The following is a 144,179-nucleotide window of genomic DNA, read 5'->3' on the forward strand; positions in this document are numbered from 1 at the left end:
CTTCTATTTTTCTCCTGTACCTACCTCCAACATAAAAAAAACTCTTAACTAAACTTAAGCCCACCAAATTAGCAGCAGACAACCTCCCAAGTGAATACCTACAAATCACAGCTGATACTCTGGCCTACCCAGTATCCATCTTGATTAACCAATCTCTGTCAGAAAGTTACGTTCCCACACTGTGGAAAGTATCACATATAATTCCCCTCCACAAAGGCGGACCCTCCACAGAACTAACCAATTACCGCCCCATAGCTATTCTCTCTCCACTGTCCAAAATACTAGAGAGATGCATACACTCTCAGGTCTCAGACTACCTCCTTACTAACAACCTCCTTTCCAATACTCAGCATGGTTTCCAACCAAGCTATAGCACCACCACTGCCTTGGTCTCCTTTACTAACACTATCCTTCAGCATAAAAACAATGGCTATCTCTCCTCTGCTACTTTCCTAGACCTACCTAAAGCATTTGACATGGTCCCACACAAACAACTTATCTCTGTCCTCAGTAACCTATCCTTCTCTCAGTCAGTCACCAACTGGTTTTAGAGTTACCTGTCTGACCGCCAACAATCCGTTGTATGGCAGAATGACATATCTCACCAACTACCTCTCTCCATAAGGGTTCCCCAAGGATCCATCCTTGGACCCCTACTCTTCTCTGTTTTCACCAATAATCTAGCCTCTGCCACTAAATATGGCACACTCATACAATATGCAGATGACTCAACCATCATCTGCTCAGCCCAGTCCCTACCCAAACTGCAAAAAGTCACACAGGAAGCCTTTTCCTCTGTTGAAACTTGGTTATCTGATGCCCAGTTAATACTCAACCCAAACAAAACTAAACTACTCATCTTCCAACCCACCAAACATACTCAAAACAACTCTCACTTTAACATCACAGCAAAAGACAACACCACTACATACCCAACTGAACACACCAAATTGCTAGGAGTGGAAATAGAAAATAAACTAAAATTTGACATTCACATATCCATGACCATAAAATAAATCCACAAAAAAATAGGAGTGTTATACAGAAATAAGCAACTTCTCACCAAAGCAGCAAAGATTTCAATAGCAAATTCCCACCTTATCTCCACCCTACTTTATGCCTCTCCAATATATACCAACCTAAGGCAATGCGATCTAAACAAGCTAGAGACCTGCTACAACAAAATCGCCAAATTCGCCACAGGAGCATCCTACCGTAGTCACCACTGTCTCTCACTTGCTGAACTGGGCTGGCTTGAACTCCCTCACCTCCTTCAATGGTATCAACTCTCACTCGCCCACAAACTAGTAAACCATCCACTAAATGTCCCATCCATCCAGAATCTACTCCAACCCTATCGCACCACCAGACCACTAAGATCCAGCAACAAAAATCACTTGCAGATCACTAAAGCCAATAACTCTGCTGGTGAAGCACTATTCTCTTGCACCTTAGCCAAATTATGGAACTCCCTCCCACCCACAATTACCTCCATACCATCATGCACCCACTTCAAAACTTTACTAAAAGCGCACCTAAAAACATGCTGGCTATGCCCTTGCAACTCCCACTCTAAAATCACCCACCCCATCCAACCACTACGTTTCTTTCCCCTCCACTAACTACCTTGATTATAGCAAGCTCAGATGCTCATAAGCCTAGTATTTATTATACAGCAGGAACTTATTGTAACATTTGTTAATGTCTGTTATGTACTTCACAGATAAAGATTCTACTTGTCTACTGATGTACTATGTTCTTCATCTGTAAATATGTTGTAAGTAATTGCTATGTTATATTGTTAATCGCTATGTAATCCAATGTAACTACTGTCTGTTTATTTTAACTGTGGAACTTTTCTCCCCAGGCCTCTGCTGAAAATGGACCTACGTCCAGTTGGACACTCCCGGTCAGCAAATGTAAATAAATAAATAAATAAATTTAATGAAATTCAGGATATCAAGGATCAAGCTTCACGTACGTGAGTTATTTAATGATTGTGGATTATGGGAAATAATAGATGCTAATAGGGTATTTCACTTAGAGAAAACAGTAGTTGCAAAGTACCAAGCTAAGTACCCAAATATGTGGTAGCATTGGAAGGTTAAATACTTAGGCATCAATGTGGCTGATATACTGAAGAAGAGGGTAGATATTATGTATAGAACTGTGGCTGAAGAAAATTAAGGCAATGTTGATCAGGTGAAAAAATGAGGTATTAGAATTTGATAAGATAAAACTAATTAAAGTGCTCCTATTTCCTTTATGTCTTTAATAATTTTTTTTTCAGGCATACTAGCAGCCCCCCAACACACACACACACACACACACACACACACACACACACACACACACACACACACACACACACACACACACACACACACACACACACACACACAGGTTCATTGGTAAGTTAAGGAATATAATTGCTTGGTTTGCATGGCAGAAAGGAAAACCCAAGCTGGTATATCACAAGTTGACTCTCCACTTGGACAGTGTGGGGCTTGGCCAGATCTTCAACTGTACAAACCATGAAACCATTTAAGTATTGGAGAATGATTTCAGTATCAGCAATAACAACTGTTAATTAATAGTCTAATTAATCAGGTCATTGTGTGTTTGAGACATGGATGCCAAGAAATTCATCTGGAAAGTGAAGCTCGAGAAGTGAAGCTATGCATCCATGCCACAAATGCATAATTCTTTGTAATGTATGCAGTTTTATCTGCTTCATGATGCCCACCATCTTGTTTAGCCGCCACACATCCAAAATTCTGTGCTGTCATAAACAGTCCTGCAATAGTTGGCTGAACCTCTTATGGTCCACGGATTGATTCAGTTCCCACTCCCTCTCTACCCACAGAGCTTAAAATCTTACAGTCTATACCTGCAAGAGTCAGATTGTCCATCACAGTAACGCTCTTCCTTCTGTACCATTCCTGTATTCTCTCCCCTGGTCCCACCTCGTCCTCCTGTGTGTTTGGGGCCCTATACGTTGTATCAGTTCAGCAACATGCTGCTCTTGCACTCTGATCCTCCCCTCTTCCTTGCTCCTAAAGTATTGCAGACACCAGGGCATACTCCATTCCATAACAGTATAAATTATGTCCCCTACATGCACACACATATGTAGTTGTAGCCATGAAAAAGTTATTATCTCACTGTTGCATTAATATCAAGTAAATAAAAGGAAGTTTATGACATATGCATTGACCGCTTATTCAGTTTAGAGGAGCTTATTATCACAGATTTTGAATGTGCCACCTTCAGCAGCATTAAAGCAGCATTCCCCAGTGGTAACCAAGAAATATATCATTTTCATTTAGCTCAGATTTTATTTCACCAGTTACATTACAACCTTGCCAGCAGCTATGCTACAGATCACATTTTTACATCTAAAATACAACTATTACTTGCCATCTGTTCCCACCCCTCAGATGACAGACCTATGTCATACCCTATCATCAGGATACTCACACAGGTTTTCCTGCTCCTTTAATCAGTTTCTTTGAGCAAAACTATATAATTGGCCATTAACTTTGGGAAGAGACCAACTGAAGCCACAAAGGAGTACCACCTGAAAGCTGCAGTGTATAGTTGTGTGCTGCATAGTCTGTGATCCAAAACTGCGATGCATAACCAAAGACTGAGTAAAATAGCAAGGAAAAATGGTGCCTACAACAATACTGCTGTGAACTCTGCAACATGAATGAAATAGAGTGAAAGACCTCCATTATGCTTAGTTGAGAGGTGATCTGAAATACTCATATAAATGAAATGGCATGTGTACAGAGGTGTCTACAATGCAATATTACAACAAATAAATCATGTTACACTTTCTGTTTTCAACATTTGTTGACTATTTCATTTTCAAGTGGTTGAAATGAAAATCTGTACCTCAGACTCAGAGGTCCTGGTTCTTTCTGTCTCTCTCTGAAAAGAAAATTGCCCTCTCTGGGTGACAGGGAGCAACTACTTCAGGTAGAAGAGCTTAAATATCTTGTTCATGAGTGACAGCAGATAGTAGAGGGGATCAGGAGACTGACCGGCAGCCACATTCACTGGTAGTAGTATGGCAGACATTCTGCTGAATAGTGGTAGGAAACCAAGGGCAGCTGGGTCACTGTGTGATGCTCCCACTTTAGTAATTAGTCCATACCCCTATGCCACAGTCATGAGCTTTGGATCGTAACCAAAAGGATGAGGTGACAGAGGCAGCAGAAATTAGGTTCCTTCACTGGGTAGCTGGATTCATTCCCTAAGATAGGGTACAGAGCTCAACAATCCAAGAGGACCTCAGGGACCAGTAACTGGTCTTCCATGTTGAGAACTGTCAATTAAGTTGGCATGGTTATTTTCACGGATGTCTCATAGTTGCCTACTACAAGAGAGAGGCAGCAAGCAAATATAGCCCACTGGAAGAAGACCCTGGGCAGACCCAAGGTGCATAGTATATATCTCTCAGCTTACTAGCTAGAACCTCTCACCCACTCTTACAGTACTAGGCCGGTTTACTAAGTATTTTACTATAGTTTTACAAGCACTCACACTAATACGTTACTGTAATAACACTATAATGCTTAGTAGATTAGCAGAGTGGTGTAGGAATACACACAGTCAGCAAATTATACCCACCTAGCTGGCCAGGTTTGACATGGGAGAAAAGGAAGGAGCAACTGAATTTTTTTTGTTACTTTTTTGGGAGGATGCAGTGGGACATACTGCTACTCCTGCTGCTACAGGTTACCCACCCAGGGTAGTATGCAGTCAAACTAAAACAGGGTGGAATACACAAAGCATCTTGCTCTGTAAAGAATGCATGCATTACAAGCATCAGGATACTGCATACTCACTATGCAGGAGGGGACATGTTTAATGTGTAAGGGTACATACAGAAGGCAACCCCCAGGTATGATAGGCTAGGGGAGTCACTGTCTGGCTCTTCCTCCTAAACAGGGAACACTAGCAAGTTACCAGATGCTTTAAGGTTAGCAGGGGAGGAACAGAACATAGATAATGAATAGCAAACACATTTTCTTTCTCTTGAGCATATCAAGCATGAAAACTATAGAAACTGTGGAAGCAGTAATTTAGTGGTGAAAGGGAAATGCCATTAACAGTTCATTTCCCTGCAATCAAGCATTAATATTTTGTACTTCAGAATGTGTTTAACAGGAAAACCCTGATTGCCTACAAAACTAGATGTTTTTCTTTTTATTTGTTTTGACAGAAGGAAAGAAAGGAAGGAATCAGACAGAATGCACGTATACATATCACAGAGGATTATAGTTAGACTGTTAGTCATAACAAGTTTGTTGTGTGTTCAGAAAACAGATTTCAAAAAAATTCAACTCAAGAACAAAGCTTGAGGGGTGATGATTTGCTCTTAGTTTTCTCCCTCACCAAAGATATTGGGCCACTCAGCATTCCTATTGGAGGCCTCCATCTTCCCTGGGATGGCAAGTTAGTGTCAGCTGTTTGCTCCTACCACAAGTTCTTCCAGTGGCACAAGCCACTGGTCAAAACCTGGTCTTTAAGGTCACAATCATAGCTTCCACCCTCTCCACTGTAGGGATGTGGCTGAAAGGTGAATTTCTTGAAATTCATTTGAAGAACACATTGCAAACTAACATTATAGTATGCAAATCATTTTTTTTTTGCAAAACATGGAACTTCCAATTAAGTTAGAAGTTCTCATTAGCTTATTTATACTTGTTTGGAGAAATGTGTGCTTCTGGATCTTGTTTAGTAACTGCCTGTGGGGCAGACCTACCCTTGATAGTAGAGTTATTTCTAGCTAGGCTTAGTCATACTTAATTCTTCTGCATTGCATCAGGAAATGGACTTGTGACCTGGGAATTTCTTTACTCAAGTCATTAGTGCCATAAAAGTTGTTTGGCATGTGACAGAACAGGAAAGTCAAATAATGTTTAGTTCTTTCACGTGAAACATTCTATTTATAAACAAGGATACCTCTCAACAGTTCCCAATTCTGCCACAAACTCTCTCACGTTTCTTGTAAAATTTGTGAATTTTGTACAAAACAGTGAATGTTTGATTTGTGTTCATTTCTGTAGGTGAACGACCTCTTCTGGACCTTATTTTTGTGTGGTTCTTATATATGAACATATCACGGTTATGTAGAGATTCCTGCATCAGAAACTCTCAGTGACAAGATTATTATTTTTGCATTTTTTAAGAGCAATAAAAGTAATTCGTACATATTTATAAATGCCCACTCTTTCAAAATTAAAATGTTACAGTGTTAAATATTCTTTTCTAGCTGAAGTTATAAATACTGTGTGTAACTTAATGGTGTAAAAGTTTAGTCAAACTATTCTAAATGTTGGCAGCCAGAGCACTTCTCTTGTCTCTTACCCATTTTGTTGCTCTGTCTAAAACTGCCTTCTTCAGTAGGAAGATGTTGTACATGAATATCAACACAAGAGGGAGCAATAATGAAATGTTTCCAGCTGCTTTACAAACACTGACTACAGAGCACAGTAGCAAATGGTCAGAACTAGTTTGGCTTTGTTGCAAAAAAAAAAAAAATTGCAAATGCATGCATTCTTTCTAATAGCACTAAAAAGTGCAAGAAAGGATCAGACAAGCTAGAGTATTCTTTAGTATGCTCTGGCACTTCACCTACAGAGTTGCAGATTCTATCCCAAAATACTTTTTTTTCTCAAATAGAATTTTATTGATTTTACGATACATGAATATCACACATAAATGCAGTTTAACAATGAGGAATGATACAGAAGAGCGCATACAACCACTAACTATATACAATATATACAACAGCGCTGCTTAAGACTAATACGACATCTCAGAGAAAACCTAGTGTAACATCTATATGCAAATGATGATTACAGTAACTTCACAGAATATATTGCCCTTGTTTATGATTTTTAAGGGGGGGGGGACATAAAGCCTATCTTGAGCCACCGTATTGTCAGAGTAGGGAGGAGTGGGGGAGGGAGTTTAGTACACCTATGGGACAGACTATATAGTAGCGATAGCTTACCTATGTTTATCGACACTCAACTGTCAGACAAGTGCTCAAACAAGGCATTCCAAAATGTTAGGTAGTAAACCCTCTTTCGAAAGTTTGTTATTAGAAGTTTTTGTAACATAATGTATTTAATAGCCAGATCTCTAAAACCTCTCCAGGACATCTTAGTGCAATCCAGCCAATGTTTGGTGATGTAGAATTTGACTAAAAGGCAAAGTGTAATTAGGGTATGCAATCGTAGTTTTGACATTTTAAGGTCAGTAACATGTAACAGTGCCATCTCCCATGAGAGGATTGATTTGTGGTATCCTATCTTATCAAGTCTCACTTTGAAGGAGCACCAGATACTGTGGGAGTATCTGCAAAACCATAATATATGTAGGATATCAGCCAGGGGGTAGGAGCAGCAGGGGCATGCAGTAGATACATTTGGGTTAAATTTATTTAGATGGACTGGAGTAAAGTATAAATTATTGGTAATCATAAATTGTGTATAGGTCTGCATGTATGATTTGGCAAAATGTTACGCCAGATGCCCTTCCTGACGCAACCCTCCCCATTTATCTGGGCTTGGGACTGGCACAAAGAAATGCACTGGCTTGTGCATCCCCAGTGGCTGGGTTTGTATTTTTGCACTACAGATGTGATGTTTGCTCTGAGAGTGTTGATGAAGAAGTACAGAGAAGGTCAGAAGGAGTTGCACTGTGTCTTTGTGGATTTAGAGAAAGCATATGAGAGGGTGCCTAGAGAGGAGTTGTGGTATTGTATGAGGAAGTCGGGAGTGTCAGAGAAGTATGTAAGAGTGGTACAGGATATGTATGAGGGTAGTGTGACAGTGGTGAGGTCTGCGGTGGGAGTGACGGATGCGTTTAAGGTGGAGGTGGGATTACATCAAGGATCAGCTCTGAGCCCTTTCTTATTTGCAATGGTGATGGACAGGTTGACAGACGAGATCAGACAGGAATCCCCGTGGACTATGATGTTTGCAGATGACATTGTGATCTGTAGTGAGAGTAGGGAACAGGTGGAGGAGACCCTGGAGAGGTGGAGATATGCTCTAGAGAGAAGAGGAATGAAGGTCAGCAGGACTAAGACAGAATATAAGTGTGTGAATGAGAGGGAGGATAAAGGAATGGTGAGGATGCAAGGAGTAGAGGTGGTGAAGTTGGATGAGTTTAAATACTTGGGATCAACAGTTCAGAGTAATGGTGAGTGTGGAAGAGAGGTGAAGAAGAGAGTACAGGCAGGATGGAGTGGGTGGAGAAGAGTGTCAGGAGTGATTTGTGACAGACGAGTACCAGTAAGAGTGAAAGGGAAGGTCTACAAGAGGGTAGTGAGACCAGCTAGGTTATATGGATTGGAGACAGTGGCACTGACTGCTTGACGTGGCAGAGTTGAAGATGTTAAGATTTGCACTGGGTGTGACGAGGATGGACAGGATTAGGAATAAGTATATTAGAGGGTCAGCCCAGGTTGGAAGGTTTGGAGACAAAGCTAGAGAGGCAAGATTACATTGGTTTGGACATGTGCTAAGGAGTGATGCAGAGTATATTGGGAAAAAAGATGCTAAGGATGAAATTGCCAGGTAACAGGAAAAGGGGAGGCCTAAGATTAGGTTTATGGATGTGGTGAGAGAGGACATGCAGGTGGTTGGTGTGACAGAGCAAGATGCAGAAGACAGGAAGAAATGGAAACAGTTGATCTGCTGTGGCGACCCCTAATGGGAGCAGCTGAAAGAAGAAGAAGAGGATTGGTTGTGAATATTGCTTATTGATATATAGGTGAGTATATCAGCTATTGTACAAGATTTTAATAATATTGATAAAGTCAGGGGGTATGTTGAAGTAGGAAAGCACTGTGAAAAGAAAGTTCCAGTTGACCGTGTCAAATTGCTCCCTCATCAAAATATGACATGCAGAAGATAGTTATTCAATGGAATAGCTTTACTGTAAGCAAGCTTTCTCAGGTCACACCAGAAAAAAAGAGGTGCTTTCATATATTTGATAGAGTTCTGTAAGGTGCTTAAATTAAAACATAAAACGCTGTATCTCACTTATATCAAGGTTCTTTAACCAACTGGTACCAAAACACTTTGGTGCCCAAGGAAGACAAGAAGGTTATGCAACAGTGGTCAAAGGAAAAAGGTGAAATGGTGAGAATGAAGTTGCAAAGAGCACCTAAAAGAAACATTGTCAGAGTCTACATAAAGAGCCCTACATATTAGGGTCTACATAAAGAGCCCTACATATCAGGGTCTACATAAAGAGCCCTACATATTAGGGTCTACATAAAGAGCCCTACATATTAGGGTCTACATAAAGAGCCCTACATATTAGGGTCTACATAAAGAGCCCTACATATTAGGGTCTACATAAAGAGCCCTACATATTAGGGTCTACATAAAGAGCCCTACATATTAGGGTCTACATAAAGAGCCCTACATATTAGGGTCTACATAAAGAGCCCTACATATTATTTCATAGGAGAATGACGGCAACAGAGAGGGCAGTGGCAGGAGAGAATCTGTTAATAATTCATTTCATAGAAGAATTTACAAGGCTCCAAGTTAATAATCCCTCAATGCAAGTAAGTAGCAAGTGCTTAGGGCTTTAAACAGTGCAGACTGGCATGTTGCATGGTTTGTGTAAGAGTGCTGACAAAAAAGAATAAAAGAAACTTAGTATCAGCCACTTGAAACTTTAGTCATATTGGATCTGTAATAGTTGATTGTGATTTGCTTAAGCATGGATAGGACTGGCTGAAAGTGATTTGGATCTGCTTTATGTAAGACCTTTTTTCAACTTATGCTACAGAAAGTCTGTGTTAATTACAACTGTGGGATGGCCTTTAGGTTTCAAAATGATTAGCCTGAATGGTTATAAAAGCTTTGTAACTTTCTATAGGCATGCAGAGGATATTATTAATGATACAGACATGTATAACAGGGCTGAAAAAAGGACTGAAAATGTGCTACCACCTGAGATCAGGGAAGTCTAGATGGTGAAGAACAAGTGGAGAAAGTATTATAGGAAACACATTTAAACTCCCACGGACACCAAAAACTTGTGCAATTTATGTGCAAATGGGGGGTGAGTACAGTTGTCTTAATAAGTAAAAATGCCCCAGTCAATTTTATTGAGCATAAATCTGATCCAGTGAGAAGATATGTAATAGCTGGACTAAAAGAATAAATTGCTGCCCAACACCAAAAAGGAGCAGGTGCCCAACTGGAAGCAATGTCTCCTTAGCCTGAACAAGCAAATAAGAGCACTACTAAAATCCTACAAAACAAACTTCGAGTCCACATTGGCCACATCTGCTAGTGACAATCATACAGGCTTCTTCGCATATGTCCGCAACCTCAAAGGAAGCACCCAGATCTGTTCAGAACTGGTGGTCAAGGACACCACATATACAAATGCCATAGTTATAGGGAAGTAAATAGTGTGGCAAGAAATAGCCAGGGAATTGTTATGGCTAGGCTTGTATAGGCCCTAGGGCTGATAGCCTAGTACCAACCTATGAACTCACTGGCTGATAGATTCAGTGAAAACTTTACCCCTCTGTCCCCTCTGTTCCCCCCATCAGTAAATCAGGACATCCCCAGTACCTGCTCCCTTCCCCTTATATCTAGGGAACAAGTCATCACTGCTCTCTCAAAGGCAAAAAATGCAGCCTCCATGGGACCCGATAACATCCCAGGCTGCATCCTACGTGAACTCAGGCAGGAACTTGCAGCACCATTAGGCACCCTATTCAACCAAAGCCTGAGTACTGGCTTCATCCCAGCTGAGTGGAGGATAGCTACTGTCCTCCCTTTACACAAACGTGGAGCATCCACCAATCCAGGAAATTACAGACCCATCAGCCTAATTAGCCTGATCTGCAAGGCCATGGAATGGATTATCATGGACCTCATTAACAAGGACATTGGCAACCTCCAAACACTTGATCCCACACAGTTTGGCTTCATCAAAGGGAGGTCATGTCTGCTAAATTTGGTTAACATCTAGGGACCTAAACCTTGTCACCACAATAAACAGAACATGCTGGAGGGATAGATTCCTGTCTCAGAGACTTCCCATACTCTGGAACAAACTACCTATCTATATCAAACAAAGCTCCTCATTAGCACTCTTCAAGAAAAATCTTGATGATTGGATGGGAGATAGGAAATTCACCCCGGGGATCACTTCTGTGGCTCTGCTTGACAGGGGCAAATTAAAATAATTTTCTTGGGTGACAAAAGCCAGGGTGCCGTTTGACTAGGCTTATATAGGCCCTAGGGCCAATAGCCTAGTACCTACCTATGAACCTATGAGACAGTCACCAAAACCATGGACAAGGGGACGATGGTGCACACCACCTACCTTGACCTGGTCAGTGCCTTTGACACTATTCCCCACTCAAGCATAATAGATAAACTCTCAACTATGCATCAATCCATATGTTACCAGATGGGTAGCAAACTGGCTCACTGATAGAATCCACATAGTCACAATAGGGGAAGCCACCTCAAGCAGTAGACCCATAACAAGTGGCATACCCCGGGGTTCAGTCATGAGGTCTCTGTTATTTGGGATATACTTTTCTGAGGTGCAGGCCAAAACTAGTGGGCTATGGCTGGACAAGTTTGCAGATGACCTCAAGCTGGGTGATGTCATCAGGTCCCAGAGTGATGTGGACATCCTCCAAGAGGGTCTCACTCAGACAAATGACTGGTGCCAGAAACATGGCCTCAAGCTGAATACCAAAAAATGCATCACCATCCCCTTTGGGGAGAGTGATGTCCACACAAATTATCACATTAATAATAATATCCTAAGCATGCAATCAGTCATGAGGGATTTGGGCACCCAAGTTGATAGTAACCTGACTTTTGACTACCATGTTGCTTCTATTGTATGGAAAGCCTTCTACATGTTCCACCTCATAAGTAAAAGAATCTCATCCAGGGAAAAGAAGGTCATAACATCCCTGTATTCTTCCCCTATAAGGCCCATTATTGAGTACAACATCCCTTTTGGCATGTACCTCGCAAAGCACATGCAGCAGCTGGAGAGACCACAGAGATTCTTCACCAGGAGAATCCAGGGCCTCAAACATCTACCATACACAGATAGGCTAAAAGCCCTATCCCTCTACTCAGTTTCATACAGACTTCTCAGAGGTGACCTCTGTCTGGCATACAAGGCGATCATGGACCCCACGTTGATGGGACTGCTGCATATCCACAAATCAAGCTCCACTCGAGTAACCCACACCCTTGGCCTCAACCTGGTCTGTGATATCAACAAGACTTGATGGCGGGACAGATTTGTGTACCAGAGACTCCCCCATCTATGGAATAGACTCCCTGTCCACATCAAGCAGAGTACCTCTTTACCCTTTTTTAAGTGCAACCTGGATTACTGGATGGGATACAGAAAATACACCCCTGGGATTCCACCCGGGTCCCTGCTGGACGGGCATCTGGTGCTGATTTGTCTAAATATGGGCTAAACTCTTGGCTAGGCATTTAAGGGCCTCAAGACCAATAGCCTAGTAACATCCTATGGTCCTATGATCCTATGTCTTGATAACACTGAGTCTTTGCATTAGATATCTGATAACTACAGGACAGCTAAGACAAAGGCCATAGGAAATGTACTAGCATTTCATGAAGTCTCACTTTTTAGGAAACGGGAACATGGTATGTAACCTTGTGGAGGTGCAGGGAGATATTAGAGAAAAAAAGATGTATGTGGATAGGGAGATTTATGATGTTGTTGGAAAATAATGGGAGTATTAGAGACTGTCACAGTTATGAGAGTAAGTGGCTATAAATGTACTTATGATTCCTTAGCCCATAGAAGATTTTCTAAAATTGATAGCCAGTAGGCTGAACAAACTAATGCCAGGAACAATACATCCAGATCAATATGGATTTATAGCAGGAAGGCAGACAGACAATAGAACATATAAGACACTATTGATATTCCACTATGCTGCACGTAATGGGAGCCCTCTAACTGCATTATGGTTGGATGCAGAAAAGGTTTATAATAGAGTAAATTGCCAATATGCCTTTGTGATGCTTGGAAGACTGGCTCTCCAGGCACTTATTGTTGCTTGTTGTGATTGAGAGGTCAGCAGCTTGGATAAAGATTAGTGGGCAGCTGACAGAAGTATTTTTTGCAGATGACATTTTTGTTTATTTAACTGACCCATAGGTAGAACTTTTCCAATTGCTGAGATTAGTGTTAGACTTTAGAAGGGTATCAGGGTATAAAATTAATGTAGGTAAAACAAGACAAGTATAATAAATGATAAACCATCCAGGAGATTACAGTCTAGGTGCCCAAATATGTGGAAGCATTGGAAGGATTAATACTTAGGTGTCAACTTGGCTGCAGCACTGAAGACGAGTTTAGATCTTTATTATGGAACCATGGTGGGGAAAATAAAGGCAATGGTGGTTGGGTGGAAAAATTGACTATTAAAATTTGACCGGACGAGCACACACACACACACACACACACACACACACACACACACACACACACACACACACACACACACACACACACACACACACACACACACACACACACACACACACACACACACACACACAGACACACACAGACACACACACATGCACACTGCACACACAGGAGTACACAGATAAGGGAAAAATATAATTACACAATTTGTTTGCCAAAAAGGAGATTAGGTTGGTGTATCAGAAGATGCCTGTTTCCATGGATAGAGAGGGAACAAGGGCTGACAGACCTAGAAATTTACTGGAGGGTAGTGCAAGTGGATGTGTTATAAAAGTGGCATCACCTGGAATATGCTATGATGTTGGAAAACCTTTTGACAGAGTCAATTAAATAAAACAGGGTATATATAGCATTACATTTTTTGAAGATGTAGACTGAGATACAAAGCAGGTAGATGGTGACATGTTAGGGTGATTTGCCAATAGGCTGCAGTAAACCTGTTGAATGAGCTGGAAGACCAATATTTGTGCCCCATTAGAATTAACTTGAAGGCTTGACCTAAAGAAACATCTTTGGATAGGGCACCAGAATTAAAATACTGGGATCAGCTTTAGAGTATAGCAAGCACTCCTCATAGCAAAGCTTCATAGATAAGTAAGGAATTGCCAAGGGTTACTTCTTCGTCTGTGGAAAAATAAGGATTAAGCATAGGAAATGGCCCAGCAGTATAATAGGCATGTGGGTACTGGTAAGCTTGAAAGATTCATATTCGGTATATGAAAAGGTAAGCAGTCATTGGAGGGGATATTAAGTGAATTATGTAAGATTACTATGAAACGCACACAGGAGTACACAGATAAGGGAAAAATATAATTACACAATTTGTTTGCCAAAAAGGAGATTAGGTTGGTGTATCAGAAGATGCCTGTTTCCATGGATAGAGAAGGAACAAGGGCTGACAGACCAAGAAATTTACTGGAGGGTAGTGCAAGTGGATGTGTTATAAAAGTGGCATCACCTGGAATATGCTATGATGTTGGAAAACCTTTTGACAGAGTCAATTAAATAAAACAGGGTATATATATAGCATTACATTTTTGAAGATGTAGACTGAGATACAGAGCAGGTAGACTTGGTGACATGTTAGGGTGATTTGCCAATAGGCTGCAGTAAACCTGTTGAATGAGCTGGAAGACCAGAATTTGTGCCCCATTAGAATTAACTTGAAGGCTTGAGCTAAAGAAACATCTTTGGATAGGGCACCAGAATTAAAATATTGGGATCAGCTTTAGAGTATAGCAAGCACTCTTCATAGCAAAACTTCATAGATAAGTAAGGAATTGCCAAGGGTTACTTCTTGGTCTGTGGAAAAATAAGGATTAAGCATAGGAAATGGCCCAGCAGTATAATAGGCATGTGGGTACTGGTAAGCTTGAAAGATTCATATTCGGTATATGAAAAGGTAAGCAGTCATTGGAGGGGATATTAAGTGAATTATGTAAGATTACTATGAAACGCACACAGGAGTACACAGATAAGGGAAAAATATAATTACACAATTTGTTTGCCAAAAAGGAGATTAGGTTGGTGTATCAGAAGATGCCTGTTTCCATGGATAGAGAGGGAACAAGGGCTGACAGACCAAGAAATTTACTGGAGGGTAGTGCAAGTGGATGTGTTATAAAAGTGGCATCACCTGGAATATGCTATGATGTTGGAAAACTTTTTGACAGAGTCAATTAAATAAAACAGGGTATATATAGTATTACATTTTTTGAAGATGTAGACTGAGATACAGAGCAGGTAGATGGTGACATGTTAGGGTGATTTGCCAATAGGCTGCAGTAAACCTGTTGAATGAGCTGGAAGACCAGTATTTGTGCCCCATTAGAATTAACTTGAAGGCTTGACCTAAAGAAACATCTTTGGATAGGGCACCAGAATTAAAATACTGGGATCAGCTTTAGAGTATAGCAAGCACTCCTCATAGCAAAGCTTCATAGATAAGTAAGGAATTGCCAAGGGTTACTTCTTCGTCTGTGGAAAAATAAGGATTAAGCATAGGAAATGGCCCAGCAGTATAATAGGCATGTGGGTACTGGTAAGCTTGAAAGATTCATATTCGGTATATGAAAAGGTAAGCAGTCATTGGAGGGGATATTAAGTGAATTATGTAAGATTACTATAATAACACTGGTGAAAAGGGAATGGGAGAATTATTTGAAAATACAGATTACTGAAAAAAAATGAAGGTACACATGTTTACCTCCCAAATATGCTACTAAGTAATGGAGGTTCAGAATATTTGCATGAGTGTGTCTCTACAAGTACCTCTATACACCTGAAAAAGTAGAAAGAATATTCCAGAGAACTCAGAGGTATTTGGAGAGATATGGCAATGCAGGGATGCAGATTACATGGGAAAATTTTTTGGGGCTTGTTCAAAGATGGAGCAGTTTAGAAACTACTTGGCTGATATTTAGAATAATTATGTGAAATTAAATGCTGGCATATCTCTCAGCTGTCCAGATTTTCACAAAATGTCCAGATTTTTGCTTCGTGTCTTTATATTTTCCTCATTTTTGTGCAAATTGTTAAGGACTGAATTCATTAAATAATGACATACATATAACTTTCAGACGTCAAGTACTTGACAAATTTCATTCTAATGCAAAACCTGTTATTCTAGCAACTTTCTAGGTATATTAAAAATCTATCCCTGATTTTGGCTCTTTGCCTATTCATTATTTTTGACTTTGCCCAGATTTCTTAAAGGTATGGATGCAGGCTTTTACTAACTTGGGATATATAGATTGAAGCAGCCAGTGAAATATAAAGCTGGACCCCTTGATCGCCTCCTGATGAGAGCAAGGTAAATAATTGTGGAAGCAACAAACCAAACAAAAATTCAGGTTATGGAGTTAATGAAGGATTTATATAATTTGGAAAAATAGGGATATAATGATAAGACTTAAAAAAAAAAAAAAAAAAAAAAAAAACAAGTGCTTGCCTTGGGTATAATTTTTAGGGAGATGGAAAAGGAAGCCAGATGCTGTGCACGGTCAGCAGGCTCAGGCAGTGGCTAGGAACTTAGCAAGGTGGTAACAGACAATACTTCAGAAGAATAACAATTCAGACACACTTTGCATGGGATATACCATTATATCATGTAAAGTTACTTTATAGAGAAGAGAGGTATTAACATTTATTGTTTAAATATGCCCTCTTGGTTGCAAGCATAATATTTTGAATGATGTATGATATTATAATATTTTATTGTATGTTTTTCCATTGTGTACAGACTCATTTTGTGTAATAAAATGTTTTGAAGCTATCATAAGGAAATGCCCTGATTGCCTTTTGAATACCATGGTCACGTACCATTACTTAGTACAGACGTGTGATGAGTGTGAAGAAATGACAAGTACGTGGTGTCAGTACTAAAGATGTTTCTAGGCTGTTTTTTTCTCTATCATCAGTTTAATTTATAACTAAATTAGTTATATCTCTGACACTGTGCTTAGCTGAACCTGGATTATTTTAGTCTGCAGATTTCACAAATTTTTCTGTCAGACTTGTTTAACATTCTACCATGAGGCCATCCTTTCCTTTATTGTTACACTTTCTCTACCTGTCCAGTGCCCTGCTGAATGCCTCAACTGATTCTCATCTCCACCACTCATTCCTGTAGTTCATTCCATGGAGCCGTAACCTGTTCATGAAGTGCATTTGCAGATCCAGGGACTAATTGATTCCTACAATTTGTTGCCTGTGTCCCCAGCCCACTCTTTCTTCAGAATTACCCCCTTCTCATATATGTGGAATTTTGTGCAGCTAAATAATGCCACCCCTAACTCTTCTGGTCTCTTCTGAGAAGAGGTCCCTCAAGATTCTCTCCATCACCTTTTCTGACCTTGTCATTGCGCTATCTGCTAACAGACCTGTAGTTCCCAGGCTATTTTTTGCTCTCTCCCCACCCTAATACAGGATTACCATACTTGTTGTCTTCTAATCTTCAGTCATTTCTACAATGGTCAAGTTATTTGCTGGACATCTATCAAGGGATTTGCCAGCACATTGGCAACATCAGGTTTCTGTGTCTTTTTCTGTCTTAGGGCAGACACTTTGCAACGCATAACCTCCTCTGGCCTGTTGTTTGTACACTGCTTTCCACAGTCTGCCCTAACTGCATTCCAGCATAATGCCTTCCCTTTGCTTTTCTTCACAAGGACTAAAATGAATATTCATTCAATACTTTTGCATGTTCTAAGTGTTCCACAATCTCCCTCCATTCTTTGCTCAGCTTGGCAAAGTCTGACCCTCCCTTCTTCCTTACTGCTATTTGCTTAAAGTGCTTTTCTTTCTAAAACCCATCTTACAAATTTCTTTCAGTGTTTGTTGCCCTTTTGCTACTCTTTCCTGCACTCACCTCCTTTGTTATGCTTCTTTTTGATTCCTTGTACCATTCCATATCCATCTCACTAACGCCTCCCTCTTACCTCTTATATGCTCCCTCTTTTGTCCTAATCTCATCTTCCATTGTAAATAGCTGCATTAACCTTATTTTTTCATCTGTCTCTTCTTAAAACTATGAGCAGTCAGTCACTGACCCATTCCCCCAGACTTTTACTCCCCCAATCAGGCCAGATCCCTAACGTATATGTGACTTTCTCCTGCTGTTCATCACAATCCATTCACTTAAAATCTCACCTCATTAGCTTTGCCTTTGTATTTATGCATTCTGCTTTTCTAAGTGAGACATACTGGCATGATGACTATTGGCTAACAGTGCCTTCACCTGGACATGTCTGACCTCTCTGCCTTAGTTCATACCACATCTCCCAGCACCATTTGACAGCACCCTCATGGACTAAGACCTTGATCATCTCCCTCTCCACTTGCACAACAAAGCTCAAACTCTCGCAGTCTCCCCCAGTAGCTTCAGCTTGCTCATAAGTATTGCTGTCTTTCTCCTCCCCCACTCCTTTATTCTTTCCTCCAGTCTTTCCTTTTCCTCCTGTGAAGTGTCTGAGTGCCAATGCACTCAATTGATACACCAGCACTCCTTTTTCTCCACCATAAGCTATTAGTGCCCTCAGCAAAAAAGAGGTGCTAGGCCACTGGCTTTTTAGATACCCTGAATATAATGTTCTTCTAGTCTTAGCTGTTCTTGACAAATTTGTAGGAGGGGCAGGGGGAAAGGGGCAACTGTCCTGGTCATGAGCTTTTAGGTGACACAGTTGGTGCTATATAAGAGGGGCCATTTTGGTCCCTGCATGTTGTACTGGTAATCATTTAAGCAGCTGATTACTTAACTTGGATATTTTTAAGTCTATGCTGCACTTTACCAAAGGTGTTTGATACAGCAAAGAGCTATTATGTGTCTTTGTTTAGCAAGAACATTTTTTCTCAACTCTGATAGCTTTTTGTTTGGTCCTCAAATATGAAAGCAATTTTTTTGGTCCTTAACTTCCACTGGGGATAGAGGGCCAAATAAAAGGATTGACCATAGTACCAATCAGCCTTGCTACAGCTCTGCTCTTGACTGGCAGACTTTGATCTGTATATTCAAACATAATCACACTGCAGAATGTGTCATAGTCAATAGTGAAATTAAACAGATGAAAAGTATTTAAAAATTTTCGTTAAAACAAATTGCAGCTTTTGCTTTCTCACTTAAATGTATTTAGTACATTCAGACGGCTTCTTATAAGCAGGTCTCAGAGCTGCTGAGTCAGCCAGCAGCAGTGAGGTATTTACATCACATTAGCTGCAGTACTGGTGGTGTGACTGGGTTTGCTGAAAGAGTGAAGATACTTGGTTCTGACCCTGATTGCTCTCTTACATCTTTCTTGCAGAGCTGTTCTTTCTTCTCTCTTACCTTGGATTTGATGTCTTCCTTTATGTTAATTGTTACTATATCTCTAGTCCTGCCTTCTCTGTCATCCCTGAATGGTCTACATCCTAACACCTCCATGTGCCACCCTGTCTTGTCACTGGCCCATGTCTCTGGGATGCCAGTGGTGTACATCACCCCCTCTGTCATGGTGTTTGCAGCTGTCTTATCCTGCTATGCACACTCCTTGCAGTACAAAGTAATGCTACCCAGTGATGCTGTGACTCACCCTTGACTGTCCCACTGCTATGTCCCATGTTTGTTTGATTTAACGGTTGTCTGCTAATTGACCACTTATCACCTCTTCCGCTTCTGTGACCCTCTCCTCCCACCTTCCTTTTCAATTTAAATGTGCAGTCATTGAAATGTACCTTTCTAAAGCAGCTCCGACCACCATTATCCCTCCTAGGCTAAGAAGAAGCTTCTCCTTGGCATAGAGCTGGTCTCCCTACTAAGTCTGCTTCCATCCTCCTGCTAATCCCAAGCAGAACTTAGCAAGGGAGTTGGTGCCGAAAGTAACATACCCCTTTGACTCACCTGGCCCAACCCTATGCCACCCCACAGCAAGCCCAATGCCAGCCCTCCCCACCACCACATAGCACATACAGTAAAATTTTCATACTAAGCCTCTTTAACTAGATAGTTAATATGACAAGCATATTTTACTCTGGACACATTTATTATCTTTAATCACTTTCTTGCACTATTTTATTTCAGGTATGTGCATGATGTCTGGCCACTTAATATCTTTGAGTTGATCACAATATTTCATCCACAAAAACTAATTTTTCAAAACCAGATGATTAGTGCAGGAGCAAGACATGAGCCTGCAACACTGCTATCCCTGGATCAACTAGTAACATAGCAAGCCAGAAGTATGGACAAAAGGGATAGGTAAAACCAACCATTGACTACTTTGGCTATCCTAGGGCAGGGCATATTTTATGACACCATAATGCTGTCTAGTGGAAAACATCATTAGAGTCCCACAAGTCTGTGTGCATATTGAGGGGGAGGGCTGACATTAAAATGTCATGGGGGGGAGAACTCCTATGCACACATGCTTACAGCATTCCATACTTGTTCCCCAGGAAAAGCTAACCCTGAGATTAGAAGCAGATGTCTCTTGGGCAAGATGCTACCATCCCCCTCTCCTCCCAAGATGGATAATTACTCTGCCAGCAGCAGTGCCCCAAGTTTGGCAACCCAGGTCTCAGGGGTTAAGTTGGCAAGCCATGAGGGGAGACCCAGCATCATTAGTTGGTAGTCATTATGGTCGAGAGGGGAAAGAATAAATTTTATACCATGGTCTGCATAAAGTTTGCCTCTTTACACCCCTCACACACATGTAACTGCCATATATATTACAAACAGGTCTTAGAGCTTCAAGGCTGTATCACAAAAAGCATTCCTGACATACTTACAGCTTTTGGATCATGTCTAAAGGGAAATACATTAAACCAGTATCTACTTCATCACAAACCCTCCTTTAAGCCATCCGTAACGGGTCTATATCATGTTGTTGAACTTTTAAAAGTTCAAACGTAATATGGTTAACACCATATGATCGAACTTTTTAAAAGTTTGAACGTTTCAATGGAGGTCTCTGTACAGTGTGGAATGGGAAGATTTCCCTTCTCTGCACTGTAGTGCGATGTCAGAGTTGGTATATTTAAAGAGTAGGGGGTGTGGGGGTGCAGGGGGGCTTGTCGCCTTGCTTAAACCATTCAGGTAGTTTTTTTCTTTGGTTTATTTTTTTTTATTATGTTTTCGAACTTTTAAAAGTTCGATCATATATTATCGACCATATGACGTTCAAACTTTTAAAAGTTTGATTATGTAATACAGACGCATACATAATGACTAACTGTGCTTGTGAGGGAGCATGCATATTCTGCATCTCAGGCACTCTGTCTCTCCACCAGCAGGCCAGCCAGGTCTTCAACCATGCCCTGCCGAAGAAAACTGATGAAAGGTAAGGGTAACAGTGAGTTGATAGAAATGGATGAATCCTGATAAATTAGGCAGAAAGGGAAAAGGTAAATGTCAATCTTCACTGCAAACACAAAGGGGAGTTCAGGGATTATCGTTAATAGGGAATACTTATTATTTAAAGCAACACTAAATAGAAATTATGAAGGCTAGCACTAGTAGTTTTAAAGAAATGTAAGTGACAGCTCTAGCACTTCTGGAAAGAAATGAACCTTGTGTTGAGCAGAAGCTAACTCAGAGCAGATCTGGCTTTAACAGCAAGACATCTGTCCTGATTTTCAACCACTGTGATAAACATTGTTCTACTTTTATACCACAATATGTCCCTTTACCACAATGTATACACACACTACATACACACACAAGCACATGCACACACACACACACACACACACACACACACATACACACGTGCACACACACACACACACACACGTGCGCGCACACACACACAAAAACATGGAAACCCATACAATTTATAAGCCACTGGCTGAGCTGCACAGAACAAATATGACTTTATTGTATCCATTTACTTTATTTAACATTTGTTAACCAGGTAATTGGACTGGTTTGAGGAACCTTTTTAGCCATGACCCAGACCAAGTAGGCAAATTCAAAGATGAAACATAAAACAGATACCTCATATGTACAGAGAAAAACATCAAGCAAGGATATAGAGCTGCAAAAAATGTTGAATATACACACAATACAAAGCAATTAAGGCAACAATTGCATATTACAAGAATACAGCACACATAGTAAATTAAGCACATGCTTTTGCAGTGACAATAAATAGACCAGGAAAGAAAAAAGTCATTGCATTTGTAATCTTATGTGAAGTGAAAGAGCAGATTACAACTCAGTGGGGAGTAAAGAAGTAATTGAACCTGGATTTAAGACTTAATCTGTGTCTCTGAAACAGTTACATTAGTTCTCCCTATGTAGATTGTAATGAAGAGATATCTTAAACAATGTAAGATTATCAATTTGTTTGATGGTTTCAGGTACAGAGTTCCAGACAGCAAGGATAAAGGTGACCTCGACAGTTGGAGAGTGCTAGAATTTTATAGGGACTATGATATTTTTTAGCCAATTTATTGAGAAGAGGAGGACACTACCTTTGATATAGGAGTTTAAAAGTGAGCGTGTTAAGCAGGAGATCAGCCCTTTATTTTTGTTAAGTGTAACAGAATGATGTTCATATTTGGAAAAGGGAGTGAATCTAATGGTTTGGTTTTCAACAGATTGTAGCTGTGTGGAATTATATGAGGAGTTGACGTCTACAATTGACAGACCATATTCTAGTCTGGGAAGTAGTACATTAATTGTTAAGAACTGTCTGCATTCAGCAATGAAAAGATGTGAGATTTTATAGGATAATCTTAGATAAACTAGTACATTATATATCTGAGCTTCCACATGTTTGTCTAGGGTGAGGTTATGGTCAAAAGAAGGCATAGATATCATTGTTCATTGATGCAAGGGAGAGGAGCCCCTTATAGGTTCATAGGTTCATAGGTTCATACTAGGCTATCTGCCCGAGGGCATTTACAAGCCTAGCCCATCGTTTTGTGGCTTACGCCACCCCTTTAGTATGGGGAACTATACCCATTATTTTGCTGTGCCTCTGTCGAGCAGTGACACTGAGGTAATCCCTGGGGTATATCTGCGATCTCCCATCCATTGGTCAAGATTTCTCTTGAACAAGGCCAGCGAGGTGCTCTGCCTCACATGTACCGGGATTTTGTTCCACAGCATAGGGAGTCTTTGGGTGATGAATCTATCCCTCCAGCACGTCCTATTAATAGCCGTGTCAAGGTTTAAGTCTCCGCCCTTGTGGCTCTGATGGATCTAGATTTTTGAGGTGAAGCATATTCATCAAATCTGGGTTTGACATGGCCTTGTATGTTAGGCAAAGGTCACCTCTGAGCAAGCGGTGGCGACTGAATAGAGCTGGAGTTCTTTCAGTCGGGCAGCATAGGACAGATTTTTGAGACCCTTTATCCTTTTGGTGAGGAACTTTGTGGCCTCTCCAGCTGCTGCAAGTGTCGGGTCAGATACATTCGAATGGGGCATTGTACTCAATCATTGGTCTGATGAGTGATGAGTAAAGGGAGACTATGACCTCCCTTGATCTAGATGAGAATCCCTTCATGATAAGGTGGGCAATGTAGAAGGTCTTCCTAACTACTTTAGCTACATGGGTGTCGAATGACAGACTACTATCAACCTGGGTCCCCAGGTCCCTGATAACTTCTTCTGTGCTCAGTGGATTGCCACCTATTTGGTAGCTAGGGGTAACCTTGTTTTTCCCGAAGGGTATGACTATGCATTTTTGGCATTTAACTTTAGGCCGTGGCTCTGGCACCAGTTATCCGTTTCTGTGAGACCCTTCTGAAGGATATCTGTGTCAGATGTGTTTTCTACTATGGTGCCCAGTTTGCAGTCATCTGCAAACTTTGTCAGCCATAACCCTCCTGTGTTTGCTTGTACTTGGAAAAGTAGATGCCAAACAAGAGTGGGCCCAGGACTGAGCCCTGTGGGACACCACTTGTGACAGGCTTTGAGTCTGACATGGCGCCAGCAACTCTGACCCTGTGGGTTCTGTCACTCAGCCAGTTTGCAACCCATCTTGTGATGTATGGGTTGACATTTAAGCTGATGAGTTTTTCAATGATACCCGAGTGGGGTATTGTATCGAAGGCCTTAGCCAGATCGAGGTAGGCTGTATGGACTGCCTTTCCCTCATCAATGGCTTTGGTGACTGTTTCGAAAAAGTCAACCAAGTTTAAAAGGCATGATATGCCTTTGACAAAGCCAAACTGGGTTGGATCCAAAGTCTGCAAATTCCCTATGTCTTTATTTATGAGGTCCATTATGATCCTCTCCATGGCTTTGCAGATAAGGCTTGTCAAGCTAATGAGCCGGTAATTTCCAGGGTCGGTGGAGGCACCGCCTTTGTGAAGTGGTACCACAGTTGCAGTGCGCCACTCCTGAGTGCGTAGCCAGAGGTAAGACTTTGATTAAACAGCTGTCCTAGCTGTGGGTTTAATTCCTCATTGAGTTCATGGATCACACAGCCGGGGACACCATCAGGTCCCATGGATGCTGTGTTTTTGCTTTGGAGAGAGCATTTCCCACTTGGGCGCTGGAGATGTTTGGGGGCTGCAATCGTTTGGTATAGATATCACTCCTTGTGGGGGCGGGGAGTTTGCACTGAACCTGTCAGCCAGTATGTTGGCAATGTCTGTAGGATCAGTAATCTTCACATCATTTTGAACTAGCTCTGAGCATATCTGGGAGTTTCCTCCCAGGTTTCTAACATAGCTAAAGAAGGCCTTATGATTGTCTTTTGAGTCTTTAGCTATTTTTCTCTCGAAATTTGCTTTGGATGATTTTATGAGAGCTCTTAGTTTTTACTTATAGTGATCAAGGGTGTCTTACCTTTTAAGGATTTTGCTCTATCTTGTAGTAGCTTCCTCCTTTTGTTGTAGAGTTTGTTTATGGCTGGGGTCCACCAGACTGGACGCTTGCCTTTGGTACAAAGAGTCTTTGTTTTGCTTGGGATTGCCTTATCCATGCAGTCCTGCAGGTGCTGGTAGAAGGCATTTGTAAGTGATTCAGCGGCTTGAGTACTGTTTTCCGCCGGCTCGGGGGCCTTAAAGGAGACCACACTAGTCTTTAGAAGTGTGAAGTCGGCTTTTGAGAAGTTCTTTACTGTGGTCTTTTTTATTTCAGGTAGGGGTGGGATGAGGACCTCCAGCGAGATTAGTTTGTGGTCTGATCTCACCAGTGAGGGGTACACCTCCGGTGTTGAACATTGTGCTCCCATGTTCGTGATGATGAGATCAAGTATGTTATCTCCTCTTGTGGGGATGGTGACTAGTTGTTCCATGGCATTTGAGTTTATGAATTCCAGGAACTTTTGGGCTAGGGTGTTTGGGCTTGAGTAGTGTTCCCAGTCTATATTAGGGTAATTGAAGTCACGTAGTATGATGGTGTTTGGTGATACATTTATCCCCTCTAGTGTTTTCAGGAAGGCCATGTGAGGTTCCTGAGTTTGTGAGGGTGGCCTGTAACATGCTACAATTTGCAGAGCAGTCTTGCCTATGGTTAATTGCACCTGGATGGTCTCCGATGCATCGTGCGTTGCCACCAGTCTTGAGGTGTAAAATGATAATACTTTGAGAGTGCTTCAGTTTTTGGTGAGTGCCAGATAGCACTACATAACATAAATGAGTCATAATTGTGAGTGTGTTATGCACCCAGTTCCAGATGACAATAAAGTCACTTTGAAGTTTTTTTTTTCAGACATGTGGGACAGCATTTCCTCTTTCTATTTGTTAAAATAGAAAAAGAAATTGAAGAAGAAAAAATATTTATTTTAGAAATCAAGAAAGGAAGCTTAACTTTGAGAGACCAGTTTCAACAAAATTGTAGTCCCCTAGCTGCTGAGGTAATTGCTTCCACTGTGTCCACTGAATCATAAAATGCAGACTTCAAGGAACATGTATCAGCTGACTTATGTATTGACAAAAAAGCAAAAACTACACTCCTTTTACATTAAAATTAAATTTAATATTCTGCAGCTTTACATATTATTTCACTTGACTTGCAGAATCTAACTATTTGTCTTCTGCAAAACTAAGCTAGCAATTTCAATTTTAACATTACAAAAACAAAACTACTGAGCGTTTAAAATACTTGGAGGTCAAGACTATCAAAGTGTCTGTCCATTACCATCCACAAACTACTACAAAATACAATTCCTACTGCACAGAAAAAAAGCCACTTATAATGATTGCTGCCATCTAAAACATAATGTCATAAAGCCAGAGCTCCAAACAACATCAATAAACATAACCCATGCAAGACAGCATTAGAGATTTAAGGGGAGGGATCATTTGATCACCAGGTGGTGGGCTTTCAGCTAATTCAAGGAGTCCCAGAACTTATATGAAATAAGGACAGGTATGTGATTCTGATTTTTAAGAACAGAAACAGTGTAGGGAGCATGTGAAATGCTAGTGACACAGGTAAGTACTAACCTAGCTTTATCTGTTTCTTTTGATAGAGTATATATATATATATATATATATATATATATATGAGTGTTGTACAAGTTATTGCTCCACATTCTTTATTGCAAGGTGAAACAGTGGTGGTTTCTGTCACTGGCATAGCTCTCAACTTTCCAGATTTTCACACAATGTCCAGGTTTTTGACTCATATTTTGGTCCATTTCTCATAAAATTATGTTTTTTCTAATGAATCACTGATGATCATTGAGGACTGAAGTAAAAAAAATAATGACAGACATTTGATTTTCAGACTTCATAGCCTTCAGAAAATCCATGCTAATGCAAAACCTGTTATTCTATCAACTGTTTCAGTTTCTAAGAGCAATATTTAAAAAGTGTCCCTATTTTTGGGCCTTTGTCCACCCCATTATTTGTGGCTTTGTCTACATTTCTTGCTCTAAGAGGTTGAAAGTTATGCCCTGCTGCATTGTATCAAATTTTATAGATATATATATATACACACACACATACATACATACATACATACATATGTGCATACAAATATTACAAGTATGTTTCTAGCCTGCCAATATACCAAAACAGTTGTCCCTATAATATGTGTCCAGGCTGTTCTTAAAAAATATCTAAATGACTGTTTGCTTTAATGCAATTTGGCAGTGTAGTCTATGCATCAGCTACTCTCTCACAGAACCAATTAGTACACTTCTCATTCCTATATAACCTTATACATAGGTTGTCTGATGATTCTCTATTGCTTTTTTGATACCCCAAACATTCCCAGAGGTAGTTGTCTGTAAATACGCTATACACCTGAATAAGGTCTCCTCTTGAATATCTATATGACACATTGCACAAGTTCAGATATTTTAGTCTTTCATAATAACTTACATTTTTACATCCACAAATGCCCTTGCTAGATTTCCGCTGTACTATTTCCAGTTTACTCATGCTTGTTTTCTTATCAGGTTTCCATATTGTTATTCCATACTCAGGTTTGGGTCTAATGTAACTAACAAACAATGGTATCATCATTTCTGATGTCCTAGACATTATACAATTTATAGTTCTGTAACTATCATTAACCAATGGTTGATATGGTTAGATAACTCAAAGCTGGATCTACCCATATACCCAGGTCCTTAAATAAATCTACAGTTTCAATCATGGTTTGCTGTATTAAATACTCACTTTTCTATCTATGTCTCCCAAATCTCATATGCTTAGTTTTTTGATGCATTTATCAGCATATTATTCTTCTCTGACAAAATCGACAATTTTTTTAGTCAAGTTCTTTTGCAGACATTTAATAGTAGAAGTTCATTATATCAAGCATTACATAATTCAAGAGCTTTTGCCCCCTTTTTCAAGTTTGTCAGACCCTGCAGTTAATATATTTAATTTCAGGGTGTGGGGGCACAGCTCCCCCCTTGTAAATGCTATTTTTTTCTTTTGTTTTACTTTTTGTAATCACAAATGTAACCTATTGGTTTACATTTGCATTTTTTGCAATGATTTTAGTAGCAATTAATGGTAATCACCAGTGAGTTTGTTTCTATCAAACTGACCAGCAATTATTCATTATAAACTTATATATATGTGCTCTTTTATCTTATGGAAGGCGTATAATGCTTGTATGCAAAGTAGGGGCATAGTGCGGTATATTCAAGGAATGCATCAGAAGTGTCAAGTTACTCTAAGCAGAACTCCATGGTTCAGCCCTGCGATTTATTGGGAGTAAGTGTGGTGTAAGGGTCTTCTATTTTCAACTTTTCTACAATTCTTCTACTTATTTTTTAATATTAGTTCTACACTAAGCATTAGGAATTGTAGACTCATAGCATCACAGATAATTACTGTATATGCAGACCTGGAATCACTCAGAAGCCTAAATTAATTTCCCAATTGGCCCACTGCTCATGAAATGGCCCTGGATATATTTAGATCCTAACTATCTTACTACCAATATCCTCTTTTATCTTTCATTGCACTGCCTGTTTTGTCCATCATTTCCTGCCTTTTGCCATTACCGCTTATCTATAATAGTTCTCCTCCAACTTCCACCAGCCTCAGCTCTCCCCACTCCCTGTCTGCTGAATGCCTGTTTCGCTGTGCTACACTTAATCCATTTGCCTTCCTTATTGTCCTCTTCTTACAAGTCCTCTCTATTGCTTTGTCCCTTTCATCCTTTGCCCCATCTAATTAGCTGAATGCCCCTCCTTGTATACTTTTCTCCTGTTCTCCTTGTGGTATCAGCTCCAACAGGGTCACCTCTAGCTCTATGCTCAATTCATCGGTTTCCACTGCTGTATGCACCTGTCCTTCCAGCTCAGCTTCTTTCTCCTTACCTTAACTTGTCATTCATGGTTGCATCTTCCACGTTCTCCCTTCACCTTCTGTTGACCCACTCCAATTGCCTGTACTTTCTGTCCACATTTTTCTGTTCTACCTTTCTCTTCTGCCTTTTCCCACCTCACCTTCTGTACTCTTCTCCTGTTTCTTCCTCCTCTGTAGCATCACTCTGCTTTTTCCTCATCTTATTTGCCTGAAGGTCTCTCATTGTCTTATACATATCCAGTCCCTCTGCTATTCCAAACTTCCCTAAGTGAAACAGCCACCCCACATCTTAAGCAATTTATATTTCACTCTCACTCTTCATCCTTCCTTCGTTGCTCAGCCTGAATTACTCTTTTATTTTGTCCCATTCTTGGATCCATCACCTTTTCCTTTAACTAGCTATCAGATATCCATTAGTACACTATGTTGGCACTTATTTAATCTTATTTCTTGTATGCATAAACCACAGATTGGTTCACCTATGGGATGGTTGAAGCAAGACTTCGTATAGAGGGAGGGTCCCACAACTGCTCAATTTACCCTATTCTAAACGATGGTTGCCATTTTCACATTTCTTTTCTGGATAAATGACAATTACCAAGTAGAGCTTATAGGTTTATTGGTGCTTACTAGTCTATCATTACAAAACTCACTTTAGGTCTAGACAAGCTTACCTCAAATTTACCAAAATATTGCTTAAGTGTCAATACCGAAAGGAATTTTACTAGTTATTATACAGACTTATACACATCAAGTGTTTACAGGCTGTCTCTATCCATTAGGGACATAAGTGTCAAATCAGGGGTAAATTTACAATTTCCCATCAAGTGGTCCAAGTTACATTTGAATATGGCTAGGGATAAGCTTTGCTTTACATGAATGGAAAGCCTGTTCCAAAGAATGTGTAATCTCTGAGACAAATACCTGTCCCTCCAACATGTCCATTTTATATAGCAGGCAATGTTTAGGTCATTAGAATGAGTATTCCTGATGCTATTTGTTTTATGGATGTGCAACAAATCCATAAGTATGGGATCAATGGATGCCTTATAGGCTAGGCATAGTTTGCTTCACAAGAGTCTGTAGAAGACCAAGTACAGGGATAGGGTTTTTTGACACATCCCTGTATTTTTTTGTGAGGAACCTCTCTGGTCTCTCAAGCTTTTTCATGTGCTTGGTTAGGTACATGTAGAAGGATGTGTTGTACTCAATAACTGGTCTGATGAGAGCTGAGTACAGTGGAACAATTAACTCCTTGGACCTTAATGATATGCCCTTGCTTATAAGTTGTGCTATATAGAATGATTTTCTCAATGTAGTGGACACATGGTGGTCAAAGGTCAGGTTACTGTCAACATGTCTCAGATCCTTAAGCACTAGGTCAACATTTAGAGGAGTATTATCAATGTGGTCATTTCCTGTGTTGGCTATGTTTACAAAGGGTATTATTATGCATTTTTCACATTGAATTTTAGTCCATGGCTCTGGCACCAATTGTTTGTCTGTGTCAGGCCCTCTTGAAGAGTATCTGTGTCTTTGGGGGATTCAGTGACCATGCTTGGTTTGCTGTCATCTGCACATTTAGTCAGCTAGAGGCACTTGATGTTTGCCTTGACTTTCAGAGAAATAGATGCCAAAAAGGAGATTCCCCAGCATTGATCCCTGTGAGACTCCACTAGTGACTGACCTGTTTGTCGAAGGTAGATTCCCCTATCCAAACTTCTTGTGTCCTATCAGTGAGCCAGCTAGCTATTCAGCGAGTACGTACGTCAAGCGTAATACACGCAATGCCTTCTCAGTGTGGAGCTGAGAAAGCTAATGAGAAAGAAGCAAGCCTACGACCAGTGGAAACCAACGTAGAAGTCCTTTTAACTTCAGCAACAGAAAATGTAACTTTGGATTTACCTAAGACACCATCACCACCAGAGCAATTGCGCGATGTCAAAGGAAAGAGGCAGACGGAAATTTCATCTTTTTTACCCTTTCGACTTCAACAACCAGAAAGGGTTTCTGTGAAAAAAATAAACACAGAAAACAGCTTGATATCTGCGACAGGGGAATCGCCTCAAACTCAAGGGGCAAAGAGGAAGTACAGCAGTCCAAAGAAAAGCAACAAAACGCCACGCAGATAAGAGAGACTGCAATAATAAAACAAGGTACTTTAAATTTAACGCAAAGGATTCTTTCACAAGAGCAGCTATTAGTACTAAGCAAAGGTTTGAAATTTATTCCCTTTGCTATGGATAATGTTGTAAGTGCCATTATAGACTTAAAACTGTTTGCTAGAAGCTTGATGTTAAAATTTATATTTAAAAATTCAGTTCAAAATAGTGCTGTGTGTAGAAAATCAAGTTTATTTATTCCTCAGTTGTCTCCGGTTATTCTGACATTTATAAATATTGTTGAACTTGAATTAAGAACTATGTTTTCTAAATGTGACACAACAAAAAGGAACTATAATCTTTCTTTTAAAGAATATCAAGCCCTTAAATATTTAAAGAATGAGAAAGATATAATTATAAAGCAAGCAGATAAGGGTGGGGCAATAGTCTTAATGGACAGAACTTATTATATGAATGAATTTACTGCATTCTTATCTGATACTGATACTTTTAAAAAGATTACTTTTCCTGATGTGAAAAACTGTATTACACAGGTGAACATGGCTATTTATGACATGCAGTTAAACAATGATATTTCAATAGATGTGTTTAATTATTTCTCCACCCCATGCCCTAAAATTCCACAAATATATGGAATTCCAAAGATACATAAATCTTTAGAGCAACCACCATTGAGACCCATAGTCTCAGGTAAGGGGTGGATAACTGAAACTATATCTAAATATTTACAGAATGTACTATCTGAGTTATTACCTAAATGTGGTAGCATAATAAAAGACAGCTCACACTTCTTGAAGAATCTTAGTATATGGTATAAAATGCCTTATGACTATATTTTTGTAACATTGGACGTGGAATCGTTATTTACGGTTATTCCCACAGATTATGGCATAGAGGCAATTAGAAGGTTCTTACTGTCTAACACGACTAAGCAATCTCGTGAAGTGGAAAATATATGCTTTCTTCTTCATTTGGTACTAACTAATAATATTTTTATTTTTGATGGTACTCCATATAAACAATTAACTGGAGTAGCCATGGGTACTTCCGTGGCAAATACTTTTGCGAACTTAGTACTTTTCCACTGGGAGAAGGAATTTATTTTAAGTAATAAAAATGCACTGAATGTACACGTAAAAAGTTATGCAAGATTCGTAGATGATTGTTTCTTCGTATGGGATGGCACGATAGAAGAACTTCATTCTTTCACGACATACATTAATAACACTACAAAAAAAAATTTTTTAAATTTAAAGTGTGCTTCTCACCAGATGAAATGATATTTTTGGACGTAAAGTTATATAAAAAGAACAACATGATACAAACTATGGTACATAAGAAAGACGTGCATACAATAAGATACTTGGATAGTACTAGTATGCATCCTTCACATGTATTTAAAAGTATAATGAAATCACAGTTTATAAGAATAAGTAGATTAACAACAGATGAACAAATATACATTAATGAAATAACAAATATGAAAACAGAGTTTTTGAGAAGTGGATATGCTGAAAATATTATTGATAAAACTATTAAAATAACAACAGAGGGCAGAAAAACTGATTATAAACCCATTTTCACAGATGATGAGATAGATGTTAGTTATAGTTTACCTATAGTTAATAAAAAGAAAGAAAATATTCTGAGATACATTACCACATATTCTGGTTACTCTAACCAAATATGTGAAATAATCAAGAAAAATTGGCCAATTTTAATGGCAATGCCTGAATTTAGCTCAATAGTGGGCTCCAAACCCAGCTTTTCCTATAGGAATAGTCAATGCTTAAAGAATATGTTGTGCTATAAAGATTTTGTGGAACAACATAATACCATACATAGTAAGATAGGGACATATAAATGTTACAATTGTAGCTGTTGCATTGACATTTTAGATACAGATAGTACCTTTAAACATCCTGTCACACATAAAAAAATTTCAATTTCACTGTAGTGCTAATTGTAATACTATGAAATTAGTCTACCTCGCCACCTGCATGCAATGCCAGGCTTTTTATGTAGGAAAGACTATACGTAGGCTCAAAGACCGTATAATCGAACATAGATCAGAGATAAATAGACAAATACAGACAAATGCTTTATTTAAGCATATATATGAATCCAGCAACCACACTTTTAAGTTTAGATGTATAGATGTAGTGCAAGTGGGTGTGAGGGGGGGTGATATTAACAACTTTTTAGATATGAGAGAGCTAGAATGGATAATAAGATTACAAGCTGACACTTTACCTGGTTTGAATAGTACTTCTACTATTAAACCAGTATTAGTGAAGCGCCAAATGAGTAATTTATAATACATAATTAATTTTGTGGCATAAGAAATAACCTCAAGTATATTACCATGATGGTTTTTAGAATAAAGGGACTCACACACATTTCCTCACGTAATTTGATGTATTTGTTTCCATTTTTATGTTACCTTTTTTCCTTTTAGTATGTTTTATTGGCTGGTTTGATCATGTGATTTTAACTGTTTCCTCTATTTAAATGGATTGAAATGTATAATGTTATATGCTGACGAAGGGTTGAGAGCCCGAAAGCTTCATTAAAGTCTATGTTTCTGTAACTACTGTGTTCCTGCTGAGATTTTGTTCTATCTACGTGTTCAGTTCGATTTCTTTAGGTGTAGCATTTCAAGTAGGGCTGGGTCGGACATGGTTTTGTAAGTCAAGCAGAGATCACCTCTAAGTAGACGATGAGAGAATGAGAACAGCTGAAGTTTCTTGAGTCTGTCCATGTAGAACATGTGTGTAAGGTCTAGGATCCTTTTTGTCAGGTACTTTTGTGGCCTCTCCAGCTGTTGTAAGTGTTCGGTCAGGTACATGCCAAATGGGGCATTATATTCGATGAGTGGTCTAATGAGGGATGAGTAGACAGGGTTGATGTCCTCTTTCTTCCTGGATGCAAAACCTTTGGTTATAAGATGTGCCATATAGAAGGACTTTCTGACCACAGTGGCAATGTGGTGGTCGAAGGTGAGGTGGCTGTCAACCTGGGTGCCCAGATCTCTTATGGCCCTTTCAGTGTTCAGTGGGCTCCCATCAACATGGTAATTTGTGTGAACTGAGTTTTTTCCAAAGGGGATGGTAATGCATTTTTTTGGCATTAAGCTTCAGGCCATGGTTCTGACACCAGTCATTGGTCTCAAAGAGGCCCTTTTGTAGGATATCTGCATCACTTGGGGAGTTGATAATGACTCCTAGCTTGCAGTCATCAGCAAACTTGGTCAGCAGGAGTCCTTCTGTGCTGGCCTGGACTTCTGAGAAGTAGATGCCAAACAGGAGAGGGCTCAGGACCAAGCCCTGTAGGACTCTACTCATGACTGGTCAACAGTCTGACTTGGAGTCCGCAACTTTCACTCTGTGGATCCTGTCTGTGAGCCAATTTGCAACCCACTTAGTAATGTAAGGATTGATGCCTAGTTTGGTGAGTTTATCAATGATACCTGAGTGGAGAATGTATCAAAGGCCTTGGCCAGGTTGGGATAGGCTGTATGCACTGCCTTACCCTCATCCACAGCCTTGGTGACTGTCTCAAAGAAGTCAACCAGGTTCACCAGGTAGGATCTCCCCTTGACAAAGCCAAACTGTGTGGAGTCAAGAGTTTGGAGATTGCCTATATCTTTGTTAAGCAGGTCCATGATGATGTGCTCCATAGCTTTGCATACCAGACTCATCAGGCTAATGGGGCGATAGTTCCCGGGGTCTGTAGTTGCTCCCCCTTTATGGAGCAGGATGACTGTAGCAGTGTGCCATTCATTAGGGACATAGCCTGAGGTAAGGATGTGATTGAACAGGGCACACAGATGTGGTGTCAGTTCATTTTGTAGCTCATGTAAGATGCAGCTAGGGATATTATCAGGTCCCATGGATGCTGTATTCTTGGCTTTGGATGATGCAGCTTTTACCTGTGCCACAGAAATGGTGGGTACCAGCCTTTCTGGTATTGTGATAGAACCCTGGGGTGGAGGGATAAAGTTGACACTGAATCTGTCGGCCAGTATGTTGGCTACATCTGTTGGCTCAGTATAGGAGGTGCCATTGTGCAATAACTCGGAGCAAATCTGAACAGTGCCTTGAAGGTTTTTGATATAGCTATAGAAGGCTTTGTGGCTGTTTTTGGTGTCAGCAGCAACTCTGCCTTCATAGTTGGCTTTAGAGGATTTGATAAGAGATCTCAGCTTTTTGTTGAGACTGATAAGGGAGGTTTTCCAGTCTTGTGACTTCATTTTTTTCTGCAACAGTTTCTTCCTTCTGTTGTAGAGTTTATTGATGGCTGGGGACCACTAGATTGGCTTCCTTTTTTTGGAGGAGAGCATTTTAGTTCTATTTGGTATAGCACGGTTCATGCATTTGTGTACATGCTCAGACAGTGCATTGGTGTATGATTCAGCAGTCATGCAGCTATTTTCCATTGGCATGGGTGCTGAGAAGTTAGCCACTTCTGTTATAGGAGCCCAAAGTCGACTTTAGAGAGGTTTTTCAGGGTGGTCACCTTAATGGGGGGTGTAGGTGAGATGGAGATGTCCATGATGATCAGTTTGTGGTCAGATTTAACCAGGGAGAAATTGACTACAGATGTGGAGCAATGGTCTTCCATGTTGGTGATAACCAGGTCAAGGATGTTCCTTCCTCTAGTGGGGGTCAGAATGAGCTGGTCCAGGGCAATGGAATTGATAAATTCTGGAAAGTGTTGGGCCTATACATTGGTACTTGAATAGTTTTTCCAGTTGATGGAAGGGTAGTTGAAGTCACCCAGTATGAGAGTATTGGGTTGGACCTTGATAGATTCCAGGGTGCTTAGGAACCTGGAGTGAGAGTATAGGGACATGTTTGGGGTTCTGTAGCAGGCTATGACTTGTATTGCCATCTTACCCAGTGTTAGTTGTACCTGAAGTATCTCGGATGCATTATACTGGGCTACCAGTCTAGAGGTGTGAGTATCCTTTAAGAATATAAAGACACCACTGCCTTTAGAGTTTCCGGCCATATTCTGGGGCTGAAAGGTATGAAATAAGTTGTAGCCTGGGAGCACAGTGGTGCTTTCTTTCTGCCTCTTTAAACCAGGTCTCCATTACAGCACAGATGTCGACATTCTCCATTTTGAGAACTTCAAGCGAGAGCATCTTGAGATTTAGACTTCTAGCATTGAGCAGCATGACCCTCAAATTGCATTTGTTTGTAGCTGTTATGGTGGAATTTTGGTCTTTGGAACACTGCATAAAAAGGCACTATAGGGGTGGCAAGAGTCTTAGCCAGTACCCGGAATCCCAGGGGTGACAGATGTAGTGCGTCTCTGGCAAAGCATCAATGTCCATCGATCATGTCATCACAGGCAGACAGATACTGGATCCCCTTAGAATGACACCAGAAAGTTAACCAATTGTTGATGTCAATCATTTCTGCTTGTACTGTGGTATCATTCTGGGTGATGGTAGAATACCGTTCAGAGCTAGGGTCATACCTGCCTGGGCCACATAATCCAAGAGTTCCATCATATCTCTTTTCATGTAGTCCAGGGAGGTACGTCTCAGGTCATTCACACCCACATGGACAATGACTTGAGTCATATTTGTACTTGTGGAGTGACTTGAGTGCATGCGTTATGTGGCGGATCCTGGCACCTGATAGACAACTGACTGTCACCTTCTCCTTGTTCAACCTAGTGGGTGGGACATCAGTGTGCCTTACAATTGAGTCTTCTATGATTAGTACATTGGGCAAAGGGTTTTGCCTGAAGGGCTTAGGTTGAGGGGCACACTGTGGTTGCTATGTGTTCTGGGGGTGGTGTGTTGTGGTGGTCAAGTGCGTTTCTGTCTCGGTGGTCTCTGTTGTTTGGGTACATTTTTATTGAGAGCCTCTGCAAAGGTGGGTGTATGGTTTGTGTTTCTATGTGTGGGTTGTGATGGTTGGTGTTTTGGAGGGCTGTGTGCTCTATGTATTGAGTTGCAGGTGTTGACCTTCTCCTCTTGACCAGCTAGTTCTGACTTGGTTGGAGCATGCACTCTTTCCAGTTTGGTGATATAAGTGCATCTCTCAGATGTATGAGTTTTTAGAAGTAAGAGAAGAGGGTTGTCTGTGTATATTAGACAGTTGCCACACTGTCTCAGAATGCCCAAGTGCACCAAGTTAGCAGGAAAAAGCACAGGAAATTGCCCTACAATCATACCAGGAGGGGTGGTCATAACTAATAAGTACTGGTGCAGTTACTGAATAGGAACAGCTAGTGCTGATAGCACCTAAGTGTGCTACAATAAATGCTACAAAAGCCTGTTAAAGTGCTAGCCAGTTAAGCTAACTGAAGTGCAAAAAGTAAAAGAGCAAGCACGTTCTAGGGGAAAAATTAAAGAGCAGACTTTCTGTCACCGGTAATAGTTTACCTCGGCTGAGCACCACTGTGTGGTGCACAAACCTGCGCAAACACAGGCTTTTAAACCAGAAAGTTTGAAGGGGTGGAAAAACTGCCCAAATGGCCAATAAACTACAATTTCTGTACCAGAAACTACTCCTCTTGTGGTAGATAGGCTACCTAATGCTTACCACTCCCACTGATAAGCTAAAAGGCTTCCCTTCAACACAGAAAGGTCTGAGGGCTCAGAAACTTACAAAACAGGCCTGGATACAGCAAATCTGTATCTGGACTAGACTAGTTACAGGAAAGGTGAGAAACAAGCTTATTACTTTTTTTGTTGTTTTTTTTTTTGTTTGTTTTTTTTTGCAGAAAAGCAGTTAAAACAGTAGCAAAAACACATTTAAAGCCACGGAATCTGAGAATCCATTCACAAATACATTACTGAGAACCCCTCCTTCCACAATTTCATGAAAGAACTTAAAACTCATCTGTTTCAGCTGGCCAAATGTAAATCTTCATCAAAGGAAATATCGTAGTAACACTTCCATCTTCTTAATATATCAAGACACACCATTGTTTACATATTTGTGACTATTACTGCTGTATATCTTTGTCTTTGTTGATTGCCTGATTCATTGTGTGATAATCACCAAAAGACTAGACTTTTTGTACTGTGTGTTGAATAGAACTGACTCATCTTATTGCTACTCATTTGTTATCTACTAATGCTTTTGTGTAGTATTACACTGTGACTGGGCCTGAAAATGGCCCATGCGGATCAGTGTTCTACCCCAGTTAGCAATTGCATAAATAAGTTAAAAACAAATAAATGCATAAATAAAGGTGAAAAGGGCACAGGGTGCAAGAGTGTAAACTAGAGAATAGAACACATAAGAACAAAGGGAATCTAGTGAGATTTGAACAAAACAACTCAAGATAAGTGTACTATATTTAATAATAGCAGTGGGTGTGTAACACAATGTATTCCCAAACACTTAGTCTGCTGAAGTTGACAGATAAGCTAAATCCATCCTTGTGCAAGTTGTTTACTCAGGCTATCAGCTGCCACTTTTTGTTGTTGTTGTGTCTTTCGGCTTTTCCCGGTTAGAGGTCGCCACAGCGGAACTCCAGTCCGCTAATGATTGGCAGTAGATTTTTACATGCCGAGTTGCCGGCCCTGATGCACAACCTTCAACGAAGGTATGCCCATTCACACATGTCTTCACACAGAAGACGCTCTAGCTGAGAATCGAACAGGACAACGTCTTGCTGTGAGGCGACAATGCTACCGCAGCACCACCACTTCCTTACTTGCAAGTACAAGAATAAAAAATGTAAGATTGATTTCAATTTGTTTAAATAAAAGCTCCTTCCTCATTGGGTCATTTGACTTAAAGGCTTGTTAAAATAATTCATGATGCACATGAAGTACAATGACCTGTTGCACAGTTTTTGAAGATTTTTTGGTTAATTATGCTTTTCCGGTTTAGATGACATTTATTAATTATTTGTTTGATTTGAATTTATTTAACTGATGTAAACGCTGATCCTTTTAGCCCTATTCAAGTCTCAGCCCAGGTGCAAACACAATAGATACATGACATTATATACAGAGTGAAAGACAAAATGCAATATATCCGTCTGTTTTATATACAAGGTAATATCAGGGTTGGTTTGAGTGTATAAAGCCAATAGATGCATGGCATTATATACAAAGTAACTTGCAAAACACAATATATAGAGTGGATATCTGAGGTGGCATGCCGAAAGAATCACAATCAAAAGCAGTGTCAGAGCGAGGTATGTAGAGGGACATAGGGTAGGAACAGGTTAAGTTATATGACCAGAGAGAGAGAGCAGTTGTATTTTCTAGAGTTTTGTAATGTGCGTTTAGTTCTGATCGGATGCATACCTCTCAACTGGTTTGGTCCATTTTTCATAAAATTGTGTTTTTCTGGCAAAATAGTGGCAAATTGTTAAAGATTGAGGTTAGAAAATAATGACAGACATTTGAGTTTCAGACTTCATACCTTTCAGAAAAGCCATGCTAATGCAAAACATATTATTTTATCAACTTTCTAAGTTTGTAAAAGCAATATTTAAAATTTGTCCCTATTTTTGGGCCTTTGTCCCACTTTTGTTTATGGCTTTGTCTAGATTTCTTGCTCCAAGAGGTTGAAAGGTATGAATTCAGATGATGGGGTGAGAGGAATGATCTTTAAGAAAAGAAGAGACAGGTTTCCACAGTCTAGGACCAAGAACTGAGGCAGCATGACTTGTGCACTGAAACTTATTTTCTGGGGTTTGGAAGAATGGAAATGAGTGATTAAAACATCTAAGGTTGTATGCTGATGCATCTTTTGAGTTGTCTGAAGGCTTGTGGGGGAAGGTCTCATTACTGATAAGTTTAAACAGCTGAGAGGTGAGTAGAAAGTCAGCACATTGCTTCATATGTTGCCAGTTAGCTTTTCAATGGTTTTGCAGTGGTGTTCATTTCTTGGGGAGAGGGTGATGAATCTGCATAAGGAATATGAGTTGGTATGAATGGTAGATGCATTTCTTTTAAAGGCTGCAGCAATCAAAGCGATAACATATTCTACCTAAGCTAGTACAATACCTTTACCTATTGCATTCCCATAGGGTCAGGGAAAAAAAGAGGGTATCATATTATCCCAGAATACGAGAAAGTTTATTTATTTTGTGTGTGTGTGTGTGTGTGTGTGTGTGTGTGTGTGTGTGTGTGTGTGTGTGTGTGTGTGTGTGTGTGTGTGTGTGTGTGTGTGTGTGTGTAGTACAGGTAGAGATGGAAATTTAGGAAGGCTCCTACCCTAAGTATTTGAATGTAGTAATGTTTTCAATAGTGTTATTCAGATGATCAAGGATTTGTAGAGATCTTGAGATAGAAGTGAACTTTTGCCTAGTACAAAAAAGGCATTGTTTTTGTTTTAGAGGAGTTAAGCAATAAATCACTGACCCGTAAATAAGGACATAAAAATCAGCCTGAAGTTCAAGTTCAAGTGAGAGGAGAGAATGGTTGCAGCAGAACAGGACCATGTCATCAGCATAAGGCAGGAGAAGAAGATGGAGGTAAATCAGAAGGAAGTTTGTTAATCTAGATAGAAAAGAGAAGAGATGCTAGAATAGATCATTGGGGAACACCTTTCTGCAGAGGGATTGATGGAGAGTTTGAGGAGCTGAAATTATCTGAGAAGTTGTAGCTAGACAGGCATTTTTTGAACCAGGGTAGTGCGTCATTGCTAATGCCTCTTTCAGTGAGATGGTCTAGAAGAACTGAGTGACTGACAAGATCAAAAGCTCAGGTGAAGGCAATAAAATGGCTCCAGTAATTAGGCCTTTGTCTATTGCAAGAAGAATATTGTCAGAGAGTATCCATATAACTGTGGATGCACTGCAACCATAACAACAGCCATACTGCTTTTGAGAGAGAATGTGGTATTGGTTGATTTTCTGAGTGAGTAGCAAGTAACATAATTTTTTTCAAAATCATTCTAGACATGGAGAATAGAAATAAGCCAGCAGTCTGAGGGACTGGAGGGACTGGGTTTCTTAGGGAGACATTTTACAATGGCATTGTTCCAGAAATCAAGCATTTTATTAAGTTTAATACACAAAGTTGGAGATGTGTTTCACTGAGGTTATGATGTTGTTCTGTTTAAATAAACTGTGGGTGAAGGTTGTCTCTACCATTGGGGTTATCAAGTTTAATCTGTTCAAGTAGTGGGTGAATGTCCTTGGATGTGATACTTCTGAAGTAAAATGAAACAATGAATGGAGGAGTGATGAGGGTGGCAGAGACAGGTTAATATTAGTCACTGTAAGGGATAGGAAGGTTGCTGAAATGAGAAAGTAAATCAGTGGCAAAAAGAGTGGATATGGAATTCATGGAGGAAAGGTTATTCTGTCCTGTAAGATAGCTGACCTATTTCCAGAATGTTTCAGGTGATTGTATTAGTGAAGTTTGACATGATTTAATTAGGTGACTTTCATGAGTGTGTATTGCTTGCTTGGCAAGGTTACATAGCTGGGTGTAGTGTTGTATGGTTGTGATAGTGGGAAGAGCTTTCAAAGAATACTATGTGTTGTGCTTGAGTTGTAGAAGAGCTTTAAGCTCATAAGTTAACCAGCTGTTACTTTTAGGTATGTGTAGTCTTTGGATTACTGGAAGGCAGGAGTTTGGTAGGTCAGTCAGTACAGAAGTGAGTAGTTCAGCAGCAGTTTTAGGGACAGCTGAATTCAAAATTGGTGACCAGTCCATTGAGGAGAGAGTGGATTTAAGTTTGCTAATGTTAGGCTGTAATCTATTACGGAAAGATACAAGCTTTGGGGGCATATTTACACATGGATTGAGAATGAAGTCTCCAAGTATTATTTAGCTACATTCAGATTATACATTCATTATTATTCATTATTACATACATTTATTATACAGTCAGATTATTCTTGCAATATAAACAGTCATTCATGACCAGATCTAAATTGCAATAGCTTTAAATCTCATATTGTGAAGAAACTGCAGAGAATGGAGACCATGGTTCTAATCACAAAAGACATTAAACCAACTGGCTGGGTGATTAGCATAGCTACTATAATTAAATCAAATAAAACCTAATAAAATGCGTACATTAATAGAGCTGCCAGACCTTAAAGCAATTAGAAGGAGCACATATTCACTTTGTGCTATAAAAGAAATGACTTGCATTGGATAGGCATAAAGCAATTCTATCAGAGTATAAGAATGAAGGAGAAGAAGGGCATTTTATATGACTGGTTATGGAGAGCTGGTGGTATGTTGAGTAATCTTTATCTATTGTTAAACGGGATGCTTCAATAAGCTGGTAATATTTATTTCAATATACATTTTATTTCCTTTCTGTCTTGTCCTACATGGACGCAACTTATTTCTTTATTGACCCCAGTAACTTAATTAGTATACCTACTGTTGTCCTCTTGGTATATAGCCCTCATTTGTTTCTATAAGGGTCAAAAGTAAGATCAGTGGAATTAGATTTGCTATTTAGTGACACAATGGGGATTTCTCTTCAGGGCTAGCCATTGTAATTCCTCAGATGAGGCATCAACCGCCATGGTGGGGGTCTTCACTTCTGGATGACATTAGTAACAATATGTTGAATAATGTAAAAGAATTGTCTATTCTGTATATGTCAGACACCATACAAGTAGCACCATCCAGACTAATATAGTACTATTAGAAGACCTTAGTTTGTGCTCATGAGGGAAGCACTCAAGCTTGGGGCTGCAACAACCATTTCTACTGGCTAAATCTTCCTTCTTCTGGGCCTTTAATTGATCTGGCATCACCAGCATTGGAGGCAGATGTTCTTCTCCAGACTACCAACTTGTGGTTTTATCACTGACGTAAGTTTAAGACACACTGAGACAGAGGCAGCTCAGAGAGAGAGAGAGAGAAAGGTAAGCATATTTACTCATTTAAAAAAAAAATAAGTGAGTGGGTCCATGAACTGAAGGCAGTCAAGAGACACAGTGTACATTCAATCCATACATTTCAACCTCTTAGCAAAAGAAATCTAGACAAAGCTAAAAATAACGAGGGACACAGGCCAAAAAATAGGGACAATTTTTAATCATTGCTCTTATAATCTTAGAAAGTTAATAGGATAACAGCTTTTTGTATTAGCATGTATTTTCTGAATGGTTTAAAGTCTGAAACTCAAACCGTTGTCATTATTTAGTGACTTAAATCCTCAACAGTTTTCCAGAGAATCTCAAATTTTATGAGGAACAAACCAAAAATGAGACAAAAATTTGGACATTCTGCAAAAATCTGGACAGTTGAGAGGTATGAAATTTCAGTCTGCCACTGTCTGCTCCATTAACGCACAAGAATAAGGGTTATATTTAAGAGACTGAAATAGAAGAATCATTCTAGACAAAAACATTTATGACAGACAAACCAGAACTCTTAAAGTAGTAGGAAGGAAGGACAGAATGCCAGAAAGCAGAATAGTTTGTTTTGGCAACCAGCAGTTGTGATCTTGACGCATAAGCAGCAAAGATATTGTCAAGACTTAGAATAATAAAGGGTACAAAAGTCACTTGGAGACCAATGATATTTTAATATTTAATATTTCATTTATTTGCTAACTAGGTAAGCCCAATGGACACAAGTTCCAGTTTCAGGGGTGACCCAGGAGCACTGTCTGGTTATATATTAATAACTAGTCTATGATTATTATAGGGTTTATTGTAGCATGTGTAATTATCACACTTAACCACACAATTTAAATGACATTATTATCCAATAATCAGGATGCTTTCTCATTCACCTTATTAAATAAACTTTGTTGAAATAGAAAAAATGGAACATAAAGACACTTTATGACTAGTGCACAATCTCCTTTGCTACATGCAAGTCACCATGGAAATCCACTATATGGTTTCATGTTTAAACACAAGGTTCTATAGGTTAAATTCATTCAATCTGTTAAACCCAACTGCAAGCTCAATCAGCAAATCCAAACTCCTATACCCACTGAGCAGCCAATCATTGCCTGTTTTGTGACCCATAGGTTACACTGCAGCTGGGCTCCCTTTTATTTATTTGAGCATTTTCTTCCCTAATAAAGCTATTTTATAGCAATCAACAGCAATGCAAAGTAGTATCATATCAATCCTCATGAGTAATATTAATAGGTTCTGATAAATTTCCATTAGTCCTGGCATATGCAAAACAGTTACAGTGCAATAAAAATTCCACCCTGGAAAAGAATAATTAACATGTAAATATATGCATGTGGCCACATCATAGGTGACTTACCCATTCAACATGCTCCAGGATTCAAAATATTCATAACTAATTAATAAAGGAAGTGCAACACATCCAGCCAGCACTTCCCATATCCATGTACACCTCAACTGAACATCATGTCAACAATACAAAACACACTTACATAATTCAATTCACACCCTGCTCAATGCAATTAGCAGTCTGAGATTTGGTTGAACAACAGATTCTAGGACCTTACTTAATAGCAAGATCCTCAACAGAGTAGACTTGTACCCCCACCACGACAGAACATTATGGTCCTCTCACATGGAGGTGGGTTGTTTCTCAGCAAGGACCTTTGTGAAACATACTTATCAAAACTGGTGTTGAATTTCCAAGGCAGGAAAAGCTGGCAATGTAACAGACTCTGTTACTGAAGTACATGTGTGGAAATAATGTGAATGGAATAAAAGTGTTTTGTCATTTGTGGGTGGACCATTACTTGGAAGTATACAGCAGTGACTCAAATTTATTTTTTTTCGAGATTGAAATATGTGTCATATCTATCCCCACTGAGGCAGATTCCCCCCTCCCATCAAAGAACTGTCAAGCTCTCACATTGAGGAGTTAGTTGTTCCCCGTAAGGAAAATTGAGTAGCTCAGGCATCAGAAAAGAAAGTCAAAGAACAGAGTCATGAAATCATCCCATCTTTTCAAATCCACAACATTCTAAAAATCAACTTGCAACATAAATAGGACATGTTGGAGAGACAGATATGTTTCTCAGAGAATTCCATTCTCTGGAACAGGCTCCCCATCCATGTTAAGCAGAGTTCCTCACTATTCCTATTTAAGCACACCTTGGACATATGGATGGGTAATCGGAACATTCACCCCTGATCTGGCTCCTTGATCTCTGATGAACTGAGACAGTCAGTAAATAACCCCATATAAATCCAATATAAATCAATTTGTGGGTTACATTTGGGCAGCATGGCTAGGCTTAGGTGCCCTAGTGGTTGTTAGCCCAGTATACACCCATGAACCTATGAATCAACTAACATTCATAGTCATTGAAAACAGTATCATCACATCTATAATATATTTTGGTGTTGCGAACAGGCTAGTCTCAGCCATACCTCAACAGTATTTTTAAGAGATTTAACTTATTGTCTGTCATTGTAATGTGCTTCCTCTACATCTTCTTCAGCCAATATATTATAGAATTAGAACAACTCAATCTGAGCTATTATTAAACTGTAGCTTTAAAAAGCAAAAGCAGCAAATAAACCTTATACATAAATTCTGATATCAAATAATATTCTTAAATGCTGGAAAGAAACAATATTATTTAATCAAGCTCATGTCTGTATTAATCTTAAAGACTACAACTAGGTGTGCCCAAATTGTGTAAACCATCTTGAGAAATCTCTGGTCTGTCAACAACCTCCACAGTACCTTATAACATTTGTTTGTCACTTTATTTTTCATTGACATTATTTTGCAGCAAAACCTGCTGGAATATTTATCCATGAGCATCACAGCATCGGTGAGCCAAACGACACCACTTGGAAAATACACTTTTAATACAGTAGATATTATTTTTATTTTACATTTATCTGTCTCCTTGGCCTTTTGAAAAAAAATAATCTTTATCAAAACATGTTCTCTTATATGCAAGCAACATAACTCAGCTAGTAAAGATGTAATTTGTTTCTTCACATACCTAGATTCAAAATGCACCACCATATTTTGAAGATAATCAGCTAACAAACCTAAATGTGCTGAGGAAACTCTACACTTGCTCTCCACATTTCTACAATTCACTGAATTCCCAGATCACTCAGCTAGTACATCTTTGATAAACCGAAAGACATGCGTGCGTAAATGGGCGTGCCTTCGTTGAAGGTTGGGCGTCGAGCTGGCACATCGGCGTTTCGTAAAAATCTACTGCCATTGCCAATCATTAGTGGACCGGAGTTCCGCTGTGGCGACCCCTTACCTGGAAAAGCCGGAAGACAATCAACAACAAGACTGTTATCCTCCTTTGTCAATATTCCATTTAAATGCAAATTCTTTCTTTGGGCTTTACCTTACAACTCCAGCAGTTTGACATAAAAAACTGCATTTTTTGTTTGCACTTTCAAAGTCAGCTCTTTCAGCATTTTATTTTTCAAGTACATTGACAAAATGTCATCTAGTTTATCATTAAGCAGGACTTCTTGGATTTTGCTAGAGTCTGGTGTTGTCAGAAACAGTACTTGGTTATTGTTCATTCTGATAGCGATGGCACTTCTACTATGGCTACAACAGCTGTAGCCATTAATGTCTTCAATTCTATTATCAGTCTTCATGTTGGCAGTATATCTGAAATGGTGATGCACTTTGAAAAAACTGAAGAAAAGTAAATTGCTTTTTGGAATATCAGCAAATCCAAATTCTCAAAAAACAATTGACTCAGCTAAGAGCACTAAAGTGAAGACTTTTTAGACACTAAAACTATTGTTAATTATCAGCTTGTTTATTTTATCTGTTGAGTACCTTATGAAGACCCCTTTTCATGGGAATCACAGCAAGACACTCCCAAGGCCGAGAGGGATCTTTGAGAAGACCAAGTGTGCCTAGTGAGGCTGTTGGGGAACTGCCACCTACTGCTGCTGATGATGCAGGTTCATCTACTGCAAGTTCATTTCCACTGATGTGATTATATTCCAGAATGTAAAATATTGTAATTGTGATCCTGTTAAATGACAATTCAGAATATGTTCCTGTTTGTAAGTCTGTTAACAAAATAACAGTTTAATGTCATCCTGAAATGCAGACTTTTTAGGTTTTCCACTGACATGAAGAAATGTAGTGTAAAAAATAAATAAAGAAATGAAAGATTGATCACATCTTAGTTAATTGTAAAATATATAGTAACATGTCATGGTGTACAATACCCAGAGAATAGAACCAAGTAGCCACATTACTTTACACACTGAGAGAAAGGTGAATGTAATATATAACATGATGTTTCTTAATTTTCAGTGTGTTTCCTTGAGAAGATACCAGGATATAAATGGTCATATGACAAGTTTCCTATTCCTATAACTTCATAGCAGCAGAAGTGCCAGGACTAGCATGTGGTTAGCACCAGATGAATGCTGCAAGCCAGTAATAATGTGACTATTGGCATTTGCACAGGCTATATGGTTTCTGGAAAGCTTAAATTTCTGTGAAAACAGCTTCAGTGGTTAGAACAAAAATGAAGAGTGAGTGGACTGGCAAAGCTTGTCTGTACTCCTGCTTGCTGAGGTAAGGTTTCTCACACAAGATGACTATGAGGAATTTGATGGCTGCATGTGGACATGTTCACACATAAGGTGAGTATGTAATACTTGGTGGCTGCATATGGGCAGGTTTTAAGTATGACGGCATATATTCAAAGATGGATGATGGATAGGTTCTATGGTAGCACAGAAGAGTAAACAAATAAGGATATTGTCATGTCCATATTACACTTGTGTGACTATAAAGGAGCAGTCTAGGCACTAGGGTTGACTCATCCTAAGTCTCACAAGCATTACCACTAGACATCACATGAAATCTGTTGAGCAGTAACCATTCTGCGAACTTTAACTATGTGTTCACTAATGGCCAGATTTTTTTAATTCTGGATACAATTCCAAATAATATAGTCACTAAGAGCACAAAGAAACAAAATGCTGCCATGAGACACTGATACATGTTTGGTAGGTGTCTGAAAAATGCTTTTGACAGAGTGTATGCAGTATACAAATAAAGATATTGCTACTTGGGTTTTGTGAGCACAAAGATAGCGCAGCATGCTAGCACACTTACAGAAATAGTGAATGAAGATTCCATTAGTTCTGTGTGTCACTGTGTGGCACATTGCATGATCACCTTTGTACCTGAACATCATTGAATAGTCAACAGAAGCAAAATGAATTTGTGCAATCCATACTAGGCTGGCATTTATTGCTAAACAAATCCAACACCTTTCTGTCATGAGCCCTGATCACCTTTGTGCTTGAAAGAACTGCTAACTTTCAAATCTTTCCAATAAGAGTTGCATCTTGAATATTATAGACAAGGCTTTCACGGGTCTATATTATAACATCGAATTCTACAAAGATCGAATGTTATAATATCGAACCCATAATGTCAAATGCTGAAAACAGCGAAGGTGCAGGACACCGAATTCTTTCCCAGGGAAAGAATTCGGTGGGCCGTTGCTGTGGCTTCGCTGTTTTCAGCGTTTGATATGTTGGAACGTTACGGGTCAGGTTCAGGTAAGTGTGCGATTGTGTGTAGGTTAGGGGTGGATTAGGTGAGTTAGGGTTAGGGAGCGGGTCAGGTAAGTGAGCGGTTGTGTGGACATTAGGGTTAGGGCGCGGGTAATGTAAGTGTGCGGTTGTGTGTAGTTTAGGGTTAGGGGGCGGGTTAGGTGAGTTAGGATTAGGGCGCGGGTGAGGTGAGTGTGCGATAGTGATGGACCTTAGGGTTAGGGTTGGGTTAAGGTAAGTGGATAGCTAGTAGTGTATGTAAAGTTTAGTTTAGGTTTAGGTGTAGGATTTTAAGTGTATGTGTGTGGATTGCTGTTTTTTGTGTGTGTTTGTGTTGTGTGTATGTTTCTCGGAATAGCAAATTTTTTCCCTGGGAAAAAAATTTGCTATTCTGATTGTTTGATGTTTTCGGATTTTGGTGTTTAGGGTTCGATATTATAACATTCGATCTTTGTAGAATTCGATGTTATAATATAGACCCGGCTTTCACATGTGATATTGACGTCATTGATTTAGTTGGTAGTAAGGCCAAGTTCCACATCTGTTCTACACTGATGTTATCCACGTGGATGAATGTATAGATCAGTGGTACTCAATTTTTGGGATTCTGCTTAACTGACTGATCTATTGAAAAACTAAGCGTTAGGAACACAATAAAGGCCAGCAGAAAATAAAAACAAGACTGTTTATTTGTAAGCGCTTTCGGTGTGACGGTGCCTCACCTTCTTCAGACAACAGTTAAATCAATTAACACCCTTTATATAAACAAATTAAAAACAAATCATTCAATTAATGTTCCTATCATCATTTGTTAAAGGGCAAATGACTATACTTATAAAAAACACAAACCACTTTTCCGAATGTTCGGACTTTTCACTCTAAAGACATTTTACGCTAAATATACTCTACACCATAATTCTTATTACTTAAAGATATTCGATTTAAACAGTATATATTTCCACAAACAAAAATCTAAAAATATAGAAATATAAGAGTATATACATATCAATGTGTGTATCCCTTCAACCATTGGAGTGAGCGATCAAAACCATATATATATATATATATATATATATATATATATATATATATATATATATATATATTAGGTCATTTGGCATTATAGAGCTAACAAAGCTAATTATAAACTCTTTACTAAAAAATGCAGGTATAAATTAAATATACCTATGCCACATTGACCATTAATAAATACTGTGTAATAAATAAATAAACATATAAATAATAAATAGTATTATTGATCATGAAAAAATGAAAAAAATAATAAAAATAACTTTAGTTAGACTGAGTGTTAAGTATGAATAAAATCCAAGTACACTCATTTAAAACCACAAGTAAAACACGATATACATGCCCTAAAAATATACTAATACTATTCTATATATATATATATATATATATATATATATATATATATATATATATATATATATATATATATACACATATAAAAATAAATATGTTAAAATAATTTAATATAAATACAAATCATCTCTTCAAGGCTTAAAGTTTCAGTATACATTTGATAGATATATTCTCATTGGCGCCTGGCAAAATATGTGCTCCTGTCTTAATCTACCACATCAATTCATCTATCTCTAGTAAAATCTGCCATGGTCCACCTCTAATGTCATTAGATCTATGTTGTAAAACTACAAATTTAAAGTTATGTCCAGGGTATTCCAAAATGTGCTTGGCCAGTGCGTTATTGGTGTCACCTTTCCCTATGGCATAGCAATGTTCGTATATTCGCTGTTTTAACTAACTGATCTAGACTTTGTTGCTGTACACATCAATGACTGAAGTCAATCGAGGTGACACTGCATCAAATTGTACATCAGTCAACATGCAGCACAATGTAACTCACCGACATGAACTTATCTTTAATAAAAGGAAAACACATACAGTGCAACAATGTTTCTGCAAAGGTCATACACCTTGTAATTTTTAATATTTGGGAAGCATCACTCTTATTTCCCCAGACTTGGAGATCACAAAGACTGAAAAAGGGGATGCTTGTAATTCTTGCTTTTATGAGGTTTGGCAGACTTAGAGTTGTTAGATACATGTCCAGAGAATGAAGTGGGGTCTGACTACCCTAGAAAAAACATTGATGTATCATTGTACATCTTACAGTTTTGCACAGTATAGTCAACTTCAATTATTCTGTAGTTTAATACTTTGCTATATCAGTTTCATTGAAATGTTCCTTTAGCTGTGATGAGACTGCGTGAAATGGGATATGGGAACTGATTTTAATTCAGTTCAAAAAGACCTATTTATATTATACCTGTAGCACATTTACTGCATCATATGTACGCATCAAGTTGGTATATATGTAGGCAAGCCTATCAACTATTGTTGATAGAGCCATCTTTTATTAACTTATAAAAGGAGATAATTTCTAGATTACCAAATTCTTCCACTTTGTAATGATCTTCTTAAAATTCATCTAAAATAAATCTTATTTTATTCTCCTGTTCTTCCAAAGAATTGTAGGTTAAGAAACCAGGAAATCATACATCCCTATTAATACATCTCTTTTCCTTTCCAAAGGCAAGCTTGGATTCAAACATCATATGCCCTTGAACCGGTCTTATTATCAAACTGCACCAAACCATATGAAAGTTGTGATGAAAGTGTCAGAAAATGGTCTTGCAATCAACTACAGAACTTGAACAAGTAGATTGGACCCACAGCATAAGAGCAATATTCCAAGGTAACTCAGCACAGAAAACAAATCTATAAGTAAAAAAAAAAAAAAAGTCAAAGGCCAGGATAAGGCAGCCAAAATGTCCACTGACACATGTAAAGACAGGATAGTAAAAAGATTTTGCAAGAAGTGATAACACTCAAACTACATATAAACACAGTCCATTGGGCTATGATGCCTGAAGGTTACAGCAACAAATAGGTAGTTAATACCCCACCCCAATAATAGTACAGCCAAGGAAACATAAACCAGCCAGCATTCTATATATACAGACTTTACATATGTTCTTTTTTATATATTTTTTTATTTGTGCTGCTTATTTATATATGTTACTTTTTTATATATGCTGCATTTTTATATGAGTCACTATCTCTTATATATTGTTATTCTGTGCATTATTGTTGCTTATATAGACCATTGATATACTAGACCTATTTTATAATCTGTAACTTTAAGGCTGAATTGGCCAAGCAACCTCATTGGCTGATGTGTATTTTAAAAATGGTGCCTTTTGTTTTTTTTTGTAATGTCTGATGAAGCAGCAAAGGTGCTGTGAAAGCGCTCACTATCATTAAAAGTTTATGCCTTGTGTTGCCGTGACTTGGTCCTTTGTTATTTTTTACTGATAATTTAAAAACAGCCATAGACGCAGCTTGAGTTTGTTATCCTTCCTTATCCTTCCTACTTTTCACCTACAAAGTAAACAAATTTCAACTGAAGAATAAAAAAGCAGCTGCACATTTAGAAAGTGCCCCTAAGTCAAGCCTCAGCTGAGCTCCCACCCTCAAATATCAAATTAGAAAAAATGCTTTAAAATAGCTATTGTCTGTTGTCTAAAATGTCTACTTGGATCAGTGCTAGAACTCCAAATTCCAAACGTCAATGAACTCATAAATGTTTAGCCCTCTATTGCAAACCAGGCAAATAAGTTAGGGATTTGTGTACCACATGTTAAATGTAAGGAAAAGCAGATGACGGTCTTTGAAATAAGAATGGGCTGGCAGGAGGTAAAAATCAAAAAGAGAAGAGAGTAAATAACTTTCATTAACAATTTTTTTATATATATAAAAATAAACGCCATGCTGATTGTTTCCGTATCCACTCCACTTTTCATATGGCTCTGTGTCCGTGTCATAGCAGTTTTGTGTGTGTCTCATGACGAATGACATGTGAAGCCTGTTACCCTGATGCTTCTCTTTTAGCCACAGACCATTGTGATGAGAGAACTCTACAGTTACACAATAATCCTTCGTGTACTAGTGCAGGAAGTGTAATACCTAACCATGTCAGCAAATGACTAACAAGAAGAAAGAATTGCATGAGTCATTTCAGTTGCTGAGTCTTTGTGAGTAACTTGCTAAATGTTTAAGAATTTCAGATTGCTGCTAAACCCCACAATTAGGTTTGTATTATATGTCAGTTGCTGAATTTTGTGGCTCTTCCATGCATGTAATAATGTAAATCAGCCATAACCCCCCACACACACACACACACACACACACACACACACACACACACACACACACACACATACACACAAAATTCCTGCATGGACTGAGTGTGCTACAATTAATGCAACTGATAATGTATGATTACACAACTACTTGTATGATAAAGATAATGTAATGTAACATTCATGGAGCAGAAGAGATACAAACTCAAAATAAAAATTAGCTAACAAAGTTGGTATGTTAGTGTACTGCATTATAATCCTAAAACTTTCTGGAAAGCCTTTTTCTTTCTTTCAATTAGAAAAAGTTACAAAGTTAGGCATTGTGTTTTTTAATAGAGCCAACCAGTAGTCAGATAGTCTAAGAATCAATCAATCAATCAATCATTCATGATGATAGTTGTACTTGACATAGTTTTCCAATAAACTCTTTCATTTATTCATTAATTGCAGACTTAATCTTATTCAGGTTTATAGAGAAGCTAAAGCCTGTACTCACACTCAGCACAAGTCAGGGGAAACTAATCCCATATGGCAACACACACACACACACACACACACACACACACACACACACACACACACACAAAACTGCAGGCAGTTTGCAGGAATGCCATTTCACCTTTAGTATGCAGGAAAAAATCTGAGCATCTGATGAAAATACACACAAATACAGGGAGAATATGCAGACACTGTACAGAAGGCACCACAGCTGAGAACTAACATGCAGAAAAGCACTGGGAGACAGCACTTCCATCCAGTATACAACCCACATTTAAATCTTAATATCTGTAAATGCACTTCACAACACAGTGTGGCATAATATGTGTGTGCACTTATAAAACTTGTTATGCTGCTCTGTAGCTAAATAATGGTACAATGCATGCCTCAAGTTATATGCTTGCTTGCCATCTGAAGTTCTTAATGATTTTTTAACTAGATTAATTAAAAACTGGGGGGGGGGGGTTCAGCAAGCCCTGCAGGACTAGTGCAGGAGCTCCAGCAGGCAATATGTCTGCCATGCGATCCAGGAATAAGCTACAGGAATGTGCACAAGTGCTCCTGCACTAGTCCTGCACGGACTCAGCTACTGTATGCAAATTACCCCATTTGCAGGTGAAATCCATGCAAATGAGGTGAATTTGCAATCCAGGAAGCTGTCATCCGGCTGTGCAGGACAAGTGCAATCTGCAGAAATGTACTCTGTTAGTAACTGAGTACATTTCTGCAAACTACAAAATGGAGCCATGACAGCTGCAAATAAAGGGTATATATTATGTTGAAAGCATGCCAATGGCCAAATATATGGCCATTGGCATGGAAAACAGTTGCAAAAACTTTTATTTTATTTTTTTAGCCGGTTTCATCTGTTTAATCATAGGGCAGTGGCGCGCAAACGCGATCGGGCAAAAAATAAAAAGAAAAGCCTAAAATAAGCATTCTAAACAAAATCACTATTTTGCCATTATACTCAATGGCAGGCAGAAGACAACATGGCCAGTGAATAGTGATTGCTAAGAGTGGAGGCTCAGTACGGGACCTGTAACTATGCATTAGCAGGCAATCCTATGCAAATGAGGGAAATGGTACTGAATCCCAGATTTCCCCTCAATGATAGTCAGCACCCAACAGTGTAAGAGCAGGAATAGCCTGGTGCAAGCCTAGGAGTGCGCTGACATCATACTATGTGTCAGGCATACTGTAAGCAGATTGGAGCCCTGTGGCTTGGGTTTGCCCTTAGCTTAGCAGAGCTAAGCAAGGGGGTGTGTCTGAGACTGCCTAGTACTCTTTACATTGCCTAAGCGGGTGTGCGCACCGCACACCAGGTTTAAAGGAAAAAAATAGCAGTTCTGTGGACAGTTTGCGCGACACACCCCCAGGCTTAAACAGGAAGGCAATGGGAAGGGAAAACAGCAGTAGGAAGGTAATCAGGGAGAACTAGCATAGCTGACAGGTGAAATGTATCAGAATCAGCCAACTACACAGGCAGTAGCCCGGCTGAGAACACTACTATAAACTATGCAAACAGCTTTCCCTCTGGTTTTTCCCACATACTCTACACCACTGGTGTATACAAGTGGGGGAATTTTAACAAACAAAAACAACAAAATGATAGGGGCTGTAATAGCTATCATGCATCAACATGTGGAAGAAGCTGAGGGTGGTGAGGATGAGAATGCTGTTGCCCAAACCACATTGAGGAGAAGGAGAAGAGTGTACCGACCCAGGGTAACCTACCAGAGGCTACATGAGCTGGAGATAGTGGAGTGCTATAGGGTGCACAGGGACCTCCTTCACCAAATTGTTGAGCTGTGCCGGCCATGCTTGACACACAGAACTAACAGAGGAGAACCCATCCCAGTGGTTACCAAGGTATGCGTGGGCCTAAGAATACTAGCTAAAGGTACCTTCCAAAGGCCAACTGGGGATATCATGGGGATCTCACAGACATCAGCATCCAGGGTACTCCACCAGTTCCTGGATGCCATGTCAGCACATGCCGGTGAGCACGTATAGTTCACCAACACCTGTGAGGTGTTGGTCAGCAATATGTGTCGCTTCCACCAAATAGCAGAATACCCTGAGGTCGTCATTACTATAGACACACATACGCATCAAAGCACCATCTGGTGAGCATAGTACGGTCTACATCAACCACAAGGGCTTCCCCCCCCATCAACTGCCAGGTCGTGTGCAATGCCCAGGGCATAATAATGGATGTGTGTGCTGGCTGCCCTGGAAGCTATCATGATTCAAACATCTGGCATCTGATGCAGCTGTACCAGAGATTTGCCAGTGGGGACATCCCTTACGGTCAGCTAGTGGAGGATGCTGGTTACAAATTGGAGCAGTGGCTGATGACACCCATCGGAAATGCACATACACACCAGAACAAGAACTCCATAATGAGGCACACGCACAGACCAGAATTATAATAGAGCACGTGTTTGGGATGCTCAAGTCACAGTTCCGGTGCCTGGACACATCCAGTGGAGCCTTGCAGTACTCCCCAGCTACATGTACTCAGATTGTCATTGTATGTGCCATGCTACACAATATGATCCTGCAGAAACAGCTACAGCAGGAACAGCACAGGGCATGGCCACACAGCCCCCACCATTGCCAAGGCCTGCACAGGCACAGAGTGACTCTGAGGAGGAACAAGCTGAGCCTGCCCCAGTAGGCAGAAGGTGGCATGCCCAGTATGCCCTGGCCTTGGCAAAGAGGCAACCCATAGCACATACACTGACACAGGAGGGACCAGGAATGACACCTCTCTCTGACTTGCACATACAGTAAAAGGAATGCCAAACATGACACTACCTGTGCTCAACCATGTATAGGGAGTGTACTATGTGCATCCGACATAGGCAGCCCTCCAGCACCATCCTCAATACTGACACACCCACAAGGTAAGTCACTCTTCTTACCAATTGCCGAATGGAGTAGTATGTGTTGTTACTTGTATTTATGGTATGGATGTGAGCATGCAATGGAACTGGGTGGCTGAATGGGATGCCAGCAGATAGTAGACACCTATAGGTGCAGCATGTGATCTGTAACAGCTACTCGTGTCACCATAGTAGCCAGTAGTACACATGTTGACAAAACCCACTGCAGGAAATGTACTGGGCCACATGTGTGTCCATATGACACACACATTTCAGTCAGGGAGGTTCACAAAGGCCATGCTATGGTCTCTGAATGATGGCTATGGATAACCTTCCCCCCCAGGACTACACAGACAGAGTACATCAGGTCAGGCAGTGGGATGTGAGTTCTGAAGGGTAAGAAGTCAGAAACCGATATGTAGGTCAATCAAACCTAAGACCTATAGTATACTGATATGCCTCTAATCAACAGGACAGGTTACAATACAGAATGAAATGAAGTACCTGACATACCAGTACAGCCATAGCAAATGTGTGCAAGTGTCAAGTGTGCCCCCCAATCCTATGTAGAAATGTAGAAACAGTCAGGTGTGCCCCCCAATACTGTGTAGAAATGTAGAAACAGTCAGGTGTTCCCCACCCCAATCCTAAGTAGAAATGTAGTAACAGTCAGATGTGCCCCCCAATCCTAAGTAGAAATGTAGAAACAGTCAGGTGTACCCCCCCAATCCTATTTTGAAATGTAGTAGCAGTCTGGTGTGCCCTCCCAATCCGATATAGATACTTGTAACAGTCAGTTGTCCCTCCCAGTCCTATGTAGAAATGTAGTAACAGTCAGGTGTGCCTCCCAATCCGATGTAGTCATGTAGTAACATTTATGCATAGGTATAATACCAGTGAAGCACAGATGACCTGAGGTGGCCAAAGTAGCAGGATAGATAGTAGCATTTGTACAATATGCAGGTATGCGTGTGTTAGGATGGTGTGTGTTTCATATTGTGTGAGAGTGGTCAGTATGCATGCATGCTGAGGTCTGACCTAGTGGCGATTGCCCACTACTGCCGATGACAGGGCCAAGTCCTCACAACTGCAGTGCCAAAGACAATGCTCCCCAGTATAACACATGCTAGCACTAAGCCATTGTAAATATATGGTGGTAATATGTGTCACCATCTGAAAGATGGACATGGCATGACTGCTGGGCTACATATACAAGCAGTGCACAGGGAAAAGTACCCCAGACATACAGTATATAATGTGTAACCGTGAAATGGACACACCCTTGGAATTGTACATAGAGGTATGCATCACATTATCTGGGCTTGTAGTAGGGAATACCGATGTCGTCTGGCCGAACACTTGCAGATCACAAAGGTGATAGGACTGATGTATTGGGAAATGGCTGATGTCCCTGCACAAGCCAGCATAACTGGAATGCCCCTTGCATATCTGTGAATCTGATGCAAGTAGTGTATATAGTGCACATGCACCCAGCTCACCCAAAAACCACCCACAGGTACCTCACTGGTCTTATCCCTGCTGGTGGGAATGGGTACAATATGACCACCACCTGTGTATGGCAATATCAAAAGAATGCAGCATGCAGTGCAGGTGTCCCATGCAGGTGTGTTCCTAGCTGTAAGCATCACCCTGCCAGCATCCATACCACCTGATCAATGCTGATAGAATGTATTGGCATGAACACCTAGCACACCTACCCTGTCACCCCAGGGGACTATACTGTATGGCAGTCTGGGACTGTAGGACTGACAGAATGCAACGGGCTGCTATAGCTGGCCTGCATCACCACCAAATGGCCTACAGGCCTCTGCCAAAGGCCTGCATCTCACCCGTACTGCTAATGTATGTTATGTCATGGACACCCAAATAACAACGTAACATTCTCTACATAAGCCATATGCAAGGCCATGTGGACAAACCACAGTAACATGTCCACCATGTCCCACTGCATGAACTGTGGACCAACACCAAAACACAGCTGTAATGAGGTGATAACTATAGGTAAAGTATCAGAGAGTGTATGCATAATGTATGGAAGAGGATAGAATAATAGGGGGGGGGTGGGAGCATGGGCAGCATGGAGTGTGCAAAGTCCGACACACAGCCATGTGTACATACTATCCCTGGCTGCAAACACAAAATGGGTGGCTACAAACCTGCCCATACACCACAATAGGGGTAATGTCCTGACTTATGACCCCTGCCTCTGGGTAACCTGTGTGAATCTGTACAGCTGTGAAGTATTGCCACAGCAAGATAAGGCCATACTGTCATGCTGATAGATGTACAAGTATGGGATTTGCTGCCATCACTGTACTGAGGTGCTGAACTGGATACACAGACCCAGCAGCAAGTGTCTGCAGCTCCCCCTCCAGAATGGCATAATTTTGCATGAATATGTAGGCATTTGACCACAATACTGGACACAGCTGCATTCACCCTGTGTTCCCCAGGACATCACTGTGAGCAAAATGTCCACCTGACAGTACTTGAGGACATAAAATATTACAATGTATAACAATACACATGTCTGAATATCTCTGCTAACACCAGTACCATGTAGTAGAAGCAGCACAGGCACAATCACCTACAGTACTATCCCTTGCACAATTTGACCCCATATTGCCAACTGATCTACAGATATCCTGCAGAAACAGTTTGCTAGCTGTAGGTGTAGAACACAAAGGTCTGCACTGGAGTACAAACTACCTGGAATGGATACACACATTCAATACAGAAGGGCATACTGGGCATGATCACACACTTAAACAAATGAAGCTATGTCTGCCAACAACAGTGGACCATACATATCTGACAGTTGCAGATGTTAGTGCATACACTCCTCAGTATGCACCAGTCATGCTTTGCACACACAATGGATAGGAATACACACATATATCCAAGGACAACACACTATAATAGGCTAAAAGTTCACATACATAGATGTGTGGAATAGAGTGACAGTGACAAAGAGCCTTCCATCATGAGGTCTATCCCACCCAGCACACAGCCAAATGGCTACAACCACATGATGTGTAAATGTCACTCACTGTAGAAATTAGCCACTGGTATCCCTCAGCATTAAAGACTCTGTGGTGCTAGTGCTAGCTGTGCAACATGACTGTACAAGGCAGTAGTAATTTAATAATTGTATACACATACCTGCGAAATATAAACCTGCATGTGCCTGAGTGTGGTGTGTCTACCTCTAGGTGAATGGGTTATGGCACATGCACACACACTGCCCTCGCCATATCCCTACTATGGTAAGTCTGCTGATGTCATTCACTTTAAAATACACCTTTGGGAAAGGAATAGCCCAGTAATCTCTGTGACACATCCTATAACTGCGTAATGCTGTAATGTGATAAACTAGTTAGGTAGGAGCTCTAATCCCAGACATGGCAACTGTGTGTGTTTGTGTGTGTGTGTGTGTGTGTCTCTGTGTAGGGAGCAATGATTTTTAGGCTAGTTACACTCACTACAATTCAAATGCCCTACTTTGGCAAGCCTGCTGATGTCATTCACTTTGAAATACACCTTTGGGAAAGAAGTAGCCCAGTAATCTCCATGGTGTGTCCTATAACTGCATACTGCTGTAGTGTGATAAACTAGTTAGGTAGGAGTTATAATCCCACACATGGCAAGTTTGTGTGTGTGTGCCTCTGTCTGTGTAGGGAAGCAATGCTTTTTAGGCTAGTCACAATCACTACAATTCAAATGCCCTACTTTGGCAAGCTTGCTGATGTCATTCACTTTGCAGTACACCTTTGGAGAAAAAGTAGCCCAGTAATCTCCATGGTGTGTCCTATAACTGCATACTGCTGTAGTGTCATAAACTAGTTAGGTATGAGTTCTAATCCCACACATGGCAAGTGTGTGTGTGTGTGTGTGTGTGTGTGTGTGTGTGTGTGTGTGTGTGTGTGTGTGTGTGTGTGTGTGTGTGTGTGTGTGTGTGTGTATGTCTCTGTCTGTGTAGGGAGCAATACTTTTTAGGCTAGTCACACTCACTACAATCCAAATGCCCTACTTTGGCAAGCCAGCTGATGTCATTCACTTTGAAATACTCCTTTGGGAAAGGAGTAGCCCAGTAATCTCCATGGCATGTCCTATAACTGTGTAATGCTGTAGTATGAAAAACTAGTTAGGTAGGAGTTCTAACCCAGACATGGCAACAGTGTGTGTGTGTGTGTGTGTGTGTGTGTGTGTGTGTGTGTGTGTGTGTGTGTGTGTGTGTGTGTGTGTGTGTGTATGTGTGTGTGTGCCTCTGACTGTGTAGGGAGCAATGTTTTAGGCTAGTCACACTCACTATAATTCAAATGTCCTACTTTGGCAAGCCTGCTGATGTCATTCACTTTGAAATACACTTTTGTGGAAGGAATAGCATAGTAATCTCTGTGGTGCATCCTATAACAGCACAATGATGTAGGGGTTCTTTTCCCAGACATGGCAAGTGTGGATGTTTGTGTGTGTGTGTGTGTGTGTGTGTGTGTGTGTGTGTGTGTGTGTGTGTGTGTGTGTGTGTGTGTGTGTGTTGCTTTGTCTGCGTAGGGTGCAATGCTTTTGAGGCCATTCACAGTTACTACAACCTCCACTGGCCTTCTTTGGCTAGCCTGCTGATGTCATTCCCAGTGAAATACACCTTTGGGGAAGGAGTAGCCCAATAATCTCCATGGCATGTCCTATAACTATGTAATGCTGTAGTGTGATAAATTGGTGAGGTAGGAGTTCTAATCTCAGATATGGCAAGTGTGTCTGTGTTTGCCATTTGTAGCCTGTGTGGAGGTGGTTGTGTGTGTGTAACAACTGGACTCATTGTGGAGCGGGTTTTGCAAATCTCTTATATGGTGGCCCTATTATATGTCACAATGTCCACCTTACAAGGATAACAGATGTCAGCTGAGAGGCTGGGGTGGCAATCCATACCCCTACATGTGGCATCCATGCCTGGTGAACAAAGTAAGCAACCCTTGTATTACCCAGAGAACACTCTCAACCCATGTCTCATACACAAACACACTTGCCTAGACAACAACCACTATGTTGGTAGTACCTTGCATATTGCCCACAGATAGTAGCCATGGTGTGATTGCAGTGGACCACAGAGGGCATAGCATCTTGTCTATCAGTACAATAGGCATGTACTTGCAGATGGTGCGCCTTCACTATGTTCTCCACTGGACGCCTGCAACAACTGTGGTGCCATCAAATGTAACCCACAAAGGACAAACCATGCCTTAAACACATGTCCTGCATGGAGAAATGCCACTGACACCAGGGAAACCTGTATCATGCTATCAATGTAGGTGCTGGGTCAACCTGCTGTCCATTACCAGTTCTCACCACATGAGGCCAGGACTGGCACATCTGATGATAACAATCTGTGTACACAACATGGGCCAGACACCCCAGGTACAGTTCTGCATGTCACTGTACATGCATGTGAGATGTGTGCACATCCAAGACAATGTCCATGTCATGGACTTAAGAACACATACATGGCAAGCATTGCACAGCACTGGCCACACACATTAGTAACCCAGGTGACTGGATGGTGAATACAATATCCACCTGTGTGGGCCAATCCAGACACTACACCTCTGAGCCAAACTGCATACCATTGTCATGTGGCCTGATGCCAAGATATACCCTTCACCTAGCCTTGTATAGCCTTCTGGCACAGACAACCACTATACACCCATGAAGTAATGGCCCCATGCATGTCAGTACTGGCACCTTGTGTCTGTGTGTGTTGTTTATGATGCTTTTGACCACATTCACACTCACTACAACTCCCACTGGCATACTGAAGCATGGTCTCTGATGTCAGCCACCTTCACATACCCTTTGCCCATATAACCTCCGGATAACCCCTGTGGTGCATGTGATACCTGCGCATTACTGTATTGTGGCAAAAAAACTAGTCAGGAAGTGTATTCCTGACCCTGCCAAGTGTGTCAATGTGTGTGAGTCCCTGACAGAGTGTGACTGTGTTGACACTGACACCTGTTCATGTGGACAGGCATGTGTTCTACAACTACCATTTCACTACTATATCACTGTTGCAGATGTCACTCACCATCACATATATGTTTGGACAGCTCCTCAACATGTATGCTATGTGGCCCATGCAATAACTGTATAGATATGTGATAGCAATACATAGCCAGTCAGGGGTTTGAAACCCCATACTGGTAGGTGTGTGACCCAAACATTCTTAGGTTTTACTCTCCCAACCCCTCCCTGACTTAATTTGTCACTGTCTGTCTCTCTCACTCCCTCTCTGGTGGATGTGGAGAAGTACACCTGCTTTCCTTAGGCAGCAGCTTGTGTTTTGTAAATGATGCTCATGATCAGCTGATGGCCTCTGCACGAATTGAAGTCCCCCTCTAGCTGATTGCATGTGGAACAGCTGTGGTAACATTCCCATAGCCAATTGCATGGAAACACACTCCAATATCTAGAAACATCATGTTGGTGTTGGGTCTTTTCATTCACTGTGAGCAGGACCTAGATCTGGTGTTTGGCAATCAGCATCACAGATGGTTTTGAGATTTACCTCTAACAACAGACACTGTGGAAACAGGCCAACAGACAGGAGGTGGATGTGCCTGACATGACTACAGAATGTAAGTGTTGCTATTCTGCATTTGGAGTAATGTCGGCTTAACAGGGTGTGTGTGGCTATGACTGGTCTACATGTTTTAATACCTATCATGACAGTGCTATGTTTTTGAGGAAACTCCCATCTGTAGGGTCATCTGCAGACTTGGCAGTGTGTGGAGCCTTTTGTTTCTCATGTTACTCACAGAACACCTATCTGAGAACTGCAGAAGCATAGTGTGAGGATTGCAGTCAGTACATGGTGACAGCCATGAGAGTTACTGACTTCATATCCCTCATAGGACATATGTCACAACAAACCCTGGTACAACAGTAAATGCATGAGGTTATCACAGCAACATGGCAATATTGGGGCAGTGTTTGTAGCTCCAGCCACAAGTCTGTCAACCTTTGTACATATGTCATGCAGTAAGAGGTGCATATGTTCTGTACACCATTATTTATTGACATCATACCTGATAAGCCAGTCAGATATCAGACTGCTAGACATGTTATGTATAGTAGGGGTTGTTTCTGAAGACATAACCTGGCCATTATGTGGTTGTGTGTACAGTACTGGGGTCTGTGTACTTAGGGTGATTGTTGACAGTATGTGTATTGCGCATACATACCTTGGGCTGTGCACAGACTGTGGTAGATGCCATTGTTCTTGGTCCTGTTCTACCTGATGTTACATGTTGCTCCAGAGCATGGTACCCTATTGGCTCATATGTCTATAGGGCCAGACACACACCACAAACAGCCATCGGACCACACAGTGCCATGACCCAGTGTATGTAGGGTTAGTGTGTGAGTGGCACATATGAGGATGGTGTTTATCAGACAGACCATATAGTGTCATATTAAGCTTGTGTACCATATGTGGCTGTGGCTGTGTTTGCACTGGTTGTGGCTATGCATTTTCTCTCAGGTGTCTGCTACTCTGTGCTGTGTCATGCGTGTAGAGCACATTAGAATCACAGGTACATGTGTAGTCCCCCATACAAAATGTAGTCCAGTGTTGTGGCAGTCTGCCTGTAGTATGCACAGTGCTTTGTGACATGCCTAGCACCCTAGTGGAATTACCCAGTGTGCTGTTATGCCCAGTTATATATATATGTACACATATACATACCTATTTACGGGGTACATTCAGACATCAGGTCCACAATCTCAAAACTCCTTCCTGCACAGCTGCACTGTTCTGACTTGCTACAATACAGACAAGTGCCACATATGGACACAGCCTAACATTAGGGGGGTATATATGTATATATATATATATATATATATATATATATATATATATATATATATATATATATATATAGATAGGGCCAGATTGCAGGTAACCCTATTACACACCTATTGGCCACAGTAATATACATCCCTTCCATTACACACCACACACTATATTGGCATACATCCTGTCAGTCGGTGCTGCTCTACACAGTCGACAGGTATGGCCCACTATCCACAGGGACAAACTCTAATGTCCATAGCAGTTGTTCAGCTGAAGATCATTAGAACACCAACACCTGATGGCACATGTATATCATTCCACATCATCTACCCCAGTATTATGGATTAAGTACTACAGTCAATTACATGCATATATTTCTTCACATACCTGTTGTGGGGATGAGGTCCTTGTAGGATGTACTTTTTTTCACTTCTTAGCCTGCTTCCTTGGTTGTCTTTTTTGGTGTTGTTGTGGTTCAGGTTCTGTTGTATGTTTTCTGTTTGTTTTCTCTTTCTCTTTCTTTCTCTGTGTGTGTGTGTGTCTCTCTCTCTCTCTCTCTCTCCAGGAATTGGCTTGAGCTGCTTGGAATAGATTGCATCATGGGTTTTGTGGGTAATGCACATGATCAGGTGATGGCCTCTGCACCATTCAGTGTCCTCCACTTGCTACCTGCATGCACCATGCTGTGTAGTACTTCCAATTACCACTGTCATGGCAACCTACTACTATACATCCCTATGTCATGTGGGTGTGGTCCCTTTAACTTTCCTGTATGGTGGACATCCTTCCTGTGTGTGGGCAGCAGTGTTACAGACAGCAGATAGCAATACCTCTTAAAAGAGGACTTGTACACTCAGGCCAGCTACATATTTGTATGAGGTTCCAGAACTACAAATAGAGAGTTTGAGTACTGTTGTTGTATGCATTGTATAGCACCAGTGTTTGTGTGTACATACTAATTTAACACGGACCGCAGTCTGTCTGCATAGCTCTCAACTGTGTGCCTATCCACTTGATGGCCGGAGGTGTGCATGTTATGTTTTGCCTGTCCACCACACAGGTCTTGTATCAGATATATCACTGGCTGTGTGTGTGTTGAGTGCTATCAGTACATGGCTACATCCATTTGTGTTTCTGACTTTGTATTCCTGACTAAGGGTATGTTGCAGACTATCCTATAACACCAACAAAATGCTTAGTGTATGACAACACTATTTCACATATGGGCCTGTGTTCCAGCCTCTGTCCTCCACCTACATAGCAGGCTTTGTCCGTATGACATGCAGTCAGGGGTTGTTATGTAGTGGCCCGTGAGTATGTCATGCTGCCATTCCTGCCATCATTCCACTGCTGTTGTGACCCCCACATATATTGTGGGGTTGGGTCCATATATGTGTGGGCTTCATCTGCACAATACATGTGTGCCCTTATGCAGTCCAGAGGCCAGTGTATGTAACAGTGGTATATGGCCCTCTATGTCAGTATATGGGGGGGATGCACCATAACTAACCTGGACTGTTACAATATGTGAGGGGTATCAGGGGTAAGCTGCCTTAAGGTATTTGGATGTACATTACCATACAATTCACCTTGGGTAAATGGAGGCCTACTGCTTCCTGCCAAACAGACTGTTCTGTTTGTCAGTGTGATTGTGATGGTATCAGTTATGCCTTGTTATATAACAGATACATCCCATTGTGTCAACTGAGGTCTTTACCACCTAGGAATTGTGTACAGAGTGTAGATAGAGGCTGCTAGACTATACAGCTGCATTACTTATTGTTGATTGATTGTTATCCTGTAGCTCGGTCCGTCTTTACTGTTATACTACTTGAAGGCCTTGGCCTGGACAGCAACATACTTAATGCTTTCCGGAATACTGTATTAATTTTTCTGTTTGACAGTTGCATTAGTCAGTTTATATGTATTTCAGAGTCTAAACAGCTATATGACATGGCATATACAACTGTAATAGTACACAAATAAAGCTTTCTCATTGGTGTTATATCCTTTGACGTCTCTGTGGGTATAAGTTGCAGGCAACAATTGTCTTTTGTATGTGTGACTCATACAATGTCCACTTGGTAAAGTGGCAACTGTAGGCATACTGGCTGTTCCATACGGTATGCACCCTCTACATAGTTATCTTCCTATACATATCTCTGTGTGTGTATGTGTAGTTACACACACACACACACACACACACACACACATATATATATGTATATATATATATATATATATATATATATATATATATATATATATATATATATGGTTCTAGGATGGAAGATCGAAACAGAAAGATCGACACCGACTTCACCGGCGAAAACACGAATGATCGACACTACAAACCACAGGTAAGGGGTTTAAAATTCGCTAATCAAGCCTACCATGTTCAGGTAAGGTGGCAGTGTTATGCATGTGTTAAATTTAAACCCCTTACCTGAACATGGTAGGCTTGATTAGCGAATTTTAAACCCCTTACCTGTGGTTTGCAGTGTCGATCATTTCCGTGTCGGTGTTTTCGCGTCGGTGAAGTCGGTGTCAGATTTTTCTGTTTCGATCTTCCGTCCTAGAACCATATATATATATATATATATATATATATATATATATATATATATAAATTATTATTTGTTTTATTATTTATTTATTTATTTTACATTTGTTGACCGGGATAGTCCGACTGGATGCATGTCCATTTTTAGCGGAGGCCCGGGGAGAAAAGCTCCAAGGGTAAGCAGATACAGCATTACATAATACCAGCATTACATATTACAAACAGAATATTTACAGTGATTACATAAGTAAGCAAGTTAAACAAGTTCCACAGGTTAGAGTTAATCCCGAGCGTAAATCAGGATTAAATTAAATTACACAGTAAGCTGGTTAACAGATTTTTACACATTCTAGAGAGAGTTAGCCAGGCTTGATACATTGACATAGCCAGTTAAGTGCCAAATGTTGTTTGAGTCTAGATTTAAATTGAAATAAGGTAGAAAGTAAGGTAATATCAGCTGGAAGAGAGTTCCAGGGTCTACTTACAGAGTTTGCAAAGGGAGAGTCACCAGCTGTGTTATTAATTTTGCTAGTCTGAATTAGTAGTTTGTTAGAGGATCGAAGTGGTCTAGGATTGTTATAGGGGGTGATAATATTTTTAAGTGCAGGAGTATTGTCCGGATTATAGAGGATTTTATAGGCCATAATCAGTTGGTTATACTGGATTAGGCTGGGTAGTTCAAGCCACCCAAGCTGATTTAGATTGATGCAATGATGTGTCCTAAAAGGCAGCCCAGTGGCAAACCTGACAATGTGGTTGTAGCAAATTGAGAGTTTGTTAAGGACAGTCTTGTTTAAATTCGAGAGTAGAGGGGATGCCTACAGAAGGGTTGAAAGAAGGTGAGAGCGAGCTATGGCAATTTTAGCTGGAGGGGTTAGGAAGGCTTTTATTTTGTAAAGTGACCCTAATTTTTTATTGATGGTTTTGATAGTTTGGTTAACATGTAGGTCGAATTTTAGATTATTATCTATGATGCCATCTAATAGTTTTGTAGAGGCGTCAGGGGAGATTATTGTGCCATCATATGAATTTATGGTAAAGGTGAAAGCGGTAGACCTATGTGTTGGTGAAAATAACAGCATTTTATTTTTTTGGGGATTTAGGATCAGACGACATTCAAAAAGCCAGTTTTCTATTGTATTAAAGGTGGTCTGGGTAGCTGACCATAACTCTATTGAAGATGTGGCCGAGCAAATCAGAGTAGAGTTATCAGCATATTGGATACAGCTGACTTTTGTGATGACAGTGGGCCGGATTCACGAAGGCTTGCATGGAGTCTAAGAGTAGAGTAAGACTCCAGCAAGCCAACATGTCTGCCGAGCGATCCAGGAACAGCCGGCAGGGGTGTGCAAGAGAGCTCCTAAAACAACTCTTGCACGGACAGGGTTAGTTTATGCAAATTACCTCATTTGCTGCTGAAAGGTATGCAAATGAGGTACATTTGCGATCCAGGAAACACTAACCTGTCCGAGTAAGAGTAGTGTTATTTGCAGAAATGTACTCAGTTGGCAACTGAGTACCATTCTGCAAATAGCAAAACGGAGCCATGACAGCTCGAAATAAAGGATGCATCCAGTTGAGGAAGCATGCCAATGGCCAAATATATGGCCATTGGCATTTCTATCCATTGCAAAATAATAAAAAATTTTTTTTTTCCCCTCGATCTCCGATGTTTAAGCGTAGCGCAGCGCCACGCAAAAGTGCGGTGCTCTAAAAACCAGATAAACAAAAAATAAAAGCCACAAATAGGGATTTTATTCAAAATATTCATCTGCCATGCAGGTGAATGGCAGGCTGAAGACAACATGGCTTATGAGTAGTGGTTGCTAAGGGGGGAAGCTCAGTCTGAGAGATGTAACCAAGCATTAGTAGGCAATCCTATGCAAATTAGTATAAGGATAGTGAGTCCCAAATTTCCTTGCAATGTGAACCATGTCCGTAGAGTGTAAGAGTAGGATTAGGGGAGTAACAGAGTAGAAGATAGGTGACATCATGAGGGGGAATGTATCAAAAAGATGGTAAGCTTATTGAAGCAGAGTGGCATGTGTTTGCTGTGAGTTACTCAGGACTTTAAGAAGCGTGTCTACAGTTGTCTAAACTGAAATCCAGAAACCGAAGGTGTACGCCGTGGCTATCACTAAAGTTTCTTGCAAAGCTGCTTACACTGTGTACGCACATGTGTGTGCCTGTAAACAGGTCTAAGCCTGTGTGCACATGTGTGTGCCCATGTAAGCCTGTGTAAGGCTGTCTAAGCGTGTATGCACGATTGTGCACCCGCCTAAGCCTGTGTAAGCCTGTGTAAGGCTGTGCGCATGCGTGTGTGCTCGTGTGCACGTGTTTGCACTTGTTTGCGCGGCGCTGCCCACTGTTGAAACAGAAATGGGAAAAGGAAGGAAAGGAAGTAGTAGGAAGTTAACCAAGGAGAACTAGCAGAGCTGCCAGGTGAAATCAATCAGAATCAGCCAATTACACAGGCAGTACACTAGCCTAGCCCAGCCCAGCACTTAAAACTCTGCAAACAACATCCCCCCATGTTTTTCTCAGAAACACTGCAACACTGCAGTCTACAAAGAGAAGTGAAAACTTAAAAAGTTTAACTGAGACAAAAGAATGTTAGGGGCTGCCATTGCTATTATAAGGCAACATGTGCAAGATGCTGTGGGTGGCACCATTGTGAATGCTGCTGAGCAACCCACAGTGAGGAAACGGAGAAGAGTGTACAGACCCAGGGTAACCTACCAGGGGCTACATGAGCTGGAGATAGTGGAGCGCTATAGAGTGGACAGAGACCTCCTGCAGCAAATTGTTGAGCTGTGCAGGCCACGCCTCACACACAGAACCAACAGAGGGGAACCCATCCCAGTGGAAACCAAGGTATGTGTTGGCCTAAGAATATTAGCAACAGGTACCTTCCATAGACCAACTGGTGATATGATGGGGATTTCACAGGCATCAGCATCCAGGGTACTGCACCAGTTCCTGAATGCCATGTCAGCACATGTCGGGGATCATGTATATTTCCCCAATTCCCATGAGGTATTGGCCAGCAACATGCATCTCTTCCATCAAATAGCGGAATACCCTGAGGTAGTGGGTGCAATTGACTGCATGCACATACACATCAAAGCAGCAGCCGGTGAGCGGGGTACGGCCTACATCAACCACAAGGGCTTCCACTCCAACTGCCAGGTCGTGTGCACGAATGTGTGTGCTGGCTGCCCTGGAAGATGCCACGATTCCCATATCTGGCATCTGTCACAGCTGTACCAGACATTTGCCAACGGGGACATCCCTGACGGTCACTTAGTGGGGGATGCTGGATACGCACTGGAGCCGTGGCTGATGCCACCCATCAGAAATGCACACACACCTGAACAAGAACACCATAATGAGGCACACGCACAAACATGAAATGTAATAGAGCGTGTGTTTGGGATGCTCAAGTCATGGCTCCGCTGCCTGGACACATCTGGTGGAGCCTTGCAGTACTCACCAACTACATGTACCCAAATTGTCATGGTATGTGCCATGCTACACAATATGATCCTGCGAAAACAGCTGCAGCAGGAACAGCATGGGGCAGGGCCAAACAGCCCCCCACCATTGCCAAGGCCTGCACAGGCACAGTGTGACTCGGAGGAGGAACAACCTGAGTCTGCCCCAGTAGGCAGAAGGAGGCGTGCCCAGTATGCCTTGGCCTTGGCAAAGAGGCAACGCATAGCACATACACTGGCTAAATAGGAGCTCTGGAAATGATACCTCTCTCTGACTCGCATATAAAATAAAAAGGATGCCTAACTTGACACTACCTGTTTTCAAACATGTATAGGGAATGTACTATGTGCATCTGACATAGGCAGCCCTGCAGCACCACCTGAGGCATGATTACCATGTTTTAAGCAATATAAAGCAGTTCTAAGCAGCCTTTACCAATATCTAGTATATGTCCACAAAATTGCTCATGCCACCTAGCGCAACGTCGGGCAACATTGGGCAAGGTTGGCCAAAGTTGAGCAAAGTCAGTTAAACATGCTCATATCTGCTGTACTGTTCCTTAAGCAGTCTGGTCTGCCCAGCATGGCAATAAAAAGCAATGACAGGGCTCGAACCCAGGATACTGTGCACTATAGTCACAGTACTGAACCACTAAGCCATGATAGCATTTCGGTGGCACAGACACACACTAATGCAAACACAAAGAAATGCAGTATCATGCCCCTAAAGAGGCAAATGGGTAACCTCCCCCACATGCCTATGCAGACCGAGAACTTCAGGCTAGGCGGTGTGATGTGGGTTGTGTAGGCTATGAAGTTGCAGTGTAATATACGTGACATTGGACGCCAACATCCGTAGTACAGTAGTATGCCTCAAGCCACTACGATAGGCAACAGTACAGACTGAAATGGTGTCCTGTACATAGCAGTGCAGTAATAGCAAATGTGTATAAGTGTCAGGTGAAACCCACATCCTATGAACACCCACAGTAACAATCAGGTGTGCCCCCAGGTAGTAATGTACAAAGAATAGCTGTTACCCTTGTATGTAGAAATGTTGGTAAGTCTATGGAAAGTGTCGCATGGAAGCCCTGCAGGCACAGCATGATCCCTGTTGATCTATGACACAAAGGTGAGCCCTGCTGTAAAAATACAACTTGATTTTCCATACAAATATAGTATAAATGTCTATTTTGGGCATGCTCACACACTCTAACAAATGTAGTGGATTCCATTCAGCATCACACTGAAAGGTCATACTGGGCATGTTCACACACTTAAAGAAACAAACCAAATGTCAGGCAGCAACATACCGAAAGGTCATATTGGGCATGCTCACACACTTAGGCTAAATACGGATGTGATAATCAGAGATCTATGGACAAATGTGTATAGTCATCTCTACTTCCAGAAACACATTGACAAATTGTTTAGAAAATCATGCTGTGTTCACACAAACTGTCAAGATCTGTGCATGTAGGTCAAAGGAGGTTCCCATTACTCAGCAGTCATCAGACCTGTCAGAGAATACCACAACACACTTGCAATGAATCTGACTAGGCACGTTAAGCAGCTAGAAAGACCAATGAAGTACCTTAACAAGAGGATTACTGGCCTCAAATTGTCGCCCCATGCAACAAGACTGAATGTAACCCAATCTGTACTCTGTGGCATACTGTCTACTTAGGAGATCTCTGCCTAACAGACAGGTTCATGTCATGGTTACACTCAGATCTGTTCAGAGTTACAGCTCAATGGCAGTAAATGTACAGAGCCAACTGATATTGCCAACATCCTGGCAGATAGGATCACTGTTAACTGTACCCCCCTCTCACCCATGAAAGAGCACATCTCTATAATCGAAGACTGCACAGTTGCTGTCATCATGGCTGCACAGGTAATAAACACTCTCCAAAGCCAGTATCACAGCAGCCATGGGACCAGATACCTTCCCAGGCTGTGTAGTATCTACTTCCCTGAAGTAAACATTAACATGGCAGGTCTGTGGCAGCTGAATTTTCCAGTGGAATGCAAACCAGGAGCCAGAATGGTAAACACAAAAGATGTGGACATCCTACAAAAGGGCCTCACTGGGACAGATGGCTGTTGTCAAAGCCATGGGCTCCAGCTCAATGCCAAAAGGTGCATTGTCATCCCCTATGTTAAAAACTCTGTAGCCAAGAACTACAACAGAGGTGGTAGTATACTTCACACTAAAAGTGTGCCAAGAGACCGTGGGTCACAGGTGGACAGTGGATACAACTGTGATAATCACATTCCCACAGTAGTCAGGAAACCCCCCATGTGGCACACCTCATCACGAAATGCGTCTCATGCGGAATGGAAGAGGACAATGTTCCCCTCCACTCATCACTCACTAGAACTATAATAGAGTATAATGTCACTGTTGCTATGTACCTCACAAGACAACTACAACAACTGGAAAGCCAGCAGCAATACCACAGAAAGAGCATTAGCGGCCTGAATTACATGCCATACACAGACCATCTCAAAATGCTCCATATGTACTCCCTTGCATATCGCCTACTCAGAGGTGTTCACTGCCCAACATACAAAGCTATGTCAAACACAGAGCTGTTGGATATGGTCCACATAAAACACTCACAATCCCTCTGACCTGTGGACCCAAAACCACGAGTGAAATACAAAATGAAGGGGTGTACCCATTCACCCTATGGATACCCACACCTTCAAGTTAGTGGCACAGCATGAGGCCTTGGAGACCATGCAAGTGCAACTAACATTGTCCAAAACTGACCATCAGATTGTAGCCTGCTACAGATTACGTACCTTGTCTCAGGAACCTCACTCAGTATTCCAGAGAACAGTGGAAAGTATAAAGGTCCTATCAAACACCATTATATGAGGAGATTACAACTACCCAAACAGTGAGTGGTGGAATTACTCATGTACAACGTCCTTTGCCCAATGTTTCCTAGAGTTAAAAATCCCTAACATCCTGGAACAGCTAGTTACCACGCCCACTAGCGGTGACAACATACTGGACATGATCATCACCAACATGGGGTACCAGTGTTCCACTACAGAGATAAACCCCTCGCTGGTAATATCAGATCATGAAGTAATCACACTGGACATCCACATCCGGCCCCCCCACCCAGTCAATGAAACCACTGTGAAGACATTTGCAAAAGCAAACTGCACACTACCCAAGACCAAAATGGAGCGTTCCAAAGCCCTCTAGCTATAGGATAATGGTATACAATCCACAGAATCATTTACAAGTGCATCCTATGAGCATCTACAGGGATGCATGGAATGAGACATCACAAATAAAACCAAGATGCACACCCCCAAAAATAGGACAACAATGAGATGGTTGTTGCCCATAAATAAGCTAGACAACAGAAGGAGGAAATGAACACATGATAGAGCCAACTTCACTGAAGGAAACACATCATTGATCATTATCAGGATGAAACAATGATCGCTCATAAAATAATCCAAGGACAGTTTCTAAAGACAAATAGCCAAGGAATGTGAGAATAACAACCACAAAGCCTTCGGTAGCTATACCAGACATGTAGGTGTCAACCTCTAAATATGCTGTCAGCTACTGAAAAAAGGAAAGAAATACACCAAACCAACTTTCATTGCCCACGTCCAGGGGGACAGGTTCAGTGTAAACACCTCCCCATCACCCCCAAAAGGGCCAGTGCCCATCACAGAAGGATGCAGAGCCCCAGACGTCATGGACATGCAGGTAAAGACAGCCCTCACCAAAGGTGAGAACACAGCATCAGTGTGTACACAAAGAATGGCATTCACAAACAGTCATCCAGCTCCAGAAAGGGGGTGCCACAATAGAACATGGACACCATTGTCCAATATGTCTACTCAGCCTGGTCTACAGAGCTATTGAGCAAATTGTTATGGAACCCATAAACAGAGACATTGGAGACGTCCAGACACCGGACTCTCCACAACTTCGCGTTGTGAAAGTCAGATCCTGGCTCCTAAACCTAGTTGACTCATTTCAAACAGTTACCAAGGACATAGATGGAGGTGAAAGTAGTCCACACAGTCCACCCGGACCTCACGAAGGACTTTCCACACCATTCCCTACTGTCATCATGGACAAGCATACCAGCTGGAACATTAACAGCTATGTCACAGGATGGGTGACCAGGTGGCTCACAGATCAAACACACATGTTCAGAGTTGCTGGTGCCATGTCCAACTCTAAGCCAGTCACAAATGGCATCCCATAGGTCTTGTTCCTGGGACTCCACCTGTTCAGTAGATACTGCTCAGAGGTACAGGCAAGCATGGGAGGTGTATGGCTGAACAGGTCTGCAGATGAATGGTAACTGTGGTCCATAATCGACTGCATGGCTAACACAGATATCCTCCACAAGTGTCTTACAGAGACAGATACCTGGTGTCAAATCAATGCCCTCAAGCTGAATGCCAAAGAATGCATAGTCATCCCCTTTGGGTACAACAAAGTGCACACAATTTGCCACATAGGTGGTAATCCAGTATGTACGGAGAAAGTCATTATGGCCCTGTGGACACAGGTAGATAGTACACACCCCTTTGATGATGACATGGCCAAAGTGTGTAGACATTCCTTCAATGTAGCCCACCTAATGTCACCTAATGTAACCCACTTTGTATAGCCTGATGATGTAACCATCCTACAAATAAACCTGTGGAAAGGATAACTCACAGTAATGTGTATAGTATGCCATGTAAATGCGTACCTCTGTAGTATCATAAAGTAGTTAGGTAGTGGTTTGAATCCTGCACTTGACAAGTGTGTGTGTTTGTGTGTGGTCTCCTTGGGAAGGAGCAAACATTTTGGAGAGTAGTAAAACACCTTAAAAGTGGTAAACTAATCTCTGTCAAGTCTGATTATGTCACCATCCTATAAATATACCTGTGGAAAAGGGAACCTCCAGTAATGTGTATAGCACATTGTGTTAATGTGTACTCCTCTAATATCATGAAGTAGTTAGGTAGGGGGTTGAATCCTGCACTTGCCAAGTGTGTGTGTGTGTGTTTGTGTGTGGTTTCGTTGGGAAAGAGCAACCTTTTAGGAGGGTCATAAAACACCTTAAAATTGGTGAACCAATCTTTGTCAAGTCTGATGATGTCACCATCCTACAAATATATCTGTGGAAAAGAGAATCCCCAGTAATGTGTGCAGCGTGTCGTGCTAATGCGTACTCTTCTAGTATCATGAAGTAATTAGGTAGGGTTTTGAATCCTGCACTTGATAACTGTGTGTATGTTTGTGTGTGATCTCCTTGGATAGGAGCAACCTTTTTGGAGAGTAGTAAAACACCTTAAAAGTGGTATACACATCTTTGTCATGTCTGATGATGTCACCATCTTACAGATATACCTGTGGAAATGAGAACCCTCAGTAATGTGTGTAGCGCGTCGTGTTAATGTGTACTCTTCTAGTATCATGAAGTAGTTAGGTAGGGGTTTGAATCCTGCACTTGACAACTGTGTGTATGGTCTCCTTGGGAAGGAACAACCTTTTAGGGGAGTAGCAAAACACCTTAAAAGTGGTAAACTATCCTTTGTCAAGTCTGATTATGTCACCATCCTACAAATATACCTGTGGAAAAGATACTTCCCAGTAATGTGTACAGCACGACGTGTTGATGCGTACTCCTCTAGTATCCTGAATTAGTTAAGTAGGGGTTTGAATCCTGCACTTGCTGAATGTGTGTACTCAATGTGTTGGGGGTTTTGCTTTTACTACCATATGACATATCAGTAGGCATTGCACATGTGAGGTAGCAATGAGGCAAATACATATACGTACATGTTACCCCAAGTATTGCATGTGTGGGAAACCTGCTTTATCGAAGTACACAATTGGCATCTTTGCCAAACTGTGCTGCTGTTTCACAGACCTTAGGTCACATCTGTATGCCTGTGACAAGGCCAGCCACTGCAGTGATGCCTGGCCTATGTCATCTGTGTCGCACACACTCATTACAGTTTCTATTGAATTGTGTGTGCAAGGGTTTATGGCCGAGGTATGTGTCAGACCTGTTCAAACGCAGCAGAGTCTGTCAATGATGACTAGGCATTATAGGTGTACAACAACCTTTGTGGACATGCATTCAGACCCCTGATTGCTTATGTGATCCACCAAGGGATTCAAAAATACCTTAGGGAATGTGATTATCAAGGGAGGGATGACGTAACACTAGGTTGCATGTACACATCGGTAACTGTTCATGATGTTGGTGGCTACTACCTATGTGGTACTGTGGGGATACTATGTTCTGTAAAGGTGGATGACTACACTTAGTTTTGCCTATAGCTTTACAGCATGGGTTTGACAACAGGTACATGTCTGTATGATATCCTTGTGGAGGATGTGTGTGTCACCTGAAGAATGCAGTAGTATAGGCCACAGTATGCATTAGGACACATGGACAGACATATCCCTACTGTGATTGGCTGTACCTAAGAGAGACATATGCTGAACAGGAGTGGTCTCAGTAATGGGTGCATCTGAATACCACTGGTTACTGGCATAGTATAGTACCTCAAGGATCCAAATGTTGCTGTGTGTCCTACATCTGTGTGTCAGTTGTCAGGACATCTGCTAATGATTGGTTATAGTCAGGCTGTTGCAGTTATGTATACTACCAGAATGCAAAACAATGACAGATAGTAACAGTATCACCCACAGCACAGTGTCAAACCATGTCATGCACACATGTGTAGTCAGGTTCCGAAATGTGTGTAGTACAATACATACTGGCCACCAATAGAAACTATGAAGTGTTACTGTGTAAAACAGAGCATGTCACCCTGTTCATGTGTCCACTATGCACATACATGCAGACAGTGCGCCTCCACCATTTCCACATCTGTACACCTGCAAATATGTGCTACACACATCCCACACATACTGTCCACTCTCTAATACATGCTGCCAATACTGCACACATCAGCCAAGTGGCACGTGGGAGGACAATATACAATTGGAACTAACACTGCTGTAAACAACACTACAATGACAATCATAGCTTTAATGTATCATGCCTGCTCAGCTACACCTTCAAGCATATCATTACACTCTACTCCTGACAACATGCTAACATAGCTATATTGCTATAAAGACACCCTGTGCATCAGCACCATGGTAGCCTGTTCCTGCATCGATGTTACAGATGACAGGAGGTGGCACAGGTTTCATCATATGCACAGGATGTGTTGCTGGTCTGCCAGAGGCCTACAGTGAGCCATCCAATCGACGTGTGTGTGTGTGTGTGTGCGTGTGTGTGTGTGTGTGTGTGTGTGTGTGTGTGTGTGTGTGTGTGTGTGTGTGTATGTGTGTGTGAGGGGCAAGAATAATGGTATGGGCCAATGTTGATGTAATGTGTGTGGGTATGTGTTAGCCCTAGGTGTCTGGATTATGAATGTGTGTGTCTGCATGCACACAGTTCCACCATGTGGCTGCCATATACAGGTACTTGTGGGATAGCCACAGACTGTACCTGCGAGGCTTCACAGATTACCGTCTCTGGACATGGATATGGTACCTGTGCCTGGCAGGGGTGCTACTGACACTATCAGGTACCAAGCCAGACTGGGTACTATCCCCAGAGGTAGACGGATGTACACTGGACCCAGGTCCGTGGTGGGACTTTCCAGAGCCACGTGTAAGTGGTCTTCTAGGACTTTCTATGGACAGCCCACCCCCAACATTGCTGGGGCTGGTACTGGCACTACGGGAGCGGCTGTTGCTTGAGGGATGTCCGTGGCGACTACCAGCCGCTGATGTTGCTGGCATACGTCCACATCAATGACTCAACCGTCCCTCACTGTCCTGACACATGGACATGACATTGCAGAGGACATCTAGTGTCTCTCCCCAACGTCTATCGGTGACATCAGTGTAATTGCAGATGGCACCAGCTAGGTCACGGATACTGTCTATTATGATGGTGTTATGTGCTCTCTGTGCCCTCAGTCCCTGTCTGGTGTACCGTTCCATATGTGCCTGTGCCTCCATGACAGCCTGGAACATGCGTGAGGTACTGAGACCTGTGGCACATCTGCCAGTGGCATGATGGGCAGCAGTGCTCCGACGAGAACCCCTGGACATCTGCCTATGTGGTACCCTTCCAGACATCTGGGTATGGCTGCTGTGCTGGCTTGCATGTGCCATGGATACCGCACTGTCCTGGCCAATGCCGGCTGTGCGCTGTCCCTCTGCTAAGGGCATTGGTGACAGGTGTATTGGCAGTATGACAGTGTGCATGGATGGGGTGGACACTTGTGTAGTGTCGATTGGTGGACCAACTACAGACCCTGGCAAACATGCCTGTGCCTCAACACACCTATCATCATTGTCACTATCATGCTCAGTGACATCAGTTTCCCTGCTGCATTGAACCAGCCCAGTATCACCACCTGTGAGAGGGAGACAGGAAACACATTTTACGACATGTACATGATGTCAGTACACATGCACACATGCACACACGCACACATGAACACATGCACACATGAACACATGAACACATGCACACATGCACACATGAACACATGAACACATGAACACATGCACACATGCACACAAATACACTCCTCACTAGTACAGACACACACACACACACACACACACACACACACACAAAGACACACACACACACACACCACCAGCAATCCCAAACATACTCAATAGCGTGTGATGTTGGGGAACAGTATCACAAGCCAAACATTTATATCAAATGTGACAGCATGCAGGACGTGTGTTGCTCAGCAGCATGCAGTGTGAGTGTAGACAGACATTGCTAATAGCAGTATACATGGCCTTGATGCATGTGTGTTTTGTTCAGTGAATGGCCTCACCCTGGAACACAATGTGTACATGGACACAACATTGCTGTGCAGGTATTAAAGCCCTGCAATGTCCTGTGCACCATCAGTCACAGGTGTACATACCATGGCTGGATGTGCATCAGTGTGTCACATAGATATCCATTTCTGATTAGAGCATCTGTGTCTTTAGCAGATGATTGTGGACATAGGTGTAGCACATGCATGCTATGTTTGCACACAGGATGAGTGGTGCATGTATACCTGATGGAATACCATTGCTCAACATAGCCATTGTACAGTGGTTATGGTGAGTGTAGGACATATTGTGGACATGCCAGTGCCAGCCATGACATGGCATGCTACCACACAACTGCAACATGAAACATCACACATACACAATGTGTGTCATGTGACCTATACACCCCATAGCATTACAAGACATATGTGTGTCACTTTCTACAAATGGGTATTGCTATGCATATTGCGTATAGGTGCATATGTCTGCACACACACAACATTAAGGTGCATAGCAATTCATGATATGTATATTACTGTGGCCACTGTAACTGGATGGGGTGTAGTACCATGAGCCATCATCATGCAGCATCATCTGGTCACTCAAGGCTACTCATGTGTGCCATACCGGCACATAGCATGCTGTACCTGAACTGCAGTATCATGGCTACATTCACCATTTCATGGCCAGTTGTTACATGGGTTTATGAGGTGCCCAATAGGGGGCATTGCCTAATATGAATGTCTTATGTATTGAAGAGTGTTGCACAGCCACATGTGAGGCATCTACCCCTCAGGTATATTAAGTGTGCTGTGTGGATGAGGTTTGGGATACTGTAGTGTGACCTTACAGCGGGTGTCTGAATACGCCATGTGTAGCATGTTAACATGTACTGCGTATGTCAAAGGTGTGTATGTTGTGTGCATGTGTATCGGCTCTGCCTATCCGATGTCCACTACATTGTTGCCACAATTGTGTGGGATGCTCTGTGTATTGCATGTGTTTTAGGCAGCTACCCACGTTACTAGGATGTGCATAGTCTCACAGCAAACATGCACAGCATGCAGCATGCGTATGTGATTTACGTGTACATAGCCTACACCTCACCTATGACATGCACATTTAATTAGCAATATTAAAGGTATAACACACTCACCAGCATGGCTCTGCTGCCTTGCTGTCACACCAGAGGGACCTACAAGGATATCAGACACTTTGTCATTGGCAACAACTGTGGCATTGCTACTGTGTGTTTGCAATCTTACAACGGTGGACAGTCACAGGCCTACAGACTATGTTCCTAATTATTAGTATTGCACAACACTAGGCACCACATTGTCTAACTACACAGTACACATCTCACATAAGCATGCTCTACCAATAGAGGTAACAGTATTCTACAGCTATGCCATGTTACCTGCATGCTCCATGTCAACTTGCTGGGTGGCTCCGGCCTCCATGTTGATACATGTCAATTGTTGTGGTTGTTGTTGGCCAGGAGCCACCTGGCTCAGGAGCAGCTCCTCCACTCTGGTGAGGGGGGGATGGATGGCTACTCACCCCACCTGTGGCAAGCTGTTGTCTGCGGATATCAAATGCACGCTGCCGGATATGTCTAATTAAATCACTGCAGTGATGGCGTACCTGCCCATACGTCCGGTTATGCATGCCTATGTCATTTACCCTATGGACAAGGTCTTGCCACAGCGCAGCCTGCTCATGCTGGTCCTGGCTGGTTCTGGAGAACAGCAGTGCATAGTGCTGCACCAGGCTCGCTGTGATCATTTCCTCCTCGGCCGTGCTATATGCCGGGTTACGGTGGTGGGACATCACCCTGGAAGACAATTAAACAATATGTGTGAGCAAGTCATGTGGCACACGTAACATTCTAAAGTACAGATATAAATTAACTGCCATATATAGCAACCTATTGGCTGTCAGAAGATACACACTTTCAATACCACGTATCAGTTCTCAACACACAGATACCTGACAGTGCCTGGCACACTCTATATATCAAACCATGTTTTGCACAGCAACTAATTTATGACAGTTTGTAAGACTATACAACAGTACATGGCACACTGTATGTGATAAAATGCACCACCTAGCCACAGGAGGTATATATCATGCTAATGCATCATGAAATATGTAATCCATTGCAATGAATGTAAAGTCCACTGGCAGTATTACCAGTATACCACACTAGTTGTTGATGGCAAACCCATGCCTAACATATGTGCACATTCATTGATATAGGTGGCATACTGCTGTACTAGACTATCCATGTTGCCAGATATGCAGTTATATCCTGTAACACACATATGACCGAGGACATGCTACAGGCATACCCACACACACAGCAGACATACATAACAGACACAAAGGTGTGGCAACCCAGGTGACCTTTACCTGTGTACCTTACAGTACTGTGTGTCAATAGTTACCAGACCTTATGCCTGAGGTATGTAATCTGTAAGGACTACAGGGAACACACATAACAGTGGTTCCAATAAATGTGCACATACACCATACTGTGCTGTTTAGGCATACAGCTTCAGGTAGTACTACAGTTCGTACAGGAGTTGGATTCACCAGCAGTAACACACAATAAGCATACATGTACTGCTTTAGCCTACAATGGGACACCCCAGTCATCAACAAGGGACTACGTCAGACAGTATGGCATACTGCTTTTTCTGCCTACCACTTGCATACACAACATTTGCTGGGATCACAGCTAGGACACATAATACCATGACTGAAACAATTTGCCACTAAGCTATCACACATATACCGAACTCTGACACAGTCACCAACACATTCACCATCTCACTCAGTCAACCTCACATATCGATTATTGCAACAAGTACATGTGGGTGTGTTGGCTGTTTTATCTTCTGATACTTACCAGGAGGTTTCTAAGATTGAATTGAATCTCAGCTTGTGCCGCATCCGGTCATTTTTTGAGGAGATGTTTATTAATGGCATTATAGATGTGGATGTATACAATTTCGTTTCTGTGGCATCACCTAAAATTCCAGTTTTGTTTGGGAATCCCAAGATACACAAGAATATTCATGATCCACCTATGCGGCAACTGGTCAGTGCCAGAGGAAGCATTACGTATGCAGCGGCCAAGGTGGTTGATGAGATTCTCAAGAAGTATGTGGACAGAGTTCAATATATCTCGAGAGATTCTTGGGCATTCTTGAAAAAAGTGGGTTCTGTTCCATTTAATGCTGATTGCATTATTTTGACCATTGACGTCGTCGACCTGTATTCATCTATCCCCCATTTGGAGGCGGTTGAGTGGATCCACTTGGAAATGGTATTTCATAATGCTCCTGCAGAAGAAGTTATGATGGTCAATGAGCTATTGGAGGTTATTCTTACCAGCAACTTTTTTTACATTTAATAACCGGTGGTTTCACCAATTGATTGGGGTCCCTATGGGATCGCCCTGTGGAGCCAGTGTGGCCAATTTAGTTATGGCCCACTGGGAGAGGGTGTTTTTTAATCTAACCCTTTGGTCCAAGAGAAAGTAGTGTTATATACTAGGTTCTTGGATGACATTTTTGTCATCCTTAATGGTACTCTAGATGATGTCAACAACTTGGTGTCATCTTTTAATGGCTCTAAAGAATTTTTGAAATTCACATCTGAGTTTGCCACTGATAAGATTACCTATTTGAAAGTGGAACTAGAGAAAGATAGGAGCTTAAATCGCTTCATGGGCAGCATACATCGGAAGCCAACTTTGTCAAATTCTTATCTACAATTTGACAGTGAACACCCATTACACCAAAAGACGGCTATCGTGAAAGGCCAATTTGTTCGAGCAGCCTGCATGACATCAGAAGATAAGAAATTTCACAAGGAGTGTAAGTTCATCTTTGGCATGTTCGTCAGCAGAGGGTACCCTGCTAATCTTGTTGCAGAATTGAGTGTGGAAGTGCAGGGGAAGAGGGCCAATGGCCACTTCCGCCCCATTTTGGGGAACATGGAGGATGGGCCTCAAGGTTTACCTCGCCTTGCCAGTGAGTCTGATACTTTCAATTGTACTTTTGTAATTTCATTCAACTTGGATGCAATGGACATTGTGTCCATTATAAAGAAAAATTGCCGCTTATTAACCACCGAGTTAACAGGAACATTTGGACTATTATCCCCCCACAAGGTCACTTTTAGGAGGGGCCTCAACATCAAAAACATCCTGGAGTCCAAAGTTGCTGGTGCCTCCCCCAGATCTGGGATGTTTAAATGTAACATGTGCAGGTACTGCAGATATATTAAAGCAAGTTCAGCTTTTTCCATAAGGGACAAGAAGTATCTCATACAAGGAAGATTCAATTGTGCCAGTAATTGGGTGGTATATTTAGCTCAGTGTTCGGTTTTCCCAGGCTTCTATATCGGCAAGACTGATAGGAAACTACAGGAACGGGTATACGAGCACTTATATGCCATCAGGAAGGGGAAGGTCGACAACGCTTTGGCCAAACACATATTAGATAATCCAGGGCACAAATTCTCATTTTCAGTGATCGACCAGCTACACCAAGAGCATATGGGGGGACTAAATTCTTTAAGACTAGAGTGCAAGGAGTTGATGTGGCAACTTAAGTTAGAAGCTTACCATTTACCTGGACTTAACAGTATGCTTTCTATCAGTTGCTTCCTCAAATTGAGAAGCCTAGTGAGGTGAAGCCCCCTGGAGTGGCTAAATGCCACCCGGGAATACATATATGTTTGCGTTTTATCATTTTTATTTTTGTGTTTACCACTCACTGTTTATACCAATGTTTATATTAACACTTGCGGGAATTTTCTTCCCACTTTTATACTTATTTATATATATTATATTTTCTTGTGGTTATTGATACTTTTGATCATTTGTACTTATATGTAACTATGGTGGCTTTAAAATTTAATATTTGGAGCATTATAGGTTTACCAGCATTGATGGCAGGTATGAGTAGCAGATACCAAATTGTTGAATATTTTGGCCGCTTTTTAGTTAAAAATTTCAAAGTGTAATTATGTGTTTTTTTTAAAGGGGAGCCGCTAGGGGGTGCATCTGAGTGGAGTAGTGATGTATATATAGTGAGACAAATTTGTGGTGCAGTTTGTTTTCTGAGGAAGTTGGTGCAGAGTGCTGACGAAAAGCTTGTTTTTAAGCTTAATAAAATTTTAATTCGGTTTTTCGTTTATGGGCGTTCTTGTTTCACAATATAATCTGTGGATTACAAAGAATCTTTGCATATATCCATTTGAATCCAGGAGTCTAAAGGTACTGGACCTGCAAGGGTGGTTTTTTCATCAGTTTGTTTTTTTGTTTTTTGATATTTTAGAAGGTTTATGTCTTCCACCATGCAGGAAGCCAGTGGTACCTCAGACCCAGGCGACTTAACTATACTTATTAACCTCCTAACTGAGAAAGTTGATCATCTTTCACAGCGAATTGATGGGCTTTCACAAAGCAGTTCTTTGAGTCCAATAGTGCACCCCTCCAGTGGATTACCAACGGAATCTCCAGCTTTGTTATCGGCTAGTGGAACCGGAGCTGACTTGAGAGTTGTCACCATCTGTAACAAGGCTTTGCATAATACCGATAGCAGCGGTAAGCCTAAAGGCATTTCGGGAGGTCATTCTAGTTCAGGTGAGAAAATTGGAGCCTCTCCAGCTATTTTCAGTGAAACGGAGGCACCGAGGAGGGGCTATGTTGAATTAGACTTGAACAATTGGTTGAATCGCCCCTTCAGTTTTCACAATGGGGAAGACATCGGTAATATTGATATTCAAACTGAAGGATTGTCCGATTTATCTACTAAACTCAACAATTTCGACCAAAAATTATTGAGGCTAAGGAAGTCACAACTTGAGGTATCCTACTTTGGGGAATGCCGACGTGCGAAGATTGTTCTGAAGGGGCTTCACTCATGGCAATACCCCACAGGTCTGGAGGATGGGTCGAAATTCCATCTTGACCTCTTGGCACTTTTCGATAGACATGGGAATGAAGTGATTAACTTAATTTGCGCCCACTATCAGGAAGCTATTAACCAATTAACCACAGAACTTTCTAACTTAGATGAGGAAATCAAATCAGACACCCATTTTTCTAGATACCGTTATGAATATGAAAGAGTTTTTACCAGTATCGACCAACACATTGCTAAGACCACTATAACTAAAGTAAAGAAACTCCAGAGGGACATAAAAGCCTACAAAGAGGGGGTAGCTTACCCCAAACCCCCTAAATCTCAAGGGAAATTTCTAGGGAATAGCAGAACCACCATGGGGTCGCTACCCAGCCCAGTGACTAATTGTCAATCCATGCACCCCCGTGAACTGGAGAATGGGTCCCTATTTAGGCGAATAAACCAGAGAATTTCAACGGAAGGTGTTATGAGTATTGGGCCGGGTGCAAGCCAGGAAGAGCCGACTCTTGACAACTATGATGAAAATTTTCAAGTCCGAGCATCCTCCCCCCAGCCACAGTCGGGTCGGATGACGAGGAACAAATACAAAACCAGGAAGAACTGAGAGATCATGGTTTAACTATTCCTTCAGTACCCCCAACGCAACCTTTGGAAATTCTTTACAACACAGGTAAAGACTTCAAGATTTATAATTTTTCACAGTTTGCCTTTTCCCAACCTTTGGTGGATGTTTTGGCTAAAGGTCTAACTTTTGTACCCTTCTATAGAGCTGGTGTTGGGAGGACTATATTGGACCTGAAACTTTTTGTCAGAAAGTTGAACCTGTCACTGTTGTTGGGTGATTCCCAAAAATGTAAGAACCCTTACCACATACCAAGTACTTTTAATCCGCCATTACTCCCAGCTGTCGGAATTTTTGAACAATTGTGTGATCTCGACATCCGCCACCTCCTCAATTCAAGGCGCCAAGCTCATTTTAATACCACTAAGGAGGAGAGGGCCTTGTTGGAGGGACTTAGGTTTGCATCAGTTAGACTTATGCAACCTGATAAGGGAGGGGGATTGGTGGCTATGGACATGAATGACTATAATGACAGGATGTTGGCTGTTTTATCTTCTTATACTTACCTGGAGGTTTCTAAGAATGAATTGAATCTCAGCTTGTGCCGCATCTGGTCATTTTTTGAGGAGATGTTTATTAATGGTGTTATAGATGTGGATGTATACAATTTCATTTCTGTGGCATCACCTAAAATTCCAGTTTTGTTTGGGAATCCCAAGATACACAAGAATATCCATGATCCACCTATGCGGCAACTGGTCAGTGCCAGAGGAAGCATTACGTATGCAGCGGCCAAGGTGGTTGACGAGATTCTCAAGAAGTATGTGGACAGAGTTCAATATATCTCGAGAGATTCTTGGGCAATCTTGGAAAAAGTGGGTTCTGTTCCATTTAATGCTGATTGTATTATTTTGACCATTGACGTTGTCGACCTGTATTCATCTATCCCCCATTTGGAGGTGGTTGAGTGGATCCAATTGGAAATGGTTTTTCATCATGCTTCTGCAGAAGAAGTTATGATAGTCAGCGAGCTATTGGAGGTTATTCTTACCAGCAACTTTTTTACATTTAATAACCGGTGGTTTCACCAATTGATTAGGGTCCCTATGGGATCACCCTGTGGAGCCAGTGTGGCCAATTTAGTTATGGCCCACTGGGAGAGGGTGTTTGTTTTATCTAACCCTTTGGTCCAACAGAAAGTAGTGTTATATACTAGGTTCTTGGATGACATTTTTGTCATCCTTAATGGTACTCTAGATGATGTCAACAACTTGGTGTCTTCTTTTAATGGTTCTACAGAATTTTTGAAATTCACATCTGAGTTTGCCACTGAAGATTACCTATTTGGACGTGGAACTAGAGAAAGATAGGAGCTTCAATCGCTTCATGGCCAGCATACATTGGAAGCTGATCTTCTCAAATTCTTATCTACACTTTGACAGTGAACACCCATTACACCAAAAGAGGGCTATCATGAAAGGCCAATTTGTTCGAGCAGCCCACATGACATCAGAAGATAAGAAATTTCACGAGGAGTGAGGAATTTCACAAGTTCATCTTTGGCATGTTCGTCAGCAGAGGGTAGCCTGCTGATCTTGTTGCAGAATTGAGTGTGGAAGTGCAAGGGAAGAGGGCCAATGGCCACTTCCGTCCCATTTTGGGGAACATGGAGGGTGGGCCTCCAGGTTTACCTCGCCTTGCCAATGAGTCTGATACTTTCAATTGTACTTTTGTAATTTCATTCAACTTGGATGCAATGGACATTGTGTCCATTATAAAGAAAATTTGGCGCTTATTAACCACTGAGTTAACAGGAACATTTGGACTATTATCCCCGCCTAAGGTCACTTTTAGGAGGGGCCGCAACATCAAAAACATCCTGGAGTCCAAAGTTGCTGGTGCCTCCCCTAGATCTGGGATGCTTAAATGTAACATGTGCAGGTACTGCAGATATATTAAAGCAAGTTCAGCTTTTTCCATAAAGGACAAGAAGTATCTCATACAAGGAAGATTCAATTGTGCCAGTAATCGGGTGGCATATTTAGCTCAGTGTTTGGTTTGCCCAGGCTTCTATATCTGCAAGACTGATAGGAAACTACAGGAACGGGTATACGAGCACTTATATGCCATCAGGAAGGGGAAGGTCGACAATGTTTTGGCCAAACACATATTAGATAATCCAGGGCACAAATTCTCGTTTTCAGTGATCGACCAGCTACACCAAGAGCATATGGGGGGACCCGATTCTTTAAGATTAGAGTGCAAGGAGTTGATCTGGCAACTTAAGTTGGAAGCTTTCCATTTACCTGGACTTAACAGTATGCTTTCCATCAGTTGCTTCCTCAAATTGAGAAGCCTAGTGAGGTGAAGCCTCCTGGAGTGGCTAAATGCCACTCGGGAATACATACGTGTTTGCGTTTTATCATTTTTATTTTTGTGTTTACCACTCACTGTTTATACCAATGTTTATATTAACACTTGCGGGAATTTTCTTCCCACTTTTATACTTATTTATATATATTATATTTTCTTGTGGTTGTTGATACTTTTGATCATTTGTACTTATATGTAACTATGGTGGCTTTAAAATTTAATATTTGGAGCATTATAGGTTTACCAGCATTGACGGCAGGTATGAGTAGCAGATACCAAATTGTTGAATATTTTGGCCGCTTTTTAGTTAAAAATTTCAAAGTGTAATTATGTGTTTTTTTTTAAAGGGGAGCCGCTAGGGGGTGCATCTGAGTGGAGTAGTGATGTATATATAGTGAGACAAATGTGTGGTGCAGTTTGTTTTCTGAGGAAGTTGGTGCAGAGTGCTGACGAAAAGCTTGTTTTTAAGCTTAATAAAATTTTAATTCGGTTTTTCGTTTATGGGCGTTCTTGTTTCACAATATAATCTGTGGATTACAAAGAATCTTTGCATACATCCATTTGAATCCAGGAGTCTAAAGGTACTGGAACTGCAAGGGTGGTTTTTTCATCAGTTTGTTTTTTGTTTTTTGATATTTTAGAAGGTTTATGTCTTCCACCATGCAGGAAGCCAGTGGTACCTCAGACCCAGGCGACTTAACTATACTTATTAACCTCCTAACTGAGAAAGTTGATCATCTTTCACAGCGAATTGATGGGCTTTCACAAAGCAGTTCTTTGAGTCCAATAGTGCACCCCTCCAGTGGATTACCAACGGAATCTCCAGCTTTGTTATCGGCTAGTGGAACCGGAGCTGACTTGAGAGTTGTCACCATCTGTAACAAGGCTTTGCATAATACCGATAGCAGCGGTAAGCCTAAAGGCATTTCGGGAGGTCATTCTAGTTCAGGTGAGAAAATTGGAGCCTCTCCAGCTATTTTCGGTGAAACGGAGGCACCGAGGAGGGGCTATGTTGAATTAGACTTGAACAATTGGTTGAATCGCCCCTTCAGTTTTCACAATGGGGAAGACATCGGTAATATTGATATTCAAACTGAAGGATTGTCCGATTTATCTACTAAACTCAACAATTTCGACCAAAAATTATTGAGGCTAAGGAAGTTACAACTTGAGGTATCCTACTTTGGGGAATGCCGACGTGCGAAGATTGTTCTGAAGGGGCTTCACTCTTGGCAATACCCCACAGGTCTGGAGGATGGGTCGAAATTCCATCTTGACCTCTTGGCACTTTTCGATAGAAATGGGAATGAATTGATTAACTTAATTTGCGCCCACTATCAGGAAGCTATTAACCAATTAACCACAGAACTTTCTAACTTAGATGAGGAAATCAAATCAGACACCCATTTTTCTAGATACCGTTATGAATATGAAAGAGTTTTTACCAGTATCGACCAACACATTGCTAAGACCACTATAACTAAAGTAAAGAAACTCCAGAGGGACATAAAAGTCTACAAAGAGGGGGTAGCTTACCCCAAACCCCCTAAATCTCAAGGGAAATTTCTAGGGAATAGCAGAACCACCATGGGTCGCTACCCAGCCCAGTGACTAATTGTCAATCCATGCACCCCCGTGAACTGGAGAATGGGTCCCTATTTAGGCGAATAAACCAGGGAATTTCAACGGAAGGTGTTATGAGTATTGGGCCGGGTGCAAGCCAGGAAGAGCCGACTCTTGACAACTATGATGAAAATTTTCAAGTCCGAGCATCCTCCCCCCAGCCACAGTCGGGTCGGATGACGAGGAACAAATACAAAACCAGGAAGAACTGAGAGATCATGGTTTAACTATTCCTTCAGTACCCCCAACGCAACCTTTGGAAATTCTTTACAACACGGGTAAAGACTTCAAGATTTATAATTTTTCACAGTTTGCCTTTTCCCAACCTTTGGTGGATGTTTTGGCTAAAGGTCTAACTTTTGTACCCTTCTATAGAGCTGGTGTTGGGAGGACTATATTGGACCTGAAACTTTTTGTCAGAAAGTTGAACCTGTCACTGTTGTTGGGTGATTCCCAAAAATGTAAGAACCCTTACCACATACCAAGTACTTTTAATCCGCCATTACTCCCAGCTGTCGGAATTTTTGAACAATTGTGTGATCTCGACATCCGCCACCTCCTCAATTCAAGGCGCCAAGCTCATTTTAATACCACTAAGGAGGAGAGGGCCTTGTTGGAGGGACTTAGGTTTGCATCAGTTAGACTTATGCAACCTGATAAGGGAGGGGGATTGGTGGCTATGGACATGAATGACTATAATGACAGGATGTTGGCTGTTTTATCTTCTTATACTTACCTGGAGGTTTCTAAGAATGAATTGAATCTCAGCTTGTGCCGCATCTGGTCATTTTTTGAGGAGATGTTTATTAATGGTGTTATAGATGTGGATGTATACAATTTCATTTCTGTGGCATCACCTAAAATTCCAGTTTTGTTTGGGAATCCCAAGATACACAAGAATATCCATGATCCACCTATCGGCAACTGGTCAGTGCCAGAGGAAGCATTACGTATGCAGCGGCCAAGGTGGTTGACGAGATTCTCAAGAAGTATGTGGACAGAGTTCAATATATCTCGAGAGATTCTTGGGCAATCTTGGAAAAAGTGGGTTCTGTTCCATTTAATGCTGATTGTATTATTTTGACCATTGACGTTGTCGACCTGTATTCATCTATCCCCCATTTGGAGGTGGTTGAGTGGATCCAATTGGAAATGGTTTTTCATCATGCTTCTGCAGAAGAAGTTATGATAGTCAGCGAGCTATTGGAGGTTATTCTTACCAGCAACTTTTTTACATTTAATAACCGGTGGTTTCACCAATTGATTAGGGTCCCTATGGGATCACCCTGTGGAGCCAGTGTGGCCAATTTAGTTATGGCCCACTGGGAGAGGGTGTTTGTTTTATCTAACCCTTTGGTCCAACAGAAAGTAGTGTTATATACTAGGTTCTTGGATTACATTTTTGTCATCCTTAATGGTACTCTAGATGATGTCAACAACTTGGTGTCTTCTTTTAATGGTTCTACAGAATTTTTGAAATTCACATCTGAGTTTGCCACTGAAGATTACCTATTTGGACGTGGAACTAGAGAAAGATAGGAGCTTCAATCGCTTCATGGCCAGCATACATTGGAAGCTGATCTTCTCAAATTCTTATCTACACTTTGACAGTGAATACCCATTACACCAAAAGAGGGCTATCATGAAAGGCCATTTTGTTCGAGCAGCCCACATGACATCAGAAGATAAGAAATTTCACGAGGAGTGAGGAATTTCACAAGTTCATCTTTGGCATGTTCGTCAGCAGAGGGTAGCCTGCTGATCTTGTTGCAGAATTGAGTGTGGAAGTGCAAGGGAAGAGGGCCAATGGCCACTTCCGTCCCATTTTGGGGAACATGGAGGGTGGGCCTCCAGGTTTACCTCGCCTTGCCAGTGAGTCTGATACTTTCAATTGTACTTTTGTAATTTCATTCAACTTGGATGCAATGGACATTGTGTCCATTATAAAGAAAAATTGGCGCTTATTAACCACTGAGTTAACAGGAACATTTGGACTATTATCCCCCCCTAAGGTCACTTTTAGGAGGGGCCGCAACATCAAAAACATTCTGGAGTCCAAAGTTGCTGGTGCCTCCCCCAGATCTGGGATGCTTAAATGTAACATGTGCAGGTACTGCAGATATATTAAAGCAAGTTCAGCTTTTTCCATAAAGGACAAGAAGTATCTCATACAAGGAAGATTCAATTGTGCCAGTAATCGGGTGGCATATTTAGCTCAGTGTTTGGTTTGCCCAGGCTTCTATATCTGCAAGACTGATAGGAAACTACAGGAACGGGTATACGAGCACTTATATGCCATCAGGAAGGGGAAGGTCGACAATGTTTTGGCCAAACACATATTAGATAATCCAGGGCACAAATTCTCGTTTTCAGTGATCGACCAGCTACACCAAGAGCATATGGGGGGACCCGATTCTTTAAGATTAGAGTGCAAGGAGTTGATCTGGCAACTTAAGTTGGAAGCTTACCATTTACCTGGACTTAACAGTATGCTTTCCATCAGTTGCTTCCTCAAATTGAGAAGCCTAGTGAGGTGAAGCCTCCTGGAGTGGCTAAATACCACTCGGGAATACATACGTGTTTGCGTTTTATCATTTTTATTTTTGTGTTTACCACTCACTGTTTATACCAATGTTTATATTAACACTTGCGGGAATTTTCTTCCCACTTTTATACTTATTTATATATATTATATTTTCTTGTGGTTGTTGATACTTTTGATCATTTGTACTTATATGTAACTATGGTGGCTTTAAAATTTAATATTTGGAGCATTATAGGTTTACCAGCATTGATGGCAGGTATGAGTAGCAGATACCAAATTGTTGAATATTTTGGCCGCTTTTTAGTTAAAAATTTCAAAGTGTAATTGTGTGTTTTTTTAAAGGGGAGCCACTAAGGGGTGCATCTGAGTGGAGTAGTGATGTATATATAGTGAGACAAATGTGTGGTGCAGTTTGTTTTCTGAGGAAGTTGGTGCAGAGCGCCGACGAAAAGCTTGTTTTTAAGATTAATACAATTTGAATTTGGTTTTTCGTTTATGGGCGTTCTTGTTTCACAATATAATCTGTGGATCACAAAGAATCTTTGCATCATCCATTTGAATCCAGGAGTCTAAAGGTGCTGGACCTGCAAGGGTGGTTTTTTCATCAGTTTGTTTTTTGTTTTTTGATATTTTAGAAGGTTTATGTCTTCCACCATGCAGGAAGCCAGTGGTACCTCAGACCCAGGCGACTTAACTATACTTATTAACCTCCTAACTGAGAAAGTTGATCATCTTTCACAGCGAATTGATGGGCTTTCACAAAGCAGTTCTTTGAGTCCAATGGTGCACACCTCCAGTGGATTACCAACGGAATCTCCAGCTTTGTTATCGGCTAGTGGAACCGGAGCTGACTTGAGAGTTGTCACCATCTGTAACAAGGCTTTACATAATACCGATAGCCTAAAGGCATTTCGGGAGGTCATTCTAGTTCAGGTGAGAACATTTTTGTTTTTTGAATTTTTAGAAGGTGTGTTGCACTTCATAGGTAGGTAAGAGTCTATTGGCCCTAGGGCCTATAGAACTCTAGCCATACGCTACCCTGGCCTCTGACACACAGGTATTTAAATTACATGTGGCCCAGTCAAGCAGGGACACTGAGGTGATTGCCTGGGTGTATTCACAATCTCCCATACAATCTCCAGGATTATTTATGACGACTGCTAATTAGGGTTTTGTTTGCTATGGATAGTTGGTTATTTCCAGAGTATGGGATGTCTCTGAGATAGGAATGTATCCCTCCAGCATGTGCTGTTTATTGTGGTCAAAAGCTTTGGGTCCCTAGAGCGTGTAGCTCATACAGATTGTGATCTGTTTACATGGAGCATGTCCAACAGATCTGGGTTTGACATAGCTTAGTATGTCAGGCAGAGGTCACCTCTGGGTAGGCGGTATGCGACACAGTCTAGTTGTGGGTTTGTGGGATGGTCTGCATAGGGCATCTGTTTGATGCCGGTATCACTCTTTGTGAGGTATGTCTGTGTCCTTTCCACTTGCTGCAGATGTCTTGTGAGGTACATACCACATGGGGCATTGTACTCTATACTGGGTTTTCATGTGTGTGGAGTAGAGGGGAACACTGACCTATTTCTCCATGGATGACACACCTTTTGTGATGATGTGTGGCACATAGACGGGTTACATGACTAGTGTGGCACTGTGACTATCGAAGAGGAGACTACTGTCCACCTGTGTCCCATGGTCTCTTATCACACCTTCGGTGTTAGGTAGACTACCACCTATGTGGTAGTTCATGGGTACTGCGTCTTTGCAAGGAGGGATGCCAATACAGTGTCAGCATTGAGCTTGAGTCCATGGCTTTGTCACCAGGCATCATCTGTTACAGTAACTATGACCCTGTCTCTCTCTCTCTCTCTCTCAATATATATATATATATATATATATATATGTATATATATATATATATATATATATATATATATATATATATATATATATATATATATATATATATATAGATATAGATATACATACATATATATATATATATATATATATATATATATATATATATATATGTATATATATATATACACACATACATATGAACATCCATTGTTGTACATATAGATATGCATATAGGCACTTATACAGTCCACCTGTCATGGTGGGTATATCAAGTATGGGAAGGTTGTGACGTATACAGTTATGTCATAACATTGCACAGTGTTGTGCAGAATGCGTTGAAGGTGTTCTCAGCCCATGTACCTTTAGCAGGCCTCACTGGCTGCAACACTGCAAACCTGATGAACCATACCCACAGTGTTTAACCACCACATGTCATATACCAGCACTGTATGCTGTCTGGTCTGCAACACACTACAACCTACATAGAAATATGCACATAACCTTCAATATATATATATATATATATATATATATATATATATATATATATATATATATATATATATATATATCCACCTTTCACAAACAGTTGCTGTATGTCCCTTGCTCAATGCACATGTACAGATGCTAATATATCTGGCACGGACAGTTCCCTCCGTATGTGTGTGCCATACACACACAAGGATCACACTGTTGTAAGTACATGTACCTCATAGCTGACTTGGTGGGCCTTGCTGCAACATGAACAGGTGTCACATGTGAGCACACAGTAATATTAGAGGGTGTATACATAGCTGCTAATGCTGAATTAGCATACTAGCCTGGAACAGCTGTTGCCAATGCTAAGCTACACATTAATATGACTATCATGCATTTGTTACTCTGTCACATCCATGTTTGCATAACTGTATGGGCTACTACCCCAAACAGACATTGTACACACTACTGTACAGAACACAGATAACATGGATCAGATGTTTGACATTTAATGCTGAACTACATATGTCACCGTCACATCCCACTGCAGACAGCAACACACTCATTTCCCCAAGCCAGTGGTTATGCAGGGCATCTGTGCATCGATACGTACTGCTGCCACATATGGATGATTCAAACTATATAGAGTACCCTTCATAAACATCTACTACATTCCAGTAAATACATAGCTGTTACATACCTTTCCTTTGTATACGTTCGTATATGTTGCTGTATATCCTGGTATACTTCTTTTAGCAATATACGTTTTGCTGTCAATATCACTTTTACTGTTCAAGATGGGTTTTTTTATAGATGTATATTTCAGAATATATTGGTTTTCAATTTTTTTCAATATATTTTTTGTTCAGTTTCTTTTTCTATATATTTTTCTTTCAATTTATTTTTCAATATATTTTATTTCAATGATATATTTCAATATATTTTCTTTTCAATATATTTCTTCAATATAATTTCTTTTGTCAATATACTGTCTTTTTCAATATATTATTTTTGTTATATTTCTTTACTTTACCTCACTTTTTCTTTTCTTTTTTTATTTTATTTTTTTTTCTCTCTCACTCTCTCTCTCCCTCTGTACCTGCAATGGAATAATTGCATGCGTGGACAGCAAGTACAGCCTGCTTTTATAGGTATCTGCACATGTGCATGTGATGGCCCCTGTACCAATTGGTGGCCATCATTTGGCAATTGCATGCAGCCTGCTGTGTGGTACTTGCAGTACTCACTGTCATAGCAATCCAGTGCTATAAATTTCTAGGTCAGGTAGGCGTACCCCTTTCAGAATTCCAGAGTGGGGACCATGCTTGTTTGCTGTGGACACCGTTGTGTAACTCAGAAGGTTGGTATACTTCTTCTAACTGTTGCTAAGGGTGCAGCCAGTTATTTGTATGTTGTACTCAGACCTGAATGTTGCCTCTTCCAGTGCACAGTTGACAGTGTAGAATTGTACTCACCCCTAGACATGCTAACACAAGATACATGGGAGTATGGAGTTCCTTTACAACATCCACTATTAGTTGCCATGAGATGTTTTCATTTGGCACATGAACTGTTGGGGAACAGCTATACTGTGGATATTAATGTACTCACTTCGGCACTGTTTGTGCTTATTATTTTGTTGACATTATCACAGGATGCTCATGAAACTGGACAATTCTAGTACTGAGTATGCCTACATACATCCTTGCTGTACCTTGAACACACTGGTATTTTGTACATTTGGGTGGGGATTGTCCTGCTATGATACTGTGTGGGGGTTGTGAAGTGCTGTTGTAACAGTATTTACTGCTAGAATGTCTGGTTCTATTATCACAGTCATGTAATGCAATTCCACAACAACTGCTGGTAAAGTTCCACAGAACAGGTTTTGTGTTATGGCATTCCTATCTTTCCTTTACGTTCACACATTCTGATGCATGATATATATATTTCAGCAAAATCCTGCTGTATATTTACTGTGACCTAGTGGTGCTTCATGCAGTCTAGTGTGTCCAAGGTCCGGGGTTTGAGACTGACAGTGGTGTTTTATTTTGCTGCTGAGCAGAACAAGGCCCCTCATATGCAGGGTGACTAAGGCACGTGACGCTTATCAATACTTAGCTAAGCGCACACATGAGCACACTCGCTCAAACTCGCTTACTGCTGCTTAAAAGTGCTCACTCCCACTAAACCTCGCGCTCATTTCTTTGAAAGAAAAGAAAATGGGGAGATAGGAAAGTGGTGAAAAAGGGGCACAAAGAGGGAAAGACAGTAAGGAAAACAGCTTGGGATGTGCAGGACGGGTGTAGGGAAGGTCCATAGCTGCCCATTTCTTTAACAGCAACAACTGTGCATATACTAGTAATTTGGAGGGAATTTTGAAAACTTCCACCACTGAGAGAAGGGTGAGAACAACAAAGTGTGTTGTACTGCCAATTGAATTTCAGATTCTGTGTCCAGCGGACGTCTGTGAAAAATGGGCAGGAATGTATGTGGTGTAATTTTTTTGCGGGAGCAGATTGCCCATTTTTTTTTTTTCAGGTGAGAGTGGAATGTGGGATAGGGGAAGTAGGTATGTTTTGGGATGTAGGTTGGGGAGGTAAACAGATAAGACAAACAAAATGCATACAGGGGCAGAATATGACACATGGGGTGGGTGAACACAATTGATGGGGAAGGATGTTTGGAAATCGCAAGCCCATGAGCCCACAGATGGTAACAGTGGAACTGAGATCCCCACACATATGCAGTCACCACTACACCTTCACAGCCTGGAGGGTGACTATGCTGGGAGCTGCGTAGGAGGGGCAAGCTCACCCATGAGTTGCGCCACTCTTGCCTTGAGCTGGCATAGGGGATCAGCGACTGAACGCTGGATCTCCCTACGCACCACAGCCCAGACCGTTTGGAGGGTGACAGGTGGCCATCCTCCGGCCATGCTTGCATGAGGGGGATGAGCCTCATCCTCTGCAGTGCTTCCACCCGAAGGTGGCACAGGGCCAATGGAGGAGGAGGTCCCGAGCTGGGCACCAGACCTGCTGGTGCCAGGTGCCATCGCCAGCTGAGGTGGGACAGGTGGGTCCGCTGGGACCGGCCTTTCCATACGTTCTGTGTATAGGTGGATTTAATGACAATATAGCCAACAGCATTCCAAATTAGTTGTAACAGCATGCAGTAATATTCCCATTAACACAACACACCAGAGTTTCAACAGTTGAACAGCAAGCATAACACATGCATATATTGAATGACAGTGGACATTCCAACAGCATGCAGGAATGAATGGTAGCAACAGGCCACCAAGACTGTGGTGTTTGAACAGGGCACGTGCATCAAAGTTATGCAGATATTTATGAACCAATAGGACATATGTCCCTACAAATGTTATGAGATTACACATACCCATTGAGGTGTGGAATTGATTGTTTATGCACATACAGTAGGATGTAAAAAGATACCTCCATTAACAACTTATATGAACTTATAGTTTACACTACATTCCTATTGACTGCAGGTATAAATCCACTACATGTATTATTGCACTAGGCAATGTCCAATACATTGTGGGATGTGTTTTGCTAGTTCATTATGTACCTGACCTGTATCTAATATACAAACTGTCCAGGATGCAGATGTTACTGCTACGTTATTTATATTCATATGTCTACATATCTGGATGTGTTCAGGTGACATTACCAGTTAAATTTTAACAGCCCCCTACATTTTTAGCAGCACACTGACATTTCCAGTGCACACAATTACAAGCTACTCATGTGCCAGATTTATCTATACATGCAAGGCTTGAAACTACAGTTGAGGACTGTATATATGCTTAATAAATACTGGCACTCCCTTCGTACTCTTTCTATGGACCTACCCAAGTGTGGGCTGACAGCGCTTAATACAACACTACTAGTTCTATACTGCATGAGTACATCTACATTTCAAAGAAAGTGACATGGACACACTACAGCTGGTATACCTTTATTAATTACATTACATACTTTTTTAGTGGCTCTCTCATTTATTTGCTATTACAGTGCATGCAGCCATCTTATTCAGGATGTATTATACCTTCATTTATGTTTTATAACTCTCTTTCTGGCTCTCTCACTTATTCTATATAACAATACATGCAGAGAAATAATTCAGGACTTATTATACCTTTATTAATGGGTTGCAACACTCTTCTTCAGGCTCTCTCACTTATTTTACATAACAGTTCATGCAGAGAGGTTATTCAAGCCTTATTATATCTTTATTATTGGGCTGAGACACTTTTAGCCAGGCTCTCTCACTTATTTTATAAAACAGTACATGCAGAACAATTACTAACCTGCCTGGTGGCGCAGCCTTAGCAGCCTATCTGCATAGGCTTGCTGATTCACAGCATGGACACCTGCAGCTGTGAAGTAAATGAAGTGATATTGAGACATATACCTATCCATACTACGGACTACACTAGCAATTTTTACATACTTCAGTCCATGGCTACCTACTCAGTAGTGGGGCATTTTGCATCCCACGGGCCTCCTGTATCCACTGGTTCAGTAGGTCCTGCTTGCGTCTCTTCAGGTCTGCATGGTGATGTCTGACCTGCTCACCAGTCTGAGGGATGCCTGTGGCACTGGCAAGTTCATGTGCCAGATGGTTCCAGGCCTTCTCTTTGTATTCCATGCCCTGGAACTGACCCTGCAGGAGTCTAGCATCATGACAATAGACGAGGAGCCAAACCATCAGTTTTGACTCCTCAATGCCCCACCGTTGTGTTCGGAAGTGAGAGCCCTCTCCGACACTAGCCATTGCTGCCTGCAGGTGGGAGCTGCAACTAGTTATGGTGAGTATTCCCGCCTATGGAGCTTATATATGCCTCATTTCCCACACTTATTTGTGATTGGCCGGATTTGAAAGTTCTCAACTGAGTGCACACCTGCTTAGCACTGGGTAAACTTTGATTCATATGTATATGTGTGTTGACAGTCCAGGAACATCAAATGCTGTCATGGCTTAGTGGATTAGTACTGTGATTATGGTGCACACTATCCCGGGTTCCAGACCTGTCATTGCTTTTTTATTTTACTACTGGCCTGACCAGTAGGGGGTGTGGCTGTGTTTAGCCGACTTTGCTCAACTTTGCCCAACGTTGCACGACATTGCTCTACGTTGCTCTACCTTGCCCGACGTTGCCCGACGTTGTACTAGTTAGTGCGATGCGCACCTCCACGCAAACATGTTTGGTTTTTACTAGTTGGCGCGATGCACAGCTCCATGCAAAGCTATTGCGCTAGTTAAAGCAGTGCTTAGCTATGGGCAATTATATTGCGCTAGGTAAAGCAGTGCTTAGCTATGGGCAATTATTCTTAACTGTGCTTAATACTGGTAAACGTTGCTTAGCAGTGCTTCACATTGCTTAAGATAGGTTACTTATGCATTCATTATTATGCATGACCGTTTCAATTTCTTATATATATTTAAAATATCATTCACTACTACATAGGCCATTTCAATGCATTTTAATATAATTTAAAAGGAAAATGTCAGGATTTATTTTTATGCACGGATTTCCTACTGAAAAAGGAGAGGGGAGTGGTGGGATTCAAACCGGGAATGCCTCCTCTTTGTGCGAAGCCTCTACCACTGCACTATTGCTATTTGGCTTAATTTGTATATAAGTGGTTTATTATCCTCTTTGATGTCTAAACTGCTGACTGTAGCTAAGCAATGGGCACACCCACGCACACATGCGCAAATACGGGCAGCTATATGGTGAATAATACAAAAGAAAAATTGTTTTACATTTTATTTCATTTATACAGGGCTTTTTAATGTGGGGGAGTGTAGTGTTGGGGGTATACACATTTGAGCAGACTCACTCATATCTGTTGACATTTGCAGAGTTAGGCACTTGCAGGGGTGTGGATATTTGGACTGCTCGGCAGTCTGTCACCCCCCCTGCACTCCTACACACTCTGTGTTAGCCTGGGAGTTGAGTCAGCATGCCCTCATGCATATGAATGACACGCTGACGTCTAACTCTTAGATGGCAGTCTCCGAGTAGGACTTCGTTCGTCCTACATGGAGGATTACTGAATCCCCCCCAGTCTAAAGGTCGTTAATGAAGATGGAGAACAACAAGGGCCCTAGTATAGAGCCTTGTGGTACTCCAAGGGTGTTAGGTAGAAGATTAGAGAGTTTGTTCTGCCAGAGGACAGCCTGCTGTCGACCATTCAGGTAGGATTGAAACCATTGAATGGCTCTAGTATCTAGACAGAATGTTTGCAGGGTGTGGATTAAAAGTTGGTGATCAACCATAGCGAATGCTTTGGATAGATCCAAGAAGAGGGCTGAGGATATATAATTATTGTTGCGATTATGGTTCATGGTGTTGGTAAAGGCTAGGAAGGTTGAAGTAGTGCTGTGATGAGGATGGAAGCCATGCTGAGTGTCTGCCATAAGGTGATTCTGGATTAGGTGGTGCATGAGTTGTCTATGAATACATTTTTCCATAATATTTGCAAGTGGAGAGAGAGTATAGCTATTGGCCTATAATTGGAGAATTCAGTAGAGCTGCCTCCTTTGTGAAGTGGGATTACATAGGATATTTTCCAGATGGTGGGAATTTTAGCTTCTACTATGGTTCGATTGCTTAGTATTGAGATGGGGTAAGCAATAGCATCAGCTGATTTTTGTAGGTACTCAACAGGGAGTTGATCAGCTGAAAGTGTAAAGGGTTTTAATTTTTTGATCACGGTACGGATAAGTGAAGTGGCGACTGGTTGGAAGCTGAACGCGAGTAGGTTTCTAGGGGTGGTACTTTCAGGACCAGGGGAGCTAGGAGGTAGTTGGCTAGCTAGGGATTTAATTGTCTCAGTAACAAATCAGTTAAAACTGTCAGAAACATCTTCAGGGGTTTTATCAATAGTAGCAGCAGGGATTGGGGTTGAAGTTTGTCCAGGATGCAGTAGATTATTTAAACCTGCCCAAAACTTCTGAGGGTTATTTTGATTTACTGTCTGTAAATTACAGTAGTATTGTTTTTTGTCTTGTAAAATGGATTTTTTAGTTTCGTTCCTGGATTGCCTGTATTTAATGTGATCTTGGGGGTGTTTAGAAGAAAGCCATAAAGCCCATGCTTTGTTTCTAAGGGTAATTTTGAGTTTAGACTCTTTAGAAAGCCATGGAGCAGTTTTTGCCTTTGTTCTCTTTGAACGAACAGGTGCATGCAAATCAAGGATCTCAAGGAATTTGTTGTTAAAGTATGCTACTGTTTCCTCTAAGGGGAGGTGTTTTAGAATAGACCAATTACATGAGTTTAGTTCTTGTTGGAATTTAGCAGGGTCAAAGTTTTTATTGTTTCTAACCTTTCTGAGTAAGGGTTGTTGGGAATTAATGGCTTTGTGGTTAATTACATATGTGAGAAGGTGGTCGCTTAGGCCATCAGGGAGGGTACCAGAGGTGTACAGTTGGGGGTGACTATTTACGAGTACCCAGTCAACTATGCTTTTTTTTTGTTTGGGTTTACCTATCCTGGTAGGGGTGGATATGATTTGTGTAAATGCATGCAGGTTAATATGGGTGGTTGGGGATTCTGAGGAACAGGTGCCCCAGTCTATGTTAAAGTCTCCAAGTAGTAGGGTTTCTTGGGGGTAGTGACATGATAGCCAGTGCAGGATATCTTCAAGTGTAGACATATTGTTACCTGGGTAAATGTACATACAGATGATATTAATACATTTATTTTTATTAAGTTGCAATTTGGTGGCAAGAATCTCTGAGTTATTACTCTGAGGTGGTTGTATTACATCTATGGTGACATTCAACTCAGATTTATAGAGTACAGCTACCCCACCCCCCCTTCCTGGAAGCACAATCCAACCTGTGTATGTTGTACCTAGGTGGTAACACTTCATTGTCTGTAGTGTTAGGTTTTAACCAGGTTTCAGATAAACAGAGAATCTCAGGGGAGTGGACATCCAGAAGTGCATGCAATTCATGTACCTTGTTATTAATGCTTCTAATATTGAGATGACAGGTTATGAGAGAGTTAGTTGGCCTATTAATTGTAGGTTTGTAGCTTAGATTGCAAGTAGAGGGGGTATGTGTATCTGAAGTGGGTGGGTCAGGGTTGGGGTGAATATCACCACCAAGTATTTGGTTAAGTGTATGCTTGGTGATGAACTTCAGGAATTTGTTTATTAGTTTGTGGTAGTGTTTGGATCTAGAGCTAATGTGCCTGGGGTTGAGATGTTGATAGACTGAACAAGATGTTGGATAGGACCTGGTACTGTAAGTATGGTTGAAGGTGGGAGGATTTACAGCTGGGGTGATAGTATGGCCTTGCAGGACCTGAAATCCCGTGAGAAACTGGTTTTCATACAAGGTAAGGAGGTATGGTGCGAACAAGAGGGGTAGTAAAGAGGAGTATATCATTATTTGTGATTCAGCTAGTGAGTTAAGGAACTGTTTTACCTAGTGATGCAACACCAGAAGATAGAGTGGTGAGGTAAAGGTACTGGAAAGGGGATGGGAGAATGCCAGATGAAAGCGAATAGGTGCTATTAAAATGTAGGTAGAAGAATGGGGGTGGGAGGAATTATCCCAAATGAAAGAAGATAGGATCTAGAAAGTGGGGGAGTGGCTATAGTACTTTAAATTTAGAGGTATTGGGGCAGGGAGGGGAACAAAGAGAGCCCGAGCGAGGGCTTGAATGTGGGCTATTGCAGTTTACAAGGTTTCCTAAGGTGTCCTAAAGCTATAAGGTAAGTATTATAGCTCTTAATGTAAGAGTCAGTTTATTTAAGTTACAGGGGAAGGAGGCAAACACTCAAGTAGAAAAAAGAGCTCTATGGCTGACCAAAATGGTGACCTGCTTAATAACACAGCATATATATATATATATATATATATATATATATATATATATATATATATATATATATATATATGTGTGTGTGTGTGTGTGTGTGTGTGTATGCATCTTAGGAATGTTTATTGCTTCCACCTTGTACATTCCCAATGGTTGCCAGACTGTACTGCATGATATGTTATTGATACCAGCCTGACATCATACAGGTGGGATGGATTACTATTAACATCTTGTGCCCATGTTGTGTCAGGTCCTGGTTATGAGATTTGCAACAGTTGGTACTGTATTGCAGGGCAGACTTGTTTGGCTGTGGGGGGGGGTTATCAATACGTACAAGATGTATGTTGTTGGGCCCCCTCACCCCCATTAATGGTGCATGTGGTCATATATGTATTTGTTATGTTCTCTTTTATATCTATAGATATATATCTGTATATACATACATATATATATATATATATATATATATATATATATATATATATATATATATATAGACATATATATGTAGACATATATATCTGTAGATGTATGCATATATGTATATATATATATATATATATATATATATATATATATATATATATATATATATATATATATATATATATATATATATATATATATATATATATGTGTGTACATATATATGTAGATATATATATATATATATATATATATATATATATAGATAAGTATATATCTATTTAGATATAAATATATATATACACACATACACACACATATATCTACATGTATAAATACATTTTCTGTACTGTTGAATGACTGCTGGATGATATGTTTGTGAAAACATTAGGGTTATGTATAGATGACAGGGCTTAGTGGTGAATCGCATTGGCTATGGTGTCCAGGGTCCTGGGTTCGAGCCTTGCAGATGCTGTTTATTTTGTTGCTGGGCAGAATAAGGGCCATTAGATACAGAGTGATTAAGGCACTTTTAAACAGTTGTAACCAGGTTTGCGCAGGTGTGTGCGGAGGTAAGCACTGCTAACTTCCGGTTACAGTTTCTTACACTCAGCTTCAAATTGCTTAACCGGTGTAGGCATTGCTTACCCCCATGCAAACAGGCTTAAACCTGCTTACCCACATGCTACTTTCTTTAAAAGAAAAAAAGGTTGATAAAAAAGTGGTGAAAAAGGGCCACAAAGAGGGAAAACAGTAGGGAAAATAGCTAGGGATGTACAGGAAGGGTGTAGGGAAGGTCCGTAGCTGTCAATTTCTTCTGTAGCAACAGCTGTGCATATACACTGAATTTGGGGATAGATTTGGACACTCAAACCCCTGAGAGAGGGGTGAGGACAACAGTAATATGTTGTAAAGCCAATTAGACCAGATTACATGTGCCCAGTGCATATGTGTGCGAAATGGATAGCTATGTATGGGGCAAGATTTTTGGGGGGGAACAGATTGCCCCTTTTTTTTTCAGGTGAGAGTGGGATGTTGGGGAGGGATAATAGGTATATTTGGGGGGTAGGTTAACAGACAAGATAAACAAGACACATACAGGGGCGGTATATGACACATGTGGGGGTAAACACCTTAATGGGGAGGGGTGTTTGGAAATCAGAAGCCCATGAGCCCACTGGTGGAAACACTGGGAATGAGGTCCCCACCCATGAGCAGTCAACACTGCACCTTCACAGCCTCAAAGGTGGCTGTGCTGGGGGCTGAGTCAGAGAGCCAGGCTGACCCTCTAGTCATGACACACGGCCCACGAGCTGGCATAGCAGATCTCCAAACTCCCAGTTGAGCTCGCTACGCACCACAACCTGGACCTGGTGATGGGTGAGAGGTTCCTGTCTGCGCCCACTCCCAGGTGGGACGAGCCCCATCCCCTGAGGTGGTTCCACCCGAAGGTGGTGCAGGACCAATGGACGAAGAGGTCCCGGGTTGGGCCGCAAACAGACTGGTGCCCGGTGCCATGGCCAGCTGAGGTAGGACAGGTGGGTCCGCCTGGACTTGCATTAACATACATGCTATGGTGTTTATGTTTTATCAACATATGTGGGTTAGAAATAGTCAACACATTCCAGGATTAAGTATAACAGCATAGATATTCCCATTAACCCAGACAACAGATATGGAACAGTTGCATAGCAAACAGAACACATGCATATATGGGACCACAGTAGTAATTACAACAGCATGCAGGTACATTGATGGTGCCATGCCACCAATGTGGGAGTATTTTAACATAGCACATGCATAGAGACAGATTTAAATAATTATCGAACAATAGGACATATGGCCCAACATTACAGTTAAGTCAGCACATACCAATTGAATTGGGTATTTAGTTTATTGCTGTAGATATAGTGGGGGGGAGAAAGATGTCAATTAACAACTAGTATATTCCTGTAGTTCGCATTACTTTCTTAGTCAGTGCTGTTATCTGTACCTTACAAGTATTAGTACACTACCCTATTGCCTTACTTTGGACAGTGGTATGGATGTCGACAACTATATACATGGACTGGTTTTACATGCAGTATACAAATACCACCAAAGAAAAAAGATAAAAATACCACTAGCGACAACAGCCACAATCACAGAGCAATGCTGGTAGAAAATATATTTATTGCCTTATTGTCTTACTTTGGACAGTGGTATGGACGTCGACAACTATATGCATGGACTGATTTTACGTGCAGTATACAAATGCCACCAAAGAAAAAAAATAAAAATACCACTAGCGACAACAGCCACAATCACAGAGCAATGCTAGTAAAAAATATATTTATTGCACTTAGCGCTTCGGCTCCCATGCCTTCACAGATTAAAAAACATTACTAAAACACAGATTTAAATACAAAAAAGCATAACAGTCCATCCCACTGCTAATTAATTAAATAATTAAATAATTAAATTACATATTTCCAATTGCATTCTTTGTTTAACCCTATAGGTTCCAAGGTATTAAACTTAAGAATATACATAGTTTCTTTCCTCAGAAGTTTATCCTTTAAACTTACATTTTCACCCATCAATATATCCACTTTTTCCAAGATACAACCTGAAATTCCTTCAGGATTAGAGTTGTGAAATTCAAAAAAGTGGCTGCCCAAAGGGCTCTCCACTTTAACATTTCTAATATCCCTCCCATGTTCTTGGAAACGTACTTTGAAATTTCTACTAGTTTCTTCAATATAAAACTTGTTGCATCCACATTTTAGAGCATAAATAACACCTACAGTGTTACAATCAAAATTTATTTTAACAATAAAAGAACATCCATTAATTTTGATGAAGGAACTAACAATATGTGTACATATAGAACATTTTTTACAAGGAACCGTACCAACAATAGAATTCACTTCTCTATTTAAGTTAACATTGGAGTAATTCAAAATAGTTATGTACTACCATATCCTTTAAATTCCTGGCCCTTTTGCAAGAGGCTATAACCTGTTTAGGCAAAAGCAGACTTAAGTCATAGGCCAAAATTGTTTAATAATATTCACATCTTTACCACTAATAATATTATAAGTTGTAACAAAATAAACATTTTCTGGAATTTCATGCCTCAGATTAATAACATTTTCATTTATAACATTTTCATTTTTAAAGGGTCTCTGATGGCTAGTATTATTATTCTTGCATCTTTCTAAATAATTCACATTCTTAGGCCATCTCAATAACATCACTTTATTTTTGGCTTCTGACACTATACCTACATCATATCCCCTATTTATAAACACCTTTTCAGTTTCTAAAATTTCCTGATAAAAAATATCATCACTACTACAGAGTTTATGAATTCTAAGGAACTCATTATAAGGCAATACTGTCATAAGATGAAGAGGATTATTCCTCAGTTCAAACTTCCTATGTAACCCAGTGTTTAACTTATTAAGTTTAATATCTTGGAAGTTCACCTCAGTTCCCAGCTGTATGCCATCAAACTCAAGGCCCATCTTATTAACCTGCAAGTTTTCAACAAATTTTAAAGCATCCTTATAGGGACCATCACACAAAAATATCAAATCATCTATAAATCTCAGATAAAGCAAAACATGAGACCTATAGAAAGTGTGAGGATATATATAGTCATACTCAAACTTGGCCATGGTAAGATTGGCATGCATGGGGGCAAAAGCTGCCCCCATAGCCATATCCTGCAGTTGGGGAAAAACCTCCCCATTGAAAACAAAAAAAAATTTAAACAAAAAGCTACTAAATCTATAACAAAATGGGACATAGGGCAATCACCCAAAAAATAAAAAGGGCCTGGATACCCACATCATGTCGAATATTTGTATAAAGGCTTTTCACATCTATGCATAACCAAAACATAGAATCCTTCCATTGAAAGCCTTAATTTTACTCAAAAAGTCTGAATTATCCTTTATGTATGAGGGAGTACTAAGAACATACTTTTTCAAATATTTGTGCAAAAAAAAAACATTAATACAGTTCAAAAAATATTTCTCTGCAGAGACAATAGGCCTTCCAACAAGATTATCCAAACCCTTATGAGTTTTCGGTAAGCAATAAAATATAGCAATTTTTGTATTTTCAACACCAAATTTCTTAGTGATATCATTAAATGAAAAATAACCTAAATGGTGACCTTTATTCAGTAATGAAATATACTCCTCAATAGCTTGAAAGTAGCAAGAAATATCACATCTTTTATAAACTAGTTCATCATTTAAATGCTTGTAGTACATATCCAAATATTGTTTAAAATTTAAAATTACTATTTGGTTACCCTTATCTAAAGGCTTTACCACAAAGTTCCTATCATCAGAAAATTCACAAAACTCTAACCATTGTCATTTATCTAAATTATAACATACACTAGCTTTATTACGCATACAAGTGCTATATTCATTTTCCACTTCAAAACTAACGGTTGAAATGTAAGTTTGAATGCAATTGTTAGTGTAAGGGGAATAATAAGACTTTTAGTCTGGATATTGCTGGTATCGGTATCAAAATTAGTGTAAGCATTACTTGCACCTTCATCAGATTCACTTAATATAGATACACATGAGTGAAAAGAATCATCCCCAGAGATGTCCTGGCTCACATTACATACATTTACAACATTTTTTTTAGCAAAAAAAATCTCTCAAGTGTAATTTTCTCCCAAATACAAAAATCTCCCCTCTCAAAATATGTAGTCGGGGTAAAGCAGTGGGAATGAATTTCAAACCTAACTTTAAAACAGACATTACTACATTAGAAACATAACAGTCAGACAAATTCAACACAAAAGTGTTATAAAATTAAGTTCCAACGTTTTTGTTTATTAAAATGTCCTTTGTAGTTACCTCCAGCGTTTCTTTGTGGTCCCCAATCTCCTCGACCCTGCTTGCTGTTGAAGTTGGTGTTAGGCTTGGAATTAGCCTGCTGGTAATCATTCCAAAATCTACGGTTGAAGTCTGTAGAATTCCCGGCTTCTGGTAAAGCCAGAAAGGATTCCTGTTCTTTGTATTCTGCGCCCTATTGTTCTACAGCTTCCGAAGCTGCAAAAGACACAGAAGAGGAGGAGGCAGAGCTATTATTACGGCTCCGGTTTTGTCCGTTCTTAGAAACAGACCTTTTACCATAATATTTGACCAAAAAAGCTTGGTCTACTTTGTAGTCTTTCATATCCCGATTAATTTTAAAAGTTTTACATTCTACAAGCCCCTCCTCAAGATCTTTAAGCACCACATTAATGTTTTTAAGCATCTCATCTAACTTAGTCAGAGAAACAAGTGGCTGCAATTGTTCGCGCACCCTGAGGATTTCTTCCTTCAGCTGGCATTTTTTAAGGTGGTCTCATTCTATTAGAATTTGAATCCATTCAATAGAACATCGATGTGAAGCTTCAATCCACCTTTTGCGGAAGGCCATATCCTCAGGGCTATTTACATCAAACAGTGTAGTGGGAGGTTTGGAAGCCCTTAAACCTCTTGGAGTTACATTGAGGTCTAGATATCGTTGTAAATACAAAATTTTAAAGTGGGTGTTAGTCTCTTTACACAACAAATGCTCAAGTTGGTCTCTCAAATTGTAGACTTCTGCAGACAAAGAAAATACATTAGAAGCACCCACTTTACCAAACAGATCTGCATATCACTAGTGGTATTTTACCTGCAGTATACGCCTCTTACCTGGTATACCTGTGTAGGAATTGTTTAACACTAACTGTTTCTACACATACTCCCAGTTCCAGGTTGATGTTATGCACATACCTGTCCATCTTTTTTTTGCACAGACTCTGAGCATGTCTTGACCACATGCAGGTGAACCAGGACATATTTCAACTATTGCCCTCTTAAACCTTTAGTGAGTTACAACACTCTTATACAGGATTTCCTAGACAGTTATATTATGTAGCACAGGGTGGGTGACAGTGATGAGCAATACCTTATGATTCAGAGCAACTGCAACACTCCCAATGCCATACAATACCAGAGTAAACAGTACCAGTACAGGATATCAATCTTTTATTTCTAGGCACAGTGTTTGTATCTGACAGACCTGTGGGAGCAATGTTTGTTAGCACTACCTGAATGTTGCCACACAAATTACCATATTCCGCATTAGTATTATGTACATACATCTCATTCTGTTATTGTACACACTCTAGTCACAGCTTGACATCATGGGGGTGTAGATGGGACATACTTGGCTTATTACTCTCATACATTTTGGGGAGTTGCTAGAGTGACAGGTTTGTTCTTATAGATGTGTGACAATCAGCTGTATTTCTTGTTTTCTGCCTAAACGTCTGGAATCATCCCCCTGATTTCCCAGGGGGACAGGTTGACAGGCAGCAGATATGGGTCAATTTACTGGACATTCTGGACATATCTGTACAGTTGTGGGGTATGATTCTGTATGCAGCCTACTACCATTCCCAGGATTCAAATCATGGCTGTGTGTGCTAAAAATACAACAGTTCACATATCAGTTGAGTGTGCTATTTGGATTTTGTTGCCTGTCTTTTTACTGTTTTCTGTCTATGTCTCTCTTAGTTGTACTATATGACCTCTTAGGATTACATCAGTCATATGCAGACATTCCTACACATTTTATTTATGTTGCACAGTGTGGGTAACAGTGCTTAATACAACAGTAAGTGATTGCAAATCTACATTACCATATGATACCAGAGTAAACACATGCAGTCCAGCAGTTAGACCTTTATTGTCAGGCTATTATGCTTTTATTAAAATACAACCTATATGAGACTATTCCTGCCATATTCTCTGGTGTATGCAGTACATGCCTTAAACAATACAGGTTTTATACAGGCAATTAACTTACTACTACTTTTAGATTTATTTCCTATGACAGTACATGCAAGAGTATTACTAACCTGCCTTGAGTTGCAACCACTCCAAGCAACATCCATGGGCCTCATGGTTCGTAGCATGCTCACTTGCCGCTGTAAAGGACATAAGAGGAATATTTAGCCATACATATCCATAATATGCATGAGCTGGCAATTATTAAACAGATAGTGGACTGATACTTACACACGGCTGGAACATCCTCTGTCCTCCTAGCCTCTTGGATCCACTGATCTAAGAGATCCCCCTTTCACCACTTCAGGTCAGCATAGTGATATCTGACCTGCTCACCAGTTTGGGGTATGCTAGTGGCACTGGTGAGGTCACAGGCAAGACTGTCTCAGGCTTCTGCTTTATATTGGGAGACCTGGTACTGGCCCTGCAGCAGTCTCTGGTTATGGTCTTTCACAAGGCATCATGCCATGACTCTGGACTCCTGGATGCCCCATAGCTGCACCCAAAAGTGCACACCCTCTCCCATTCCAGACATATTGCCTATAAGGGGAAGCTACAACCAGAAATGAGATGTATTCCCACCTGTTGGGTTTAAATAGGGCCGATTTCCCACACTTTGCTGTGATTGGACAGTTTTGAAATGGCTAAGCTATGGGTAAACCTGCTTACCTAAGGTTGGCATTGCTTAAAGGGGTATAGCAATGAGCAGACTGAATTAGCTGGCCTACACATTGCTTACACCTACTAAGCTGGGATGTGCAATGCTTAGCATTGCTTAATATTTAAGTTGCATTATATTTGCTTTTTGGCATTGATTTATTATTCTTTACATGTTATATATGTATTTGGTATCCATGATTCATGTGTACGTACACTGTATGGGGTGATTGAGTTTATAAGGGGATCTCAACACTTTATTACTTAATGCAGTACTCCAGTTCACATATTTATGTTATGTAGTAGGTTATACAACATAAAGCTGTATATAGATTCCTTTCACATGTTCAGTTTGAATTCTCTATAGTGAGGATCTGTTTGGTGATACCTCAATCCTATGTACTGCTGTGATGGCTTAATGGTTGACTACTGTGACTATGGTGTACAGGGTCCTGGGTTCAAGGGCTGTTTATTTTGTTTCTGGACAGAACAGCGGCTGTTGCATACAAAGTGATTAAGGCACTTTTAAGCAATTGTAGGCGGGTTTGTGTGGATTTACATGAAGGTAAGCAATGCTAACCTCTGGTTAAACATGCTTACAGAGAGTTTGCTTTAATATTGCTTAACCTGTGTGCGCATTGCTTACCCCCATGCAAACAGGCTTAAACTTGCTTACTACTGCTTAAATATGCTTACTCCCGCTTAATGCTGCTTAATAGTGCTTACACTTACTAGTGCTTATTCCCCCTTATCATCACACTAATTTAGACAGTAATGTGTACTGGTTCTTGGGAAGGTGGTGGATTAGGATACTTTATGCAGTTATTATTCATTACACATTTTATCTTCCGTTTGTATCCCTGATTCCTGTGTACATATACTGTATGGGGTAGTTGTGATTTTCTGTGGACTTTGCAACATTATGACAATGACACCTCACATCTGCATTTAATGCAGTACTCCAGTTCACAAATATATGTTATAAATATATAAATGTTGTAAATATATGTTATCGTAGGTTATGCAACAAAATAAATTGATCATACAGTGATTTGACATGGAAAATGGATTGTACTGGAGTGGGACTCGAACCGGGAATGACTGCTCGTAAGGCGAATGGTCTGCCCACTACACTATTGCTGTACTGCTTCATTTGAATGCATCTTGCTTTTTATTCTCTTGTGCTATTTAAGCTGCATTAACCATAGCTAAGCGATGGGCAAACCCGCGCATCTACGGTTAAATGTAATCTGTGTCATAAAAAAATATTCTTTATATTTTATGTTTAACTATTGCTCTTGTAAATGTGGGGGGATGTTGCTGGGGGTATGCGAACACCTATGAGTGGTCTCAGTAATTCTTACACATATGAATGTTCTTCATTGCAGGGGTGTGTATATTCTGAGATCTCTGCTCTCAGACACGCCCCCTGCACTTGTACACGCTCCATGTAGGTTTAAGAGCTCAGGCAGTGCGCCTTCATTAATATGCATGGCGTGCTGCCGTCCTGCTCCTAAACGGCCATTTCCATGCAGGACTAAGCTAGTCCTGCATGGAAGGATAGTGAATCCGCGGGACTATGTTTACTTACTACTTTGCTACATAATACTCAGCAAAAGGGTATATCCCTTACAAAGAAGAAACAGTATCTCTATGAAAGGCAAAGAACAAGCATCACCTTTTGCAATGTCATTGTTAAAATGCCAGTCATGACCCAGCCTTATATATTCTATTCTATTTCTGTATCAGAGTTCAGTCTAGTTATTTCCATTATTCCTATGATTTATGTCAGCAATGGCTGAGCTGATCACATAGTAAGTACACGATTCTCATTAAATGGCAAAGTTATCACAATTGTACTGTCCTTTTATGTCCATGCAGTGCTACCACCATGTCATATTTACACTGCACCCTATGCAATCTAGTGTCATAAAAATGGCCCTTTCTTCAACATTACCTAAGGAAATTACTATTTCACAGTCACTAAAACAACTAACCCTTTCTTCCACATTACCCAGAGGAATTATTTTGCTGCCACTCATTCTGCTAATAAATTGAAGAGAGTAATGCATGTGTTTTCCCAGTTTTAATTTATTTCAGTCTTATTTTATGTTCTATATAGCTCAAATGCAGTGAGACAGTTCAATTTTATATTTGTCAGACACTCTTTAATAGAAGTAAATCAGAATTTCTTTTTTTTAATTAGTGTAACTCTGTTCAAAAAGCAGATCAGACAGCTCCCATAAATCACTGAATAAAAGGTTAAAATTTGCTACAAATTAAGCATAGCATCACAACAGCTTCAAAGAATTGTGTACATATTTCACCTCACCCACTGCAATGCACTGACAGCCCCAGAAACCAACTACTATGGGACCTTTAACCAATCAGTATTCAAGAAAATATAACTCATAAGGACCCTTGGAGTCACTATTTAACTACAGTCTTATACAGGTTTTCAGCCATGAGACTGGAGGACTGCAACAGTCATCCACCTTCATCAGGGGGCACCTTCAACAGATCCTAAAAAGTGCAGACCCATTAGCCTGACTAGTTTTATTAGCAAAGCAATGGAATGAATTATAATGAAAATTATCAGCAAGGACACAGGAGACCTCCAGACACTGGATTCATCCCAGTTTGGCTTTGTTAAAGGAAGGTCATGTTTACTGAATATTGTGAACTTCTTTAAAAAGGTCACTAAAGCAATGTATAAGAGGAAAATGGTGTATACTGCTTTCCTAGGGCTGGCTAAAGCATTTTATACAATACCCCACTCGGGCATTATCAAAAGACTTATGGAACTAGGCATAAACCCCTTTGTAACACACTTTATAGCTGGCTCATGGTTAGGACTCAAGAGGATAGGATCAGTGAGGCCACCTCCACAAAGAGGCCAGTCACCAATGGAGTCCCTCAGGACTCTGTGCTGGGCCTGCTCCTCTTTGGCATCTGCTTCTGTAAGTCAAAGCCAATGTCAAAGGCCTCTGGCTGACCAAGTTCACAGATGATTGCAAACTGGGACCAGTCATTGAATCCTTCCAAGATGAGAACAACCTTTAGGAAGGTCTAACACAGGCAAATGTTTAATGCCAAAAACCACGGCTTAAAACTCAGTGGCAGGAAAGGCGTTATAGTACTTTTTGGGAAGCTGACCATCTCTGATAACTATGTCATCAATAAAACAACCCTAAACATTGTTTCACTAGTCAGGGATCTAGGAACTCTTGCTGTTAGTAACATAGCCTTCAACTAATGTGTTTCCAAGGCAGTAAGAAAATATTTCTATTTTGCTCAGCTGGCATCTAGGTCCAGAAAGAACAATGTACTACTGTACTCAGCCCTCATCAGACCCATCATAGAGTATAATGCCCCTTTCGGTATATACCTGACCATACACATGTACATTTGAACGTCCACAAGGGTTCCTTACAAAAAGAATACATGAAGTAATCACAATGTCCTACACTGATCACCTCAAAGCCCTGTTTCTTTATTCGGTATCATGTAGCCTTCTGAGAGATGATTTTTGCCTGGTGTACAGGGCATCCCCCACCTGTTCTGACTCTGTTTGGATAAACCTTTTTTATATCCACAAAGCAAATAGCGTTAGAACTACTAGATTAAAAACTTAAATTTCGCTTCCAACATAAATAGAACATGTTGAAGAGACAGATATGTTTCTCAGAGATATTTCCATTCTCTGGAGCAGGGTTCCCATCCATGTAAAGCAGAGTTCCTCCCTGACCCTATTTAATTGTAACTTGAACCAGTGGATGGGTAATTGGTATTCCCCTTGGAAGGCTACTGTCAAGGCGCTAGAGGTTGGATTACATTTTTATTGTGAAAGATCCTGGTCTTGCTGGTCATTTATATTTTGGATTTTATTTTTTATTTTTTATTTTATATTAATTGGAACTTCACGCCTATTCTGGTGGTGTGGTGCCTATGTCTTTGAGGGACAGAGGCAGTAAATCACCCCTATATAAAACAAATTGGTGGGTCACATTTGGGTTGCAGGGCTAAGCTTATAAGGGACCCTGTAGCCGTTAGTCTGGTATATACCTATGAACCTGTGAAGAATTCTCCTAGCACTCCCATTGATAGCATATTGTAATCTGATCTGCCTGACTTCCTGACTGGCTAGCAGCTGAGTATTGTAAATAAACAAGGCAATAAATCTGTCTAATCTTGCTTCTATAATAAAGAAGCTATAGTTCAAGCCAGGTGCATAGGTTTATACATATGGTGAGCAAGCACAAGGCCTATTATTGATCAAAGATCTTCATGCCCCAAATCCCACATTGGAATTTATGAATGCCCATTATGGTCATCCAGTTCCTTCATGAAGGTCTGGATTTACAGGCCGAGTTTAAATGAGAGTGAAAGCTTACTCCATATGTGTCAGACATTTTGAAATATGAAGCTGCCATTGTCACTGTAGAGTTGATATAACTTTTAGTGAGGCTGGCTATCCTTTTATGTACAGGTCACTGGGGATGTACTCTAAGCAAATTGTTTCAAATAGTAAGGATTCCTTTAATGCTCTGTACATCAAAGGTAGGTCTCCTGTGAGAAGGTAATAAAATAAGAGAGAGAGAGAGAGAGAATTGCTGTTAGTCTTTGGCTATAAGAAGCTTCTCTGTAGCTTGATGAGCTTAGACTAGACAAGCTGTCAGCTAATCATATTTATAATCAAGATGAGGTTAGAAATGTTGTTTTTGTTTGCTTGTAATCTCATTCAGATGTAACTCGGTGAGTTATAGTGGAGCTGATATAAGACAACCTATGCTGCCTTTTATTTCTCTTGGTAAGGAATCTTTGAACATTCTTTAATTTCGCCCGATGGCATGTGAGAAGGATACAGAACAGGATGGATGATTCTATAATTGGTCTGATAAGCGCTGTGTACAAGAGAACAGTTATTTCCATGGCAAAGCTCTTGTCCCCTTGGAGGACGGGATGGGTGGCTCAGTATGACTTGCAGATGGTAGTTGCTATATGGATATCAAATAACAGGTCATCATCTCCAAGGATGCTAAGGTCATTTACTATTTTTGGCAAGTTACAGTTGCTGCCAATCCATAGTATATAAAGTTGGGAAGCTACCAAATGCCAGAATCATCATTTTTTTGCACTGAAGGTGAGGTAATTTCTACTGCTGTTAATTAATATTTAAAGAAAGTGAATGCATTTGAAACTTGAAGAACAACAGTATGTTAGCACCCACATATGAACACCCAGAGTGCTTCTAATGTGGCTTGTGGTTCTGGAGGAGTCATTTAGACCTTTGCCATGTCTGTTCTCTCTTGTATCCCATTTTCTCTAAATGTTTTAGTGAGGAGTAGAACTTAATAATATCTGCTAGACACTTAGTGAAGTTCTTTCCCATAGCAGCATATTATTCATCCCCCTCACCCCATTACTGAATGAATAGTACCAACCCATCAAGTCTAAAAACAACTCTAGCATAAAATCCTCAACTCTTTTTTTTTTTACTGCATCTTAGCCCAAAGACTTTACAAATGCACATTTCTTCACAGTTACAGCCATCTTGGTCATTGGTAAGATTTTAAGTCCAAAATCATAAATACATTTTTCTTCTGTGGTATTTCAATCTCATATAATTGCAAACATTTTATATATATATATATATATATATATATATATATATATATATATATATATATATTTTTTTTTTTCTTTTTTTTAACTTTAACATGTTATTATAACTGTAATTAAAGATATGGCTTTGTTGGGAGACTCCAGCTGTGTGATGGATGGTAATTCTGTGCTTCTCAACTTCTTAAGGCAAGAAATCCGAGCAAAGCCATAAATAATGGGGGAAAGGCCAAAAAGAGGGACATTTTTTAAATATTGCTCTTACAAACTGAGAAAGTTGATAGAACAATAGGTTTGGCTTTAACATAAATTTTCTGAAGGTTGTGAAGTCTGAATGTATTTATTTATTTATTTTAAATGGTTTGCCAGTGATTTGCCTGAAAGCCACAGTTTTATGAGAAGCAGACCAAAAATATAAGGCAAAAAGCTGGACATTCTACAAAAATCTGCGCAGCTGAGAGTTTTGTCTATATCCCTGTTGCACACTGTCTCTGGGAAGTATCTTTGGTGTTCACAGTTCTGATAGCCTTAACTGTGTTGGTCATGGACTGTTGTACGATACCATTAATCTGCAGCACGATGTAGAGTTATTCTGCTGTCTGAATACATAAATTATCACAAAATTAATTAAAGCAGTTACTACTAGAAGAACCAATTGTGTAATCTGGTGGGTGCAAGAAAGAATTAACAATGAGATTGTGTCTGTTACTGGTATAATGGTTTTGCCTGATGTGGAAAGTATTAGGTCTACGATGGGATATCTAGGGCACTCAGTCAAAAACTAGAAGACTGTCAGTGTTGTTGGCAGCACCATATAATAGCAGTTCAAACAATTTCTGACATTTGTCATATCTGTTATCTGGACTAGTAAACTTGTGTTTCTGACTGCTTAACACACTAAGTTGTTTGACACATTTTCTATCATATGGTCAATTTTATTGAGCTAGATATTTTTATACAAATTTCTTTATTTTTTAATACATCTAGATGAACTGCATGTGTTTTTCTATGGCTCTCTTTTATAAAGCAGGGATGATCAGTCTTATCTCTTAATCCTGGGATATCTGGATCAGTCTTATTCTGCCTGTGCCAGGTGTTTTTGACACAAAATTGCTTCACCTACTTTAATTTGGGATCCCTTTATTCATTTATTTTTCTTCCATCTCTGTCCATGATTAGGGTTGCCAGGTGTCCGGTTTTTGACCGGACTGTCCGGTTTTCTGACTAATTGTCCGGTTACAAATTTTATTCAAAACCGGACACATGAAGTCCGTGTTTTGTGCCACTGACACGGTCTCAAGCGTTTCTCCCATGCCATCTTTACTCTCTCTCTCTCTCCCCTCCTTATTGCCTTTAGTCCTGGTGTGCTTTTTGGCTATAATTAGAGCCATTACCTGACTCTGGACTGTCCAGAAATAAGGGACCCTGTCTGGAAAACGGCGACTGCCTTTTCTTGTCTAGAAAAAATAAAATCTTTTCATTTAATTAAAAAAAAAATGTTTTAAGGGTGTTCTACTTTAAGAACACACTTTGAGTCTGGTCGCACGCACTGATGCAGAAGAAGCTGAAATTGCTTACATGACGTCTTCATCTTCCGACCGAGTGGTGGAATTTGAATTCCAGTCTCCAGAAGACGTTTGGAGTTTGGGCTTCACAGCGGACCACAACAACAATATAAATGGTTGGACAAATTCAGAGAGGTAGGGGTGTGTGTGTGTGTGTGTGTGTGTTTGTGAGGCTGCCGCTGCTATGAAGAGAATACCAAAGAAATCAGTGACAGTGATTTTTGGCACCCTGAGAAAGTAACTGAAAATAGGTCAGCTCTGTAGCTATGGTAGTTTGGGTCAAATACCTCCGGGTTTGGTTTAATGCAACTCGTGCAAGGCTTTTTAATGGAATATTAATACAACTTAAACTGAGCTATAAACTATTTTCCTCACTAATCATGAAGGGTCATTGGCATAGGCTTTTTGATTATGGGAATAGAGTATACCTACTGGTTATTGCGGTCTTTTTGGCTAAACTCAGGGAACCTCCTAACTGTAGTTAACAGGATGGCCAGATTTATATCTGTGCTACCAATAGCATTTTTGGCATTATTTGGAGTAGGATGGCTTTACCATGAGGGCGACTTCAGTGTTTGATTTGACATAATGTGTGCTTCGATATTTGGAACACTGCTTCCCATTCCTAAAACCAACTGGCATTTTTGTGCTGGAAGAGCCCAGAAAGGACTAGATTTAAAAATTTAAAAAGATAGCTTTATTGTTATAGTTGCTGTGGTGTGGAACGTGTCTTTGCATCATAGAATTGGCTATCCTGGCAGGTTAGGGGTAATTAGAATTGTCATTTATTCAACTGCGAGCTGCTTCAGCATTTGTCCATTTGTAGATGTAAGTGTCTTGTGGCTTGGAGACTGTGGCTAGGTGTCTGTCCTTGTGCAGTTGCAGTAATTTGGGTCTTGCATGCATTACATTAGCACTGTTCAGTTGACTGACTCCTGCTTTGTATATAATTTTATGTATATTTTTGGCTTTCCCTGTGGTAATTATTTTGTATAGTTTTGTATATAAATGTTTTGTTCCACACTGTGCCTTAAACCCTTTCAGTAAGGACAGGTATGGTACAGGATTTTCTTTGCTGTCCAGGTTGATGTATGTCTTATCTACTGTACTCTTTTTTTTAAACTTAACATGTCCCAAACCTAACATGGAGCATGTTTTATAACTTTTGTCTGGAAGTTCATGTTTTTTTTTTAATACATTACCTCTGCTTTTGGCAGTGTCAAGAGAGGGTATTCCCTCTGTTCAGCTGATGTCACAGTGATGTCACAAAATGGGAGGGGCATGGTTGGGAGAGGGGTGGGAATGGGTGGAGTTATGAGTGATGTGAGGGGCGTGACCTTAGACCAGATTTAGCCACAGAGAAACCTGGCAACCCTATCCATGATTCCACTGGGAACTGCAGATTCTGCTGCTATACTACATATTCTGCTGATTCATCATCACAGTTTTCTGTACTTTGAGATGGTTGTCTAGAGAAGCAATCTGTAATTAATCTGTCTTGCTGGCTACTTTTTTACAGTTATGTCTTATGTTGCATTTAGGATTTGAGTTATCTCTTGTGTTGCATTTAGGATTTGAATAAGGCCTAGTCTTTTCAGTAGTCAAGAAGCTACATTGCAACCTGGTGTAAGTAACTGAAGCTTCACAAGTAGCAAGGACTTCACCAAATCCATCCACTATAAACTGATTCCTGTGCAGTAAGTGGTCCTAAAGGTATTTAGTCAAATATCAGGTTGGCTGATTCTCCCTTCCAGTTTTGATTTTTGTAAATTTCTTCATCAGAGCATAATTGACAGACACTGAGGCCTTTTGCCATGGTAACAGACCAGTACTACTTGTCGTTTTATACCACTTGCAAACAATGTTTCCATGGCCCACCCATTCTAATTCAGGAGTCATGTAAATATTATCTCAACATAAAGGTGGCAGAATATTTTTTTCAGCTATCTAGAAGGTAAAACCATCAAAACATAACTGTACTTAGTACTGTCCCAGCCATCTATTCTTCATACTGTGTCCATGGAGAGTAAATATTCGTGTGAATTTTCTTTCTGTTCAGTTCCCACTCATCCTTTGGCCCACTGCTCACAGCCTTCTTCTTCTTCTAGGCCCACACCACTTTATCCTATGCACTGACCACCTTATCACAGCCATGCAAATCTACAGATGATTGTGGTCTCTGAGGACTTCGCCCTCACCATAATTTACCACTCCACTCTGAAAATCTACATTCTACATTTGGTACTTATGTATTATCGCAACCAGATTTTCGCGGTTGCGAAATGCACATACCTGCAGACAGACCAGTGCCTGAAACTCTTCAAAGTGCTAATCATAGTCCTTAGTACTGGCCAAAAAGTTTGCATTACTTTCAGGAACAAGAACAATTGAAGAAATCCTCTTCCTGTTTTGCGTGCATTACAGATGCACGCTTCAGTTATCATTTATTTATTTTTTATTTATTATTTTTTATTTTACATTTGTTGACTGGGCTAGTCCAACTGGATATATGTCCATTTTCAGTGGAGGCCTGGGGAGAAAAGCTCAACACTTCAGAACAGAATCACAGTAACATAATTACATTACTAAGATTTAGCAAATTTTACTAGTAAATACATTTTAGCTTAAGAGTAAGGAAAAAATCTTCTAAGCTACATATCACGTATGGATATACATACAACAAAATATAAGGTAAGTAAAATTGAGCACTATTTGAACTTTAAAAAGGTTATACAAACAATAGTGTTAGTAGAAAAGAATAACTAGTTTGTGTGAGTGAGAAGAATAGGGTCTGGAGACAGTGGAGGAAGTTAGTCTGGGTTTGCACAGGGGCATAGCCAGTGCGATTTAAGGTATGGTTTGAGTTTGGATTTAAATAGGGTAGTTGAAGGTAGGGAGGTTAGATCAGTAGGGATGGAGTTCCAGGTTTTACCCACTGTGTTAGAGAATAGGGAGTCTCCAGCCAGATTGTTGGTTTTACTTATCTTTACCATTAATTTGTTTGATGAGCGCAGGGTCTTCAGGTTATTGCAGGGTTATCATGGCTGGTTTCATGGTGTCGGTAGGAATACTTTCATGGTGTACAAGGAATATTTACTAGAATGAAAACACAGAGGTGGGCAGTTTGCTTTTGGTGAACATTTTATTTGTAACCTAGGTTTTAATCAATATACAAAGAACCACTGCATTGTTAATGATTATACATTATGAGGGTGGATGATGTTGACATCTGATTCCATGGTCGATTTTAGTACAGAAAGTTGGGAGTAATGCTTTTTTGGCTTTGTGAAGGGGGCGTGTTCCGAAAAACCTAGATTGTAGTACACAGATGATTGATATTATTACTGCTGTAATGATGTGCATTGTACACTGTGTGGTTTTGTGTTAGTATGTGGTGGGAAATCTTCTGCAATTGCAGTCAGTTTTGATTGAAAGCAGTCTTTTTTCTGGGCAGGCTGGGTTTTCACGGCAGATGTTTTCCAGTCAATATTACTCCAACAAGTGACATGCAGTCCCTCCAAGTATGTTTTCTACATTTTTTTATCATCACTGCAAAAAAGACAATGTTGTGCTATAAAGACACACTTTATACTGCATTTCTCCATCATTAATTACAATATTTCAAGATCGTTAAGCAAATGGTTTGGCCGTTGAAAATCTGGTTGCGATAATATGAAAGTACCCTACATTTTGACCAATGACAAACAACTTTGCTATGACTGGTTTGGAACTTTCCTTTTTACATTGTAACATATTTAGAAGCAGAGCTCCAGGGGATATTTTATGCCTGGTAGAATGTAGTTTTAAACTTGACAGGCATATTTTGTTTGCATACCATTATTTGTTTTTCAGAGTAATGTTCCTGAGGAATGTCTACAATTGTTATTTTGAGTATCTTGTAATGGGTACTTTCTGTGCTTCTGTTTGTGGCTCATTTTGCTTATGCATTTAGCTAAATATTGAATATCCTACAGAGTCTCAGGACATTACCTAAAAATGTTGGCATTCCTTTCTTATGCATAACTCATAGTTGTTCACCTGGTACCCATCTTCTTCATTCTTAGATTTGCAATCCAAAGGCTGTGGCACTGTTTCAGCTAGATCACATAATTAGTTGTTTCATGTTGGGGCACAGAAGCACAATAAATCCCATGCATGATAATATCTGCACCCAGCCCCTTATTATAGACAACTTTAAAATCACTGCATCTTAGGGAAAACAGTATCCCCTAATATGGCAATGTTGGAGAAACATGATTTGATTGTCCAAAACAGTGATTTCAAGGATACACTGCTGACAAATGATTTAACTGACTACTTTATTATTAAAGTATATTTTGCAATATATGTATGAGGGTATAGCTCAGTGGCACAACAGTTATGGTGGCTGCCTCCCACTGCTTGGTTCTCCACTTCAATTCTCAGCTGTGGAAGCTGAGATGCTTTCTGTACAAAGTCTGCACATCTTCCCTGAGTATTTGTGGGGTTTTGCCAGATTCTCGCAGTTTTCTCCCATATCCCAAAGATGTGCCCTAGGTAAGTTGGCTTCCCTGTACATTGTCCATAGGTGTGCATGCATGCACTTGTGTGTGTGTGTGTGTGTGTGTGTGTGTGTGTGTGTGTGTGTGTGTGTGTGTGTGTGTGTGTGTGTGTGTGTGTGTGTGTGTGTGTGTGTGTCCTACAAGGTTTTTGGTGCCATGTTCAGGGGTAGTTCCTTCACCTTGCACTCCATGAGTGCCAGGATAATTTCTAGCTCCCCCCAACCCCGAATCATACTAAGAAGATAATTAGAGAATGAATGAATGAGTAAATATTCATGTGAATTTTCTTTCTGTTCAGTTCCCACTCATCCTTTGGCCCACTGCTCACAGCCTTCTTCTTTTTCTTCTTCTTTTTCTTTCAGCTGTTCCAGTTAGGAGTCGCCACAACGCATCCCTCCTCAGCACATGTACAAACCAATATAATCTCGCCTCTCTGGCCTTGTCTCCAAATTGGGCTGACCCTTTAATATACTTATTCCTAATCCTGTCCACCCTCATCACACCCAGTGCAAATCTTAACATCTTTAACTCTACCACATCCAGCTCTGACTCCTGTCTTTTTGTCAGTGCCACTGTCTCCAGCCCATATAACATAGCTGGTCTCACTACTCTCTTGTAGACCTTCCCTTTCACTCTTACTGGTACTCGTCTGTCACAAATCACTCCTGACACTCTTCTCCACCCACTCCATCCTGTCTGTACTCTCTTCTTCACCTCTCTTCCACACTCGCCCTTACTCTGAACTGTTGATCCCAAGTATTTAAACTCATCCACCTTCGCCTCCTCTACTCCCTGCATCCTCCCCATTCCTCTATCCTCCCTCTCATTCACACATATATATTCTGTCTTAGTCCTGCTGACCTTCATTCCTCTTCTCTCTAGAGCATATCTCAACCTCTCCAGGGTCTCCTCAACCTGCTCCCTACTCTCACTACAGATCACAATGTCATCTGTAAACATCATAGTTTATGGGGACTCCTGTCTGATCTCGTTTGTCAACCTGTCCATCACCACTGCAAATAAAAAAGGGCTCAGAGCTGATCCTTGATGTAATCCCACCTCCACCTTAAACGCATCTGTTACTCCCACCGCAGACCTCACTGCTGTCATACTACCCTCGTACATATCCTGTACCACTCTTACATACTTCTCTGCCACTCCTGACTTCCTCATACAATACCACAACTCCTCTCTGGGCACCCTGTCATATGCTTTCTTTAAGTTCACAAAGACATAATTCAACTCCTTCTGATCTTCTTTGTACTTCTCCATCAACACTCTCAGAGCAAACATCACATCTGTAGTGCTCTTTCCTGGCATGAAACCATACTGCTGATCACTAATCATCACCCCCTTTCTTAACCTAGCTTCCACTACTCTTTCCCATAACTTCAAGCTGTGACTGATCAGTTTTATCCCTCTGTAGTTATTACAGCTCTGCACATCACCCTTATTCTTAAAAATAGGTACCAAAACACTTTTTGTCCAATCCTCAAGCATCCTCTCACTTTCCAAAATTTCATTAAACACTCTGGTTAAAAACTCTACTGCCATTTCTCCTAAACACCTCCATGCTTCCACAGCTATGTCATCTGGACCAACAGCCTTTCCATTCTTCATCCTCTTCATAGCTATCCTTACTTCCTCCTTGCTAATCCATTGCACTTCATGATTCACTATCCCCACATCATCCAACCTTCTCTCTCTCTCATTCTCTTCATTCATCAGCCCCTCAAAGTACTCTTTCCATCTGCTCAACACACTCTCCTCACTTGTACCACTCCCCACTGCTCACAGCCTGCATCTGTGATAATGCAACAAAATAACAGGCAACAAACTGAGCTTCACTTATCATGTTATTCCTTTATTGAATGCTTTTACATTATAATGCACCTCCAATTTCTTCTCCTTTAATCAACAACTTCAATTCATTATATGCTACTTTACTAATCACTTTAGTTTTAATCTACAAACCCTTTGCTTGCAATTATAATCCTGGTATTATTGAAGCTTTTAACCTATTTTGTTGTATTTCTGTTTGTTAACCAGTTAACTGGGTAAGCAAAGTACATACAAGTGCACTTGTTTAGAGTGACTCACTAACACTATCTAATTAAGGGATTTTTTTAAACTTACATTTCTGTGTAAAATGCATTTTTTAAATTAAGCATCATATATTCATTATTGCTTTCAAGAGAACTTTTCCATTGTATCAAGCAGATGTATATGATTATATACAATACTCAAATATTACTGAAACTGTATAGTGCTCAATTTTGCGTTCACGAGAAATTACCTTTAGCCTCACTTTCTTTTGGTATTAGAATGAATCTACTTGAACTGTCTGGACTCATAACTTTCTTGTATTACTCTAATTGCTGATATAGTTCAATTCTAAATTTTAGCTGCATGTAGGGGCTAAAATGTCTTTGATGGAGAAATCTAGCCACTACTATAGATCACTTCCTGAAACCTGTTAAATTATTTCTTGCTGTATAGTCTTATTATCCCCAGGGAATGCCATTACTGCTACCAGATATAGATCAATCAGTAAGTGCACCAGAGAAATACTGTACAATAGAGAGGAAAAGCATCTTTCTGATGTGATATTACAATATATCACCCTGTGAGGTCTCTACCGATGTGCTTATAGCTAATCTGCTGGTCAGAAATTATATGGGTACCTATACTATTACTAACTGCTGCAAAATAATTGAGAAATGGAAAATGATGCTGTAAATTATTCCCTTAGCTTAATAGGTTTCAGGAAGTGATGTACCCTCGACGATGTTTCAGAACATGAACTTTCTGCAGTAGCATGAATTTAATCCCTTTAGAGACCCACTGCAGGTAAGATTTATAAATGGAAATTCAAGAAATGTTGAGATGGGAAAGTCCTACAGTGCATCAAGAAGCTAGCTGCCTCCTTGGGTAGCTCTGTACAGCTGACGCAAATAAAGTCTTAATTTTTGAGTTAAATGATGTTATGAGCTAATGCCATTGGTACAGAGGGATGGAACGTTGACTATTACACAGGTAACCTAAGTTTGAATAGCCACTTTGGCATTTGCAAGAGCTAGTGTGTTGGGAAGGGAGGAGAGATGCAGCTTAGCCAGGTCACCTCTTTTAGTGGGTAGAGGTGAAATTTATGTCCTGAATCTCATTGCCACTGTAGAATCCCAATGGAAACTGAAGATCCAGTGGAAGTGCTGAATTTAAGGGTTACATCCCTGCAGAAGTGAGTGACACACTTGCACTGATACCCATTGTACAGTTAAGAGTTATGCACAGAGGAGTTAGGGCCTAAAGCTACAAAAGCCCCTGGCTTCTCAGATGGCTGATGACTCTGCTCTCTGTTTCTCAGCTCTCACCCCCTGGAGGAGTGAACAGGCTGTATGGGAGTGAGACTAGAGGGGAGATTCATGATTACTGAGGCAGGAAAAAAAGCAAAACAACAGTCATTTGAGGTGGGATTCATGGCAGTAGTGTGGGAAGATGTCATTTAGCAAATCAAAGATATGGAAATTATGCTGGAAAATATGAGTTTGGAAGAAAAGATAAGTATTGATGAGGACAAAGAAGTGCAGCCCAAAGTGAAATGGATCATACTGATATGAACAAACTAATTTGACTTTGCAAAATAAGTTATGAGGTTGTCAAAGGACTTTTGGCTGGTTATGTGAGGTCAATAGGCAGAACTAGAGTGAATGATCTGCATGTAACAATGACCCTAATTAAGAAGCAAACTGGTGAAAAAAAAAACAAAATATCTACCTGAAATCAACTGGACGTATAAGTGAATTTAAGTACACTTTTATCTGCTCTTTTTCATATAGTACTGTATTTAATTTATTTATTTGTGTTTTTCACTGAATATTAACTCAACTGAGGTTGTGGCTGTCTCTCTACAGAGTACTTGTTAGAATTTCTGTGTAGCCATTGATAGCAGTGGGGGGTAGTTTCACCTCATCAATGATATTCTGTCCTGCCTTATATAAGTGGTACATTTTGAGTTATCTCTGCTTAATTTCTGAGCTTTGGCCGGCTAACATCTACCTGAAATCAACTGGCTGTATAAGTGAATTTAAGTACACTTTTATCTGCTCTTTTTCATATAGTGCTGTATGGTTGTATAAACTCTTATCTCATAGTGTGTGTGTGTGTGTGTGTGTGTGTGTGTGTGTGTGTGTGTGTGTGTGTGTGTGTGTGTGTGTCAGCTACTTGAGCAGCTTCATGAAGCACTGGTTGGACAGAGAGGGTGCTGGAGGTTTTAGCTTGCCCACTAGGCTGAGATCTGGACCCTATAGCTATGCCATTGTGGAGCCTTATTGGGGACCTGGAAAGAAAGGGAGAGACCAGCCCCATACTGACTGCGATTTCTGTGCGCTCTTAAGGGAAATTGTACTTTACTGTGTGTATATTATTATCCTTTCCCTATATGGACACTCCTCACTGGTGTTAGTGGTAAAGATTGAGGCTCCTTGATTGCTGGGCCAGGGCACAGGCGTCACACCCCCTGAATGTCCGAAATGGATGCCTGCAAGGCCTCATGAGATATGCTGCCAGTCGGAACCTCAACAGCCTCCAACACAGTCACCATAGTGGAATTTGACAACACAGCCTGGCAAGCCTCCGGCTTTGTAGCAACCTCAGAAGAAACACATGGCAGAAGCTGGACAGCAGAAGATTGTGGCCGCACCTTTTTCACCTTCTTCTTCCCTAACGACTGACCATCAGGGTGGGAGATTCCATCCATTTTATCTTTGGCAAGAAGCTTAAGATGCTGGTTCTCAAGATACAAGGACAGGGAAGAAAGTCTACTGTGAAGAGTTTTCAGAATGAATACCTGGCAAATAGAATAAAATGCATGGTCATGAGATGCTCCTAGACAAAAAAGACACTTATCATAGTGGCCTTTATGAAGAATCTGTCACCCACACTGGCATTTACCTTTCCTGGATGTCATTAACCCCAAGTAACACAAAAAAATAAAAAATAAAAAGAACAAGAGAAACAAAAAGAACCCAGCTAGGCACTTATCTGCACAACAAACAGACATAGGGAATCACGGGAGAATGAAAATGTGCTCAACTGGCAAAACAGACACAGGTAAACAGACTGGGAAAAAAGTTAATTCGGACTGACAGCAAAGAAGTTCTGTTTATGGTAAGCCTGAATGTCTCCTTTATGCTCTATGGTACACAAGGAGCATTTGAGTGATGATCAGGCGTACCTTTTAAATGCAACAGGAAGTCTTTGGTATACTGGCCAGATGACGGGCTTCCAAGGCAGGGAATCCTGAAGGTTATGAATACTACAGCAGTGGACATCAATAATGTTTTATTTATATTAATATTTGAACTTGTATCAAACTTTGAACTTCTGCAAAACAAAAATACAGTTTTCTTTTAGAAAAATAAAATTAACTGCTTCTAGACTAATATTAAATAACACAAAATATAACCAGAACAAAACTTTTTATTTACATTAACATCTGAACTCCCCTGGGAAAAAATTTGCTGAAGTGGCCATTCGGAGATTTATGTTTTTGCAGTATAATGGTTGATGAAATCATGTTCAATGAACAAGTTTTTCGATAACATAATATAGACCCAGTATAGGCCCAATTTTACCTATTAATTAATGAACTACTGAATTAATACAAAGTAAACAGTTAAAATGAAATAAAAAATGGCAACCAAATAAAATAGCCAATTCTCTTTAAACAAACAAAAAAACAGCAACCAAATACTCAGTCACAGATCATGGATTACTTCCTCTTGTTCTTCACCTTCTTCAGTCATGATGGCCTCAGGTCTGGTAGTGCTGCCTGGAGGGCATATTCTCTATTGTAAGCTACAGTTGCCCTTTTTGCTACTTGTAAAATGGGTGGTGGGACTTCCACAGAAAAACAGTCACTGTCCTCATTCATTTTGATTGCTAGCAATGACTTAAGTGTTTTGACATTTAATGACTGCCTCAGCTCTATTTTAACTTTTCACAGCATGCTAAGAGTGCTCATTCAGGTTCACTATTTGAATGTGGCAAACAAAGCAGCATTAATATGAGCGGCTTAAAGAGAGGTGCCAACGCAATACCAAAAAAATTAAGAACAAAGGGAGAGGCAAAGGTAACAGCAAGGACCACTTTAATGATGAAATACAGCAGTCAAGCACTTTTCTCTTTAACCAAGACTTCTTCAGAACTGCTTAACACTTTCAATTGCACAATTAAATATCCCACCAACATCAAATCATGTGACACATTCAAGCAATAATACCAGCAACCTAAGTTTACCGTTAAAAACACTTTAATTGTGACTCTAAGGGGGTGGTTTATGCAGCTTTATGCCATCATTGCAGTGCATTCTATATAGGGAAAACACTACATAAATTGAAGGATAGAATTTATGAACACATTAATGATGTAGCTAAATATCAAATGCCCTATATGGGCATGTTTTCCAAGCACCAGACCACAAGTTTTATTTTGTGATATTGGATTATGTTGCAAATGACCCTAGGGGATTCTTAACAGATGATCATGTAAGTAAGAAGGAGCTTATTTGGATTTTAAGACTCAGTGCCTTGCATTATCCAGGTCTGAATGACTGTTGTTCACTTGCACCTATTTTAAAGTTAAAAAGTCTTGAAGGTTAATATTTGTTAGTTATTACATTATATGTTATTTGTTAATTTTATGTCAATTATATATATATATATATATATATATATATATATATATATATATATATATATATATATATATATATAAACTTTTTTGGTTATGATATTAATTGCTTAGTTGTATACTTCAATTTTAAACAACCAATTTTAATGATTAATTAGGTTGATGGTATTATTGGTTGAATGTGTCACATGATGTGATGTTGGTGGGATATTTAATTGTGTAATTGAAAGTGTTAAGCAGTTCTGAAGAAGTCTTGGTTGAAGACAAAAGCACTTGACTACTGTATTTCATCATTAAAGTGATCCTTGCTGTTACCTTTGCCACTCCCTTGGTTCTTGCTTAAAGAGGTATTCCTTCCGCTTCAGGACTTAGTAGGACTGTTGACCAGTACTTGAGGAAACATGTATCTGTTTCAGACTCCTGGCTGTGCTGTTGCTATGGCAGCTTGAAGTTAATAACTTGGTTTATGACAAGTTCAGCCTTAGATTGACTATGCTCTTGCCATGACTTGCAAAGTCCTTGACGAGTTGGAATATTCGTTACGACTTCGTTGTCAAGATTTAATTTCAAAGAACGGTTCAATAAACTGCCAATATTTTGCAGTATGGCATCACCAACAGGCAAATGCTTTTTCATTTTCAAAAGAACTGCAACATAAAATGCTTTTACTTTGTTATAGAAGGTATGCTCAGTTATGGTACCAACAATGTCATCACCATTTCCATGCAGATATTTTGCAACATCAGGTCCAACATGAAGGTGCTGCTGCTGCAAAATATTATTGCCATCCTCAAAAAAAGAATTAATCCTCAAAAAAAGAATTACTGGTGGTACTATTACCTAGAAATTCTACAGCAGCACATGGCTTCAATAACCTGCTTGCGTACTCCAGTAGAAGATTTCTGATATCACTGTACAGAGTTAAAAGTTGACTGTTTCTGGCCTGCAGTTGCACATTGAACTTAAGGAGAGACTCCATGGCATACTTCAGGAAAAGGAATGCCAGTTTTACCTCCTGACTATTCAGCCATTCTGTTACGAGTTCTATTCTGTGTGTCCGGGGCTCATACGATTGGAAGTATGATAAGAACACAGGCCACAGGTCTAGTATTCGCTAACTTTATAAAGACTCAGCCAATGAGTGGGGGTATGTCAGATAGGCTCAATGTCAACAAAGAATGCAAATTCGTTTAGCTTCTGTTGCCTCTCTGCATTATGTGAAAAGTGATTATAAATGTCTGATAATAAGTCTTCTACATTTGATTTCACTGCTTTCAAATCTGCTATATAGCACAGGCAACCCATACTAAAAAGATCAGGACTGCCTTTAATCGTGACAGTACAGAATTGTATTTACCAGCCATGGCTGCAGCATTACATGATGGGTATGCAGCCATATTATTGGACTATTGAAGCTGTGAAGACTTTCCATAAGGAAGTTGTATATTGCTTCACCTGTACCTGCCACACAACAGGGCATGTTTAAAAACTGAACAACATTTCCACATTTTGCCTGGTCAATAAATCCAGCCAGAATCACAAGCAGTTTATTATCCCCCATATCAGTGCTCTGATCTAGATAAATGCAATAAGGCTGCCTCTGACAAACTTCTGCTACATCTTCCTGATATTTTGGACCCAGGACATCATGTGTAATGCATGCAGACTTACTGGCCCCACAGCTAACCTTCTTCAACACTTCAAGATCACTGAGGTGATTTTTCATGTATTTCAGCAGCTGATCCATAGCACTAAAGGTAGGTTGTGTTCTGCAGGTAAGACAGCAAATCCCACTTCAGTTATTAATACTTTCTGAGCTGTACTTGCTTGTTGGGCTTGGGTGGCAAACATGTCTGTCACTTTCCTTCCAGATGTGACCTGCTTTGCATTTGTCTTGTGTTTTTCTGTATCCATGTGCCTGTACAGATCATGACATCCTCCATGGCCAATACTAATTACAGTGACTCACTTTACAGAAGGCATACCCTTGCCCAAGCTTGCTCTCACTTAGCCAATCAAATGACATCTTCAAAGCTGCTTGGAATGAAGACAGTCTTCTTTTTTGTCAACATGACCTGTTAAAAAAACACAAAACCCCCTCTAAGCATGAAACCATCAGTTACCTTGCAAATTGTTTTACTACTACTAATAAAGAGATATATGACTGAGAGAACAGCTAATACCTTTTCCATCTTTAGGTGTCTCTGCCTCTGATTGCTCTGCATGGGTGACCACTGGGTCCCCAGTTGCACTGCTTGTGACTGGTACTGTTACTACTGCAGATGGAGCTTGAAATGAAGACATTCTTTCTTCCTTGACCTGAAGTATTTGTAAAATGAAAGAAAAAAAAATGCTAAGTGTGACAACAGAAATTATGCTGAAAACGACATACTAACAGAGATGTTACTGAGAACAGGCCTTATCGTTTTCACCTTCAGCCATCTCTGCCTGTCCAGGTGGTCTTTTAGACTGTTTAGTGGGGGTTGTTATGATTTGTTTTTGTACTACTTGAGCCTTGTGCTACAGGTGCAGCAGGTGTGGCAGGAGTACTTTGTGAACTCCTGTAAAATCAAAATGTGGTATCATGCAGCTACTAGTCCGTGTATGACAAAGAGACATGAAACAGTTTAAGTGAGCTAGCTGGCTTGGGGGTATGGTGATTATATTAAAAAACTGAGGCTTTTGGCATCTTTACTCTTCAGTCAAGTTCATTAAATAGGGTTTATGACAAACACAGCTAGTCACTCACAGACAAGCACAGCAATGCAGTCCACAGACACACACACACACACACACACACACACACACACACACACACACACACACATACACCTATTACAGCATTTATATGAATGATTTATATTCATATATTCTTCATAACCGAGAAAGGCAGCTGTTTTTACTGTATACGCCTGATAGGCATGGTGTGAAATGTCATGATGAGACATAGAAACACAACAAAGAACCCTGAATTAGACTTACAGAAGCACGGACAGCTAATATACACACAAGACATGTAACTTTTCTTTTATGTCTACACATTAGAGAAACTGGCACATGTGATAGTGTTAGTGTATGTACTTTGTAAAAAGCAGAAAACAGTTACTCTACGGTGTGCATACAATCCAAAATTAACCTGAAATGTGATTTATGTCTATTCTTTTATGAACACATTTTATGGACTGCACACATCCAGACAACCTACCCGCTTAACAAAATAAAACACAGACAGTACCTAGTGTCTCTTTAACTGCTGCTTTTCAGATCTTTAGCAAACGTACAATGTATAACATGCTTCCCAAGCCAAGAGGCTTGTATTGTCAAAGCTCAACATCTGTGAAACCCTCTCCCATATGCTGTTACTTATGGGATCTGTAAACCTGTCACAAAGTTGTCTGTTGTGATTTAACACCTTTGTCCATTTTTTAAGGAACAGAGTGGAGGAGGGAGCCAAGATTAATTGAAGCAACATGGCACAGGTCTTTTTACAACCCAGGCCTCCCCATCATTCCCCTGCTCCAGCTAGCCTGCTCTGATAACTCTTTCTCTCCTTGCACACCACCACAAAGCAAAGATTAGAGGCTATCATCCAGTGAACTACTTTCAAGAACAAAAATAAGTGCAGACAGCATAGCTCTCAATCTGTTAGCGCAACAGCAGTTAGTGATAAAGCCAAAAAGTGAGCGGTGGGGTGTAGAGGCCAGAAGCCAGGGAGATAGTTTAGTTTAGTTTAAATATTTTTTTTTAGGACGTTGGTACAATAACACACTTTGCATTATAATACATTTTCTGAAGGATATGAAGTAAGACACTAAAAGCACCTGCCATTACTTAGCTTACTGAATTACTGCAGTCCTCAATCTGACAAGAAATGTACATTTTACAAGACAAAGCGCCTTAACACTATCACCTATATACTTCCAGGACAGCGAGCTCTACGCTGATCAAAAGTGCACGATACATTCACAAACTGACATTACACAGTAACACAGGTGCAACATTGTTAGCAACCACACCATGAATACATATACTATGGGTAAAATATGAAACAATTATTAGAAGCTTAATAGCAATTTCAGCTACAAAGCTCACTGGATGGTTAAAATATTTTACTTTATACTTACAAAAAGTTATTTTGATGACTTCATATAATTCAGTATTATTTCCCATGGATATACTTATAAAAACTTGTATGGTGGGGTACTGCCTCAATAAGAAACACTACGTGTTCTTAACTCTATGTAATAATACAGTTGCAAAAGTCGTCTTGAAAGCTAACATTACATTGCAGTTTCTTATTCATTATGCTATTATTATAAAAAAAATTAACTTACATACTATATTTTACTGCCTTTTACGTTATCAAAATCCATGTATTAATAGTTTGTATGCAATCGAAGCTGGACACTTGCAAGAAAAATAAAATGCCATTGCGTTTTTGCTTTCAGCAAACAACATCAGCAGTTCAACTCTATAAAAAATGCTTATGTAAACTTTGACTCTGAATCATATAAAGTCAGAAGACAAGCTTGCTTTGATCCTTCACTGAGCCCTGTCTCTACATTACTTGAAGATATGATATCAAATTCAAGCATAGCCTGCATCATACCTCTCCACCTCTCAGCACAATAAACTGGACAAAGCCTAAAATAATGGGGTACAAAGGCCCATAAATAGGGATATATTTAAAATACTGCTCTTATAAACTTAGAAAGTTGCTAGAATAATAAGTTTTGTATTATCATAAATTTTCTGAAGGACATAAACTCTGAAACTGAAATGCATGTCATTATTTAGCAACTTCAATCCTCAATGATTTTGCCAGAAAACCACAAATTTTATGATGAACAGACCAAAAATATGAGGAAAACACCTGGACATTCTGCAAAAATATGGAAAGTTGAGAAGGTATGCTTGAACCTAACCCTTTCATCTTTGACCCATCAGCTAAAAAAGAGGGACTTTTCGTGCTATAACAAAAATATCAGCTTGTGGCTTATCTCTATAAATATCTTCTGTAAATGGACTTGTTTAACATTACAGAAGACTTCTTTCACTGTCACCCCAGATGACCTCAGTAACTCAAAGTCACTCTAAAAAATCCTTATTCTTTTTGATTCATTTTTTGCACAAGTTTAACTTGTGACTTTCAACTTCAGGGATCAAATACTGAGCAATGAATGCTCTTTTAGAAATATCATGCATTTGAAGAAGCTTCATGAGATTCTAAATTTGCTTTCCTAAAGGATCCGCACACATTTTTTAAAAACATTCAGCCATATCACTTGCAATATTCACCAACTGCAGTGTCCAGTTCATTATCAGATTATAGCCATTTCCGATTTTTTCCAGATATCAGTAAATTTACATTTTATTTTGTTTTGTTTTTAACAGAGTAAATACCAACTTACTCATGTGTTAACCCTAGCCCTACTCCTGACACACACACACACACACACACACACACACACACACACACACTCAGCCCCAGAGCTGAAAAAAAATTCACAAAGGGTAAATTCAACCAAAGTGTATCCACGTGTGTGTGTGTGTGTGTGTGTGTGTGTGTGTGTGTGTGTGTGTGTGTGTGTGTGTGTGTGTGTGTGTGTGTGTGTGTGTGTGTGTGTGTGTGTGTGTGTGTGTGTGTGTGTGTGTGTGTGTGTGTGTCTATATCTACCTAGCTACCTATCTATTTATACCCACATTTGCATATACACATATAGATTGAGAGAGGGGAAACATTGTCACTTTAACCTTTCACCCTTCAGAGATCTGGTTAATGCTAATTCAGATGAAGCTTTTGTATATAAATACTTTACAGGATAGGTCAGTTTTAATTATTGCAAATTTGTCCCACTACATATACAAAATCTGAAACTAATTATTTTGGCTAAATATAAAGAAAATAAGTAATATCACATTACAACACTCCAATGATGTTAGCTTTCATAATGTTTTACTGTCCATATTTCACTGGTGTCTGCAGTACTCTAAAATTACAAAAAAGGTTGCAAGTAGTATTCTGTGCATTCAATAAAATCTGATAAATTATTCCTTAAGTCAGCCTGTTACTAATTTAAATGCCTTGAACTAATAATATGTGACTATCATCAGTACCTTCCATATGCTTAGATAATGCATTGGTCACTGCCATCCACAATATTTCGCAACAAATGTGCTAGCTGTAGTAGCCTTGCCAATAACAAGCTGGACAGCTGATATATGAAACAGCACATATGTTAGCATAGACATGCACACCATTTATTTTTTATGCGGCGTGGGCAGACTGTTACCAAATCTGATGTGTACACATAAAGAATCACTGAAACATTTACATGTGCCTTCAGCATATGTTGTTGTTTGTCCTTCGGCTTTTCCAGGTAAGGGGTCGCCATAGCGGAACTCTGGTCTGTTAATGATTGGCAGTAGATTTTTACGAAACACCGAGGTGCCAGCTCGATGCTCAACCTTCAACGAAGGCATGCCCATTTACGCACGCATGTCTTTCGAATGCTACCCAACCGTGGGGAGGACATGCAGACTCCACACAGAAGGCACTCTCAAGCCCAGCCGAGAATCGAACGGGAGAACCTCTTGCTGTGAGGTAACAACGCTACCACCGTACCACCGCGGCATACATGTGCCTTCAGCATATATATTCATTTATTCTGCAATGCCTGCTTTACCTATTCAGGGCTGCAGACAGGATGGAGCCCTTCCTGTAAAGTAACAACTTTAAGGCAGAGAAACCATATACATGTGCACACACACACACACACACACACACACACACACACACAAACACACACACACACACACATATGTGCATGCATGTGTGCAACTACATGTAGACATACACACACACATATGTGCACAAACACACATGTGCATGCATGTGTGCAGCTACATGTAGACAGACACACACACACACACACACACACACACACACACACACACGCACAGACACATGCACACACATGCACACATATGCACACACACACATGCAGAAGTATACATACATACAACACATTCACCATAAACATAACTAAAGGCATTTTAGATGATCACTGGCTCACCTAACATCATGTTTTTGGTATATGGGTAGAAAACAGAGCACCCAGCAAAATCTCATACAAACAAATGAAGGACATGCAGACTCACAGATGTACCCCATCCAGGAACCAAAACTAAAGAATGAAAAGGTGTGAGGTGGCAATGTTATCACCCGCACAATTTGTTTCCAAAGTATTCACTTGCATATAATGCTTATGACAAAGATTTTTGTAAGAATTTTGCAACTTGTGGCAGTCACAAATTTTCAGTTATCAGTTACAATCCTCTTCAAGTCTCCAGTGTCAGAAAGATACAAGAAGTTAAACAGCATCTCACTGTTACTCCAAAATCCTCCTAAATCACTGCTTGTTTGATTCAGTAACTTAAAATATTACCACCCCAAGTCTGTCCATTTACACGTGGTTTAAGACATCACTTTTCATCAAAGTTCCCTTCAGCAAACGTCTATTCTTTTTATCTTCCTCTTGATTTGTAGTTAGCCTGGAGGTCCTTGAGAGTAACAACAGAAAAATACATGATAACGATGCTATCTAATCCGATGAAGATGTAAGTTAACATAATTGTTCATTCTTAATCCTAAACATCCTAGAACCAGCCTTGTTCTTTAAATCCTTATAAACCACTAAAATAGTTATTGTTTTACTTATCAAAATTAAGCACAGACTAGACATATTCAGATATTCATTTGCTTCCCCAAATCTACTATATTGCCATTCCATAGCAAAAATCTTATTAAAATTATTCTGCTCTCAAAACCAGTAAACAGCAAGGAATTTGGCGCAGGTGAGAGGTATGGGCATGGTACCAGTACAACACTTCTCATTCCTCTCTCTAACATAGTCATTCTATCATGGAGAATAATGTGGAAACCTTACTGCAGCTATCTCACATCTGATCTTCTCAATGAAGAGCTCTTCTATTATGACCTTTAACTTCAGTCTTTAAAGTGGTTTATCCATCATTTACGTACAAGTTGCAGCAGTTATAATATGTGTGCTACTTCATATATCAGCTGTCTAGCTTTTTTTTTTGACAAGGCTACTAAGGCTAGCATATTTGTTGTGATTTTAAAATGAATCTCTCGCTTACCCAGTGCTCCCTCTTCCCAGTCCTGACTGGTGTTCCCCAGAGTTCTGTCCTATTTATAGTGACATCTTTGAATTATGCTGAAGACATGCAATATTTTACTCTATGCAGATGGCATTGCTATCTGGAAATCTGACAAACCACCTGAAATCATCTGTACATCTCTTACCACAACCATGATTACGTTGTGTCAAGACTGTGAAGCCAAGAGACTCAATCTCTGCAAAACAAATACTATGATATTTGTCACCTATAAATGACTCAGACCATACTATGGTGACTAGTATATATAGACAGAATATAGTACATTATATCAAATGTCTTGGTGTCTGTCTTGACCCATCACTTATATTCTGCGATCACATCCTTAACAGGAGGAACAGAATTACCTCAGTGCTCTACTAATGTCACAATATTACCTAAGTGATGACAAATGAGGCAGGCTTTTTGCTGGGAGAGGAGTCCTTGTTTCTACCCTTGAATACTCCCTACCCATCACTGACGAAACCTCTTCTAGAAACTTACAAAAGCTTTAAACAATGCAAAATTGTATTTTCCATTTTTATAGTTGGCACCAGACTTCGCCACTGCCATGCAGTAAAGCAGGCAGGATGATTTCCAATTTCCTAAAGAATAACTGTCCTTATAAACACACTTTTTAACAAGGGTCTTTACATGGACCGGTTATAAATCCATGAAGAAAATAGTCTTTGTCAAGCAATACCCCAGGATGCTCGGATATTTTCACTCCTCTCCTGTACCATTGGTCATCCCAAATACTCCCTTATCTTTGCTGACTATGTTTCCTTTCATCTTGCCCAATCTACCTAGAACTCACTCCCTACCACCCTTTCATCTAGCTGTTCATGTCCTCTTTAAACTATCAAACTCAGCTCATCTTTTTGCTTTATCTCCCTGCAGAACTGTATTTCAGGAGCATATTTCTTATGAGAAGTGCAAAGTTTCTCCCTTGTAAAATGTTGTGTTAGATGTATGTCTTATATTGATCTTTGTACATTGTTGCGTACTTTTTGGTGTACTTTGCATCTTGTTGCATTCTCCATAGTTTGTCTCCTTATTTTTGTTAATGTAACTAAGTCATGACTGAAAAGGGGCCCCAATGGCTCCACTTTACTTACCTGACAAATGGATATAGTTGATCAGGTTTTAAGAACTTATGTGGACTTTTGACCAACATGTCTGTATAGTTGTATGAGAGCCCTTCTATATTGCACAGCTTATAAACCAAGGGACTGAGGCTAGCTCTAGGGCTGTCATTGCCCCCCTTTATTCAGCCCTCATTAGGCCAATCATTGAATATCATGCCCTGTTTAGCAGGACACATGCAGCAACTAGAATGCCCAAAGAAACAGCTTATTAAAATGATACAAGGCATAAATAACTTGTCTTACATAGACCAACTCAGAGCCTTGACACTATACTGGATATCTTTACAGATTGCTTAGAGGTGACCTGTGTCTGGCATACAAGACATCCTCCAGTCCATTACTGATGGATTTACTGCACATCAGCAAGTCAAACGGCATAACAAATACTGGGTCTAGGGATCTAAACCTCTTCCACAACATCAACAGAACAGTTTGGAGGAACAAATATATTTTGCAGAGGATATCTATTTTCAAATGTAAATTAGATCAATGGATGGGTAACAGAAAATTTACTCCAGGAATTTTCTTCATTAACTGACAAAAACACAGTTTTTTTCAGTGGCACAAAAAACAAGACTTTATTTTATAATCACATTTCTATATCATTTTTTCAGGACTTGCATGTTGAAATTGCTCAAAAAAGAAGATCATTTGCAAACCTCTACAAATAATTATGGTTAAAAGGACGTCCATCCCAGTTTGAATTTCAAGTGATTTTACATATTGTATGTACAGTAGAGGAAACACAAACTGAACTAAAATTAATGTTTTGTCATAACCTTCATTTGGATGGGGTCGCTCTAGTCAGAATTTTCTATGTGTGTGTGGGGGGGGGGGGACTCTCAGCATTTCTGGTTAGTGGTTATTCAATAACATTTGTCAGTTACTCAGAGTGGTTGACATATTGTTTGAGTTATTGTATACATTTTTTATATCTTATATTTTTCTGTGAATATGTTGTCAATTAATATCAATAGTTTAAACCGTCCCACTAATAGAACAAAATTAATAGAGTTAATTAAACCCTATTCCTCTGAAGTAATCTGTCTGCAAGAGATTCACTTATTGTATACAAAAACACTATCCCCAAGATTCATGAAGCTTGCACCAGGCGCAGGCGTAACATGGGCGGTATAATGCCAAATATGGCCGCCGAGCGATTCAGGTATGATCCAATTCCACGTGCACTACCAACGTACGCCAGATCTGCGCAGCTCTCGGCTCAGGTATGCTAATCACCCCATGCGCAGTACTGCACCATGCAAATGAAGGTACATAGCGATTCATTAAGTGGTGCAGGCATAGCATAAGCCTACAGAAATGTAAACCAAAGAAAAACAGTTTACATTTTGCCAAACAGAACATCGGAGCTATGAAAGCGGACCAGACTCATGTATTACAAAGTTAACATATGCCAATGGCTAAATATACAGCCAATGGCATAAGAAAAGATGGACAACATCTAAAAAACAACATTTAATGTCATGTCCACAGTAACGCAAAGTACAACCGCAGGGTATGTGTGCACAAACGGGAACACAAGGAAAATATATACAAATGTCATAAAATTGCAATGTAATGCAAATCAGGATTTCACCATAATATGCAATGGTATGCATGGTACACCACAACCAAGCTGCAAGGGTTGCTAAGGGTATGTGACAGTGTTTGGTGCGGTAACTATGAATTAGTAGTCAATGTTATGCAAATGAGGCAAGTAATAGTGAATCGCAAACGTCCCGCCGGATTAAGGATGTACCATATGGCGCAGCGCTACAACACCGAGGAGTGGTGTGGAGGTATACATGACATCAGCAGTGGGGTGTGCCACTGTAGCTGTAAGCACATTGGAGCAATGCAAATCCGGACTGCCCATTGCTAAGCAAAGCCGCAGGATGGTGTGGGGATGTAGGTATAGCATCGTTTAGCTGAGAGCACATATGGTGCCCGAAAACACGTGTACATGGATGAAAACGTGCCCAAAACCTGGTAAGCGGACGCACGCGCCACACACCACAGCTCAAACTGGAAGGTTAGGGGAAGTAAATAAGGAAATGCTGCAGTAGGGTAATTGGAGTACAACTGAGCAATTAACACCTATTAACTCACAGTGGGCAATCGACGGCAGCTAACAAGTCTGCTCGCAGCAACCTGCAGAACAGGATAGGGGAGGTGTCAGATTGCAAAGAAAAGAGAACTGTCACTGCAGAGCAAAGCAAACCTGCAATAGATCGGCCATAGAACACATTCTGCAAGATAAGCCAGGTTTTGGAAAGTACAAAACAAAGCAGGCTGCTGGATGCATGCCAGAAAATGGGAGGGGAAACGTTAAGAAATGTTAAGGGAAGGGCAAGAGGTAATCCACGGCAGCTAAATGTATTTCAACACCAAAGGCACCACAATAGTAGTACCTGTGGTAAAACACATAAGATACCCTCTAGCTCTGATTGTACATACACACCCTATGACATCATCAGTGTTCAAAGCACAATAGTATAAAGTATGAAGGCACCTCACACACATCTGTGTATTCCCAAACACTGCCCCATCAGTGTAAACAGACGGGGAACATTTACAATGTACATGTTGGGAGCTGCCATAGCTGTGATTCATCACCATGTGTTAGAGACTGAAGGTGTTGTGGAGGATGATGCTGACAACCACCGCAGGCCCCAGAGGAGGAGAAGAGTGTTCAGACCAAGGGTAACCTACCAGGGGCTACATGATCTGGAGATAGTAGAGCATTACAGGGTCGACAGGGACATCTTACAGCAAGTAGTTGAGCTGTGCCGGCCACGCCTGAGATCCAGAAACAACAGAGGGGAACCCATCACAGTGGACATGAAGGTATGTGTAAGCTTAAGAATACTAGCCACAGGTACCTTTCAAAGGCCAACTGGAGATATAATGGGGATCTCACAGGCATCAGCATCCAGGGTACTACACCACTTCCTGGATGCCATGTTACCACATGCCAATGAGCATATATACCTCTCCCGAACTCAGGAGGAGTTGGCCAGCAATATGCATCTCTTCCACCATGTGGCACACTACCCGGAGGTACTGGGTGCGATAGACTGCACGCACATACATATCAAATCACCACCCGGTGAGCATGGTAGGCACTACATAAACCGCAAGGGATACCATTTCATCAACTGCCAGGTCATGTGCAATTGCCAAGGCCATCACAGGCACAGAGGGATTCAGACCACAAACACCCTGTGCCAGCCCCAGTAGGCAGATGGAGCCATGCCCAATATGCCCACGCCTTGGCAAAGAGGGAATGTATAGCACATACACTGACAGTGTAGGCCCCTACAGACTGACACACCTCTCCACCTGCACACACAGTAAACTGGATGGCACACACACATGATCACCTGTAAATTGTAATGTATAGGTGGCCTACTGTGTGAATCCTACATAGGCAGCCCTCAACCACTGCACACACAACAGCTAATGGAACAAGGAAAGTCAACACCTGAACAGTACACGCACCTAACAGCATATGTTGATACTGTATGTATAGGTTCCTTGGTACATCAGTAGGTACATGCCCGATTGTCAGAGGCCATTCATCAGCCGAGGCAAACTGTGTCTGATGTCACCACCACATCGATTAACCAACTGTCCCTCAGTGGAGCAGAGCCAATAGCGGGATCCATGTGTGTAATCACTGTTCCCCACACAATCTGCATGGATTCCCTGGTGTGTTAATGAGGGGCTCCATATAATGTAATCAGGGATGTAGTGGCAAAGCATGGGAAGTACCCATGACAGGTATCTGTCACCCCAGCATGCTCCACCTATGGCTATGTGAAGGTGTAGCACATTATAGTGTATGGCTCACTGTGACATAGATTCCCAATGCTGGTGCACATCCATTAAACATCACTTGGACATACCGTTAATAGGTCTCATCCATATGTAAACTAACTGAGTTACACATTTGATTGCAGTATGGAGTAACAGCCATAGTACAGTCCGCATACAAAACACCATAACACGTGTACAAATCCCAGATGCCCAAGTGGTAAAGGCACTGACTGTCGTGCATGTTCCCGGTTCCATGTCCTACAAGGGCCGTTATGTAATCCCGAAGGCACGAATAATGGATGTTGGATGCAGGTCATCAGATCACGTTTAGCACATGTTAGTGGGTTTATGCGTTGGCAAGTGCTGGTAAGCATCGTTTAAACTTGACTATATGGATATGTGCGAAACAGGGCTAAGCTTTGCTGAATATCGCGTAGATCAAGGTCAACGATGTCCAGAACAGGTGAAACTAGCATTATTCACCCCTATACTAATAGTGCCTGCTCTGAAATGTAAAACGACCACTGCCAGGAGTAGAACACACAATCATGTACACAATCACCTAACACTAAGCTACCCGAGATGTACCAACGGCAGGTGTGTATTGTGACAGGTTAAAACACAAATGTGCGGGGATCAGGAAACAGTATACACCGCCATGTACACAACGAAAGGTGTGTTCTCCCTCTCACTCTCACTCTCTCTCTCTATATATATATATATATATATATATATATATATATATATATATATATATATATATAATAGAGATAGAAAGGGTGATAGAGAGATATATGTCGATATATACGGATTCATCTATATCTGCAAATATATAGATAGGTCAACGACATGTACACAACCATGGAGGTACAAATAAATAGGATACTGACAACTACCGAATGTTTTACATATCGACACGTGTAATCACGAGGCTTAAAGACCAAAAGACCACAGTACCGGAACACTAGAACCGCGAGTAATATTATCACGATGTTAAGGGACATTTAGTTATCGCTGCTGGTGCTGCGGTCCAGGTAGGTACTGTGTTCAACTGTGTTTGTGATTGCTGTAGTCTGTGTAAGTGTGTGTTGAGGGTGCCGTGTGCGCTTCTATGGGACTGTAATGTGTGTGTGTGTGTGTTTGCATCGTGTGTCTGTTATTGCTAACTCGGAGGTAGATCATTACGGTAGGTGTGGTCATAGCTGGCCGTAGGCATACGGTTACCACCTGTCTCACTTTAAGAGGGACAGCCCCTCCTTGGGCAGTTGTGTCTTGACAACAAATATTAAAAAGGGCAAATGTCCAAGATTGTAGGACATAATTATGTCCCATATATTATGTTATAGTTGCATTAAATAGTTATTCCTGTATCTAAAATACGTAAATGTTACAAGAAACATGATAAGTAGCTAAAGTGCTACAAGAATAAGTATGTATTTAGGATAAAAGTACGTTCTATCCTGTGTACTGACCGTGGGTATGTGTCAGCCTGTGAACACCGATGTGTGTCCTGCAAATGTCCCACTATGGCCATTTGAAAAGGTGGCAACCCAAGCCAAAGAGGTTCAGTCACCAACACAACTGCAATGAGTGCAAATATCTGTGACAGAAATACACGAGACAGCTGTCATTTAGTAACATTCCCTTACATATCGATGTATTTCTGGAGGTATTGAAGTATCAACCTCATCTGCATGCTATATAGAAAGCAATTAACAATGGCTCAATGTATAAGCCTGCAACAACCATAGTTTTAG

This window comes from Protopterus annectens, chromosome 10.part0 (assembly GCF_019279795.1).
Source record: "Protopterus annectens isolate FY-2018-M chromosome 10.part0, PAN1.0, whole genome shotgun sequence".
In the NCBI taxonomy this organism is placed as follows: Eukaryota; Metazoa; Chordata; order Ceratodontiformes; family Protopteridae; genus Protopterus; species Protopterus annectens.